This window comes from Bufo bufo, chromosome 3 (assembly GCF_905171765.1).
Source record: "Bufo bufo chromosome 3, aBufBuf1.1, whole genome shotgun sequence".
In the NCBI taxonomy this organism is placed as follows: Eukaryota; Metazoa; Chordata; class Amphibia; order Anura; family Bufonidae; genus Bufo; species Bufo bufo.
In genome coordinates, this window is record NC_053391.1 from 504935573 (window position 1) to 505079751 (window position 144179).

The following is a 144179-nucleotide window of genomic DNA, read 5'->3' on the forward strand; positions in this document are numbered from 1 at the left end:
AGGAATTAATATTAATGACCTATCTTCAGGACAGTGGTAGATAGCAAAAAGGTTCACAGCAGCATGTCCGGTGTGACTATTTATTAGGAACCAAGAGTGCACACGCAAAGAGATACGACGTTTCGTTACTTGATAAAGGCTACTGCGTAGCCGAAACGTCGTATCTCTTTGCGTGTGCACTCTTGGTTCCTAATAGTCACACCGGACATGCTGCTGTGAACCTTTTTGCTATCTACCACTGTTCCTGGGACTGCTGTGGATCGGTGGTCCTATCGCGGCTGGTGCATTCCGGATTGGTCAGGAGGTCCATTTGTGCTGCTCTGCAGTTTTCTTTTATGGCTAGCTTCAGGATAGGACACAATAAGAGATTGGGGGAAGGGGGGGTTCTGACATCTGGGAGCCCTGCAGATCAACTGTTAGAAGAGCTGTACATTGTATAGCAGCTCAGCTCCATTGACTTGAATGGGACGGAAGCTGCAACTAGGCCACATGTGTGATGAATTATGAAGTCACGTGGCCTAGTGGCAGCTCAGTCCCATTGAAGTGAATGAGACTGAGCTGCAATACCTAGCACAGCCACTAAGCAATGTACGGCGCTGCAGCATTCACCAAAGCCCAAAACAGCTGATGACCTGTGGCTATTCATCAATATTATATAACCCTTTAGGCCCCTTTCACACGGATTGGCTCCGGATGTGTTCAGTGAAACTCGCCCCATTTGCAAGCAAGTTCAGTCAGTTTTGTCTGCGATTGCGTTCAGTTTTTTTCCACGCGGGTGCAATGCGTTTTGCACGCGTGTAATAAAAAAGTGAAGGCTTACAAACAACATCTCCTAGCGACCATCAGTGAAAAACGCATTTCATCCGCACTTGCTTCCGGACGCAATACGTTTTTCACTGAAGCCCCATTCACTTCTATGGGGCCAGGCCTTCGTGAAAAAAACGCTCATGAACACAGACCCGTTGAAATGAATGGGTCAGGATTCAGTGCCGGTGCTGTGCCTTCACGTCACGCATTGAACCCGCGCGGAAAACTCGCTGGTGTGAAAGGGGCCTTTAGCTCGATGTGACACCTGCAGCACTTTTGCTGGTTCTGTTACCTTGTACAAACAGAAGACACATATATGGCATAAGATGGGCACCAACACCCCAAGGCTCCAGCAGCAGAGCAGGACTAAATCCCGCTGCGTGCTGTGGTACTTGGTCCAGCAGAATGGAGTTTTCTGGGTGTCCCCCACCACTCAGATAGTGAGGACCCCCTTTAAACCCAACAGATGCCTTTGAAGAGGTCTGTCGGCGCCATTGGTGTCAGTCACATGGCGGATCCTGCGCTTCCCTTCTTTTTTGTTTGAATGTGCAGAAGTGATTTTCCACCCCAGGATGACTATGTAATAGTACTCTCCCACTGAGGGCATCCCACTGCACAATGACGGCGCCTCTCCTCCACAGCGCATGCGCGCGCTTCTCCCGTGCGTGTTCTCCACGCGATGACGTAGAATCCTGGTGTCGCGAGCTCTGGTGGCGGCCATCTTACACCGCTGGCTTCATCCTTGCATTGGAGGAGTTGTGTTTTACCATTGGTAACGTTACCGGGCCGGGTAGAGTTTTATTCACCGCTGGGACCACAGGGGAGGCGACCTGTCTGCGCGGTGACACGAAGTGCTGCCCTGAGCCTGACGCGACACCCGCAGGCCTGACTTCTGCGTTACCGCTCCAGCTCCTCTCCGGCCCCGGGAGAGAGGCACAAACATGATCATAGAGGACGTCGAGGCCTTAAAGCACTGGCTGTCTAAGACCTTGGAGCCCATGTAAGTGCTCGTGTGTGCATGTAATGGGTTAATGCATCATGTGACCTCCCCCCAAGAGCCTGAGCTGCCTGCTCTCCTCACTGTAGAGCCGAGTGCTCCTGTGTGAGGTGTGCGCATGTAATGGGTTAATGCATCATGTGACCTCCCCCCAAGAGCCTGAGCTGCCTGCTCTCCTCCCTGTAGAGCCGAGTGCTCCTGTGAGGTGTGTGCATGTAATGGGTTAATGCATCATGTGACCTCCCACGAAGAGCCTGAGCTGCCTGCTCTCCTCACTGTAGAGCCGAGTGCTCCTGTGTGAGGTGTGCGCATGTAATGGGTTAATGCATCATGTGACCTCCCACGAAGAGCCTGAGCTGCCTGCTCTCCTCACTGTAGAGCCGAGTGCTCCTGTGTGAGGTGTGCGCATGTAATGGGTTAATGCATCATGTGACCTCCCACGAAGAGCCTGAGCTGCCTGCTCTCCTCACTGTAGAGCTGAGTGCTCCTGTGAGGTGTGCGCATGTAATGGGTTAATGCATCATGTGACCCCCCCCAAAAAGAGCCTGAGCTGCCTGCTCTCCTCACTATAGAGCTGAGTGCTCCTGTGAGGTGTGTGTATGTAATGGGTTAATGCATCATGTGACCTCCCCCCAAGAGCCTGAGCTGCCTGCTCTCCTCCCTGTAGAGCTGAGTGCTCCTGTGTGAGGTGTGCATGTAATGGGTTAATGCATCATGTGACCTCCCCCCAAGAGCCTGAGCTGCCTGCTCTCCTCACTGTAGAGCTGAGTGCTCCTGTGAGGTGTGCGCATGTAATGGGTTAATGCATCATGTGACCCCCCCCCCCCCAAAAAGAGCCTGAGCTGCCTGCTCTCACTATAGAGCTGAGTGCTCCTGTGAGGTGTGTGTATGTAATGGGTTAATGCATCATGTGACCTCCCCCCAAGAGCCTGAGCTGCCTGCTCTCCTCCCTGTAGAGCTGAGTGCTCCTGTGTGAGGTGTGCATGTAATGGGTTAATGCATCATGTGACCTCCCCCCAAGAGCCTGAGCTGCCTGCTCTCCTCACTGTAGAGCTGAGTGCTCCTGTGAGGTGTGCGCATGTAATGGGTTAATGCATCATGTGACCCCCTCCAAAAGAGCCTGAGCTGCCTGCTCTCCTCACTATAGAGCTGAGTGCTCCTGTGAGGTGTGTGTATGTAATGGGTTAATGCATCATGTGACCTCCCCCCAAGAGCCTGAGCTGCCTGCTCTCCTCACTGTAGAGCTGAGTGCTCCTGTGAGGTGTGTGCATGTAATGGGTTAATGCAGGGATGTCCAACCTGCATCACTCCAACTGTTGCACTTGAATGGGTCTGCAATCTGGAACATATGGTGGGGAATAGCGGCATGGATCGGAAGCACTATGGAGTGCTTCTGTGGGTTTTCTGTCTGTGCCTCCAAACCGCAAAATAGCGCAGATTTTGGACCTCATCCAAGTTAGTGTGTCCGAAGATGGCGGGCAAGCGGTCAGTGCCTGTGCATTGTGGACTGCAGTCTTAGGCTGGGCAGTGCCACCATTAAACTGAATGGGGTTGCAGACGACTCGCTAATTACCACAACCCAAGAATAGCAACAAAAAAAAATCTAACACTACTGGATTATTTTGTGATTCTGTTCAGTTGACGCAGTGCTACACAGCGATCCTTAAAGGGATTCTGTCACTAGATTTAACCCTATTAAGCTAGCTGACATTAGCGATGTGCTAATGTCAGCTAAACCTGTCTGTCTGCCAGCCCTGTGCTCTGGTGAAATCTTATGCCGTTGAGTATTCGGCGCAGCCGCGGTGTGGAAGCTGGCAGCCTTCGAGAGTCTTTCACTCACCGCGCCTGCACCAAATTCTGAACGGCGCAAGATTTCACCAGAGCACAGGGCTGGCAGACGGATGCGAGCGCTGCTTGGCCCTGTCAATCAGGACTTGGAGGGAGGCGACAAAGGTGGGAGAACAGAGCCTCTAGGAGCAGGAACAACACCCCTCCTGCTCCTAGAGGCTAATTAGCATATTATAAAAGTAAAATGTCTGGCGTAACGGTGGCATAGATAAAAGTAGGAATAGGCTAGTTAGGTTTAGCTGACATTAGCACATCGCTAATGTCAGCTAGCTTAATAGGGTTAAATCTGGTGACGGAAACCCTTTAATTGTGTGATGGATGTCACGTGTGCCCCCAGCTTTCTAGGGCGTGATGGGTGCTGCCTGTGCCCCCAGCCTTCTAGGGCGTGATGGGTGCTGCCTGTGCCCCCAGCCTTCTAGGGCGTGATGGGTGCCGCCTGTGCCCCCAGCCTTCTAGGGCGTGATGGGTGCCCCCCCCCAACACCCCAGTATAATAAACATTGGTGGCGCAGTGGGCAGTGACAATGAGGGTTAAAAAATATAAAAAATTATTAACTCACCTCCTCCAATTGATAGAGTAGCAGCTGGTCTCCTGTTCTTTCTTCAGGACCTGTCAAAGGACCTGTGGTGACATCACTGAGCTCATCACATGGTACATGTGATGAGCTCAGTGACGTCACCACAGGTCCTGAAGAAAGAACAGGAGACCGGCAGCTACGCGATCAATTGGAGGAGGTGAGTTAATTTATTATTATTTTTTTAACCCTCATTTGCACTTCCCACTGCGCCACCAATGTTTATTATACTGGGAAGGGGGGGGGGGGGGGGGGGCGCACTGCGCCACCAATGAAGATAACTGACCTGTTAATACATATACAGGAGGCGGGTGCCGGAATCAAATAGCCGGAACCCGACCTCTATGACTGGGATACTGGGGAAATGGGGTAACGGCATAAGCCAGGTTCCAATGCCAGTCCTGCCCTAGGGCATCCAGACCTGTGGGGGAAAACTCACCTGTTCAGGGAAAAGAACAAGGGGACCTTTCTGTTTTCGCTGGTAGCGAACAGGTCCACCTGAGGATCACCCCAGTTCTGGGCTATCATCTCGAACGCAGCCCTGTGAAGCTCCCACTCCCCTGGGTCTACTCTCCTTCCGCTCAAGAAATCTGTCTGGACATTGTCCACTCCTCTCAGGTGTACAGCAGTGATGGAAAGGACTGTCTTTTCTGCCCAGTAAAATATCTCCTTGGAGAGATTCTGAAGATGAGGGTGACGCTTCCCACCCTGATGCCTTATGAAGGAGACTGCTGAAGGGACCTTAGTGCTTCCCAATCAGCCCTGAGTTCCTTGTAATTGGAGGACCTCCGACCTATCTCTGATATCCAGACACCCTGAACTGAGCCCCATTGGGACACTGCTCCCCAACCTGTCCTGCTTGCATCTGTAGTTACTGTCACTACAGGAGAATGGGACCAGAAGATTCCTACAGAGAGATTTCTCTTGTCCTGCCACCAATTCAGGTATCTTTTGGTGACTGAGGAAATTGGAATCTTTTTGTCTAGGGACGATTGACTTCGGTCCCAGTGGGAGAGAAGATTGGCCTTCTCTAACTGGGCTGACTCTGCCGGGGAGGAGAAGGTTGTGACCTGAAAATTGATGGGGGAAAGACTTAAAAACTCTATTTTTAACCCTTGTCGTACTACTTGCAGAGCCCAAGGGTTTGAGGTCACACTGGCCCATTGGACCCCAAATTTGAGGAGTCTTCCCCCAACCTGATCGCTGTCATTTGTTTTTTCAGGGGCGGGGTCAGAACTAAAGTTCGAGTTGAGGATAAAATTTTTCCCTTTACCCCTTTTGGGTAACTCCAGTGCCCTGCTTTTCCTTTTTCAGCAGAATTTCTGGAAGGACGTTTGTTGCCGCGAAAGGACTGGGTTTCCCTAGGAGCTCTCTCAACTGGAAGCCCTTTCTTTTGCGGCATCTTCCAAAATCTTGTCCAACTCTGGCCCGAACACCAGGGACCCCTTAAAGGGAATTGAGCAAAGTCTATTTTTTGATAAGGTGTCCCCCAACCAAGGCTAAAGCCAGAGTGCACGGCGGACAGAGTTAGACAAGGATGAGGATCTGGCGGCAAACCTCACAGATTCTGCGGAGGCATCAGCCAGAAAACCTGTGGCCATTTTAAGGAGGGGAAAGGACTCTAAAATCTTATCCCTAGGAGTACCCTTCCTAAGATGGTCCTCAACTCATTGATCTTGCAACAGAAGTGGCTGCCACATTAGTTTTAAAGGGAACCTGTCACCGGGATTTGATGTATAGAGCTGAGGAAATGGGTTGCTAGATGGCCAATAGCACATCTGCAATACCCAGTCCCCATAGCTCTGTGTGCTTTTATTGTGTAAAAAAAAACGTTTTGATCCATATGCAAATTACCCTGAGATAGGTCCAGCGTGAAGGAGCCCAGCACTGCCCCGCGTCCTCAGAATCTCCTCCTTGCTCCCCGACGTCAGAAAGACAGAGCGCCGTAATCTCGCGATGCGCGAGCTAGCGCATGGGCAGTTCCTTCCCTGAGGCTGTTGCCAGCACAGGGAAGGAACACTGTGACGACACTGCGCATGCGCTAGCTCGCTCATCGCAAGATTACAGCGCTCTGGCTTTCTGGCGCCGGGGAGCAAGGAGTAGATTCTGAAGATGCGGGGCGGTGCTGGGTTCCTTTTACGCTGGCTTGTCTCGCATACAGGACACATCTCAGGGTAATTTGCATATGGATCAAAACGTCTTCTTTTTACACAATTTTGCAGATGTGCTAGCGGCCATCTAGCAACCCATGTCCTCAGCTCTATACATTAAATCCCGGTGACAGGTTCCCTTTAATGGAAATGGCCCCGTTCTCCCATAGTTTCTTAAGTAACCCGTTCGACCTACGGTCCATGGGGTCCTTAAGTTGGGAGGCATCCTCAAAGGGAATGGATGTACGTTTGCCTACTTTAGTGACCTGTACATCTATTTTAGGGATTTCATCCCAGATTTTTGCATCTTCAGGACTGAATGGAAGTCTATTCCTGAATTCTCTTGGGACCAAGGACCTTCTATTAATGTCCGCCCACTCATCCATGATGAGTTCCTTCAGATTTGGGTCTACAGGAAAAACTTTACGCTTCCTAGCTCTCAAACATCTGGTCCTGAATTGAGTGAGGTTGTACCTCCTCTTAAATGTTCATGGTATTACGGACGGCGGACAAAAGAGTCCTCCCTTTCCCCTTCCTCACATACTATGCCTGAGGAACCATCGACAGCCATAGGGGTGTCATCAGCATCGGAGGAGGATTCAGCGGAGATTCTAGGGCGCTTAGCGGGAGCAGCGCTAGGGCACGGTTCAGCAAGGGGATGTTTTTCGGCCATAGAAGAGCAAATCTCTTCCCTAATCATGGACCTAATGTCCTGCATCATAGCTGACCGTTCCTCCCTAACTACAGTCCCTATACAGGTGTTACAGATAGGGCGCTTATATGAGTTAGGTAAGGGAATACAGCACATAGAACAAAACCTGGGCTGCCTCCTATCTCCTTCCCTCTATCACAGCACCGCCCTCCGCTGTAATTGCACCCACCTGCCTGGCAATTAGCTTCATTCAGGCCGGCTGCTGCAGCAAGCCGCAAACAGAGCCTTAAGCCCTGCGGCCACGTGACACCGCCTGAAAACAACGCGGGACACGGCTGCATAAGCAAAGGGCTCGCAGAACTGGTTCGGGGACAGGGGACTCCCAAACAGTGAGAGTACTGGTCTGGGGGGGTTAGCGCCAGGAGGAAAGAGACCACAGGAGGACCCGATCGACCGGCCCCTTTCATCCGTGCATCCTCTCGTCCTGTGGGGGGTGTGTGAGGGGAGGGGCCCTTTTAACCCTTTCTGTTTCCTGTCCCTAGAGCGACAAGGGGAGCAACCTCCATTTTGGTGCCGTCATGAAGGGGGATGCCGTGGAAATTAGTAATAAAATTACTGTGTGAATGGACAAACTGGGGTCCTGAGACCAGAGGAGGGACATACACTATGTGGACACTACAGGAGCTTTCCCCCATTCTAAACCCATAGACATTGATGCGCAGTTACTTCCACCAGCTTTCTCCAAGATTTTGCGTGTCTGTGGGAAGATGTGCCAGTTCACCCAGAAGAGCATTTGTGATGAGAGGGCCTGGCTCACAATTTCTAGTTCAGGGCTGTCGGCAGGGCACCAAGCTCACCCGGCCATGCCGCTATGGACCGTGCGGGAACAGGAAAGTGCCTTCCTCCAACTGTTCCCACCCAGGTGGAAGCACACAATTGTCCAAAATGTGTCGGTGTGCTGAAGCATTGGCGTATGTCCACGCGTGGCTGAAATGTTGCATTTCTATTGGAAATCTGCAGCAGAAGGAAATGCACCGGATGCTGCGCTTTGTGTTCAGGATTTAGGAACAGAAATGCTGCTGATCTAATGCCGATTTTTCCTCTCTGCTTTGTGAAATCCACAATGAAAACCCTCAACATAAATTGACGTGCTGCAGATTTAAACCTGTGCCGTAGCCAATTTCCACTGCACATTATTTTTTTTTATTGCAGCAAGTGGATGAAAATTGCTAAAAACTCATTCACTTTCCTAGGACTGTTCGGCGCTGTGGATTTGCTGCACGAAATTACTCAGCGGCAAATCTGCAGCATTTCTTATCAGGTAAGGCCTCTTTCACACTTGCGTTGTTGGGATCCGGCGTGCACTTCCGTTGCCGGAGGTGCCCGCCGGATCCGGAAAAACGCAAGTGTACTGAAAGCATTTGAAGACTGAGCCGTCTTCAAAATGCGTTCAGTGTTACTATGGCACCCAGGACGCTATTAAAGTCCTGGTTGCCATAGTAGGAGCGGGGGAGCGGTATACTTACAGTCCGTGCGGCTCCCGGGGCGCTCCAGAATGACGTCAGAGCGTCACATGCGCATGGATGACGTGTCCAATGTGATCACATGATCCATGTGCTTGGGGCGCCCTGACATCACTCTGGAGCGCCCGGGGAGCCGCACGGACGGTAAGTATACCGCTCCCCACTACACTTTATCTTGGCTGCCAGGACTTTAGCGTCTTGGCAGCCATGGTAACCACTCTGAAAAAGCTAAATGTCGGGTCCGGCAATGCGCCGAAACGACGTTTAGCTTAAGGCCGGATCCGGATCAATGCCTTTCAATGGGCATTAATTCCGGATCCGGCCTTGCGTTAAGTCTTCAGGATTTTTGGCCGGAGCAAAAAGCGCAGCATGCTGCGGTATTTTCTCCGGCCAAAAAACGTTCCGTTCCGGAACTGAAGACATCCTGATGCATCCTGAACGGATTTCTCTCCATTCAGAATGCATTAGGATAAAACTGATCAGGATTCTTCCGGCATAGAGCCCCGACGACGGAACTCTATGCCGGAAGAAAAGAACGCAAGTGTGAAAGGGCCCCCAAGGGACCTAGGCCAAGCCCCACAGCATTAGGGCTCATGCACACTAGCGTAGTTTAGGACCGTATCTGATCCGCATTACAGGTCGGATGTGGACCCATTTACTTCAATGGGGCCACAAAAGATGCGGACAGCACACCATATGCTACAGCCATGTGCATGAGCCTCCAGGCGGCGATCACACAACCATATTTTCAGTCTGCATCTGATCCACACACAATCACAAAATAGAGCATGTCCTATTCTTATTGCAGTACTGAATAGGACACACATGGCTGGTATCCATATTTTGCGGATCCGCAATTAGCAGACCACAAAACAGATATGTTTGTGTGAATGCCCTCATTTTCCTCCTCCACCAGACATTACACTTTGCCAGACTCATCCATCAGACTGCCAGATAGAGAGCATGGTTCATCGCCCCAGGGGCGGCGTGCTTTACACCCCTCCATCTGACACCTGCCATTGTGCTCGGCCATGGAAACCCATCTCATGAAGCTCATTTTGTGCTGATGTTAATGGCGGCGGAGGCATGGACTCTGCAGTTATGGAGTCAGCAGAGCCTTTGGGACTTGTGCACTTATTCGCCTCAGCACTCGGTGCCCCTGCTCTGTAACTACAATATACAGCACGTCATGGCTGCACTGGTGGCATGGATCAGAGGGAACTGGGAAGTATAGCTTGTGTTATTATTTTAACCCTGTCACTGCCATTTAAAGTGTACCTAAAGTTTATTAAAACTAATTATAAAAGTGCTAAAAAGCATTTGTACTTCCATTTTTTTATTTTATTTATATATATTTTTTTTACTTGGTGAAATAGGTTCCTTTTGCAGTCTGCGCTCCCATACAGCGCTTTGTATGGGCATTGTGGGGATTCGCTCTGGTAGCGGACGCAGTATAGAGGCAATCACAAAGTCTCTAACGTAAATAGTTCAGTGTTTATTTACACAGAAGCAAAACAAAATAACAGTTCGTAGTCTTGGTGTTTGTTCACACCATGGAAAGTCCACAGAACACAAACATTCACCTTGTTAGCAGTTTTTCATCAGCGGTCCTCAGCAGGCTTTAGGGGCCTGTTTTCCAGCATGCGGCACTCAGCCCTTTTGCACGGCACACATCTACAGATTCCAAACTACAGAGACTTCACTGTGAGATGGAGGATAATACACACCACCTGATTTATGGTGACTGCTTTTTATAAGCCTCCCAAGACCCAGCCTGGAACGTGGGGAGTAGCCACCCACCCAGCACTTTGGCTACTCCCAGTAAGAGCCGTCCCGGGTCGGCTTTATAGCAAACAGCTGAAGTGTCAGACTGCAAAGCAATAATGACACTTCAGGAAAAAAAACTTCTCTTACCTCACCGAGGCCTAGAACCTCGGTGACACATTCCGACCATCAATGATGGCCCCTTGTTCCTTCCTACATACCTCCCTCCCCTTTTGTTCAACCCTGAGAGGGTGGACACACATTAAACAGTGTACCCAGGACAAGGCATCGACGTTTCCTGGTAACCGGCCTGCCCTGTGTTCCACCGAAAATTAGAAATTTTGCAAAGACAGAAACCACCGGGTGACCCGGGCATTTCTGTCCTTGGTCTGACAAAGCTTTCTCCCCAACAAATAATAACGGTGAGACTCGAGTGCCCACTTGATAGCCAGTCACTCTCTCTCCACTTATACTATACCTGGTCTCGGCTCGGGTAAGCTTCCGGCTGAGGAAGACAACGGGATGCTCCTCCCCGTTGACCTCCTGAGAGAGTACAGCACCGAGACCCACCTCGGAGGCATCGGTCTATACTATAAACTCCCTTCTGAAGTCGGGCGTCACCAAAACCGGGGACCCACACAGGGCCGACTTCAAAGAAGAGAAAGCCTTTTCTGCCTGCTCATTCTAGTGGACCGTCACTGACTTGCGACCCTTCAAAAGGCCTGTCAATGGTGCGGGCATTTGTAGCAAAGTGGGGGACAAACCTCATATAGTATCCCACCATTCCCAGGAACGACTTTACTTGCCGAGTAGTGACGGGTCGGGGCCAATGCCGAATTGCCTCAATTTTGTTCGCCTGAGATTTGATAACTCTGCGTCCAATTGCATACCCAAGGTACTTGGTCTCTTCTAACCCTATTGCGCACTTTTTTGGGTTAGCGGTCAAGCCAGCCTTCTTAAGGGAGTCCACTACAGCCTGTACTTTAGGTAGGTGACTTTCCCAGTCGGTGCTGTGGATAACTATATCGTCCAGTTATGCCGAAGCGTACCGTCAATGTGGACAGAGTACAATGTCCATTAGCCTTTGAAACGTGGCGGGAGCGCCATGTAGACCAAAGGGTAATACCTTGTACTGATACAGCCCCTCTGGTGTGATGAAAGCCATTTTTTTTCCTTGGCAGCCTCCATCAAGGGTACCTGCCAGTACCCTTTGGTGAAGTCCAACACAGAAAAATACCGGGCTTGGCCTAACTTCTCAATAAGCTCATCCACTTGGGGCATGGGATATGCGTCAAACTTTGAAACCTCATTAGGTTTGCGGAAGTTGTTACAGAATCGTAAAGTCCCGTCCGGCTTGGGTATTAAGAGTATCTGACTGGCCCATTCACTTTTTGACTCCTCGATGACACCTAGCAGTAACATCAGCTGCACTTCTTCCAAGATGGCTTGTCGCTGCGACTCCAGTACCCGGTATGGTTTCATCCGGATTCTGGCCTGAGGCTCAGTGACAATGTCATGTCGGATGATAAAGTGCGTCCAGGGAGGTCCAAAAACATATCCGTGTTCCTGCTGACTAAATCCCTGGCCTCCTGAGTCTGTTGAAGAAAGGTTGTCAGCAATCTTTACTGTGCTTCCCTCGTATCAGACCGCGGGACTGGAAACTCTACCCCCAGAAAACCCAGCCGGGGGCTGTTGTCTGTACTGGTCTCCCTATCTTTCCATGGTTTTAGCAAGTTTACATGGTACACCTGCTCCGGCTTTCTCCGCCCAGGCTGTTGTACCTTGTAGGTTACCTCCCCAACTTTTTCGAGCACTTCGTAGGGACTCTGCCCTCTAGCCAGGAACTTGCTGTCCACCGTCTGCACCAGAACCAAAACCCGATCTCCCGGGTTAAAACTTCGAACCCGAGCCTGGCGATTATAGACCCTACACTGGGCTTGCTGAGCTGCCTCCATATGTTCCCTAACCAGCGGCAACACTGTCTCTATCCGCTCTTGCGTTTGAGTGACATACTCAATCACACTTTTATGCTGTGTGGGTTGTTGTTCCCACGCCTCTTTGGCTATGTCCAACAACCCACGCAGATGTCGGCCATACAACAGCTCGAAGGGCGTGAACCCCGTAGAGGCCTGGTGCACCTCTCGCACTGCGAACATGAGATAGGGCAGTAGCAGATCCCAATCCCTTCCATCTTTAGACACCACCCGCTTTAACATGTTTTTCAAAGTTTGATTAAACCTTTCTACCAGGCCATCCGTTTGCTGGTGATATAAGGACGTCCGCAACAGTTTGATCTGTAGTAGTTTACGGAGTTCCCTCATGACCTTCGACATAAAATGGGTCCCCTGGTCTGTCAGAATTTCTTTAGGCAGGCCCACTCAGGAAAACATTTCCACTAACTCTTTGGCTATGAGTTTGGCCGAGGTATGTCGCAGCGGCACCGCCTCCGGGTATCAAGTGGCATAGTCCAGGGCTACCAAGATGTGTTGATGCCCTCTATAGGACTTCGGTACTGGGCCTATGAGATCCATAGCGATCCGCTCAAATGGAACCTCAATAATCAGGAGAGGGACCAGGGGACTATGGAAATGTGGCTGGGGGCTAGTTATCTGGCAGGTTGGGCAAGACTTGCAATACTCTTCCACCTCTCTGAACACACTGGACCAGTAGAACCGCTGTAGAATCCTGTCCTGCGTTTTCTGCTGGCCCAGGTGTCACCCAAGAACAAGTTGGTGGGCTAACTCCAACACAAGCTTGCGATATGCCTTGGGCACCACCAACTGTTCAATATGCTCACCCCGTAGTTTATTTACCATGATACAGCATCTCCTTTTGAACCACAAAACGGGGGAACATAGATTCGGCCTCCAGTTGTTGCGGCTCACCCTCAACTACTACCACATTTTCCCAGGCTCGAGATAGTCAGGTCCTCGTGCTGTGCTTTGCCAAAATTATCTCCGGAGACGTTAAGGTCTGCCAACTCCGGACCCGGCGGCAAGTCCTCCACGTCTCCGACCATCACACTTAGCGGGGTTGTCTCCTCCTCTTCCACCGAAGTGGCGGTCACCTCTACCGCTGGTTCTTCGGTCTCAGGTTCCCAGGGTTCTGGTCTCCCCCCTGCGCCGGGCCACTCTGCTAGGCTTATTCCTGTCTCATGTGTGTTGGTGACTCTCACCTCAGGCCACAGTGACGGGAAACCGGGTAAGTCTCTCCCAATCAGAGGTCGCGCTACATTTTTTCTGGAACAGTAAAAATACTCCTCTTACCATTTTTGAGGAGTATTTTCCGCCGATGAGGAGTACGAAAGTTACAGTAATTCAAATAGTTAATACGAAGGCCTACATAACATTAAGGGGTTGCTATTTATGCATGAAAACCATTACTAGTATCTAGAACTGTCTTCCATGCATAAATGGCAAATTTAGACAATTTTACATTTAGCGGAGGTCGGCACCACTGAGGTCACTTGCTCTGAGGGGGTCGGCACCACTGAGGTCCCTGTTGCGCTGAGGGGGTCGGCACCGCTGAGGTCCCTGTTGCGCTGAGGGGGTCGGCACCGCTGAGGTCCCTGTTGCGCTGAGGGGGTCGGCACCGCTGAGGTCCCTGTTGCGCTGAGGGGGTCGGCACCGCTGAGGTCCCTGTTGCGCTGAGGGGGTCGGCACCGCTGAGGTCCCTGTTGCTCTGAGGGGGTCGGCACCGCTGAGGTCCCTGTTGCTCTGAGGGGGTCGGCACCGCTGAGGTCCCTGTTGCTCTGAGGGGGTCGGCACCGCTGAGGTCCCTGTTGCTCTGAGGGGGTCGGCACCGCTGAGGTCCCTGTTGCTCTGAGGGGGTCGGCACCGCTGAGGTCCCTGTTGCTCTGAGGGGGTCGGCACCGCTGAGGTCCCTGTTGCTCTGAGGGGGTCGGCACCGCTGAGGTCCCTGTTGCTCTGAGGGGGTCGGCACCGCTGAGGTCCCTGTTGCTCTGAGGGGGTCGGCACCGCTGAGGTCCCTGTTGCTCTGAGGGGGTCGGCACCGCTGAGGTCCCTGTTGCTCTGAGGGGGTCGGCACCGCTGAGGTCCCTGTTGCTCTGAGGGGGTCGGCACCGCTGAGGTCCCTGTTGCTCTGAGGGGGTCGGCACCGCTGAGGTCCCTGTTGCTCTGAGGGGGTCGGCACCGCTGAGGTCCCTGTTGCTCTGAGGGGGTCGGCACCGCTGAGGTCCCTGTTGCTCTGAGGGGGTCGGCACCGCTGAGGTCCCTGTTGCTCTGAGGGGGTCGGCACCGCTGAGGTCCCTGTTGCTCTGAGGGGGTCGGCACCGCTGAGGTCCCTGTTGCTCTGAGGGGGTCGGCACCGCTGAGGTCCCTGTTGCTCTGAGGGGGTCGGCACCGCTGAGGTCCCTGTTGCTCTGAGGGGGTCGGCACCGCTGAGGTCCCTGTTGCTCTGAGGGGGTCGGCACCGCTGAGGTCCCTGTTGCTCTGAGGGGGTCGGCACCGCTGAGGTCCCTGTTGCTCTGAGGGGGTCGGCACCGCTGAGGTCCCTGTTGCTCTGAGGGGGTCGGCACCGCTGAGGTCCCTGTTGCTCTGAGGGGGTCGGCACCGCTGAGGTCCCTGTTGCTCTGAGGGGGTCGGCACCGCTGAGGTCCCTGTTGCTCTGAGGGGGTCGGCACCGCTGAGGTCCCTGTTGCTCTGAGGGGGTCGGCACCGCTGAGGTCCCTGTTGCTCTGAGGGGGTCGGCACCGCTGAGGTCCCTGTTGCTCTGAGGGGGTCGGCACCGCTGAGGTCCCTGTTGCTCTGAGGGGGTCGGCACCGCTGAGGTCCCTGTTGCTCTGAGGGGGTCGGCACCGCTGAGGTCCCTGTTGCTCTGAGGGGGTCGGCACCGCTGAGGTCCCTGTTGCTCTGAGGGGGTCGGCACCGCTGAGGTCCCTGTTGCTCTGAGGGGGTCGGCACCGCTGAGGTCCCTGTTGCTCTGAGGGGGTCGGCACCGCTGAGGTCCCTGTTGCTCTGAGGGGGTCGGCACCGCTGAGGTCCCTGTTGCTCTGAGGGGGTCGGCACCGCTGAGGTCCCTGTTGCTCTGAGGGGGTCGGCACCGCTGAGGTCCCTGTTGCTCTGAGGGGGTCGGCACCGCTGAGGTCCCTGTTGCTCTGAGGGGGTCGGCACCGCTGAGGTCCCTGTTGCAGTGATTTTATGAGGTTTAAAGGGTTTTTCCTAAGATGGATATTTATCACCTGTCGTTAAAAAAGGACCCCTCACCTCTCCTGATTTGTCTGTTTTGGTAACTACTTGCACCCCCACATGTAATAACAATCCTGGAGGATCTATTCTTATGACTTTATGTTGCACCATTGCTCTGTTATTCCTGTTATTAGTTATGAATGACTTGCTGGTAGTTTGCAGTGAAGGTCCAGATGGGGGTGTCCCTGCACAGCCTGATATTATTCAATCAGTGCTGTCAACTGGTAACATCCAGCTGGACCTTTATTGCAGACTACTAGCAATTAGTTCATAAGTTCTAGTAGGAATAATAGAGTAATGGTACAATATAGAGTCACAAGAATTGACTCCCCAGATTTGTTATTGCATGGGAAATGCAAGTCGTTACTAAAACAGACATGTCCCCTTCAAGTACATGATCGCTGGGGGTCCCACCTTGGTTACCACGTTCTAGTGTTCTCTGGGTCAAGTATGGAGAGGTAAATAGTGTTGATCTTGGGACAATCCCTTTAATTTTTGCTGCTGTTTCTGTGCCGCTGGTCACTGGGGTTTGCCATCCATTACGTGGCCATTGCTGCCCACCCAAGTTACGTTCTTGTAGATGAGCTCTCAGGTGGGTATGTCGGTGCCACTGGGGCTGTTTGTAGACTCTGAAGAGACCTGAGGCACTGGCGGAGCAGGACACAGGCACAATGGATGGTGGTGCATGCAGGTGCCAAGGGCACAAGCGAAAGACCCGGGCACATACCTTGCACCGCCACAGTCACATGTTATGGACCTGGGTGATGTCATCACGCAGTGATAACCACTGATCTAGGGAGCAGCAACCTTTGGCACTCCAGCACTGCTGTGAAACTACAACTCCCAGCATGCACACTTGCTCAGCTGTTCTTGTAACTCCCAAAGTGAAAGGAGGATACTGGGAGTTGTAGTTTCAGCACAGCTGGAGTGCCGGAGGTTGCTTATCCCTGATCTAGAGGCTGTCATTTTGTGTTATGCTTCATCTTGCTATAAAGGGGAGTTTGTCTTCCATGACCCATTGCCCTATCTCATTCCACAAAAAAGCCACCACCGCTGTGGTTATTGGATTATACTGGATTATACCGTTATACAGTGAAGACTTCATGTGCTTGGCAGAGGGACTATGTCCTGGAGGCTGTAAATGGCCACATGCGGCACTGCATTACAGAAGAAATCCTTATAGCAGCGTCTGATGGAACATGCTGCAATGAATCCTTGATGGATTCATAAGAAAGCTGACAGGCGACAGAGGTCTTTGGGTGACAGGTCTGTCGTTATGGAGGTCTCCTGTTGGCGTGTCCAGCGCTGGGACCCCCGCTGACTTCTATAAGCAGGAGTCTGAAGCGCTCAGCCACTTTTCCTCACTGCTGACTGCGGTAGTGAAGACTGTCCCCTAGACCTTCTATTGAGGCCGTCTTCACTACTGCGCTCAGCAGGGAGGAGCGCTTGAGACTCATCACTATAGGGTAAAAACAAGGCGCTCAGATCACCACTTACCCCGCCAGTCAGGATCGCGCGCCTCCCTCTTCAGAGCGGTGTGTCCTAAGCTCCGGCAGCCCGCTCAAACTGACCAATGACAAAGCTCCTTACTGTAAGGAGCCTTGTTATTGGTTGTCTCCGGCAGCAGCAGCATCGCTGCGCTGCCTGCGCCGTTCGCATTCACTACACTTATGAATAGCAGGGAAAAGTCTAAGGCGTATCGGTACGCCTTAGACTTTTTCCAGGGAGTAAAATGGCCTGAACAGGCGTCTATGACGCTTGTACAGGCGTTATTGCGACCTCTGCTCCCAATTAGTAGTTCATACTGTAATTTTGTGGCGACGGCCACCTCATGAGTCCACCTGCCGGCCACCGTTGACAGACAGACCAGGGCGGTGGGATAGTTCTTTAAGTCTCCATGAATGCACACCACGCCGACGCCAGTGATGGCCAGTTCGCCGTGTTCGCACGCAAACACATGCGGGCTGCCATCTTAACTCACAAGTCCGGCGATGCACAGGTAAGTCCTTACCTGTGCCTGTGCGCGAGTCGGTCTGAAACAAATGCGGTCACCGGGAGCAGGCAGTTCCGAGAACAGCCGCCGGGGGCCTTCTTCGGGCTGTTCTCGGAACTGTCTGCTCCTGGTGACCGCATTTGTTTCAGACCGGCTCGCGCACAGGCAAGGACTTACCTGTGCATCGCCGGACTTGTGAGTTAAGATGGCAGCCCGCATATGTTCGCGGGCGAACTGGCCATCACTGTATACCACCAATCCGTCCACGTGAATGCTGGGTATACTAGCATCTGGACCCCGGTGATTATACATTTCTCGCTGGCCGTCCCATGAAGCTGGATGGGTTCAGAGCCCCCGTTCTGCAGTTAGGTGCTGCTCCTTGCTCCGGGACCTGCATTTATCAAACATTTAATGGAGTATGCTGTCAATGTGCAATACATTCCTAAGATGGGGTTACCCCTTAATACTTTGACATTCAGCCTGCAGTGAGGAGAATGCTGTGGTGGGAGTTCAGTGGAATAACCCTTAATTATCTTATATCAGTAATATTTTATGTATATTGCTTGTATATAATGTAGAAAACCAAAACATCTGAATGTGATTTGTAAAGCTGGTTGTGCTTGTCTGTTTGTGTGATAGAAGTTTTGTGCCGTCTTTTTTTTTAACTTATTTTTTTTTGTCAGTAGAAAATAGGAAACTTTTGAAAACTTTACTGGATTGTTTTCTTATTTCAGCTGTGACGCTGATCCATCAGCCCTTGCAAAATACGTTGCTGCGTTGGTGAAGAAAGATAAGAGTGACGGAGAGCTGAAGGCCCTGTGTATAGATCAGCTGGATGTTTTTCTTCAGAGAGGTAAGGCCGCACAATATACAGACTGCCCATTGTTGCGGCACATTGCACCAGACGCCACCTTTCATTTGCGCCTCATTGGCTAACCCTACACTCGTTTCCCTGTGGGTTGATACGGAAGGCTATCCCCAGACTACTCCAGGCTATACAAAGCCTGAGGCCGTACCCTACTAAGGGACCCCTTACCTGCTGGGACTCCCACCTGTGCAACTGCAGGAGGTACCACACTCACAGACTATCCTCCACAAATCTTTCAGTAGGCAAGCACATTCTATATTTCCTTTGCCCAATCGGATATGTCCTCCCTCCAGCCAATCCATTTGGTGACTGGAACTAGGAGGTTCCAGGTTCACTTTCACTCTCTTTAAACAAAGGCAAGATGGAGCCTAACAATCTCATAATCCTCCACTCTCCTTGTCCAGCTTCAGAGAAGTAATGTGAAGCCATAACCCAGTAGGAGGTCATCAGTAGGCCAGCAGACTACAATTCTGCCATCAACTCTCTGAAACACAGAGCATGAATATAAGAAACACAAAAATGTCATATGTTTGTCCACTCCCACATGCACGGTCTCCCACCATATGAGGTGAAGGCGTATTATTGTCATGCGCTATCACTTCCTGATTAGTGGGCGTTTGATCCTCGGGGTGCTGCCACACGTTCAGGTTTTTTAATGCACTTTTTGAAGCCAAAACCAGTAGTGCATTGAAAAAAGTGGAGAAGTTGTATCTGTCTTAATACTTTCTCTCCTGTTATGATCCAAAAACTGCCTCAAAAAGCCTGAGTGTGTGGCAGCACCCTAAGGGGCCACACACTAGTTGAAGGAATGTTCCTGTAAAGATTGAATGGGCTCAGCTGCGCATAGAAAAGCAGCCAAGGATCATGAGGATCTTCAAGAGTAGACCCCACCAGTCATAACGTGATGGCATACCCTAGATTTACACCATCACTTTACCAGATGGCAGTAAACTTCTTCAAGAATGTCCCTGTTCTGTGGTCTTCCTATCCATCCACTGTCCAGAGAACTGCAGTTTCTCTCCTGCTTTAGGGTTTGGCAGTTTCTCTCCTGCTTTAGGGTCCATTCACGCGTCCGTATGTGTTTTCCGGATCCGCAAAACATGGACACTGGCAATGTGGGTTCCACATTTTGCGGACCGCACATCGCCGGCACTATCAAAGAAAATGCCTTTTCTTGTCCGCAATTGCGGACAAGAATAGGACATGTTCTATTTTTTTGCGAAACGGAAGTGTGGATCCGGAAGTGCAGATGCGGACAGCACATTCCGGCCCCATTAAAAATGAATGGGTCCGCACCTGTTCCGCAAAATTGCGGAATGGATGCGGACCCATTTCTCGCCCATATTCATTGGGGGACACAGGAAACCGTGGGTATAGCTATGTCCTCTAGGAGGCGTTTACACTAGATAAAGCTGTTAGCTTCTCCCCTGGCAGCTATACCCCCTCCAGCCTGGAGAGAGAGCTTCAGTTTTTTCTAGTGTCAATAGGAGGCAAGAACTCCCTGCTCTGCAGGGAATCTCCTGAAGATTTTTTATTTTAGTTTATTTTTTTCCCCTTCTTTTTCAGATGGGAAAACAGTGGACGCCTTGCCTCCCTGTTCTCCCAGGGTCGAGTTGCGCCAGTGCTGGTCACCCGCACTGCTGCCTCCCCCACAGAAGACAAGGTGGACCAGGGCAGCCTCGCTCCCTGCATCCTGCCAGCCAAGGGGTCACCCGTCGAAGTCCCTTAATTCCAGCGTCCTGCCACTACGGTGCCAGTGGCTGAAGGGGTGACCCTGCTGGACCAGAGGAAGGGTGAAAATGGCGACAGGGACGTAAAGAGGATGAAGAGAGGTGAGTACACGGGACTTAGGTGAGTATGTCCCTCCTGGGTCGCCCCCTCCCTCCCTACCCGGTGGCAGTAATGCAGAGGTTAACAAGGCACAGGGGTTAGCATTCACAAAAGGACCTCTGATATTCCCAGCACCCTGTAGCCATTCCCTTCTTCCCCCTTTGGCAGGTTTTATTCAGCCAGAAAGCCGGCACTCTTTCCCTAGCAGGGCGGCACATAGCGGGTTAATGTCGGTACTCCCCCAGAGACTAACCGCCTGACAGGCGTTTTTTTCTATTGCGGCCGAGCGCACGGCCAGACCTTGTTGTGCACTCAGTGCAGAGGGGGCGCTTGCTGGCGGAGATCAAAAACTATTGGGACGGCACTTGCTGCATGACCGGAGATCCAGAGCGGACGCCGAGCGCGCCGCTCCGGAAGGGGTTAAAACGGCACCAGTAACGACCCGGCCGTGCACCGCATGGTGTTCCGGCCGCCATGTTTTTTTGCCCGGCCTGCGGGGTGGAGCCCCCGTCCGTTGCCGGACGGGCTCATTTTGCGGTACCTTGTCCCTCTGCGGTCCTGCCGATGCGATGATCGGCTTGCGCAGGGGCTTTGGATTGCCGCCTTGTGTCTTGCTGGGCGGTACTTCGTCCCCTGGGGGGGGAGGGAAGGGGGGTGCGCTCCCGCGCGAAAACTTTGCGCCCTTCTTCCTCCTCCCCCAGAGACCTGCTAGCTCCGCCCCTGGTCATGAAGATGACCTTAACCCTTCCTGGCCGGCATGTCTGGGGAGGAATAGAGTTCTAATAGGGCGTGGCACTCCCAGTGCAATGTTCCTCGTGGAGGAATTTAACCCTTTCCTGCCTCTTGTGCTTGAGGCTGTCATCTTGTTTAAAAAAAAAAAAAAAAAAAGGGATGTGCGTCCATATGGCCCCCTCCCCGCCCCTCATTACCGCAAGACCACCCTGTCTGTGCAGTACCACACTGGGCTATTTCGGATAAGGAGCACCTCTCATGGTTCCCAATCCTCCCTTCGAGCCGTTTGGTTGATAATTCTCCTCCTCTGCTACTCCCGTGGAGGACAGCTGATGTTCCCAATCCACCCTCCGGGTCGTTTGGTTGATAATTCCACCTGCGCAATTAGTGACGGACCTCTGAAGGATTCCAATCCGTCCTCTGGGGCCGTTGATGATTCTCACCTCCGCAATACAGAGGAGAACCTCTGGAGTTCCCAATCCAACCTCCGGGTCGTTTGGTTGATATTTCTCCACCAGCACATTCACTAAGGACCTCTGATATTCCCAATCCACCCTCCCGGGTCGTTGGGTTGATAATTCTCCACCAGCGCATTCGATAAGGGATCTCTGACATTCCCATCCACCCTCCTGGGTCGTTTGGTTGATAATTCCCCACCTGCGCAATCGAGTAGGGGTCCACTGGAACTCCCAGTCCACCCTCTGGGGTCGTTTGGTTGATGTTTCTTCGCCGGTGCCATTCAGTTAAGGCCCTCTGACATTCCCAATCCACCCTTCCGGGTCGTTTGGGGGATAATTCTCCACCTATGCTTCCACATCCGGAGTCGCTTGATTGATACTGCACCGCCTGCGCAATCCGGTAGACGGACCTCTTCAAGTTCCCATCCCACCCCCTGGGTAGTTTGGTTGATAAGTCCCCGCCTGCGCAGTCCACTCCTGCCAGGGGCGAGATTCTGAGGAGTACACCTATGCGCGAGCGGAACACAGTGCATCTTTTTCCTCGCAACCCCACCCTTCCTCCCTGGGTCATGCTCAGATACACCCTCCCTCACTGGGGAGGATCCGTCTGGAGGGGAGTGGGGGAGAATCACTGATTCAGACCCTGACATGAGTCTGACGCAATCTCTTAGGATTAGTAGTACTTGGTATGCATTAACCCTTACTTAGGTGGAGTAATTGCACTACTTCGGGATAAGTACCTGCCTTATACATTATCCCCTGCCATAGGTGGACTCAGTACAATGCCATGAGTTTCGGGACCTGCTATGCATATCCATGCATGGCGCGATGACATTATCACTGGTACATTGTGTGCTGTATGCATTACCCCCTTACTTAGGAGCAACAATTGCACTCCCACGGGGTACAGGACTCTCCATGTGCACTAGTTTTTCGCCGTGGGCATTCGCCCCCCCCCCCTTCATAGGTGAAGTATTCTCTTAGTACTTGCCGCATGCTTCCACCTTTTTTAGGTAGATTATTGCACTACCATTACATACGGTTCCGACCGTCACACTATCCTTCCATAGACGGACTGTTGCACATCACCGTGCTTCCTGTCGCATTTCCCCCTTCCGCTAGTGCTCCACTAGCAGGGAATAACTAAACCTCTTCGGATGCGGCAATTCTGCGGCACCACTGCTCTAGGTGCCTTCGCTTATTTCCTAGGGGGCGTGGCAACAGTCGGTACTCGCAGGTGCCCGGTACTCTTACCCTAGTGCTGACTATGGGTGCCACCAGTGGACGCGGTGGCTGTTCCTTCCTTTGGTGCTGGTTTTGTGCATGGTTAGAACATCCTCTGTCTTCTCAGGGGGTTCCTAGCATCACTTGTGTCCTAAAGTACCCCCATCTCCATGGGCCTACGTTGTTCCAGTCGGTCATGATATTGTCCGCATCAATAAGTAGTGCGTACTCCATTGCACATATATGGTGAGTACGTTCCAGCGAGTCGAGTATTTCACTGACTCTGTATTCTCTATCCTCCACTCCCCCTTCTCTGGGAAAGGGGTTATGCTGGCACTCAGGTTTAGCTCCTACAGCTTATTCTACTCCGCAGGTGCAGCTTTTCGTTAATACTCGAGTTCGTGGTCACTCCATTCGGTGGCCTCTACGGGGACCTCCTCCTCTGCTGGGGTATGGGGCTAGCAATACAGTGTGACTCCCCTTGCTTGGCTTCCTCCTCGGGCAGTGTTTTTGCACAGCCACTTAGTCCTTGGCTACTTCGGTATAGTGCCGGTCTCAGACGGGGAATGGGCTTACACCTAGCCTATTCTTCTCCTGTCTTTCCCCCCTCTTGCTCAGGATTCATAGCCGTCCCGCATGCTTTGGTAGTTCCTACTTTGCTGCCTTCCCTCATCTGCATTTGCACAGGGTATTAGTTTGGTGGATTTCCTTTCCAGGCTCGTTCCGGTCCAGACTGGTGGGCTGTGGCGCCCTCCACATTTCTCCTTCTACAGGGACTCTTCCATTGGTCCGGGTGTGCTAACGGTATCTACACAAAAGCTTCCCACCTTTCTCTCCAGAGCCAGAGTTCCGGAAGCGTGCGACGGGACCCCCTGATTCTCCTTGGTGGGAGTTTTCCCTCCTTACGTGTTTCTTCTCCTCCTTCCCAGGGTTCTACGGAGGATCCAGATGGAGGACATTCCGACAAATCCTAGTCGCTCCGAGTTGACCCCGTAGCGCGTGGTATGCTGACCTTGTTCTCCTTCCTGGAGACGTCACTGCCACTCAGAGACTACCTTCTTTCACGGGGTCCGATCTGACGTCAGCATTTCGATGTCGGCGTGGCTATTGAAACCTCCATTCTGACGTGGAGAGGGTTTTCAGCGGATGTCTTCCGCACAATGATTCAAGCCAGGAAGCATGCATCGCCCAGGGTCTATTGTGGGACCTGGAGGTCCTTCCTGGGCTTCTGTGAGTGCCGGGACATCCCCTCTCTTCCTGTTTTTTTCTCTCCCCATGGTCCTATCCTTCTATATTCAGGGTTGGACCTTGGTTTAGCCCTTAGTTCCTTGATGGGTCAGGTGTTGGCGATTCGGTCCGGGGACAGCTTCCAGTGTACTCTGGGTCCCCTGGTGCCCATGGGAACCTTCCTTCAGGGAGCGGTTCTTACGGTTCCTCTGTACTGTCCTTACAGCCTTGGGATCTGTACGTAGTTCTCTGAGCCTTCCAGTCTTCTCCACTTGAGCCCTTGCGGGAGTTCTTACTCCGGCTCCTGTCCTGGAAGGTAGTTTTTTCTTGTGACTATCACATCCATCAGGCGGGTGTCTTAGTTGGGGGTGCTCTCTTGCAAGATCCCCTTCCTTGTTCTTCACAGGGATACGGCAGTTCTCCGGCCATTCCTGCTTTTCCTGAAGGTGGTCTCTGACGTCCATATTAATGAAGTAATTGTCCTTCCTTCCCTGTCCCTTTCCTTCGCACCCTGCGAAAGGGAGTTACATTATTGGACGTTGTCAGAGTTCTACTTCTTGTGAGCAGCCTCCAGTCCCTCTCGGCGTACGGACCCCCATTTTTCTCCGGAGGGTCCTCGCTAGGGGTTGGCGGCCTCCAAAGGGCGATTGCACGTTGGATTCGGTCTGCAAGTGCTGACGCATACCGCGCCCGGAGCAGGGTTCCACCCTTAGGTGTCACAGCTCGCTCCACTGAGCGGTGGATGCTTCTTGGGCTCTGAGGCATCGCGCCTCGACTACGCAGTTGTGTAACGCGGCTACCGGTCCTCCTTACACACATTCACAACATTTTTCCAGGTGCTTTCTTATGCATCGGCGGCCGCTGCTTAGCCCGCAAGGTCTTGCAGGCGGCAGTTTCTTAGCTACCAGCAGGGACGCTTGCTTCCATGGGTCTGTGGTTTTTCCCTCCCCGTGGACTGCTCTTGAACATCCCACGGTTTCCTGTGTCCCCCAATGAAGAGCGATAAAGAGATTTTACTGGTAAGTTATACAAAAATCTCCTTTTTGCAGACGTGTGAATGGACCCTTACAGAGAAAAAGTAGGAAGGGAATTTGCCATTGGGGCTGGACCCCCACTGATGATGAAGTGATGGCATATCCCAATAATACCCACTTTCTATGAGAATGCCATGTTAATGTGAAAATAACTTTTGTGTGTGTTTTTTACCATTTGGCTCCTATGTTAGTTTTAATGATATTTAGTTTTCGTTGTATGAATTGTACTTTTTAAACTTTCTTTTAGAAACACCAAGCTTTGTAGACAAATTATTTGAAGCTGTGAACACAAAGAGCTATCTCCCACCCCCTGAACCTACATCCACAGTAATTGTTAAAGAAGACCCCTTAGAAAACCAAGAAAAAGAACCAAAGATAGAAGAGGTATACATGAGGAAATGCGACTAACTGCAAGTTGTTTAGACTACTATATAAGGGATGCAGAAAGGAAAATTGTTCACTTCAGCGAAACCCCTTAAACGGCTTGTCCAGCCTTTTTAAAGGGGTTTTCCGAGACTTAAATACCGATGACCTATGCTCTGGATAGGTCATCAGTATCTGATCGGTGAGGGGCTGACACCCGGGACCCCGCCGATCAGCTGTTTGAGAAGGCAGCAGTGCCGCGACCTTCTCACTCCTTTCCCTAGGCCAGTGACGACACATTCATCGGTCACCTGACGTAGGCGCAGCTCAGCCCCATAGAAGTCAATACTAAGCACAGCAGCTATGCTTGATGAGCACATAGAAGGCCATGGTGCTCATGGTGATCAGCAAGGGTCCTGGGTGTTGGACCCTCGCCAATCAGATACATTGTTGGAACTGTATAGCACTGTCAAGATTGTAGGGGGTAGCGTTCGTAACCGCAGTGCTTTTCCCGTTCACTTCACTGGGAGCAGCACTGTAGTTGGAAGCTCTATCCACTATATTGACAGTGCTATGTGGTTTTAGCAATGGAGCTACACAAAACTGAAGATTGGCAGGTGTGCGAGGTGTTGGACCCCTGCCGATCAGCTAGTGATAGCCTATTAAAGGCTAGAAAATCCCTTTAATGCTTTTTCATCTGCAGCCACAGCATTAAATGTATGGCAGATTGATTGCTTGGGCTCAGAAGCTCCAATTGTGTCCTCGCTCATAGGAGAATGTCTGTGATTGACAGCAAGCCTCTTACAGAGGAAACGTCAGTCTCGACCGCTTAACCCTTTAGATATCTTTGTACTGGGAAAGGCCCCCAAGAATGTCTAGTAGCTGCCTACTAGACCGTACCTTAGACATAGCATAATTGGTATCTTTCAATTTTCTACTGACAGACAATAATGCATTGGAATACTAAATAATGGTGGATTTATTTATTTTTTGCATTCTCCCTAAAATGTTTTTATAAAAGTTAAAACATGATTATATATTGGTGCTATTGAATGATACAACTTGGCCTGCAGCAGACAAGAATACTCCACTATCCATGTGTTCAGAATCCCTGCATCATTAACATCCATACTGCGTTAAATTCTACCATGCTGTAAATACTGACTGCTGATTTTTTTTCGTGTGTATGTGTCTGGATTAACGTGTTCATTGCTTTTATCTCACCATTTATCTCAGGTACCCAAAGACGATGAAAAAGAAAAAAAACCTTTAAGAAGAGTGACCCATAGCCCGCAGCCATCTACTGCACGACACAGAGAAAATAAGTAATTGCACTTTTCTTTTTCGTATTTCTTAAAGGGGTTGGACACTTTCTGGCTATTAGTGACCAATATGTATAGAAGATCATTATATGTCACTTACTAATCTAGCCTTTGTTGAAATACTGCACCATTTTCTATATTTCATAAGGTATGCTCCTTGTTTGCCAAGTCTTTTGTGCCATCTGCACAGAGGTCCTGTCCATCAGATGGCCACTGATGGAGGGTCATGTGACCACGCAATCACCTCCATGCGATGTCTTCTCCATTCAAATACACTACACCTGCCACCTGTATTTGTTCTGTTGGACATTTAGAGCAGATGCAGTGTGTCTGAATGGAGGAAACCTCACATGGAGGCGATTTTGCCTGGTCACATGACCCTCCATCAGCGGCCATCTGATGGACAGGACCTCTGTGTGGACAGCACAAAAGACTTGGCAAACAAGGAGCATACCTTTATAAAATACAGAAAATGGTGCAGAGTTTCCACAAAGGCTATATTAGTAAGTGCCATATAATCATCTTACATACACACAGTAACCAGAAAGTGGTTTAAACTACTTCTAGTATTAGAAATAGTGCTGCACTATTATAGCACTCTGACTCTGTGCCTGTTTCATCAGGAACAGGACCAAGGCTGTAATACACAAAGAAACTTCTGTTCTCTGTCGTTTAACTCCTGGAATGCTACGATCAAAGCAGATCACAGCATACAAGAGTAAAGCAAAGGTGGGATCCTCCCTTGATAGTATCCTATGACTTTATTTATCCCATATGCAGACAACCCAGACTTAAAGGGGTTCTCCTGGAGTAGAATATTGTTGACATTTCCTCCAGGATAAGTTATCAATATCTGATCAATGGGGGTCCGACACCTGGCATCGCCTACAGCACAGTGAGTGCTTTGTCCTCCTCACAGGTTACCAATCACAGCACCGTACATTATATTTCGGCTGTGCTTGGTATTGCAGCTCAGTGCCATTCACTTAAATGGGACTGAACTTCACCTAGGCTCTGATAAACATGACTTCACTGGCCTAGGAAGAGGCTGCTGTCCTCACTGGAGCATCACTGCCTCTTCAAACAGCTGATTGACAGGTGGAGATCTGATTCCCGGCACCCTATCTGATATTGATGACCTATCCTGGGGTTAGGTCATCAATATTCTTCTCCCAGAAAACGCCTTTAATATGTAAGCATAAAGGCTAATGTACTTACGTTTTATACATGTACTGTAATAATTAATAGAACTTTTATTATGGTATTAAAAATGAAAATCTGTAAATTTAAAAATTTGGGAGAAAAGAATGTTTTTCAAGGTGAATGCTGTTTAAAAAAAAAAGTAAAAAGTTCAAAAATCTTTTACTTTTCTATCAAAATATATTAAATATAAATTCATAACTGACAGATATGTAGCCAAAATGATACAAAAAAAAGAACAATTAGTCACACAAAAAACAAGGCCTCATTAAAGTACTGTACAGTATGTTGTCCTAAAATTAAAAAAGTTATGAGTACTGGAGGGTAAAACAAAAAATATCTAGTAACTTCTTTTTTAAGGGGTCTGAATGGCCTAAAACTGGTCATACTCACCTCACTGGTTTCTTGATGCTCCTGCTCTGGGATTCCTCTGGTCTCTTCTTCATGCTCCCACCTGTCACATTGGAAATGACTGCTCAGCCAATTGCTTGCGGGGGGTGACCCACCTCAGCCAGTGATTGTCTGTCTGAGAGATCATTTCCTGTGCCTCAAGAGGGACAGACTAGAGAGCTTCAGGGACCTTAGTAGTGATGGATCGGTAACAGTGGAGGGTTGGTAAATATGAATTTAGTTTTTTTTTTCTTTTTGTTCCTCCAGCATTCTGCTTACATCGGCCTGTGTAGTCAGGCTGTTGCAGACGAGCGTCGATGGATGTGTTCTCATCCATCGGTGCTTGCACTGCCTGTGTATTGGGCAGTGTAATAGCACCTAACACTGGGACCCTTACTTACCACTGTAGGAAGGTACAAGGGGTTGTCATTGATGGTAGGTATTTGTCACCGAGGTTCCTGGCCTCGGTGAAGTAAGAGCCGATATTTTCATGTGTCAACGGTAGCTAATGCTGATTGACACTTTTGCTATTTAGTATGGCTGTAAATATTTGATCCGGGACGGATCTTATTGATAGTAGTCAAAGTGCTGAGTGGGTGACTTCTCCCCACGTTCCAGGCCGGGTTTTGACAGCACCCGGCTATCCTTAAAAAGGCAGCTGGGCTCAGCAGCAGAGAACTCCGTGTGTGTTGTGATCTGAGCCCTGTGCTGGGCTGAAAAGCTGAGACCCGTGTGTTGGGAGTTGCCACCTAAAGCCTGCATTTAGACTGCTGGATGCAGAACCGCCAACAAGGTGAAATTTTTTTGTTATGCATGAACTTTCTACTCAGTGTGAACAAACACCAACTCTGCAAAGAGTATTTTTGTTTGACCTTATGTGTGAATAAACATGGACATTTGAATTACGAACTTGTACTTTGCCTCTGTACTGCACCCGCTTAACCCAACTACTAGAGTGAATCCCCTCACCACCATGAGTTCAAGTAGCTGCTCTGCACCAGATTGGGAGCGGCGATAGGAAAAATCTGTCCTTTTCATTCTAATGATTGGTCAGATTCCTTTGGATTTATAGGTGATTGTAGATACTATCGATATATCATTTATGAGAATGATCATTAATGGGGCAGATGTCTTTAACCAAAGTACCATTGAACTGTATTTTTTCCCTCTGTCCATTTTTTTAAACGTTGACTGTTTAATGTCCCTAAACAGGGAAAATAATAGAAAACGAAGTAACTCTGACAGGGAGAGCACGTCTGTTACGTCTTTTAGATCAGGAGGTCAGGAACAGAAACCAGATATTGATACTACATCAGGCCGCCTAAGTGGAAGCAAAGTGCAGACTTCAAAGAATACAAGGTAAGAAAGTCAGTGTACACTGCTGTTTCAGGGTCACACATGAGCAAAATAAAAATATGGAGGCTGTGATAGTAATTCTCGTCATGGGATGGGATTTAAAGGGGTTGTCCAAGTTATATTTATTGATGACCTATCCTCAGGTTAGGTCATCAATATCAGATCGGCGGGGGTCATCAATAAATAAAACTTAGACCCATCCTAAAGCGGTTGTCCGTCAGCAGAATATACTGCCTTATGTTAGAATTCATATCACAGCTACAGAGGCGGGCTCCTAGCAGCCGAAAGGGTTCAAAAATGTTGTTCCAGTTGGCTAATATGTACACTGAAAGAATACAGCAGACCTAAAGGGGGTTATCTAGGAATTTAATATCAACAGTTGAGGAAAAGCAGCACTCCAACCCTTAATAGGGTAAAAAAAAAAAATGGCGCTCCGTCACCGAGTGAGTAACCCAGGGTATTCTGGTGCATGCAGCACGATCCTGGCTCTGGATCCCACTATGAACACAAGTAGAAAATCTGCAGCACTCGTCCAATTCAGAAGGGGTTTTATTAGCTAATAGGCATGAGAAAGACTTTATATAGTAGAAACGTTGCTATGTATGGTGCTTTTTAGTTAATAAAACACCTTCTGCTTGAATTGGACGAGTGCTGCAGATTTTCTACCCTCTACTCCTCAGGATAGGTCATCAATAGATCGACTAGGGTCTGTCTCTCCTGTGTCTCTCCACAGCTTGCCAAGCACAGTGCCGTACACGGTATAGCAGCTGTGCTTGGTATTGCAGCTCAGCCCCATTCACTCAAATGGGACTGAGCTAAGCCTAGGCCATGTGATAGTTATACAGTGAAGTCACTGGCTTAGGAAGAGGCCTAAATTCCCACAGAGCACCACAGCTTTTTCGAATAGCTGATTGGCAGGGGTCCCGGAAGTCATTTTGATTAAAGGGGTTCTCCAGGAATAAAAAAAAATACCTTTCATTACTTAGAATGGCTCGTTTTGTCTAGGGAACAATCATTAGGAGAAATAAAATGGCCGCCCTCCTATCAGTACACACAGAACCTGTCCTATTCATACAGGAGGACAAGTTACTTCACCACGATGAGCCCTAGTGCTGCCTCATCCTCCTCTCTGCTCTACTTGTCAGGAATCATGATCCTGAATACAGGTGAATGTCTGTGGTAATGGAGATGATGAGGAGACATGAGAGGAGGGTGAGGTGTGGCTAATGAGCAGCAGCACTTGTTTACAGTCTCCATTACCACAGCCTGTCCTGTCCGTCCTTTATGTACTTCATGTCTCTTCATGAACTAAATTCCCCAGAGATTCTTATCTGTATTCAAGATCCTAATCCCTGACAAGTAGAGAGGAGGAGGATGAGGCAGCTTTTTTACCTCCAGTGTTGTAAAATAACTTGTCCTCATGTGTGATCAGGACAGGTTTTGTGTGAACTAATGGGACAGCGGCCATTTTGTTTTCCCCGATGATTGCTCCCTAGACAAAACGAGCCATTATAAATAATGAAAGGTATTTGAGAAAATATTTATAATAAAGTAATTTCTCACCCAGTTTCCTTGGGGGACACAGAAGACCTTGGGTATAGCTCATCTCCATAGGAGGCGTGACACTAAGTGAAGACTGTTAAGCCCCTCCTCCACAGCTATACCCTCAGCCTGGAGAGAGAGACTGCCAGTTTTTTGCTTAGTGTCCAAGGAGGCAAGACACTCCCTGCTCTGCAGGGCTGGTTTCTCCTTGTTTAAATTTTAGATTTTTACTTTTTTCTTTTCTTTTTGTTCCAGATCATCAGGGATAACAGAGACGCACTAGACCTCTCTGTTCTCCCGGGGTTGAGCTGCGCCAGTGCCGGTCACCCGCACTGCTGCCTCCCCCACAGAAGACAAGGTGGATCAGGGCAGCCCAGCTCCCCTACATCCCGCCAGCGCAAGGGTCGCCCGCACGCCAAGTCCCTCTTCCAGCGCCCTGCCACTACGGTGCCAGTAGCTGAAGGGGCGACCCTGCTGGAATGGACCGAGGGTGAAGACGGCTGTGGTAAGAGAGAGGCTTCTCCAGCCCTACGTCCCCCACCCCCCCACCCTGGTCTCCTGCGTGCCTGACCCCCATACTGGGCCTCTAGTCCCCTGCTGGATCTATGCTGGGCCCTGGGGTGCCGCAGAGCGGCAATCTCCTTCTGCCCCCTCCCCCCTGCCTGGCTCCCATAGACATGCAGCCAGTGGCTGTCTCCACAGCCAGCTACAGAAGCGGCAACATAGTTTATTTCTCTATCAGCACAGGCACCCGGTACATCTCCTACCGGAGTGTTGCTCCAGGCCTGAGGCTCCTGACGGCTTTGGAGTAAGGCCTCGCCTCCGGCCGACATCGGTATTCCGGTGCGGCCGGGCGCCGCAAAAATCTTAGCCCAGGCTCCGCGGCCTGCTAGGCCGCCATTCCGGGTCCCTGACTTTTCCGGCCGGCGGGGTGGGCTCCCGCGGCCGGCAAGCCGCCATTCCGAGCCCCTGACTCTTCCAGCCGGCGGGGTGGGCTCCCGCGGCCGGCAAGCCGCCATTCTGGGCCCCTGACTCTTCCGGCCAGCGGGGTGGGCTCCCGCGGCCGGCAAGCCGCCATTCTGGGCCCCTGACTCTTCCGGCCGGCGGGGTGGGCTCCCGCGGCCGGCTTTGGGCTTGACTTCTAGGCCCAGCAGGCCCCGGCCGACCGTCGGTGCCGGTCGGTGGGGCTCCGCAAATTTTGGCCCAGGCTTCGCGGCCTGCTGGGCCGCAATTCCGATCGGCCCACGGGGTGGGCACCCGCGGCCGGTTTGATGCGCTGCTCCGCCTCAGGTCCCTGCGGTACATACCGGGCGCCGCAAAATTTAGACCCCGGCTTCACGGCCTACTAGGCCGCAAAATTCCGGCCTCTGGTGGAGGGGGCGGGAACTTCTCCAGGCGCGAATTCTTCCCGCCGGGAGGTTCCTCCGCCCCCGGGGGATCGCAGCGCCGCCCTCCAGGCCGGATCCATGTTAACCCTTTGGGTACAGGCCGGATCCCAATGGGCCTGTATGGCTGGCCCCCCTTTTTCCTGACTACTGTGCCCCTATATGGTGGCCCCCTTTAGCCTCAGAGAGGCTGTGTTTTTAAAAAAAAAAAAAATAAAATAATAATAAATATATATATATATATATATATATATATATATATAATAATAATAATAACAGATTTATTTTGGACTGCGCAGGACGCTGCAGCCTCATCAGTAGTGCTGCATGTCTGCATGCCCTCTTTCCACAGGCGGCATAGTGTTGCGCTCCCAACCTGCGTCGCTGCTAGGGCATTTCCCCTTTTAGGCGGTTTTCCTGCCCTCTTCCAGGATACGGCGCCGGCCAAGTGCATGCGGCCCTTCCGTAGGCAGCATTCATCATCTCTCCAGTTATGGTGCCTGCCATGTGCATCCCCCCCTCCTAGGCGGGATACTGCACTCTCCCTGGCTGCCGGCTGGCCATGTGCATGACCCCCTTTTAGGCGGAATAATGCACCTTCACCGGATACGGTGCTGACCATGTGCACGACCCCCTTCCATAGGCGGAATGCTGCACTCTCTATGGATTTGCTGCCGGCCATGTGCACGACCCCCTTCTCTAGGCGGAACGCTGCACTCTCACTGGATTCACTGCCGGCCATGTGCGTGACCCCCTTCCATGGGCGGAACGCAGCGCTCTCACTGGATTAGTTGCCGATCATGTGCATGACCCCCCTTTTTAGGCGGAATACTGCACTCTCACCGGATACGGTACTGGCTATGTGCACGACCCCCTTCCATAGGCGGAACGCTGCACTCTCTCTGATGGGCTATGATGTACTTATGTACTATGTTACTATGCTGCACTCTCACTGGTTTCGCTGCCGGCCATAGGCATGACTCAGGCAGCATACATACATCCCTCTGTCTGTGGTTGTTTTCTCGCAGGTACGTTACTGGCCATGTGCATGTACCCCATACATGGCGGGGTGCTTGCACTCTCGCTGGATCCGCCGTCGGCCATATGCATGACCCCTCTTCCGTGGGCGTTGTGATTCGCTGCCTGCCATGGGCATGCCTTCCTTCCTCAGGTTACATACACACATTCTCACTGACTGTGTTTGTCTCTCACCAGTACGTTGCTGGCCATGTGTATGACTCCCATACATGGCGGGTGCACGCACTCTCCCTGGATGAGATGCTGGCCATGTGCATTACCCCCCCCCCTTTTTTTTTTTTTTCTGGGCGGCATGCTACACTCTCACCGGATACCTTGCTGGCCATGAGCATGGCCCTCTAACATGGGTGGAACGCTTGCACTCCCATTGGATACGGTGCTGGCCTTGTGCGTGACCACCCCACATTCCATGGGCAGAATTTGGCACGCTCATGAGATTCACGGCTGTCCTTGTATGGCTGTGCTGGACTTGTACATGTCCCCCTTCATTGGCAGAGTAGTTGCACTCTCGCTAAGTCAGTGTTGGGTGTATTATTGCACACTCACTTAATGCTAGGATAACCCTGTGCATGTTCCCCTTTCACTAGGTGGACCTCCTGCGTTCCTGCTGGATTATAGGGTATGTCCTGCTTCTCTGAAGTAGGTACGGCCTTAGGCATCACTCCCTTTTGGGACCGGCCTTTGCACTCTTGCCGACTGCAGTTTGCCAGATACAATTTTCCCCCCTTTCGGGGTGGACTGCTTGCGTTCCATCGCATGCTATACTAGGCTTGTGCATAACTCCCTTGCAGGTTGCACTTTGCAATTACGTACATGCTGTGGCACTCTGTGGCGAGCCCCCTTTTTCGCTGAATTAACCTTTTTGCAGTGAGCGGACGTTCTTGTGCGTTGTTTGGGCCGTGTATGCCTTCTCCTCCTGTAGGTGGGTTGGCCTTCTCACTGCTTACGGGCTGCTCGTACGTATGCCTCACCTGCTTCCTGCGGCATACTTTTGTTTTCTTGGGATACGATGCTTGCCGCAAGCCTTGCACTTGTCTCTAAGGAGTTCATTCTGTCCACCTGACCCGGACGGGCTCTACTTGCTCTCTGCTGCACGGAGCTGGGTGGTACTCATTCATTTAGTTGGCCCTTCATCCCAGGGAGTGTTCGTGGTTCCTAGATGCGTGCCCATTCGTCCTTCCGCGGTATTGTTTCCCTGCGCTAGTGGTCACATGGTCGAGAGTGCTGTTGTCTGGAGCGCCCCTCGAATTCTTCGTTGGCTCTGGCAGGACTGCGGTTCCCTTGCCTGCTGCAATTTCCTCCTCTTCGGATGTAGTGTGGTATGAGTCCTTCCTCTTGGCGCCTCTACGCTTCAGTCTGATCTGCTACCAGGTGCGGGCCGCTTTTCTCGGGAAGGTCACCCAAATTCGCTTGGGTGCTCGATTACCCAGGTCGGAGGACCTCCACCTTGGGTTCTTCAGGGTATTCGCCTTCTGCGAGGCGGTGAACCGGGCATCTCACAGTGTAGCAGGGTTCTGCTTTTGAGCTGTCCTATGGCTTCCCTGTTGCCCACTCCTCCGTTCGGTTGGAGGGGGTTATGCCGGCCTCTGTCTCGACTACCTTATCTCGCCGGCTCTGTTTGGCTCCCGCTCGGTACAGATCACTCCGATGTGGCTTCTGTCCCGCCAGACTTCAGAGGCTGTTCTTTCACTGTCCTCCCCTCTGGGGAGAGCATGGTTGTTCATGTGGATGGTTCCGGTGTTCCTTTTGGCCTCGTACTGTCTCCCTTGTTCACACTGGCTGTATTAGCTGTGCCTATTTACCGAGTCTACCGCGTTCTGTCCTCCCGCTGAGTGCAGATTGCGTGGTCCATTCTAAGACAATGGTCCTGCTGTAGACTTACCTTCTCGGTAACTTGGGGGGACTACCTTTCGGTCCAGATTGTCCTTTGATCTCCCACACCGGGACTGTAGAACATGGCTACATCAGCATGGACTTTAGCCTGTCTTGTCCTGGCATCTGGCGGATACTGGGCGGACCCTTTGGTTCCGTTCCGTCTGTCCTTCTGCTCCCCCACTCGGGTGGATACGGGACCACGTTGCTCGGGGGCCGACGGGACCAGTTTTGTCGACTTCTGCCCGTGTTACTGGTCTGCGCCTGATCACATTGGGTTTTCGCCCGCTTGCCAGGCGACTCCAGCGGGTTCGCTACTGTCCGCTCCTGGCTGTATTTCGTCCAGGATCTGTCGTAAGACTTATGGTTCTTTTGTCTGGGGTTCTGTGGGAAGCTGTGCATTCCCCACTCTGACTTTTTCTCTCTGCATGGTTCTGTCTTTTTTCCAGTCCGGCCTGGACCTGGGACTGGGATTCCTTTACTTGAGGTGTCAAGTGTCAGCGCTGTTCTTCCTCTTCCAGCGTTCCCCGGCCCTCTGGGCCTGTCAAGACCTTCTTACTCAAAATGGCTCTTTGGTTCCTCTGTACTGTCCTTCGGTACCGCCCTGGGAACTACATACTGAGCTCTCGGCGCTCCAATCTTTTCCTTGGAGCCGTTACAGAAGTTCTCTCTACCCCGCCTGTCCTGTACGGTTGTGTTTCCGTATCAGTCGTGTCTCTGATGGGTGCCTGAATGGCCCCTTTTTGTTCTGAGCCTTCTGTCTTTTCCCAGGACAGGGCTGTTTCTACATCCCGTTCCTTCCTTCTGAAGGTGGTGTTGCCTTTCGCTTCAACACTTCACCGATTTGGACGTTGTTTGGGCCTTGCCGGTTTTACTTGGAGATCTCCGACTCTTGTCGACGTTCGGTCTCTTGGGTTTCCTGGAGGTCCGCGCTTAGAGTTGACGGACTCCAGGGTGGTTTTCCTCCGCTTTATCAGATTGGCTATTACTGAGGTTACCGCACCGAGGGCAGGATTCTGCCTTTGCTGTCACCGTTCATTTCACCAGAGCGGTCGGTGCCTCCTGGGCCGGAGGCTTTGGGCTTCGGCCATGCATTTGAGCAAGGCGGCCACAGGTCTTCCTTGCGCGCTTTACAGAGTTCTACAGGGTGCATACTCTGGCTTCGGCGTATGCTGCCTTGGTCCGCCTGGGTCTGCAGGCGGCGGTTCCTTGATGCCTTCGGGTGCTTCGCCTTGGAGCTGTGGTCCCTCCCCTTTTGGACTGCTTTTGAACGTCCCAAGGTCTTCTGTGTCCCCCAAGGAAACTGGGCGAGAAAACGAGATTTTTGTATAACTTACCAGTAAAATCTCTTTCTCGCTCTTTCCTTGGGGGACACAGCACCCACCCATTCATTGTTTTTCTCTACACGGTTTCCGAGTTTGTGTTACCCGTTGGGTAGTTGGCTTGTTGGTTCCTTGTTGGACTTTGCCTTTTCCCACTGCTTGGATACGCAACTGGCAGTCTCTCTCTCCAGGCTGAGGGTATAGCTGTGGAGGAGGGGCTTAACAGCTTTCACTTAGTGTCACGCCTCCTATGGAGATGAGCTATACCCAAGGTCTTCTGTGTCCCCCAAGGAAAGAGCGAGAAAGAGATTTTACTGGTAAGTTATACAAAAATCTTGTTATTTAAGTATTTTAATTTTCTTAATTCCCGGAGAATCCCTTTAATGACTGAGGATACGCCATCAATATGAAATATCCAGATAACCCCTTTAAGAAGAGAGTGCTTCCTTGGCAGCAATGATTGATGGCCGACTGCTGAATATACACTGTAGATATATAATATACACATGTGCTGTTACGTAGGGCAGTTAAAGGGGTTGTCTCACTTCAGCAAATGCCATTTATCATGTTGAGAAAGTTAATACAAGGCACTTACTAATGTATTCTGATTGTCCATATTGTCTCCTTTGCTGGCTTCATTCATTTTTTCCATTGCATTATATACTGCTCATATCCAGGGGTTACAGCCACGATCTACATCTTTAAAAACATTTAAAATTCTTAATCCGAAGTCAGAAATGGTACCTCGGTACCAAACCTGACTTTGGATTGCTATTTTAAAATGTTTTTAAAGACGCAGAAGTGAATACTGAATTCATTCACTGAAGTCTTGCGCGACTAGGGCAGAAACAAATTTTGCCTCCACGGAGGCAATACATTTTAATGCTGTACGGAGAAAGGTCTCTGTACAGCATTAAAACGAAGTGTTTGAACGAATCGACTTCGCATCTATGATCCGAAGCTCGATTCGCTCAACACTAGTCATAACCCCTGGATACAAGCAGTGTATATTGTGATGAAAAATGCATCAGGACAGCAAAGGAGACAATATGGACAGTACCACATTAGTAAGTGCCTTGTATTAACTTTCTCTACATGATAAATGCCATTAGCTAAAGACAACCCCTTTAACCGAGCTATACCAGCGGAATAAAAAAAAGCATGTCACTGTGCAAATTCTTCAACAAATAGCAGCAGAAACAGCTGTGAATGCCTTTCAACCGATTATTGGCTCATGTGGGTCATTGCTCCAGCCAGTAATTTGTCGAACAGCATTTTCAGGCATTACCTGTGCATTGGGGCCTCTGCATTGATAGAAAGGCGGCAGCAGCAGGGGAGCCTCAAAGAATGTACAGCCCATGGACAATGCTAACACATTTATTTAATTTTTTTATTTCTTAGCACATTACTTGTCTTATATTTAATAAAATGGAGCCAGCTTAATATTACTGCAGTAAAATGTCATCTTCATACGTTTTTCACTTCATTATGCTATATGTGTTTCAATAATTTTTACACTAGGAGTAGGGAAGACCGAAAAAAAGATGACCGTTCTCGTAAAAGGGAGCATGAGCGGATCCTGCCCCGGAGAGATTCCTACAGGGATAGATACAACAGACGAAGGGGGCGAAGTCGTAGTTACAGCAGAAGTCGTAGTCGCAGTTGGAGTAAAGAAAGGCAACGTGATCGAGACAGGGATAGAAGCCGGAGTCGAACAAGAAGTAGAACAAGGAGCAGAGGTGGGTGTAGAGTCCGATAAAACATTCAGGAAGGATCTATAGAACTTTTGTTTGCCTGTGACAGAGCCTACGTTTCATGCTTGGGTTGCTATTAAGTACAGTCAGGTCCATAAATATTGAAGACAGTTGCAGTAGAGGCCTGGCAGAGCATCACCAGGGATGAAACCCAGCATCTGGCGATGTCTATGCGTTCCAGACTTCAGGCTGTAATTGACTGCAAAGGATTTGAAACCAAGTATTAAAAAGTGAAAGTTTGATTTATGATTATTATTCTGTCCCATTACTTTTGGTCCCATAACAAGTGGGAGGCACATATGCAAACTGTTGTAATTCCTACATCGTTCACCTGATTTGGATGTAAATACCCTCAAATCTGACAGTCTGCAGTTAGGGCTCTTTCACACCTGCGTTATTGTCTTCCGGCATAGAGTTCCGTCGTCGGGGCTCTATGCCGGAAGAATCCTGATCAGGATTATCCTAATGCATTCTGAATGGAGAGTAATCCGTTCAGGATGCATCAGGATGTCTTCAGTTCCGGTACGGAACGTTTGTTGGCCGGAGAAAATACCGCAGCATGCTGCGCTTTTTGCTCCGGCCAAAAATCCGGAACACTTGCCGCAAGGCCGGATCCGGAATTAATGCCCATTGGAAGGCATTGATCCGGATCCGGCCTTAAGCTAAACGTCGTTTCGGCGCATTGCCGGAGCCGACATTTAGCTTTTTCAGAGTGGTTACCATGGCTGCCGGGACGCTAAAGTCCTGACAGCCATGGTAAGTGTAGCGGGGAGCGGGGGAGCAGTGTACTTACTGTCCGTGCGGCTCCCCGGGCGCTCCAGAGTGACGTCAGGGCGCCCCAAGCGCATGGATCACGTGATCGCATGGATCACGTCATCCATGCGCATGGGGCGCTCTGACGTCATTCTGGAGCGCCCCGGGAGCCGCACGGACTGTAAGTATACCGCTCCCCCGCTCCCCGCTCCTACTATGGCAACCAGGACTTTAATAGCGTCCTGGGTGCCATAGTAACACTGAAAGCATTTGGAAGACGGTTCCGTCTTCAAATGCTTTCAGTACACTTGCGTTTTTCCGGATCCGGAGTGTAATTCCGGCAAGTGGAGTACACGCCGGATCCGGACAACGCAAGTGTGAAAGAGGCCTTAAAGCACATCTTGTTCGTTTCATTTCAAATCCATTGTGGTGGTGTATAGAGCCAAAAATGTTAGAATTGTGACGATGTCCCAATATTTATGGACCCGACTGTATGTTCACATTAGCCATTGACAGCTTCAGGCACAATATTCCCCAGTGGCCCTAGGGATATAAAAACATAATTCAGAACCATATGTGACACCGAGGTCACACTGCCTTGGAACAGAACTTGGGAACTGGTTGCAAAATCACCCGCCCACTTAAAATTGTTGTAAATTACTCAAATTGTAAAGGGGTTCTCCAGCTTTTTAACAAATTTTGACTCCTCTCTGGAGGACCTGTGGAGGGAAGCATTCTTCCCCACTACTGTTTCCCATCTTCTTTGGTCCACCGCTTCCGGGCTCAGATGGGGGTCCCGTGGACTGAGGCCAGTCATTGGAGAGTAGCACTGCAAACCGAGGAAGCCAGAACCAAGCAGCAAGTAGTTTGCTCCACAGGTCTGGTTTTAGCAAGTATGCTTTTCTCCACAGGTCTGGTTTTGGTTCCGTTTTTAGGCCTCTTTTACACGACTGTATTTTTGCTCCACAACCGATCAGCATTTTTTGGGGCCACAAAAAATGCTGACAGCACACCGTATGCTTTCTGCATCCATATGTCTGTTCCGCAGTCTCGCAAAAAAATAGACCATGTCCTATTCTTGTCTGTTTTGTGGACAAGAATAAGCATCGTTACAATTGATCTGCCAAAAAAACAACTGGATGTAACTGCAAAATACATTACTTACAGTTGTGTGAATACAACCTTAGGATGTGTGTTTTTTGATAAAACACCCAAAAAAGAGTAAGGGATATTTATGAAGACTGACGTTCACATATGCCTGTCTTGATACTTGTGCCCAGGGGTGGGAGGCACCTGCTTTGTTAGATGCCTCTTAATAAACTAGTTGCATCTCTTGCAGTCTATGCCAGCTAGGGGCTGGTGTAGGCTTCAGCTATAGCTTACTCCAGTTTCTGCCATAAGTCGTAGTAAACCCAGCAGGCTGTGACGCTCCATCCTCCAGCTAAGCGCTGCCCCTTTTACTCTCCACTTTAGAAAATAGTAGAGTAAAAATTGCAAATTCTAGTGCAAGTATGGCATGCTCCATAATTTGTGACTTTTTTAACACCTCAGTAGTGATGTAAACACATTAGTAAATGCCCCTCACTGTGTTTCCTTGCTTTTTTGGCCCCTTGGAGTTTTTCTTATAGACCATGGGCGGGGAAGTCTGAAAAAGAGCAAGTAAAACATGTGACTAAATATTGCCATTTCCTAAAAAAGACTTGTTTAAAAAATGGCATTGTTTTCTAGCCAAAAAATAAAACGTAGTGTGGCAGCGCCCTGAAGAGTTTTTCTGATCTCGACAGAATGTGGCCCAGGAGTTTTGATCACCGCTGGTCCTGGTTCAGAAGTTCCAGACAAATGGTTATTGATGGGTTGAGATGGCAATGCACTGCAACTGTTCTTGTATGTACTTTATTTCAGCATGTCTGAACTTAGGTGTATCTATGCGTTCAGAGCTAGATTATCATTTAGTTTTAATGTTAATATTTTTATGTTTTTTGTTAGACAAGGATTCCGGAAGACCTAAATATAATCTTGAGCGGTCAGATCCCTCAGATGACGGTTACCAGACCACTACCCCGGTACCTCACATTGGATCGGCACATTATCCTGTACCGACGCTAAGCAGCACTATCACAGTGATAACACCTTCACATCATGGCAATAATTCAGCGGAAAATTGGCAAGAATTCCATGAAGACCAAGTGGACCACAGCAATTATGGAAGACCTCCCATGCCCAAGAAACGCTGCAGAGACTATGATGGTATTGAGTTATAAAATGTTCTTTATAAAGTCTGTTATTTCCTCTTAGGCCATGTTTACTCCTGCCCTCTTTATTTCCATTGTTCTGCTCTGTTATACGAGCAGAACAGCGAAATGAATGGAATCATTGGATCCTTCACATGGCGGACTCAAACAGATCCGGACCGATCTGATTGTGCCAGTCAGGTCTCTGTCATGAGACGTGGCTTTTTACCAGACGAGATAGCATTGAGTGCTGTGCTATTCTGTCCTCTATTTATTTTTTACAGAATCTGTGACCGTGTCCTAATGGAGCCTCCAACGCAGATGTGAACCAGTAGTGTGTATATACCTTCACATGTGACTCACAATTGGGGAGGTTTATTCTGACTGCAATGGCAGCTTTACAGTCACATTAAGTATGACTCACTGATTTTATTTCAAGATCTTCTCCAACAAGTGGCACCTGTTGGAAGTTTATGGCACACTCCACACTAGGAGTGAACCGAATATCTAAAAGCAGGCACTTCAGTCTTATTCAGTCTCGAGCAACTATAGACCAGTGAGTCTGACATCAATAGTAGACAAATTAATGGAAACCCTATTAAAGGATAGGATTGTGGAACATCTAAAATTCCATTGATTGCAAGATGAAAAACAACATGGGTTTACTTCAGGGAGATCATGTCAAACAAATCTTATAGATTTTTTTGACTGGGTGACTAAAATAATAGACGGTGGAGGTGCAGTAGACATCGCATATCTAGATTTTAGTAAGGCTTTTGACACTGTCCCACATAGAAGACTTATCAATAAACTGCAGTCATTGAGCATGGACTCCCATATTGTTGAGTGGATTAGGCAGTGGCTGAGTGACAGACAGCAGAGGGTTGTAGTCAATGGAGAACATTCAAAACAAGGTCATGTTACCAGTGGGGTTCCACAGGGATCTGTACTGGGACCAATTTTGTTTAATATTTTCATAAGTGATATTGCAAAAGGCCTCGATGGTAAGGTTTGTCTTTTTGCAGATGACACAAAGATTTGTAACAGGGTTGATGTTCCTGGAGGGAAACGCCAAATGGAAAAGGATTTAGGAAAACTAGAAGAATGGTCAGAACTCTGGCAACTGAAATTTAATGTGGATAAGTGCAAGATAATGCACCTGGGGCGTAAAAACCAAAGGGCAGAATATAGAATATTTGACACAATCCTGACCTCAGTATCTGAGGAAAGGGATTTAGGAGTAATTATTTCAGAAGACTTAAAGGTGGGAAGACAATGTAATAGAGCAGCACGAAATGCCAGCAGAATGCTTGGATGTATAGGGAGAGGTATAAGCAGTAGAAAGAGTGAAGTGCTTATGCCGCTGTACAGAACACTGGTGAGACCTCACTTGGAGTATTGTGCGCAGTACTGGAGGCCATATCTCCAGAAGGATATTGATACTTTGGAGAGAGTTCAGAGAAGAGCTACTAAACTGGTACATGGATTGCAGGATAAAACTTACCAGGAAAGGTTAAAGGACCTTAATATGTATAGCTTGGAAGAAAGAAGAGACAGAGGGGATATGATAGAAACTTTTAAATACATAAAGGGAATCAACTCGGTAAAGGAGGAGAGCATATTTAAAAGAAGAAAAACTACCACAAGAGGACACAGTTTTAAATTAGAGGGGCAAAGGTTTAAAAGTAATATAAGGAAGTATTACTTTACTGAGAGAGTAGTGGATGCATGGAATAGCCTTCCTGCAGAAGTGGTAGCTGCAAATACAGTGAAGGGGTTTAAGCATGCATGGGATAGGCATAAGGCTATCCTTCATATAAGATAGGGCCAGGGGCTATTCATAGGATTCAGATATATTGGGCAGACTAGATGGGCCAAATGGTTCTTATCTGCCGACACATTCTATGTTTCTATGTTATTAAAGGTTTATTGCTATGACTTCATAACCTCTGGTACCCCAACCGAATGAGTGGGCCATTGCAGCACAATCACAGTGACTCCCACCTAGACAGTGGCACCCCAACCACCCTCTTTAAATGGGAACCGCAGCACATCCCCGTTCAAGTGAATGGGGCCTGCTGCATTTCCCCTGCACAGCTGGCCGTCCAGGAGTAACATACCTACGGACACCTATACCTCCAGTTCAGCCTATTCAGAAGCCATTTGGGGGGGGGGAAATCTTTCCTGGCTTCCTATGTGGCAATCAGAATAAATTCTATTGTTCCTATCAAGAAATGGATCCAGGCCCCTATTGAACTCCTTTAGTGCCATGACCACCACAACCTCGTCTGGCACAGAGATCCATAGTCTCACTGCTCTTGCAGTAAAGAATCCCCTTCTTTGTTGGTGGAAAAACCCTTCTTTCTTCTAGACATAATGTATCAATTTAAAAATTCCATAGTAAATAGTTTTTTTTATTTAACTTTTAACATGTTTGTGGACTTAATATAATCTTCTTTTTTCCAGAGAAAGGATTTTGCATGCGAGGTGATCTGTGTCCATTTGATCATGGCAGCGATCCTGTAGTTGTTGAAGATGTGAATCTACCTGGAATACTTCCATTCCCTGCACAGCCACCTGTTGTAGATGGACCACCCCCACCAGGACTTCCACCTCCTCCATCACTTTTAACCCCTCCCCCTGTAAATTTACGACCGCCAGTTCCTCCACCGGGTCCTCTCCCACCCAGCCTTCCACCTGTTACAGGTAATGTTATATATATATATATACATGGTGATTATACAAGGAAAGAAGAAATGGTAGATATTTTTCGTTGTTCTTCCTTTCTTTTCTATTGGGATCTGTTCCCAGTTTTCCTTAAAAGAACGTTAAAACAACTTCTGTAAGGGTCCTTTCACACTAGCGTTATTCTTTTCCGGCATTGAGTTCCGTCCTACGGGCTCTATACCGGAAAAGAACTGATCGGTTTTATCCTAATGCATTCTGAATGTAGAGCAATCCGTTCAGGATGCATCAGGATGTCTTCAGTTCAGTCTTTTTTCCTTTTCAGGACGGAGATAATACAGCAGCATGCTGCAGTTTTATCTCTGTCCAAAATTCCAGAACACTTGCCAGAATGCCGGATCTGGCATTTTTTTCCCATTGAAATGCATTAATGCCGGATCCAGCCCGAGTGTTCCGGCAAAACGGATCCGGCATTGCGGTCTTCGCACGCTCAGACCGCAAAAAATGTGAAGAAAAATAAATGCCGGATCTGTTTTTCCGGATGACACCGGAGAGACGGATCTGGCATTTCAATGCATTTGTCATTCAGATCAGGATCCTGATCTGTCTGACAAATGCCATCAGTTTGCATACGTTTTGCCAGAATCCTCTGCCGCAAGTGTGAAAGTATCCTAAATACAACACTTCTTAGGAACGTTCTCCAGAAAAACTTATTAGACTCTGTTCACATTTGTGTTGTATTTTTGTAAACTACTATGCTTTGCCAGATCCATCAGATGGTTGTCGCTGGCAACGACCAATAGATCTTACTGACTTACAAAGGGTCAGTCAAGTTCCACCATGCCAACTTTTGTTTTGACAGGAAAAAGTTTCCTGTATCCTTTCCGTCAGGTCCCTCTGCAGCTGTATTATGGCCTTTAAAAGAGTTTTCCGACATTTTAAGGCCCTATGCACATGAACGTATTTGGTTTCCGTGTCCGTTCATTTTTATTTTGCGGATAGGATGCGGACCCATTCATTTCAATGGTTCCGCAAAAAAAAATGCGGACACCACACCGTGTGCTGTCCGCATCCGTATGTCCGTTACCGTAGCCCCACAGAAAAAAATAACATGTCCTATTCTTGTCCGTTTTAGGCATTGTTACAATGGATCCGCCAAAAAAAACGGATGGCATGCGAATGTGATCAGTTATTATTTTTTTTTGTTTGTTTTTTAGGACCGCAAAACACATACGGTCGTGTTCATGTAGCCTAAAGCCTCATGCACACGGCCGTGTTCCGCGGCCGAGAGCGGTCCGTGGTAACCCGGTCGGGATTCCTGCTGACAGCAGGAGCGCACGGCGTCATTGGTTGCTATGACGCCGTGCGCTTCATGCCGCCGCTGCTGTACAGTAATACATCCGTATAGATCATACGAGTGTATTACTATAGTGCAGCGGCGGCATGAAGCGCACGGCGTCATAGCAACCAATGACGCCGTGCGCTCCTGCTGTCAGAAGGAATCCCGGCCAGGTTACCACGGACCGCTCTCGGCCGCGGAACACGGCTGTGTGCATGAGGTCTAATGCTGATGACTTATCCTCAGGACACCTGGGACCCCCGCCAATCAGCTGTTAGAGAAGGCATCGGCGCTCACAGGAGGTCTTATCCATAAGCACAGCTCCGTACATTGTACAGCGGCTGTACTTAGTATCATACTCGACCCAATTCGCTTCTATGGGCTGAGCTGCGCCTAGTCCATGTGACTGATAAACGTGTCGTCACTGGCCTAGGAAAAGCTTTGAGAAGGCCGCGGCACTACTGCGTAGTAAAATCCCGGAAAACTCCTTTAATGCTTCAGCTGCTGTTTTGTTAAATATCTAGTTTTAAAAGATCTTCTCCAAGCAAGATTTACCCTACTCTTTTTGACCTTACATTTAGTCAGCTTCACGTGACCATGAAACGGCCGTGTCCATTTTGTGATCCGAAAACAGTGGATCCTCAAAACACGGGCATCGGCAGTGTTCACCCCACATTGCAATGTGGACCCTTTGAATTCAACAGGTCTACAGTCCGGATATATGACAAAGATAGGACATGTGCTGTCTTTTGGGGCGCAGCCGCACGGACCCGGATTCACACTGTCATGTGAATGGGACCTTACACACGTCTTTCTATACATCGCATGCTTAACTGCAGCAGCTGTCCATCAAATATCCTTTCTGTGCTCCCATTGGTCATCTCATCTGTTCACCTGTTACTGACTCCGCCCACCAACTGTCACTTCTGCTCTTGTTTTACACCTTCTCCAGCCAGTCCCTGTTACTGTCACAGGAAGGACTGGCACCTACCAGGGGCAGCATTAAAGAAGGTAACGCCAAATCGGCAAGAATCACTCTCCTTTTTAGGCTAATTGCCAGTAACCATTGAGAACCAGGAGAATTCACTTCTGACTTTGTTGCAGAGGTTTCATCTCTTCCTGTTCCCTCTTAAATCAGTCTTGACCCATCAGCCTTTTGCACATCAAAATGTGGTAGGATTAAAGCTGGAATTACACAGTATTTTGAGCCAATGCCAGGAGTCGATTCAAAAGAAATGGGAAAAATAATCGAAGGACCTTTCCTTCCTGCTGGATCCACATACGGCTTTGGCTCAGAAAACTGCATGTGTGATTGCCGCCTTAGCACCCAGATTATTGGGCCAATTGTCTAGTATGAGTGCTCTTTCCCAATAATTGGTCTGTGTCCCCTGTCAATTGAGAATAAGGCTTGACCTGATTGTTTATGCGGCACATAAATTACTGTTTGGCAGCATTTCTCCCTGTGTAATCAGGGATCTGCTGCCCACAAATAATGCGGGAGATTTATCAAAACTGCTGTGAAGGAAAGCTGGCTTAGTTGCCCATAACAACCATTGAAAGGTGAGACTTGATTGGTTGCTATGGGCAACTAAGCCAATTTTTCTTTATACCAGTTTTAATACATTTCCCCCAAATAATCTTTATGGGGATGAAAGCTTATATTTGCTTTTGTTCATTGTTGAGAAAAATGATGTTTCTCGCCCATATTTATTGGGACACACAGAGACCGTGGGTATAGCTATGTCCTCTAGGAGGCGTTGACACTAGTAAAAGCTGGCAGCTCCTCCCCTGGCATATATACCCCCTCCAGCCTGGAGAGAGAGCTTCAGTTTTTTCTAGTGTCAATAGGAGGCAAGACCTCTCTGATCTGCAGGGAATCTCCTGAAGATTTTTTATTTTAGTTTATTTTTTTCCTTCTTTTTCAGAACGCCTCGCCTCCCTGTTCTCCCGGGGTCGAGCTATGCCAGTGCCGGTCACCCGCACTGCTGCCTCCCCCACAGAAGACAAGGTGGATCAGGGCAGCCTCGCTCCCCTGCATCCTGCCAGCCAAGGGGTCATCTAGGTCCGCCAAAGAGAAGACCCTCCCGCCATACCAGACTCCTGCCACTCCGGTGCCAGCTGCTGAGGAGATGACCCTGCTGGAAAAGGTGACCTTACAGGCCCACTTAGGGAGGGTGAAGTGAAGAGGAGGAAGATGGGTGAGTACGGGACTAGGTAAGTATGTTAACCCTCTCCCTCCTTTCCTATTTGAAGGCTTCTACGGAATAGGCTTCCTTCTTGGCCAGACAGGACTTAATTTATTTTATTTTTTTACTAGCCCAGCTCCACAGTCTTCCCTCCCCCTCTGTGCCATCGGTACTTGGGCACATCGGGGGTTAATGGCATTAAATCACAGCGGGCGACCGTGTGCACTGCTTTGGTCGGGTGTAGAGAAGATGTAGAGTGCCTGCGCATAACGCAGGGTTGGACCTCTGATCTCCCCTTGTCTCCGCTCCCCAGCGATAATCATCCCCTGGAAGCGGGTGCCTAAGAGTGCGCCGCTCCAGGAGGCTAACACCAGCATCAGGTCCGGGCACCGCAAAAAATCTGGCCTCGCCTGATCACTCCGGCCAGCGCAACATTCTGCCTGCGCAATCCAGCCCCGGCTTGCGGCCTCCCCCAGCGGGCGCATTTCTCTGCGATCTGGCGCGACTTCACTTACTGTGATGCGCTGTCCCCGCAGCCCTCGGTGCTCCGGCCGTACAGTTGGCCGTGTTTCATAACTTTAGGCCCCGGCTTGCGGCCTACTAGCCCGCACTTCACCCCGGGGAGGGGGGCGGTCTGGCACGAATTCTTCCCGCCTTGCCTTCCCCTCCCCCAGTAGCTCACAGAGCCCCGCCCACGGTTCAGGCAGTTAACCCTCCTGGTCAGCCATTTCTTGAGGCTGGCACAGGATTTCATGGGTTTCTATCTGCGGGGCTTTAATGTTGAGGGTTTCACTCCTCTGCTTCTTGCCCAATTACCACCTGCGCAATCGTGGACATCTCAGTTTTTACCAAATTAAATAAATAAAGTCCATTTGGGTCCTCCCCCCTCAGTCCTCATCACTGCAGGAACCCCCCGTCAGTATCAGACTGGGCCCGGGTCCCATCATAGTCAGAGGAGGACCCTTCAGTTTTCCATTCACCCTCCGGGGTCAGTTTGGTTGATAAAGCGCTGCCTGCGCAATCCACTGGTAGATCTGGATATTTCCTTTCACCCTCTGGAGCTGTTTGGTTGCCAAGCGCTGCCTGCTCAATCCAATTGTGTACATCCGGACTTTCCCAATCACCCTCTGGGGCCATTTGGTTGATAAGCACCACCTGCGCAATCCAATTGTGTACATCTGGATCGTCCCAATCACCCTCCTGGGTCGTTTGGTTGATGAAACGCTGCCTGCGCAATCCAGGTGGACATCCAGACCTTCCCAGTCAATCTGGGTCGTTTTGGTTGATAGAGTGCTGCTTGCGCAATCCCATGGACATCCGGACCTTCCCAAGCACCCTACGGGGTCGTTTGGTGGATTAGCACCACCTGTGCAAATCCAATGTTGGACCTCTGGACCTTCCCACTCACCTCCGGGTCGTTTGGTTGATATTCTCCACCTGCGCAATCCAATGGTGGACCTCTGGACCTTCCCACTCACCTCCGGGTCGTTTGGTTGATATTCTCCACCTGCGCAATCCAATGGTGGACCTCTGGACCTTCCCACTCACCTCCGGGTCGTTTGGTTGATAAGCACCGCCTGCGCACTCCGATAGTGGATCTCCGGACTTCCCAATCTTTTCAATCCGGTGAGTGAACCTCTAGAAGTTCCCATTCCACCCCCGGGTAGTTTAGCTGATAACTCCCACCGATGAGCCTGCGACTGCCATGGACAAGATTCTGAGAGTTAAGGCTGCACACAACGGGCCAGAGCAGGATATTTTCCTCCTTGGTCACCTCCACACCCCCACCCTTCCTCCCTACGGTCATGCTCAGATGCACCCTCCTCTCCCTGGAGAGGTTCGGCCCAAAGGGGGGATCAGTGGTTCGGTCGCTGCCGTGATTCCGGCGCGATTTTCCAAGATGGCGTCCAAGGCAGACAGCAGTACTTGTCGTATGCATTACCCCCTTGTTTAAGCAGAGTATTTGCACTACTACTGGATGCAGTACTCCCTTGGATCTTATCTCCCTCCATTGGGGTCTAACAGCACTAGAACTGTTTCAGTACCGGCAGTAGGCGTTCCCCCTTTTAGTAGGTGGCGGAACTGCATTCCCACTGGGGACAGTACTTACTGTATGCATTAGCCTCTTCCATAGTGGCGCTATGGCATTATTCCTGGTTCAGGGTTTACTGTATGTCTTACCCCCTTACCTAGGTGGGGTATTGATACGGACTCTCCAGATGCCTTGCCCTTTCCGTAAGAGCCGTACTTCCTCTCTACTTGGATTCAGTTCCTGCTAGATGCATTACTGCATTGCCACCCTTCATGGTGGAGTACTTACACTACCACTGAGTGCAGTGCTTGCCGCAGGCATTACCCCCTTCATTGGTGGGATAATTACAACATTGCTCCTTCCACAAGTGGTCCACTACAGTGGAGAATGAGTACACATCTTGGATGTGGCACTTCAACTACGCCACGGCTATAGATGCCTTAGCTTCTTCTGCAAGTGAAGCGTAGCCAGTATCGATCACGCTGGTGCCCTGTACTCTTCCACGTTGTGTATTTTTCCTTCGGTGCCGGTTTGGGGCATGAATATGACAACCTCTCTCCTCTAGGGGTTGCCCAGCGTCACTCATGTGTCCTAGCATCCCCTATCTCCAGAGTCCTCCACTGTTCCAATATGTGTCTTCAGCAATATGTAGTGCGTACACCATGGCAATATTGTGATTACATTCCAGCAAGTCGAGTGTTACACTGACTCTATATTTCTATCCACCATTTCTGATGTGGGAAGTGGTTGTGCTGGCACTCTGGTTTAGCTTTGCAGCGTGTTCTCCTCCGCTGGTGCGGATTTTGCGCTGGTACTGGTGTTTGCAGTCGCTGCAGTGGGGCGTTCCCTCGGGTAGGGGTTCTACCCTGACACTGGCTTGGCGGTTGTTCCTGTTCAACGCCCTTCCCAGGTGGAGTGTTTAAGGTTAGCTCTCCTTCCCTGGGGCAGTATGGTACCATGGCCTCTACCGGATACCTCTAGTCCGCCCCTCAGTTTGTGCTGGCGGGTACGCTGCGGCTCCTACGGTACGGGGGTCCTGGAGTAGCTATTACATACTCTGGCTCCCCCTGCACGGCTCCTTCGTCAGGTGACGGATTCTTCTAATGCCAAATTCGGTGGCATACGCCGCATGGCCTCATCCTTAGGCGGAGTGTGTCACCGCCACCATCATCCGGTGGCTACTTCTGTGTTGTGCCAGTCTCAGATGGGGAATGGGCTTCGCCCTACCACTCTTTCCTTCCGTTTTTTTCCTTCTCTGGGTTCTCGGCCACTCCGCAAACCTTCGTAGCTCCTACTTTACTACTTCCCCTCATCTATGTTGATGCAGGGTATTGGTTCTGTGTTTTTTTTTTTCTTCCAGTCTTGTTCCGGACCAACTGTTGGGCTGTGATGTTTTCCAAGTCCTACCCGTTGGTCCTGGGTGTACTACCCGTATCTACAACTACCTCTCTCAAGACTTGACTAGTGACTGCCATGTCAGTCCGATGTAGTCCTGCCCTTTCACTGCACATTCCGTGGCTAGACTACGAGACTCACCACGCAGGCTGAGCGGGGGTGCTGTCACGACTGTTGATGGAGTTTCGTTCCTGGAATAGAACACCCCTACTATTCTTCCTCCTCGAGGCAGGAGTTTTTTCTCTCATCTTGGTCTGGTCAAAATTTTTCCGTCGAGCAGTGTTGCTACACCGTCAATACACGGTCGCTGACGGAACTCTGCCGCCGATGATTCTCATATCGTCTCTACTTTTACCTATCCAATGTGTTGATTCCTTGGCTTGCGGTTGGACATACCTCATTCAGGCTTTCCTTTCTCGGTAGTTTATCAGCCAGCTTCTCATTCTCCCCACAAGCCTCTTCGGCTCGGGGGACATTGGTGGACCACTTATAGTTTCCGTGGAGCGCTTCCCTTTAGCAGGGGTGGTCCTGGGTTTTTGGTTGGCCATTAGTTCCTTGCTGGGGCAGTTTCGGCGCTGTGTATCCTTTCCAGCGTCCTTTGACTCACCCGGGCCCATAATACCGTCCTTCAGGGAATGGCACATACGGTTCCTCCATACCGTCCTCCTTTTACCGCCTTGGGATCTGACCTTAGTCCTTTCAGCGCTCCGGAATTCTCCCCTTGAACCCTTGCGGGAGATGTCACTCCGACTCCTGTCCTGGAAGGTGTTTTTTTCTGGTGGCTATCACATCCATCAGATGGGTGTCCGGGTTGGGGCGTTCTCTTGCAGAGAACCTCCTGGTTCTAACAGGGATAAGCGGTTCCCCGGCCCGTTTATTCCTTTCTCCGACGGTGGTCTCTGATTTCCATTTCAATGAAGAAACTGTCCTTTCATCACTGTGTCCCTCCCCTTCACCCCCTAGGGAACGGGAGTTAGGTCATTTGGACGTTGTCAGGGCTCTGACGATTTATTGCCAGCCTCCAGTTCCTTCCGGTGTACGGGCTCTCCTTTTTTGTCATCCCGGAGGGTCCTTGCAAGGCATTGGCGGCCTCCAGGGTGGCAATTGCACATCTGCATTTGCTTAAGCGTACTGCACCCGGGGCAAGGTCCCGCCCTTCGGTGTCACGGCTCACTCCACCACAGCGGTGGGCGCTCTTGGGCTCGGAGGATTCAAAGTTCGGCCGCGCAGTTGTGCAGGGCAGCTACTGTCCTCCTTAGGCACATTCACAGGATTTTGCCAGATGCATACTTGTGCATTGGCAGGCGCCGCCTTTGGACCACATGGTCTTGCAGGTGGCAGTTCTTAGTTACCTGCAGGGGCGCTTGCTCCATGGGTCTGTGTTTTTTTTCCCCTCCCTGTGGACTGCTCTCGGACGTCCCATGGTTCCTGTGTCCCCCAATGAATATGGGCGAGAAAAGGAGATTTTTGTATAACTTACCAGTAAAATCTCTTTCTCGCTCTTCATTGGGGGACACAGCACCCACCCAGTATTGTTGTTGCTGGTTAGAACCTAGTTCGGTTCTTGGCATTGTTGCTGTTACACGTTTTTTCGTTGGTTTACTTGCTTTTCCTACTGCTTGTGCACAAACTGAAGCTCTCTCTCCAGGCTGGAGGGGGTATAGCTGCCAGGGGAGGAGCTAACAGCTTTTACTAGTGTCAACGCCTCCTAGAAGACATAGCTATACCCATTGTCTGTGTCCCCCAATGAAGAGCGAGAAAGAGATTTTACTGGTAAGTTATACAAAAATCTCCTTTTTTAAATGTGCAAATGAGCCTCTAGGAGCAATGGAGGCGTTGCTGTTACTCCTAAAGACTCGACTCTCTCTCCATATACCGCGCCCTCTGCATTTTGACTGACAGGACCAGGTAGTGAAAACGTCAATCAAAGTGTATAGAGTGCAGCAGTTTCAGAGAAAGCTGAGGCTCAAGGTGTAATGACAACGCCCCCGTTGCTCCTAGATGCTCATTTCCATAAATTAAAACTTCATTTTTCTCAGTAATGCAGGCACATATGAACATGCGACCAACACAGATGCCTTCAGCTGCCAGCGCACATGTAACAGGTCAGTTTCATAGGTACTAATCTGCTGACAGATGCCCTTTAACTGCTTACCGACCGCCTAACGCACGGATGCGTCCTGGCGGCGGTCGATTCATTCCTCCTGGACGCATCCGTGCGTCATCTCGCGAGACGCGAGATTTCCTGTGAACGCGCGCACACAGGCGCGCGCGTTCACAGGAACTGCAGGTAAGTGAGTGGATCTACAGCCTGCCAGCGGCGATCGTTCGCTGGCAGGCTGTAGATGCGATTTTTTTTTTAACCCCTAACAGGTATATGAGACGCTGTTTTGATAACAGCGCCTAATATACCTGCTACCTGGTCCTCTGGTGGTCCCTTTTGCTTGGATCGACCACCAGAGGACACAGGCAGCTCTGTAATAAGTAGCACCAAGCACCACACTACACTACACCCCCCCGTCACTTATTAACCCCTGATCACCCCATATAGACTCTCTGATCACCCCCCTGTCATTGATCACCCCCCCTTGTAAGGCTCCATTCAGACGTCCGTATGTGTTTTACGGATCCATGGATCGGATCCGCAAAACACATACGGACGTCTGAATGGAGCCTTACAGGGGGGTGATCATCCCATATAGACTCCCTGATCACCCCCCTGTCATTGATCACCCACCTGTAAGGCTCCATTCAGACGTCCGTATGTGTTTTGCGGATACGATCCGTGGATCCGCAAAACACATACGGACCTCTGAATGGAGCCTTACAGGGGGGTGATCAATGACAGGGTGGTGATCACCCCATATAGACTCCCTGATCACCCCCCCCCTGTCATTGATCACCCCCCTGTAAGGCTCCATTCAGACATTTTTTTGGCACAAGTTAGCGGAAATTGATATATATTTTATTTATTTTTTCTTGTCTTACAAAGTCTCATATTCCACTAACTTGTGACACAAAATAAAATCTCACATGAACTCGCCATACCCCTCACAGAATCCAAATGCGTAAAATTTTTTAGACATTTATATTCCAGACTACTTCTCACGCTTTAGGGCCCCTAAAATGCCAGGGCAGTATAAATACCCCACATGTGACCCCATTTTGGAAAAAAGACACCTCAAGGTATTTTGTGAAGGGCATGGCGAGTTCATGTAAAATTTAATTTTTTGTCACAATTTCCGCTAACTTGTGCCAAAAAAAAAAAATTCTATGAACTCGCCATGCCCCTCATTGAATACCTTGGGGTGTCTTCTTTCCAAAATGGGGTCACATGTGGGGTATTTATACTGCCCTGGCATTTTAGGGGGCCTAAAGCGTGAGAAGTATAAAAATAAAAATAAAAAAATCATCATTTTCCGCTAACTTGTGACAAAAAATAAAAAGTTCTATGAACTCACTATGCCCATCAGCGAATACCTTAGGGTGTCTACTTTCCGAAATGGGGTCATTTGTGGGGTGTTTGTACTGTCTGGGCATTGTAGAACCTCAGGAAACATGACAGGTGCTCAGAAAGTCAGAGCTGCTTCAAAAAGCGGAAATTCACATTTTTGTACCATAGTTTGTAAACGCTATAACTTTTACCCAAACCATTATTTTTTTTAACCCAAACATTTTTTTTTTATCAAAGACATGTAGAACAATAAATTTAGAGAAAAAATTATATATGGATGTCGTTTTTTTTTGCAAAATTTTACAACTGAAAGTGAAAAATGTCATTTTTTTGCAAAAAATCGTTAAATTTCGATTAATAACAAAAAAAGTAAAAATGTCAGCAGCAATGAAATACCACCAAATGAAAGCTCTATTAGTGAGAAGAAAAGGAGGTAAAATTCATTTGGGTGGTAAGTTGCATGACCGAGTAATAAACGGTGAAAGTATTGTAGGTCAGAAGTGTAAAAAGTGGCCTGGTCTTTCAGGGTGTTTAAGGTAGGGGAGCTGAGGTGGTTAAAGATGATTATTCCATCATATGAATGCACCTGAAGGAGTGGGCAGTGGATAGGAACAAATGGTACATTCCCGATCATTGCATTGACCCATGTAAATGGGCACTTAACCATGTCTAACTGCCTGCATATCTTGCATTGCTGCCAACCCAGTTGGGGTTGACCGCCACTGCATTAACCAGGGAGTTCAGAGTAACCTTTGAAGGAGAGCAATCGGCAGACAAAGAAAAGGTTTCTGTAGATGGGAGAACTGCCTGTAGAGTCTGTAGAAATCATAGAAGTTCTGCCTTGCCAGATTGGTTGTGAATTTAAGGAAAAAGAAAGTTCAAGTACAATATATTATATGTGGCAAATCATCTGATTAGTAGTTTGTTATTGTATTTATCCCATGATTAGAAGTTTGTGCTTTGTACTTGGCAGGCCCCCCTCCGCCTCTTCCACCTTTACAGCCGGCTGGAATGGATGCTCCTCCGAATTCAGCCACAAGCTCTGTCCCTACTGTAGTGACTACTGGCATTCATCATCCTCCTCCCCCTGGTGCTCCACCTCCACTTTTTTCCTCAGGTATGTGAAGTGTGTACAATTACAAATAATGTGCTCAGGCTGTCACTGAAATGATGTTCAACCTTGGACTTACCTTAGGCTATGAGACCATTGAAGTGAATGGAGAAAATCCAGTCAGGAAAAATAAAAGAAATTGACATGCTGCGTATTTTAAAATCCACACCGTAGGTCAAAATCTGCATCATGTGCACGAGAATTAGAAATTCTCCTAGAATACAATGTACATGACCTACAATCCTGATCGTGTGCTTTTACCGCAGCTTGTTGAGGCACATCTGCATGAGGATTAGCTTCAGTTAGATGGGGTGGATCAGCTTGTGGCTGCCTGTCCACTACATTAAGAAAGGACACATCACTACTACTATTTTTTTCCTGTGATGCAGATTTCAAGTCCATGGTAGGAAAAAAAATCTTTCAAATGTGAACTATGATGTGGATTCCCCTTGACAGCAATGGGTGGCAGCTTGTCAGTGGGATTCTTGTGGATTTCAGTGCTTTTGAATCCCTATAAAAAGTTAACCATGTCAACATACCCATTAAAGGGCTTGTCTCACCTTCATAATCCCCTTTGAGTCTATTCCTTCCCCTCCAATAAGCATTTCTTCAATATATTTATATTATCTAAACAGGACAGGGGATGGGAGGGCAGATTAATGACATGATCAGTGGGGGAGGGGGGGAGCATAATACAGACCTGAATAATGGAGCGGGATGGGAGGGCATAATAATGACCTGATCAGTGTGGGGGGGGGGGGGGGAGATAATACAGACCTGAATAATGGAGTGGGATGGGAGGGCATAATAATGACCTGATCAGTGTGGGGGGGTGGGGGGAGAGATAATACAGACCTAAATAATGGAGCGGGATGGGAGGGCATAATAATGACATGATCAGTGGGGGGAGCCTAATACTGTTAGGAATAATGGAGGGGGATGGGAGGGCATAATAATGACATGATCAGTGGGGGGAGCCTAATACTGTTAGGAATAATGGAGGGGGATGGGAGAGCATAGTAATGACATGATCAGTGGGGGGAGCCTAATACTGTTAGGAATAATGGAGCGAGGATAGTAGGGCATAGTAATGACATGATCAGTGGGGGGAGCCTAATACTGTTAGGAATAATGGAGGGGGGTGGGAGGGAATAATAATGACATGATCAGTGGGGGGAGCCTAATACTGTTAGGGATAATGGAGGGGGGTGGGAGGGAATAATAATGACATGATCAGTGGGGGGAGCCTAATACTGTTAGGGATAATGGAGCGAGGATAGGAGGGCATAATAATGACATGATCAGTGGGGGAGGGGGGGATAATACAGACCTGAATAATGGAGCGGGATGGGAGGGCATAATAATGACATGATCAGTGGGGGGGGGAGCATGATACAGACATGAATAATGGAGGAGGGGGCCAATACATCTGAGCAGAAAGGACATAAAAGTACATTGCAGGAAGGCAGTGACTAAACTGTGTTGATGACAGGAGGGGGAACTTTTACGCTGCACACAGAACAGATCCCCTTGGATGTCATGATCTGCTGTGCAGCTCTCCTTGAGGCTGAATGTCCTCTGACGGCCTCGAGCACACGCACACAAGGGGAGGGGTTACCTCCTCCCTGCCAGGCTTGCCTTGCTTTGCATCAGAGACTTAAGCTCCGCCCCCAGCAAGCAGGGAAGAGAGGCCCTGAGAGCAGCGAGGCAGCCAGCAACTAGGGAGGCGAGACAACCCCTTTAACATTATTTTTAAAAATGCCAATATCTTTGGCTACTTTCCCACTAGCGTTTTGGCTTTCCGTTTGTGAGATCCGTTCAGGGCTCTCAGAAGCAAATCAGTTTTGCCCTAATGCATTCTGAATGGAAAAGGATCCGCTCAGAATGCATCAGTTTTCCTCCGTTCAGTCTCCATTCCGCTCTGGAGGCGGACAACAGAACGCTGCCTGCAGCATTTTTCTGTCCGTCCTGAGATGCGGAGCCAAACGGTCCTGACACACAATATAAGTCAATGGGGACGGATCCGTTTTCTCTGGCACAATAGAAAACGGATCCATCCCCAATTGACTTTCAATGGTGTTCAAGACGGATCCGTCATGGCTATAGAAGACATAATGCAACTGGATCCGTTCATGACGGATGCAGGCGGTTGTATTATTGTAACAGAAGCGTTTTTACAGATCCATGACCGATCTGCAAAAACGCTAGTGTGAAAGTAGCCTTACTGATAAGAATGGCAGAGATTTATCAAAGCTGGTATAGGAAAGTGGGGTATTGTCTATGGCAGTCAGGTCACTGCATTCTCGTGCCCTGAGCGAATACTTCCTGGACCAGTTGCGCTACATCTCTCCCAATCATCTGGTAGGGCAGTTTAGGGGTTAAGATATCAATGAGTTAGCTGAGATGATCTATTCATGTCTGTTGTGAGATATTTTATTTGGAGGGAGACTTGGAGTAAAATTCAAATAGACTTTGATAACATTAGTTATAATGAACCTTTTCTGATATCCTTCGACTTTACTGTAAATGCATGGTAATGAAAGCTTTAGGCAATGTTCTCTCTTAAAGGGGTTGTGTAGTCAGTACAGATTGAAGACCTATCCTCAGGATAAGTCATCAATATATGATCGGTGGGGGTCCAACTGCCAGGGAGCCTGCCGATCAGCTGTCTGAAGAGCAGGCGGCGCTCTTGCAAGCACTACTTCCTGTCCAAGATTACGTTGCGCCTCGTCTTTGAAGTCTCAGCAGTGCAGAGTAAGTACAGGAGCTTGTTCCATTCACTTGAATAGGACGAGCACTTGTAATTAAACTGTGCTGCTGCTGCAAGCCAGACCACACGCAGTGTCATTTTGAATAGGAAGCATCCTCTTCAAACAGGGGTACTAAGTGTCGGACCCCCACCAATCAGATATTGATGACCTATCCTGGCGGCACAACCCCTTTAATTCTTTAGTTATCAGGTTTCTGTTTCTCTTTGACAGCCAGAAAAAAATAACAACATGGTGCAGGTAGTTTATGTCCATCATGGATCCCAATGTGAGCAGGGCCTTGTGTTATGTACGTCTCATGCTAAGGTCTAAATTGTTAGTGTTTCCAACAGAGCTTGGACTTTTTGTTTCTAGGTTACTGGCGGAATTGCGTCAGAACGATGTCATAAGTGATCGGCGTACAATGTGTAATTTAATGGGAGTCTGCTTTATATGGTTTCCTACACGCACCTGTATTTTCTTTATACATATAAAACTTCCTGCTTTATATTTTCATTTCCACCCTTCTTTTTTTTGTCCCCATCCTGCAGGACCTATTCCTTTATTTCCAGAAACATATGATTCTGATGGTTACAATCCAGAAGCGCCAAGCATGACAAATACTTCAAGACCTATGTACAGACATCGTGTGCATGCCCAGAGGCCAAATTTAATAGGCCTGACTTCTGGAGACATGGATTTACCACCAAGAGGTACTGCAAGCATTATTTCTAATTAACTATAGAGTTTTTTTTATTTTTTTTAACTTTGCGTATCTCCCATTAAGCAGCACAGATTTAGCTGAGCATATTATCCGTGTGGTTCTTGAGCTGCTTAAATTGCAGCATGGGTCGTCTGTGCTGCATGTTCTCTGTAAACTGTAGATCTCATCACAAACATGTCTCCCTGCATCACTGCAATGCATCTCATACAACAAAGTTCTGTATACATTAGGGCTTCAATGAGTACTCAAATCAAGTAATTCGAAACAAAAAAATCCTTGGTGCAAATTTTTTGCATCGAGGATTCGTTTTTGTCACGTGACCACATAGCGGGTGTGAAGCGTTTGCTTCACTTTGTCTCATTGCATTCAGTTGAGGTACGCCTACAAGGCATTGTGCCTGGTTTACCAGTGGATTTTACCTTTTAATAGTTTATTATGGTGTGTGCTTGTAAACTGCTGTCAAGGTTTAGCAATTTGGAAGTTGTGCACGTATGACAAATCTGGTGGTGTTTGAAAAAGTACCAAATATATAGTGAGGCAGCAGGGGGCAGTAGAGTACTTTGAGATCCTCAGCAGCCCTGGTATGTCATTCTCTATTGTCCCCACACTGTAATTAAAAGGCCTTTTCCCCTCTGTTTCTTTCTGAAAATACATTTTTGTAATGTTTTATTTAGAAAAGCCAGTGAACAATAATATGAGAATTGTCGTGGACTCTGATCCTCGGAAAAGAAACCTTCCACCCCCAGACTCTGGAATACTTCAGAAAATACCCCGGTTTGAAAAGTAAGTTGCTGTGAGATCATTTAGAAACTGCTTTGGGCAAATGCCGGTCTGTTCTTAACATTCCCAGAGAGACCCCACGAATCATTATGTAAACCTGGTATTACAGGTCTTCAGTGTAAGGCTGGGGTCACATCACCGTTTCTTTTTCCGTTCTTCTGATCCGTCAGAAGGACAGAAAAATGAAGAAAAAAATGGATCTTGTATTTTAAGCATCTGTTATGCACATCTGGCCTCCGCTTTAGCCATTTCTGAGATCCGTTATGCATCATCAGTGGGGATGGATCAGAAGAATGGAAAAATAACCGGTGATGTGAACCCGGCCTGAGTGGGTTAATTAAAGAATGAGAGAGGTGCTGGGCAAACCTCATAAATTGTGTCTTGTCCTGGAATAGGACTCCTGGGTACCAGGAGAGAAATACAGATTTATTCCATGATAATGAGGCACACATGGACTGCTATCAGAGGGACACAAGCTCTGGGATGTGTATGTTCTGCTGCCTTGTCTGCCATGTTGTGTTCAGCCAACCCTTACAATATGGGAGTCCCTGCAGTGTTCCAGTCCTTTCCCCTGCAGAGCAGATGAATGGCCGTCCATGTAAAACATGGTTAGTCCTATTCTCCTGACAGCCATTTTCCTTAATAGGGTATTTGGACAGAGGTTATCGCCATTATAGATGATGGACAGGTGTCCGATTAGCTGCTGTGAACTAGCTGCATTAAAGGGGTTGTCTCACGTCAGCAAGTGGCATTTATCATTTAGGGAAAGTTAGTACAAGCCACTTTCTAATGTATTGTGATTCTCCATATTGCCTCCTTTGCTGGCTTGATTCATTTTTCCATCACATTATACACTGCTGGTTTCCATGGTTACGACCACACTGCAATCCAGCAGTGGTGGCCGTGCTTGCACACTGTAGGAAAAAGCGCCAGCCTCTCTGATGGAGGGCACCATGGGAGCCCACATAAACGAATGCTTCTCCCTGTAGTGTGCAAGCACAGCAACCGTTGCTGGATTGCAGGGTGGTCGTAACCATGGAAACCAGCAGCATCTAATGTGATGGAAAATGAATCCAGCCAGCAGAGGAGGCAATATGGACAATCGTAATACATTAGTAAGTGCCTTGTATTACCTTTTATATACATGAGAAATGCCATTTGCTGAAGTGAGGTAACCCCTTTTAATGCTGAAAGTACCCAGCTGTGCTGGTTACTGTAGCACTGCTACATTCACTTCATTGAGAGCAACGCTGAAGTTACCAGCTCCGTCCACTGGAGAAATGTGCTGGGGTTTTGGTGTGAATGGTGTGGGGTATTGATGGCCTATCCAGAGGAGTGCCAGAAGGACCCTTCAGTTCTCCGGTTTTGCTCCATAGTGACCCTATTGTTTTGTTTCATGATGTAATTAAATAAATACTTTCTAACAATCATAATTTTCCTTGTTTAGGATTTTTCACTCCCATGTGACAATAAAATCTTAATATATTGAGGTCATAGAAGTAGTATGTATTGCACATAGCATATATTCTGTGAGCTGGGAGAGCGTACATTTCTGCTGAATTCTGCCCCTGCCTGTGCATCGGAGGGAAGGGGCCGTAGCAACTTTTCACTGCTCTCCTGGCTCCTCCCCCTCTGAGTGACAGCTGTAGCATCCAACCAGGAGCCCATTGTTTAACAGCGTCTTATTCTTCCACAGGCCAAATTTCATCAGAATGAACGCCCCTGCCTTTCAGAAGAAAGTTGCATTTGGAAATGAAAATACGAAGCTTGAGCTGAGGAGAATTCCTTCGGAGCTGAATAACATCAGTAAACTGAATGAGCATTTCAGTAAATTTGGAACACTGGTGAATCTGCAGGTATTTCAGATTTAGTATGCTGGATATTCACTTCTCTGAACACACCATATACCTCACCTTTACGTATATTTGTTTCATCATGACAAAGCTGAAGTGAAAGTGAAACTGTGGCTGTGCTTGGTATTGCGGCACATTCACATGAACGGGAATAAGCTGCAGACAGGTAAAGTGAAGGCACAGGCCAAGGAAGAGGCTGATCTGATGTTGAGGATTTATCCTGGGTTAAAAAGTCCCGGAGAACCCCTTTAAACAAGCCTCAGGCACTTCTTCCACCTGGAACCACTCTCCGATTTAATGCTGTTTTACCCCTGATACATTTTATGGCACTTCAGTAAGAGATGCCATAACGGTGTATCTGGAAAATCTCGTACTTTTGTGACAGGTTCATGGTCTATCATCTCAGTGGCGAAATAGCTGTGCATGTGTGGTCACTTAAAATGAGTTGGCATAAGGAAAGGGCTATGCTCATTAGCTGAAAACCCCAGGAGAAATTGCTTTTCATGCTGAAAAAGCTGAAATTTGCTATCTTACATTTGGTGGAAATGCAGTCACTGTGTTGACCCCCAGGGCTGATCCTGTGTGATGTTAAAGCGCATTCTCTTCATACAGGGCAGGTAACCACGTTATAGCTAGATGTAGACTACAAGGTCTTGGTGCTGAGTCAGGTTACTGCTTCACCCTCTTTCACAAATGTGAGAAGTACTGGAGTGATTGGCACTTTGTCAGGCGTCTGTAAGTATTCTTCTGCTTCTTATCACTGCTCTTTGTTTGCAGGTTGCATACGAAGGAGATCCTGAAGGTGCTTTAATTCAGTTTGCAACACATGCTGAAGCCAAGAAGGCCATCTCGAGCACAGAAGCTGTTCTGAATAACCGGTTTATTAAGATGTATTGGCACAGAGAAGGCTCTGCTCTTCAAACAAAAGCTCCAAATGCTCCAAAGGTAGAAACCCTTAAATATTCAGTTTCTGGGTGATGATTTTTACAGGTTTTAGTTATAATGTAATATACATATCTAACAAAAACCAAAAACTGTACAATTTGATGTACAGTTACTCTTACATATTGTATGATATTATAAATTTGAAGCAAGTGTACAAACCACTTTCACCTTCTCAAGGCACATTCCATACTGTAACTAAAGGTGATTTGCACGGGACGATTCTGCAGCCAATTCTTCCCGATAGTCGCCTGCTCGCTCAGTGAAGGAGACCGCTGCATTTACATACAGACTCATGGTTTCTGAGCAGCAGATTGCCGTTTAGACCACACGTTGTACGGTGTAGCTGCTCGTCCCATTCAAAGGAATAGGCAAAAGTTCTAATTACACTGCACGGCCACTACAAGCGAGACTGCATTCAGTTACATTTTGAAGGGGTGCACAGTACTTGCACAAGTGCCGCAACTCCTTCAAGCAGCTATTCATCGGGAGTGACTGGTGTCAGACCCCTGATATTGACAACCTATCCTGAGGGTACGTCATCAGTATTATACCACTGCACAACCCCTTTTGTATGTGTGCAGGGAGGGGAGCGCATATTGCTGCTCCTGCCTGTGCCCCCGGAGGTTTACTAAATGCTGGCATAGGACATGGGTACCCTGTACCCATGTACTATACCAGGATTAGCTGAGTGGAGCAGCTTCTGCCTGCTCCGCTCCGCTAAGCTAAGAGAACTGCATGTCAGCAGCAATATGTGCTCCTGCCCATACTCACCGCTGCTGCAGCCCAATTCATAGACTTCACAGTCCGTACTCTGTACAGCACTGAGCTGTCAGCGGTGTACAGAAACGTCAGTTTTAAGTGCACAAGGAATGGTGTAATTTAGGTAGGGAAAAGTGGAATAAAAATACAAAATCCATTAATAAAGTGTATTAGAAAAACTTTTATTAGGGCATTAGGGACATCTTCTTAAAATTTTACTTAAAGTGAACCTGTCACCTCCAAAAGTGATATAAAACTGCCAGCATTACCTTATAGCAGCCCCCAGTTTGAAATTGATCGTGTGTGAGCCAGAAATTCGTCAATCCATACTTGTGAAAAACGCTTTTTATTTTATTTTTTATTATTCTCCCTGAGCGCTCTGTTTGCAGTGAGCTTGAAGTCAAGGGGGTAGCGGCCTCCTTGCTCAAATCAAGCAATGCCCGCCTCTTACCCGTCCCCTCCTGACTATGATTTACATATTTACCATTCCTTGGGATCGTGCCAGTCTGGCGCCTGTGCGGTGCGCCACTTATGACTGCACGATCCCGTCTCGGGCTCCCGCAGTCAGACAGGCATAATTTTGTAACGCGCTTGCGCCGGCAATAATCAGCGTGCGTGCTCGCACCGGCGAGTTGTATACACAGTGCGAGCTGGCTGCCGCATGCGCAGTTAGAAAATGATGCTCGAGACGGGATTGTGCAGTCACAAGTGGCGCACCGCACAGGCGCCAGACTGGCACGATCCCAAGGAATGGTAAATATGTAAATCATAGTCAGGAGGGGACGGGTAAGAGGCGGGCATTGCTTGACTTGAAGCAAGGAGGCCGCTGCCCCCTTGACTTCAAGCTCACTGCAAACAGAGCGCTTAGGGAGAATAAAAAAGAGTTTTGCACAAGTATGGATTGATGAATTTCTGGCTCACACATGATCAATTACAGACTGGGGGCTTCTATAAGGTAATGCTGGCAGTTTTATATCACTTTTGGAGGTGACAGGTTCCCTTTAAAAGTTTTTAGTTACTTTTTAAAATTGCAGATACCTGTCAGCAGGCTGAATATGCCGGGGTCTTGCAGCCAATTACCTTGTATTGGTGGTAAGCTGTGAGGTTACATGGATGTAAGTCAGTCTACTTTCACACTGGCGTTTTGGCTTTCCGTTTGTGAGATCCATTCAGGGCTCTCAAACGGTCCAAAATGGATCAGTTTTGCCCTAATGCATTCTGAACGGATCCTTTTCCATTCAGAATGCATCAGTTTGCCTCCGTTCAGTCATCATTCCGCTCTGGATGCGGACACCAAAACACTGTCTGCAGCGTTTTGCTCTATTGACTTTCAGTGGTGTTCAAGACGGATCCGTCTTGGCTATGTTAAAGATAATACAAACGGATCCGTTCTGAACGGATGCAGACGGTTGTATTATCTGAACGGATCCGTCTGTGCAGATCCATGACTGATCCGCACCAAACGCGAGTGTGAAAGTGGCCTAAACTGCAGATAAGGCTTAATGCACACGGCCCTTGTTTTGGTCTGCATCCAAGCCGCAGTTTTTGGCTGCTCGGATGCGGACCCATTCACTTCAGTTTGGTTGCAAAAGATGCGGACAGCACTCCGTGTGCTGTCCACATCCGTTGCTCCGTTCCGTGGTCCGCAAAAAAAATTAAATAACCTGTCCTATTCTTGTCCATGCTTTGCAGACAAGAATAGGCAGTTATATTAAAGGCTGTCCGTGCCGTTCTGCAAATTGCGTAACGCGCACAGACGCCATCCGTGTTTTGCAGATACGCGATTTGCGGACCACAAAACACACAACGGTCGTGTGCATGTAGCCTAAGGCATAGATTCCAAATAGCAAAGAATTCTTATTTAGTTTGTCATCTGAATGTGAAGAAAACACAACAAAACTGGTAATCCTTAATGGGGTTGTACAGGGGGATTAAAGAAGACCTGTCACTCCACTGTCAAAAAAAACTATGAAATACCATATTGTCTTTGTTCCTCTGGTTTCCGTTACTGTAGCCATTTTTCTGTTTTGCAATAATTTCCCTATTTTCGTATAATGTTAATTTCCCCCCAGTATGCAAATTTGAATATTGATATCCTAAGAATATATTGACATCGGGGCGGTTCTATCCGCCCAGGGTCAACTGGGTGTGAACATTCCCTGCATTCCCATCAGATGCTGAAAGACAGTGTTAGAGCAGATTCATTGGCAAGATTCTGCGATATTTCTAAGATACCCATGTGATTTTGCACTCGTTTCTTCATGCATGGGGACCAGCAGCAGAACACAAAGGGGTGGCAGCACAGAAATAGGAGAAGCTCATTGAGAAGACGAAGCTCTGGAGATCGAGGGCTGCTGGTCCCGATGTGTGGAATCGGAGATATTACAGGATCGTGCTACTCTTATTGAATACAGTCAAAGCAGGGACAGTTTACACTCAGTTTATTCACCTATCAGAATACCAATAGACTAATTTACATACTGGCTGCCAAAATTAGCATCGGGAATACAAGTGGAATCAACTCCTTGAAACATGAAAAGTGGCTACTGTAACAGTGGATTAGAGGATGAAAATAAAAATAAGCATTACTCACCCCACCCCAACCGCTGGCTGAGCAGGCAGAGCAGTGAGAACGGTAAACTGAGCGACCGCAGCGGGGATCAGTGCTCTTCATGGCTCAGATTCTGCTCTCTGGTTCGTTTGCTTAGCATGAGATATCTGGCGATTTATTACCAATAGAATAGTTTATCTGTTGAACAATGGTTGTGAGACCCACGGCACATTGAAGTAATATTTCTGCTTTTCAGGTTGGCCAGCTTAATGTTCAGCCTCCAAACTTGGCAGTTGTCAAACAGTCCGTCAAAGAACGCCTAGGACCAGTTCCTTCCAATAACACGGAGCCAGCTGAGGCACAGAGTGCTAATACGGAAACTGTACAGGTATTTTGTACATATGTATATATTACTGTTGTAAATGTGCTTTTATTTGTTTAATTATTGTGGGCATTCAGTGAAGACTGGTGTTCTGTGCCCCAGTATTAGTGAAATGTCATGTCAATGTAAATTAATTTTGGACGGAGATAAAACCGCAACATGCTGCGGTATTATCTCTGTCCTGAAAAGTCAAAAAGACTGAACTGAAGACATCCTGATGCATCCTGAACGGATTGCTCTTCATTCAGAATGCATTAGGATAAAACTGATTAGTTATTTTCCGGTATTGAGCCCCTAGGACGGAACTCAATGCCGGAAAAGAATAACACTAGTGTGAAAGTACCCTAAGGCTACTTTCACCCTGGCTTTTTGTTTTCTGTTTGTGATCCGTTCAGGGATCTCACTAGCGGTCCAAAACGGATCAGTTTTGCCCTTAATGCATTCTGAATGGATAAGGATCCGTTCAGAATGCATCAGTTTGGCTCCGTTCTGTCTCCATTCTGCTTTGGAGGCGGACACCAAAACCCTGCTTGCAGCGTTTGGTGTCCGTCTGACGAAACTGAGCCAAACATATCCGTCCTGACGCACAATGTAAGTCAATGGGGACGGATCCGTTTTCACTGACACAATATGGTGCAATAGAAAACTGATCGGCCCCCCATTGACTTTAAATGGTGTTCAAGACGGATCGGTTTTGGCTATATTAAAGATAATACAAACAGATCCGTTCTGAACGGATGCATGCGGTTGTATTATCTGAACGGATGCGTTTGTGCAGATCCATGACGGATCCGCACCAAACGTGAGTGTGAAAGAAGCCGTTTGACAACTTCTGTCTTTGGTAAACCCATACTGGCTATCACTTATAATATTATTTATAGTCACATACTCCTGTATATAGTCCCTTAAGAGTCCTTCAAACATTTTTCCCACAACAGAAGTTAAACTAACTGGTCTATAATTACCTGTGGAGGACCTTGATCCTTTTTTGAATATGGGCATATTTGCCTTGCTCCAATCACGTGGCACTGTACCAGTACCTAGAGAATCTTTAAAAAATTTTAACAGCAGCACATCAGTAATTGAACTGAGCTTTTTAAGAACTCTTGGGTGTAATCCATCTGGACCCGGAGCCTTGTTCACATTTACCTTGTTCAACTTGTTTTGGACCATATCTACAGTTAGCCAATTGAGTATATCACTGGATGTACTAATAACACCGGCGCCTCAGATAACTCCTTTCTCTTCTTTTGTATATAAAGAGCTAAATAACCCATTTAGTAACTCTGCCTTTTCCTTATTTTCAGTGACTACCCCCTCTTTACCATTATTTAGGAGACCTACCTGCTTAGACCTTGTTTTTTTTAGCATTTATATATTTAAAGATTTTTGGGGATTTGTTTTGCTCTCCTTTGCCACCTGCTGTTTGTTTTGTATTTTTGCAGATTTTATCTCCTTTTTACAGATTTTATTAAGGCCTCAGCGTAGGGGAATGTCAAATTTCACACTTTTTAGTGTTTAAAAAGCATAGGAAATATGTTTTGGACAGCTGTCTGGAGAGTGGGAGGGGGTAGAATGAGCAGGAACTAAGGAAGACACTAGTGACACACGCACACTGCGAGAGACTGCACAGCTAAACAGACCGTTTCTGACTCAGCCCAAGTGTCATTACTTCTCTATAATGTCCTTCATGATCCTGGGACTGCTTCCTAGTTACTTTAAGAAAGTTAGGAAGCAGATTCTCCATTACGTTCTGTGCCCAGTAGATGGGGGTTAGTCTCCACTCAACAGATCTGGGAGAATTGCAAACTAAAGATATAACATACACAGGAGAAAACTTCTAAAAATGCTAGATAGGAGTGATATAATGGCCAGAAATGGTGTTACTTATGTACACACACTGTACTATAGATTAATGCATAGTTTGTTGAAAGGTTAGGTAAACTATAACCCTATTGCCATCTCACATCTAAAACCTTATTTCTTTACGGTCTCTTTTTAGACTATTACAAAAGTACCAATAAAGGAGAGATTGGGTTTTATTGCAAAACACTCTCCTCCCACCACCGAAAAGGTGAGTAACATTTCAGATAGAAGTAATGTATATTTCACTTTGTTTGGGGTAAAAATCAACCCTTTCTTTGTAGAAGGAAAAGCGTGGATATTAATAGTGTACTTTTGCTGCCGGATTTTCTTCGGGGACAATTGCATGTTGGTTGGACAGATTAGGAAATATGTGAACATGTTATATAATGGTCTTCATCTATCAAGAATGAATCCTTGAGGTGTAAAATCATAAAATTAAAGTTCAGTAGAAACATGCTGAACTTTAACCCCTTCACGACATCCGCCGTACATGTATGGTGGATGTCGGGTCTTTAAAGGTATTGCCCGCTCCGGAGTGGAGCGAGTGCCATAGCTAGCTGCTGCCTGCTGTTTCAGCAGACACCCGCGGCTAATGTCTGCGACCAGCAGTAATGCCGATCGCGGTCATTTAACCTCTCGGATGCTGTGGTCAAATGTGGCCACGGCATCTGAGAAGCCAGAAACCTGGAAGCGTGCACTTTACGGGCAGGAATGGTGGGGATTTGGGAAGTTTAAAAAAAAAAGTTTTATAAATATATAAAAATTCAAATCACCCCCCCTTTCCCCAAAATAAAAATACATAAGCAATAAAAAAAAATCTACATCATGGGCATTGCAGCATGTGAAAAAGCCCATACTATTAATATATTTAAAAAAAAGTATCCCATACAGTGAATAGCATAATGGGGGGGGGGGGGGGGGACTGTATTTTTTACTTCCTGTAAAAATCCATTTCTCGTTGGATGCATTGGGGGCACTATGGTATATGCCCAGCTGACACTAGAAAAGGAAAAGTGTTGACTCAGCCCAGATGGGCTATACCTTCTGCACAGACACTGAACTAACCAGTTGATACTAAAGCAGTAGGAGCACCGAAAGCAAACATGCCCTAAACCAGGAAGAGAACCATCAACCGAGAATCCCAGGAAACCCTGTAAACTGAATGAAGAAAAAGAAACAAGGGTCAGATATGTTTCCCCCAGTGCATCCAACGAGAAATGGATTTTACGGTAAGTACAAAAATCCAGTTTTCTCGTGAATGACATTGGGGGACACAGCACCCTGGAATGTCCGAAAGCAGTCCCTGAGGGTGAGAAGAGACAGCCATGCGAACCAGGGACACAGGGGGAGAGTACTTACTGTCCGGCGTCTTCAGGCTCCCCAGGTTCACCCCTTCGGCAAACTCGCACTTACGTGGGATTGTCGGCATGCCACTGCGGATGCAGTAATGGGGGACTGGGTGACCGGCGAGGTACCAGGGTACTTGCCTGCAGGGGGTGCTACTAAAGTGAATATCAACAATGAAGACCCTCCTTCAGCAGGCAGAGGCCTGCAGAAGAAATGATAAAAGAATAAAATAAAAAAGCACCAATACCTGCGAAAAACAGCAGGTCATGTCTGCCTCCTACCGACATTAGACTAAAACTGGTTAGTTTAGTATCTGTGCAGAGGGTATAGTCCATTTGGGCGGAGCCAACACTTTTCTTTTTCTAGTGTCAGTCTCCTAGTGGCTGCTGGGCATATACCCATGGTGCTGTGTTCCCCAGTGGCATTCACTTTAACTCCCAAAAAAAAAAAAAAGTGATCAAAAAGTCTAACACACCCTAAAATGGTATTATCAAAAGCTACAGATCGTCCCACAAAACATTAGCCCCCTCATATCTCCGTAGCCATAACTACAAAAAAGTTATGAGGGTCAGAATATGGCGATAAGAAAAAAATTCTATTTTTCTAAAGTTTTTTTATTTTTTTCAGTATTAAAATGCAAGTAAACATTATACAAGCGTGATATTGCCATAATCATAGTGACCTGGAGAATGAAGAGCACAAGTCATTTTACCACATAGTGAACGGTGTAAAAACAAAACCCGTAAAACTTTTTCCCACTACATTGCATGCCATAATAAATGGTGGCATTAGAAAGTACCCGCAAAAAACGGAAAAGTTAAAGTTTCGGCTCTGGGAAGGCACGGAGCGAAAAACACTGCTGGATCAGGAAGGAGCTAAAATGACTGAGATGAGCCCCACCCTTGGACGCACAACATGGTGTTCAGGCACTAGATAAATATCACTTGATTTGTACCTCAGTATATCTCATGGTAAAGGTGGTGTGGAGCATTGAAGTACTGTAGCAGATTAATTTAAGTCTTTTTGTTTCCTTCTTATCTGTAGGTAATGTCCACCTCTACAGGACTTACAAAAACCTTTTCCAACCCAGAAGCTTTAAAAGCCATTCAAAAATCCGTAATATACCCTACTGCAGTGGACAACACTGATGCACAGAAAAAGAAACAGGTAATCTATTAGGTTGTAGAGCCAGATATACATATTCAGGGAAGTATGACTATAATGTTCACACTTGTGTAGTGGCTAGTAGGGATCGACAGATTATCGGTTTTACCGATATTATCGGCCGATATTCAGGATTTTGACAGTTATCGGTATCGGCATCTATTCTGCCGATATTCCGATAACGTATTGGGAACACAGAACGCGCTGCTCTCAGCGCTCTCCGTGTTCCCTCAGCAGCACAGGGGAGAAGGAAGCAGTGTCTCCCTCCCCCTGTGCTGCTGCTGCCACCAGTTAGAAGAGAGAGGACAAAAGAAGGGGAGGGGCTGTGGTCACTGCGCCACGAATGAAGATAAGTCTTTCATTAATTCATATACAGGAGGCGGGAGCTGGCTGCAGAATCACATAGCCGGCTCCCGACCTCTATGAGCAATAGCTGCGATCTGTGGTATTTAACCCCTTAGGTGCCGCGGATCGCAGCTACCGCTCATAGAGGTCGGGAGCCGGCTATGTGATTCTGCAGCCAGCTCCCGCCTCCTGTATATGAATTAGAGATTTATCTTCATTGGTGGCGCAGTGCGCCCCCCAGTATTAAAAACGTTGGTGGCGCAGTGCGCCCCCCCCCCCCCCCCCCAGTATTAATCATTGGTGGCAGTGGCCACAGGATCCCCTGCTCCTCCGATCGGAGCCCCAGCAGTGTAAGCCTGGGGCTCCGATCGGTTACCATGGCAGCCAGGACGCTATTGAAGCCCTGGCTGCCATGGTAAGCTCCATGCTGCTGTGTGCACAAAGCACAGAGCAGCAGGGACAGTGTGAGCTCCTATTTAGTCCCTAAGGGGGCTAAAAGTTATTAAAAAAAATATTAAGTATAAATGAAAAAGAAAGATTTACAAAAAAAAATAAAAAATACACGTTAACAATAAACATATTAATTTTCAGCAGATTTTTGTAGGAATTTTTTATTTTTTTTTCAAAAATGAAAATTCCCAGAATAGCGGTATAAATTATCGGCTATCGGCCTGAAAGTTCACAAATTATCGGTATCGGCCCTAAAAAATCAATATCGGTCGATCCCTAGTGGCTAGTGTAAACTGAGCCTTACTACGATAAGAAAAAAAATTAAACACTTGCATAATATGTGGTGCGTTTTATAGTTCAACATAGACTTTAAAGAGAACCTGTCACCACGAAATGCAGTCCAATCTGCAGGCAGCATGTTATAGAGCTGAGCAGATTGATGTATAGTTTTGTGGGAAAAGATTCAGTAAAACTTGTAACATATATTTAAAGGGTTTCTACAGGAATTTTATATTGATGGGCTATCAGAACTACAGGGTTCAACTCCTGGGCGCCCATTGATCAGCTGTATTCACCGGAGCTCCCATTAGCGCTGTGGTCTCTTAACAGGTTACCAAGCGCAGCTTCGTAGATTGTATAGGGACTGAGCTGCGCCGAGCCAACATGACTGATGTACGGTCAAGTTAGTGGCCTAGGAAGAGGCCTAAGCACTCACTGAGCACTGCAACTTGTTCGAACAGCTGATCAGTGGGGGTCCTGGGAGTCGGACCTTCCGACGATTTGATATTGATCACCTATCCTGAGAATAGGTCATCAATATCAAATTCCCAGATAACTCCTTTAAGCTTTTGCTTTTCTGAACTTAAGTCTTCCCCCATGTTACAGCTATCAGTGACTGACAGCTCTCTCTGTGTATACTCTTTGGCCGTGGGATGGCTGTGCCCGTGTTGTGGACAACAAACGGCAGACACCGACTGTGTGCACTCTACATTGCTGTGCTGACCCATTGACTCGAATGTCCTATCTTTTGCAGAATGGAGGCATGGACCCGGACACACGGAAGCCCTTCTGTGTGCTTCCAGGTCTGTGCCTCCACGCTGCAAAAGATAGAACATGTCCTATATTTTGCCACATCTTGTGGTTCGCGGACCCATTGAGTCCGCACTGCAATGCTGGGTGCACATGGCCAGTGCCCATGTTTTGCAAACCGGCAGTTTGCAGTACGCAACATGGGCACAGCTGTCACACATTCATGTGAGTGCGCCCTTACACAGAAAATGCGATCGGTCACTGATAACACCTCCCCGTGTACAACTGAAGTCTGAAAGAGCAGAGTTATAAATATATAAATTACAAGTTTTACACAATCTTTTCCCACAAAACTATATATCAATCTGCTCAGCTCCTTCTGCTCTATAAGATTTTTCGTGCAGTTTGCGCTGCATTTTGTGGTAGCAGGTCCTCTTTACGTGAGTGTTTATGAGCTGTCCAGAGACTACAGTTAAAGGGGTTTTCTGAGAATTTGATACTGATGACCCATGCTCAGAATAGGTCATTAGTATCTGATCAGTGGAGGTCCGATACCCAGGACCGCTGCCGATCAGCCTGTGAGCACCACGGCCTTCTCCTAGCTTACCAAGCACCGCATATTGTATGGCGGCTGCGATTGGTATCACGCTCAGCCCCAGGAAATTTAATGGGGCTGAGCCTGATACCAAGCACAGCCGCTGTACATACAGGAGTGCTGGTGCCTTCTCAAACAGCTGATCGGCAGGGGTCCCTGGTGTCGGACCCCCACCAATCAGATAATGATCCTGAGCATAGGTCATCAGTATCAAAATCTCGGAAACCACCTTTAAGGATAAGAGATGGGGCATACAGAAACAACAGTGTAACTTGAAGGCTGTAGAGGCCAAACTGTTGAAACTTCAACACTGTGTCCCATGGATTTATTCACTTACAACCAAGACAGAAGCAGGCATCTTCTCCTTCACACTCCCAAGCAGAGCTCACCCCTATGCAGTATATACACTCTGGCTCCCACGTCTGGTCCGCCAGCCAAGACTTATCCACCTGCCGCCTCCTAAGGGGAGATCACTTAAGATGCCCCAGTCCAGGTCCAGCAGAAATCAACTATAGCCCCCCCCCCCCTGCCAGGGGAAATCTCTTGCTCTGCTTAACCGTTAAACTGTGAAGGTGCCTGACACAAACCGCACAGACAAAACACAAACACAGAAGAGCAAACTCAAAAGAAAGATTCTAGGAACTCAGGATTGTACATCAACCGAAGTTGCTACTACGTACGTAGCCTCAATAGCAGAACAGATTACCACAGCACAGTGGAGCATCAAGAGGCAGGTGAGATAACCAAAATGTTCTCACCTTGTCTCTGAGGCTTCAGTCCTCCTCCTCAATCGTGGTCAACCGTGCTCTGGCAACCCCAAACTTTGGCTAGCGACTTTACTTTTCCCGAGCCCCACGTTTCGGGCGCAAATTGTTAAAGATGCCCCTAAATCGGGCCGATCACATTTGCTCTACTGCTCCAAATTAATAGTAACCCAAGGGTTTTACGTGCACGGAAGAAAATAACTGTGACACACACACTGGGGTCAAAGCAAATTCTTGTTTATTACAGGAAGTACAGCAGTTTATATAGATATCAGAGAGGCATTTTGCCTGAGGCATGTGGCATGGTTACATTGGCTGAAATACGAAAATAAGAAAAGAGATAACACTTGGTATCTGCCCATTATGCATTGTTTTCCTAACTGTGGTATGTGAACTATGTAAATATCTAACTACAGGCGCCATCTTGTAATGGAGTTCTCTAACAGCAGAAAAAGCATATATGATGTAGCAAGGAGGTGTGTTCTCTTTGGTAGAAGATAAGGTGTTGTCTGAGAGCTAAAGTATGTGGGAGCTTTCTTAGCTGAATTCAAAGAATGTAGTCCACATCTCTTATCAAGACCAATTTGAAAAAAATATTTTAACCCAAAATATGTAGAATCAATAAGAAAAAAAGAAGCCCCAAAGGTGCCAATAGCCTTTAAGTAGAGTATTTCATATGTATTATTTGTGTATGTAAAGAGCACTCTTCTGTTCTAACAGGAAGCACTAAAACTGCAACAAGATGTAAGGAAGAAAAAGCAGGAAATTTTGGAAAAACATATAGAAACACAGAAGGTAAGAAACTGGTAGACAAGTCACATTTTTACTTCCATTTTCTCTATTTGCTAATCTTTGAACAGCAGGAGAGGGCGGAGGGCCTATCCATAAATAAGCCACAGCCCTTAGCCTTTTAGACTTTAGTAATGAGGGAGGCAGTACACCCAGATATTATTTTATTTTCCTTTGATTGTAGCAAACCATTTTTAATTTGGAATATTTCGGGTTGATCTTTATTCCTAGAAATGTAACAAACCTGAATCAAAAGTAAGGCTAGGGATACCCTGTGGTGTAGTTGCTCCATTACACAGTAAAGCATTTTGGTTACACAGCTGAAGCTTCCCTAGGAGAAGCATTCAGTCTCACAATATGTGTGGCATGTTGTCACCAGTACATGCAGCTGACTGCAGCTTTTTGTATGAAGCACGACAGAAAATCCACATCAAAATGTTTGTAACCCCAGCAAATAATGTTATGTACCCCGGAATTGTAATATTTCATTTTATTTCTTGTTGTGTGTGTCTAGCTAACTGATTTGTATCTTGCAGATGCTTATAACAAAGTTGGAGAAAAATAAGGGCACAAAGTCAGATGACAAAGCGGAAATTCTGAAAACCCTGGAAACCCTGACAAACCGTATTACCAAACTAAGAGATGAGCTGAAAGCAGTCTCCTCTTCTGGAAATCCTTTGAAGAGTAGTAAAAGTAAAACTCAGGTAATGTGGATTCTGCGCTATGCTGGCACAGCCACTGCACAGTCGAAGGAGCCTTCTGCTTTGCGCTCTGTCCACTGCCGAAAACCAGGAATTGTTGGGCTTTGCAGTCAGGGTGGCGGTCCCAGCCTCCCCTATATGACTGTGTATACAGAGATAGCTGTCAATCACTGACTCCTTGACTTCAAAGCCCAAAACTAGCAGAAATTTAAATGAATAAATTACAGGTGTTACTGAATCTTTTCCCATAAAACTATAAATCAGTCTGCTCAGCTCCTCCTGCTCTATAATATTTTGCTTGCAGAATACTTTGAATTTTCATGGCGACAGATTCCCCTTAATGATCACCAATATGTGTTTTTGCTGGGACTGTTAGAGGGGGTTTGTCACTTCAGCAAATAGCATTTAATTTGTAGAGAAAGTTAATGCAAGCCACTTACTAATGTGTTTTTGTTATCCATATTGCTTCCTTTGCTGGCTGGATCCATTTTTCCATCACATTATACACTGCTCGTTTCCAGGGGTTACAACCACCCTGCAATCCATCAGCGGTGGCCATGCTTGCACACTATAGCAAAAAGCACCAGTCTATGTGAGCTCCCACAGTCCAGGTCACAAGAGAAGCTGGCACTCTTTCCTACAGTGTGCAAGCACGGCCACTGCTCCTGGATTGCAGGGTGGTCGTACCCATAGCCAGCAAAGGAAGCAATATGGATAATAACAATACATTAGTAAGTGCCTTGTATTAACTGCATCTACATTATAAATGCCACTTGCTGATGTGAGAGAAACCCTTTAATGGGCTTTAGTTTGCAGCACAATGAAAGTGACTGCATGCAGATAGAGGGAGCAGAATCGTGTTTCTTTTTTCATCGTTTTTTGCCTTCTCAGTCCCTGTAGGCTGTGTAGTCCACTGCCTTGAGCTGGAGACCACAGTCAGTAGGATGCCTACCTGCCATTTCAATCTGACCGTTGTCCTAAGAAAGAGATCCAGCTTTTGTTTTTCTTGTACTTGCCTAAACTATTTCATTCTATTTCTATTTTTTTTTTAAAGATGCAAAAGGAACTACTTGACACCGAGCTCGACTTGTACAAGAAACTTCAGGCGGGAGACGATGTAGCAGAATTAAGGCGGAAATATACAGAACTACAGCTTGAGGTACATTTCTTTGAAGGATAAGGAGCCTGTCTCAAGGTCTGGAGCCACTAAATCATCAGTGTGTAGTTAAGCAGCTGGATTTTACCATGTCCTGTCCATATTAAAACTGACCTTTTCTTCATGGTTTTGTAAATGAAACCAACTTGGGAGATGAGTCCAGCAGCACCTGGTGCACACCCAAGGCGCATATGAGGACAGTACTCCTCGCTGATATGGAGGAGATTGAAATGTTATCCTTCAGCTGCATAAGGACAGGCTGGTGGTTTTGTGTCTCCAAACTCCCAAAAAGTTTACAGCATCTTTGGACTCTGTGTCCGGTTCTACACCCTGCAAACGTTCATGTGACTTATTGGGGAATTCTGATGAACCAGGACCAATGCCATGTTTATGCCATGGCTTGTTTTACTTAGCCCATAGCCATGCCCTCTTTATTGGCTCTGCACATGTCATATGTCATAATTCTGTTCACAACTGAATGCTGTATGTGACATAAGGTCCCTTTACACCAGCAATTTTAATCCGGTAGTTGTCAGGAGGTGTTCCTTGCCGCGAGCGCCTGCTCATCAGTGGAGGAGACTGCTTCGTGTAAATGCAGCGATCTCCTCCACAGTATGCGGAGGAGAGAACACTAATGCCCAGGCTCGTCCCCATACAGCATCATCATTTGCTGGCAGCAGAGGCTGTTTAGATGGCATAATCTGCTGTGGGCAAACGAAGATTTGTTGACTGCATGAATGATGTCAGTATCCGATGAATGAGCGTTTCACTCATTAGTCAGGTAATCTGCGGCACCTTTACACCACGAAATAATCGCTAACGATTGCTCCTATGAACGCTTGTTGGCGATTATCTGGCTGATTCTTAGCATGTGTAAAGATGTAAAGGGCCCATTAGACATATATCTCCTTCTCCTAAATGTTTAGCATTTTATTTGGTTGCTGTCAAGTATATGTCTCTGCTCACATCTGCTACAGAGGCTGCACGCAGCACAGTGGTGTGTCAAGACGCTAGGCCCCATTATAAATCAGTGGGGACTGTACGCCGCTGCTTGTGTGCGTTGTACAGTGGATTAGACGCTGCATTCTTGTTTCGGATTAGGCTACTTTCACACCTGCCCTAGGTGCGGATCCATCTGGTATCTGCACAGACGGATCCGCACCTATAAATGCAAACGATGGTATCCGTTCAGTACAAAAGTCTAAGTCAAACGGATCCGTCCTAACTTTACATTGAAAGTCAATGGGGGACGGATCCGTTTACAATTGCACCAATATTGTGTCAATGTAGACGGATCCATCCCCATTGACTTACACTGTAAGTCAGGACTGTGCCGCATGGCTCCGCACCGCCAGTTGGACACCAAAACGCTGCAAGCAGCGTTTTGGTGTCCCCCTCCAGAGCGGAACGGAGCCAAACTGATGCATTCTGAATGGATCCGCATCCATTCAGAATGCATTGGGGCTAAACTGATTCATTTGGGGCCGCTTGTGAGAGCCTTGAAACGGATCTCACAGGCGGACCCAGAAACGACAGTGTGAAAGTAGCCTTATATAATGAAACATTATGGTGAGTAGAATAGGATTGTGCAGATTATACAGGAAAATGCTTGCTTCTGCAGTTTGCAGTGAAATGACAACCATATATTTCAGTGCTTTTCTACAGTAATAGTAAAACTGTGTGTTTCCGCTTAAGGGCTCTTTCACACCTGCGTTCTTGTCTTCCGGCATAGAGTTCCGTCGTCGGGGCTCTATGCCGGAAGAATCCTGATCAGGATTATCCTAATGCATTCTGAATGGAGAGAAATCCGTTCAGGATGCATCAGGATGTCTTCAGTTCCGGAACGGAGCGTTTTTTGGCCGGAGAAAATACCGCAGCATGCTGCGCTTTTTGCTCCGGCCAAAAATCCGGAACACTTGCCGCAAGGCCGGATCCGGAATTAATGCCCATTGAAAGGCATTGATCCGGATCCGGCCTTAAGCTAAACGTCGTTTCGGCGCATTGCCGGAGCCGACATTTAGCTTTTTCAGAGTGGTTACCATGGCTGCCGGGACGCTAAAGTCCTGGCAGCCATGGTAAAGTGTAGTGGGGAGCGGGGGAGCAGTATACTTACCTTCCGTGCGGCTCCCCGGGCGCTCCAGAGTGACGTCAGGGCGCCCCAAGCGCATGGATCATGTGATCACATGGATCACGTCATCCATGCGCATGGGGCGCACTGACGTCATTCTGGAGCCGCACGGACTGTAAGTATACTGCTCCCCCGCTCCCAACTACTACTATGGCAACCAGGACTTTAATAGCGTCCTGGGTGCCATAGTAACACTGAAAGCATTTGGAAGACGGTTCCGTCTTCAAATGCTTTCAGTACACTTGCGTTTTTCCGGATCCGGCGTGTAATTCCGGCAAGTGGAGTACATGCCGGATCCGGACAACGCAAGTGTGAAAGAGGCCTAATACTAATTTATTTTTCCCGGAAGTGACTACATAATTATTTTTTTTTTGCCCAATCTATAAGGCTCGTCTACAAACTTACATTTTCTAAGAATTGATAGGGATGTTGACGTCATCATTTTTTTTTTTTTCTGTTGATCAGGTATTTGAAAGTTGCTGTTTGGTTTGCGGTTGATTTTTTTTTTATTTTTATTTTTATTTTCTTCACGTAGTATCACCTTATTTATGAAGCCGTTGTGATTGTTCTGACCGGCCAGAGAAGATTGTTGAAATTACTGTTGCCCACTCTCCACTCAACTACAAGTCTCCATTAAAACATTACATTTTATTTAGTTATTTTATTTTAGTCTTTCAAAGAGTTTTAAGAATTTTTCACTCCCAGTACAAGCTTTCACACTTGCGGCAGAGGAATCCGGCAGGCAATTCCGTCGCCAGAACTGCCTGCCGGATCCGTCAAAACGTATGCCAAATGATGGCATTTAGAATGCATTGAAATGCCGGATCCGTCTTTCCGGTGTCATCCGGAAAAACAGATCCGGCATTAATTTTTTTCCAATTTTTTTGAATGCATGCGCAGACCGGAAGGACGGATCCGGCATTGCGGTATTTTGGATGCCGGATCCAGCACTAATACGTTCCTATGGGGAAAAAAATGCCAGATCCGGCATTCCGGCAAGTGTTCTGTATTTCTCGCCCATATTCATTGGGGGACACAGGAACCGTGGGTATAACTATGTCCTCTAGGAGGCGTTGACACTAGATAAAGTTGTTAGCTCCTCCCCTGGCAGCTATACCCCCTCCAGCCTGGCGAGAGAGCGCTTCAGTTTTTTCTAGTGTCAATAAGAGGCAAGTCCTCCTGAAGATTTTTTATTTTAGTTTTTTATTTTCCTGCTTTTCAGGTGGGCAACAGTGGTCGTCTCGCCTCCCTGTTCTCCCGGGGGAGCACGCCAGCGTTGGTCCGCAATGCTGCCTCCTCCCCCACAAGAAGACAAGGTGGACCAGGGCAGCCTCGATCCCCTGCATCCCTCCAGCAGAAGGGTCACCTAGGTCTGCTAAAGAGAAGACCCTCCCCTCATGCAAGACTCCTGCCACTCCGGTGCCAGCTGCTGAGGAGGTGACCCTGCTGGAAAAGGTGACCTTGCGGGTCCACTTAGAGAGGGTGAAGAGAAGAGGATGAAGATGAGGGGAGTAGACGGGATTAGGTAAGTATGTTTTTACCCTCTTCCCCCTCTCTCCCTCCCTCTTTGGTGGCAATTGTTCCTAGGATTTGGGCACCAGGAAACAGGCACGAACCTTTATTTATGGTAGCTCCATGACTCCCTCTCACTCCCCTCTAGGCCGACGGCTTCGCTGGCACTAGGGGATTAATAACATCCAGGCAGGCGCTGCTTCACACAGCGTGAGGCCATGCGCAGGGGATCAGTGATTCCGCTGCGGACCGGGAGCTGGTGTCAGGTGAGCGCGCTGCCCTCTCGGCCCCCGGCCAGTCCCTGCCGATCCTGCAGCTACCACCAGATTCCGCCCTTTCGGAACCGGGCACCAGGAACCGCCGCTCCGGAAGGGTTAACACTCGGCCACCGCAAGCATTCCGGCCCACGCTCTTCCCAGTCCAGTGTTAACACCCCCAGCCGGTGGGGCGGGGAGGGAATCAGTGACGCAAGCGGCCGCTCCTCACTCGCTCAAGGTCCCGCTGTGCCCCGGCCGACCGACAGCTCCGGGCGACCGTGCGCAAATACTTAGGCCCGAACGCAACTTCATCCCCCGCTGCGGGAACATGCACCGGCGGACAAGTAGGGAAGGGAGTGGAGGAGGCTCCCCCCTATATGTGATCCGCTGGTGTCAGGGCACTTAGGGGGTTAATAGCATCCCTGGCAGGGGGTGGGAGTGATCTCTGGCGCAAATTCTTCCCGCCACACTCCCAGAAGCCGCTGGGCCCCGCCCCCCAGGACTGCTTAACCCCTTCTGACCAGCCACCTCTTGCGGCTGGCATCAGATTATCTAAAGGGTTTTATCTCCAGTACAATGTGCCTTAAAGTTAAAACCGTTAACCCCTTCCTGCCTCTCTGCCCACTTGACATTGAGCATCCTAGTTTCATTAAAAAATTAAATAAAAAAAAAAACAAGAAAAATGTGCGTTCATACGGGCCCCCCTCCGCCTCATCCCCGCAGGACCACCCTGTCTGTGTGGTACCAAGCTGGGCCCGTGTCCTATACGGACTAATGAGGACCTCTCATAGTTCCCAATCCGCCCTCAAGGGTCGTTAGTTGATAATCCTCCACCTGCGCAGATCCAGGGAGGACAGCTGAAGTATTCCCAATCCACCCTCTGGGTCGTGTGGTTGATAGTTCTTTAGCGCACTTCACAAGTACCTCTGAATCCGTCCTCCGGGGCCGTTTGGTTGATAATTCTCCACCTGCACGATCCAGTGTAGAACCTCTGGAAGTTCCCAATCCATCCTCCGGGGTCGTTTGGTTGATAAAGCTCCGCCTACGCAATCCAGTGGACAGACCTCTAGTTCCCACTCCACCCTCTAGGTAGTTTGGTTGATATAGCCTACAACTGCCACGGGCAAGTTTCTAACATTTTCTCCTCTGTCACCTCCGCACCCCCACCTTTCCTCTCTAGGGTCTCGCTCAGACGCACCCTTCCATCCCTGGAGAGGTTCGGTCCGAAGGGAGGGGGATCAGTAATTCGGGCTCTCACTCAAATCCGTTGCAATCTTTCAAGATTGCGTCCACGGTAGCCAGCAGTTCGTGTCGTCTGCATTACCCCCTTCCTCAGGCGGAGTATTTGCACCACTGCTGCATACAATACTTACCTTAGGCATTATAGGTGAACTAAATGCTAGAGCGCTGTTTTGAGTGACGCCAGTGGCGTTTCCCCTTCCTTAGGGGACGGAATTGCATTTTCACTTGGTACAGTCCGTACAGTATGCATTAGCCTCTTCCATAGGTGGCGTTATGGCATTATCACCGGTTACAGTGTTTACCGTAGGCATTCATTACCCCTTCCTTAGGTGGAGTAATTTAACTACGCCACGGCTCTAGATGCCTTAGCTTCTTCAGTGGGGCGTGGCAACAGTCGATACCCGCGGACGCCGGTACTCTGCATCTGTGGTGTATGGGTGCCGCCAGTGGATACGGTCGCTGTTTCCACATGGTATCCTTCTTATCTTTCGGTGCTGGTTTGGAGCATGGTTGTGACATCCTCTGTCTTCTCAGAGGGGTTGCCTAGCAACACTTATATGTCCTAGAGACCACCCATCTCTATGGGCCTCCTCGGTTCCAGTCGGTCAGGACATTGTCCTCATCAATACGTAGTGCATATGCCATTGCACATAATATGGGGAGTACGTTTCAGCGAGTCGAGTGTTCACTGACTCTGTAGTCCCCCTCAGCTGGGGGTTCTACCCTGACGCTAGCTTACTGTTGCTCCTGTTCAGAGCCCTTCCAGGTAAAGTGTTAAGGCTAGCTCTACTTAACTGGGGCAGTATGGTGCCATGGCTTCTACGAGATAGTCTTACGCCTCCCCCTTAGTTTTGCACCAATGGGGCAGGCGCAGGCTACTTCTGGGAGAGTGGTAGTTGCGTTTTACCACTACATACTGTGGTTCTTACTGCACAGCTCCTTCGTCAGGTGGCGGATTCTTCTAGCTCTGAATTGGTGGCCTCTGCGGTATGGCCCCCTCCTCCGCTGGGGTATTGGCTAGCGATACAGTTGTGGCTCCCCTTGCTTGGCTTCCTCCTCAGGCGGAGTTTTGGCACAGCCATTAATCCCTGGTTGCATCTGCATTTGCACGGGGTATTCTTTTGTGGCCTTCTATTCCAGAGTTCCGGACCCGGCTGGTGGGATGTTGCGCACTCCACATCTCTCCTTCTACAGGTGAATCCTTCCCACTGGTCCTGGGTGTGCTACCTGTATCTATATTACCTCTCTTAAGACATGACTAATGTCTAGGTCACGTCAGCCCTCTGGTGATCTTACTTCCCAACACCGATTCTGGGGGTAGACTACGAGACTCCCCACACAAGACGGAATGGGGTTGCTGTCACGTCTTGCTGCGCTGATAGACGTTCCATTCCTGGAACGGAACACCTTTCTATTTCTTCTTCCTCCTTGAACAAATGGCTGCCGGCCTCTCACTTCTGTATCCCTGGACTGCGGAAGGTGTTCGAGGCGGTCTGTCTGCATTGGAGTCGCTTGGACACGGACTCGATGGCTTCGAGACTGTCTTTGAAGCTTCCCACCTTTTTCTCCCGAGCAGGAGATCCGAAAACTTGTGGCGTGGACGCCCCGATTTCCCCTTGGCAGGGGTTCTCCCTCCTTTGTTTTCCCCCCTTCCCCCTCCTACCCAGAGTTCTACGGAAGATCAGGATGAAGGGTATTCCGACTATCCTAGTCGCCCCGGGGATTGGCCTTCGCACGTGGTACGCTGACCTCGTTCTCCTTCTAGGAGACGTCCTTGGTCACTGCCACTCACAAAGATGGCCTTCTTTCGCAGAGTCCGGTCTTCCATTAGTTTTTAAGGTCTCTTCGTTTGCCAGCGTGGCTATTAAGTCCGTCATTCTACGCGAAGAAATTTTTCGGCGGATGTCATCCGCAAGCCTGCATTGTCCAGGATCTATTACAGGACCTGGAGGGTCCTTCCTGGGTTTTTGTGGAAGCCGAAATGTTCCGCCACTTTGTTTTTTCTCTCCCCACGGTCCTGCCTTTCTACAATCAGGGTTGGACCTTTGTCTGGCCCTTAGTTCTTGAAGGGTCAGGTGTCGGCGCTTTCTATCCTTTTCCAGCGCTCTCCCTTTCTTCCGGGAGTGGCACATACGGTTACTCCGTACTGTCCTCCTTTACCGCCTTGGGATCTGAATTTAGTCCTCTCAAGGCTCCGGGCTTCTCTTGGAGCCCTTGCGGAAGATTTCTCTACTACTCCTGTCCTGGAAGGTAGTTTTTTCTGGTCGCTATCGCTTCCATCAGACGGGTGTTTCAGTTGGCGGCTCTCTCTTGCAGAGAATCCTTCCTGGTTATTCATAGGGACAAAGTGGTTTGCCGTCCCGTCCCTTCTTTTCTTCCCAAGGTGGTCTCTGACTTCCATATTAACAAAGAAATTGTCCTTCCCTCACTGTGCCCATCTCCTTCACACCCTAAGGAAAAGGAGTTAGACAATTTGGACGTTGTCGGAGCTCTGAAGATCTATTTAGCAGCCTCCGGTCCTTTCCGCCGTACGGATCCCCTTTTTGTCCTTCCGGAGGGTCCTCGAAAGGGATTGGCGATTTCCAAGGTGGTAATCGCACGCTAAATTCGGTCTACAATCGCTGAAGCATACCCGCCCAAGGCAGGGTTCCGCCCTTAGGTGTCACGGCTCACTCCACTAGAGCAGTGGGCGCATCTTGGGCTCGGAGGAATCACGCTTCGGCTGCACAGTCTTGTTAGGCGGCTACTTGTCCTCCTTACACACATTCACAAGATTTTACCAGGTGCATACTTATGCATCGACGGACGCTGCCTTAGGCCGCTTGGTCTTACAGGCGGCAGTTTCTTAGAGGCCTGCAGGGACGATTTCTTCCATGAGTCTGTGGTTTTTCCCTCCCTGTGGACTGCTTTTGAACGTCACACGGTTCCTGTGTCCCCCAATGAATATGGGCGAGAAAAGGAGATTTTTGTATAACTTACCAGTAAAATCTCTTTCTCGCTCTTCATTGGGGGACACAGCACCCACCCAGTATTGTTGTTTGACCACAGTTGGGCAGTTGCTGGTTAGAACCCTGTTGGGTCTTTTGCCATGGTTGGTGTTCTATGTTTTTTCTTTGGTTGGCTTGCTTCTACTCCTGCTTGTGCACAAACTGAAGCTCTCTCTCCAGGCTGGAGGGGGAATAGCTGCAGTGGGAGGAGCTAACAGCTTTATCTAGTGTCAACGCCTCCTAGAGGACATAGCTATACCCACGGTTCCTGTGTCCCCCAATGAAGAGCGAGAAAGAGATTTCCGGTATAGGACGGATCTCTATGCCGGAAAAGAAAAACGCTAGTGTGAAAGTACCCTTATTCACATGGCTGTGTTTGATTTTGAGTCTGCAGTTCCATGTGAATTCTTCTTTTTTCCCCTCAAAAATAGGACCTGTGGTCAGTTTCTTGGATCAGACCTTTTTAAAAACTGATAGCATGTTTAATTATATGGTCGTGTGAGTATGTTCTCAAGAATTCAGGGGTGCACTGAGCAATGTGTGAAAACTCCTCTAATAAATATATTTGCCATCCTTGTAGGCTGCAAAGCGTGGTATTCTTTCTTCTGGACGTGGAAGAGGGGCACACATGAGAGGAAGAGGAATGTCACGTGGAAGAGGCAGAGGCAGAGGCCGCGGCCGCGGTGTCTCAGTCCATGCTGTGGTGGATCACCGTCCAAAAGCACTAGAGATCTTTGGGTTTAGTGAAAATGATAGGGAAGATCTCCTTCCTCACTTTGCAGTAAGTAAATTAGAGATATGCAGTTCACTGTATTCATATTACTAGGTAAAATTAATAGTTAACGGCTTCCTTTGGACACTGTCCAAAATGTGCGTATTTTTACCATTTATTTTTTTCCCTTTTAACTTTGCCTAAAACCGGAATACTACTAAAAAGAAAGTCACACGAAAAGCTAGAATAACGCTATAGTAGTTGTAATTTACACACACATAATTGGAAAACCCCATTTAAATATGGATAATGAAAGATTGCAGTTTCCTTACTGACCAGTAGGCTGCACTCTAGGCTGATAATATTGCAGGTAAATGGAGTGTATGGAGCTTTTATAGGATGGTCCTTCTGTTAGGAAATAAATGAGTTGGTTTGTAATAATAGAGAAGGGAGGAGCATACTCCTTAGATGAGCATACTCCTTAGATGCAAAAACATATATCCTATTACTGCATGTAAGGGATAGGTGGTACAGAATATCCTACTTAATCAGTATTCAGGGGGATGAAACCTTTTTCATAATACAAAGGGGCCAGAATGGATTAAGAATAAAAGAAGTAAGCCATACTTATCCTCATAGAGATACCCAGCTGCTGCCATCTCGGCGCTGATCCCTGCTGTTCCCCACTTCCTACTCCTTGCTTCACAGCTGAGATGGCTGCTGAGGCAGGTCACCACTGAAGCCAGTTATTGTTTTAAAGACTGTAGTTTTAAAGGAAATGTATGGTCAGATGACCTTAAAGGGGTTGTCTGACTGTTAATATTGATGACCTATCGTCAGAATAGGTCATCAATATCTGATCAGCAGGGGTCCAGCACCCCCTACCGATCAGCTGTTTGAAGATGGTTGTCACCGGAGACAAGACGTAGTATAACGACAAGGAAGTAGTGCTCGTATGGAGTGCTGCCGCCTCATCTCACAGCTGATCGCGGGGGGGAACTATCCGGACGATAGGTCATCAATATGAACGGATGGACAACCCCTTTAAAATCAAATTTATAATGTTAAACGTATTTGTATATTTGTTTCCATATCATTATTTTACAAAAAAAAAATCCTGAAATCTTGCAGGTATCATACTGGCCACTAAGCCTAATAATAGGTCGAGACTTCCTGTTCTGTGGAAATCGCTTTTTTCTGTAGCCATCTCATTATCCCAGGCAAGGTTACAATGACACCTTTCACAATAGGTGATGGTCACTCATTATCTACTTCCTCTCTTCACAGGTCACAGCGTATGCCTAAAAACTCTCAGTGAGTCATCTAAAGACCACTGGTTCTTATTGCCCATGTGACTGCTTCAAAAAAAGATTGTTCTCTAAATGCAAACAGAAGCTCCTCCAAGATGACCACCTCCATAATCATGTACAAAATAAACATATACATACAGAGAGAATTAAAATATCAGCATTCAGATATTACAGAAATAACATTTTAGAAGATATTAAGTTAGTAAATTACTAAAACAAAAGAACAAAAAAACTATATTGAAACCTGTTTGGGTCAACCACCCAAAACTTCATTGAGAGGTGGTCTTCTGTGGGGGGTCTTATAAGAGAAGATGACACGTATGCATAAGATATAGTAGAACTGGTGAAGCTCTGTTCCTAGGGTCTAGGCACAGTCCTTGGTGCACTGAGCGTTAGCATGTGAAATAAACCTCAGTTTTCTCAAAAACAGGGCTTCAAATTTCAACTACAAAGGGGGCATTTCACTCAGCATGATTAACCCTAACAGGTTGGTAGGGTTGATCATGCTGACAGATGCTTGTTACATACTGTCATATTTCTCTAATTATCCAACAATATCACTGTATTCCATCCTTCCCCAAGTTTTTATCAGTTTTCGATGACTTCACCTCAGCCCCTCACTGCCATTCATCCTGCACAATATAATAGGCTAGGCTTTGTTTTCTAGCATTCAGTGCTGTGAAAGTGATGTTCTAATCCCGGGAACACATCCACAGTAGAATTTACTTTAGTTTTACAGAGGTTTAATTGCAATATACATTTATTTTTTAATTTAAGCAATTTGGCGAGATTGAAGACTGCCAGATGGACCACTCTTCTCTTCGTTCTGTAATCGTCTTCAAAACGAGAGCAGAAGCCGAGGCCGTAAGTCTACAAACTTCAGTTGTGTGTGAATACGTGTTACACCACTCAGTCACTCATATAGCACATATTTTGCAGGACACTATAGCATGGTAGACTATGCTCTTGTATCCCGAAAAAAGGTCACACATCCAAATTTGGAGAGACCAGCAGAGAACTAAATGAGATTTAGACAGGCTCTTACCTGAAAAGCTTGCCGCCACTCCATTAATTTTTATGGGAGCGCTGGAGATAGACGAGTACGTCCCATAGAAATTAATGGAGTGGCAACAGGCTCCTGTGGAGCCCCCTGAAATGTACATGGTGGTAGGAACCCCACCAATCTGATAGTTATCCCCTATCCTGTGGATAGGGGATAACTTGTTATAACCAGAATACCCCTTTAATGCACAGCAGATTGTAAAGTGCAAAGTGAAATTTGCAATTTTTTTACACAGACTTACTATTTCGGTGCCCAATATTTTGTGTCCAGCATGTGCCAGTGTGAAAACGAAGCCCTTCTTTTATTATGCTGTGCTTTCTAGATTTAGAAACGCCCTACACTGGGCCCTAAGCTTTTACCTGGACATCCAACACAGACGATGACTGAAAGAGCACTATGTGCATTTGAGGTCCAGTGTGGTGATTTACGCATCTTGTGCTGACAACTGTAGAGACCCAGCTCATGGTATCTGAGACATATCACACTACCTAAATTCAGAGCCAGGTTCTGCTGCGTACAGAAGTGTCAAAAATGTGGGAGTAAGCTGCTGTATGAGCACATGGCAGGGCTCAGAAAGGAAGGCGTGCCATTTGACTTTTGGAACATGGATTTTGCTAGAAACTACACACCTTAAGTTATTTATCAATGGGTGGTGTGAGGATTTTTGACCCCACAGTTATTTTCCAGAAATTAATGAGCTGTGCCACACCCCTTAAATTATTGTGAGCGGTTTATTGTTTGGAAATGCTATAAATGTGGATGTAAACTGCTGTTTAGGTACGCTGCAGGGTCCAGAAGGGAAAGACCATCTTTAGGCTTTTCCAGTGCAGATTTTTATGAATTGGTTTACAGGCGCCTTATTACTATTGAGCTGTATGACTTTATTTTTTTACTTTTTTTCTCAATGAGTTGCCATCATCATTGGTTGTATTTTGGGGTACATATGACTTTTTGATCGCTTTTTGGGAAACTGAATAAAGAAAATGCAGCACCTTATTCTGGTTCTATCTGTCCTGCTAAAAAACATATTTTTATATACTAAGAAAAATCTATTTTTAATACATAGTGTTAGAAAAGCTATATATATTCTTTGGACACAAGGAGGTTAAAATGCTGTCTAAAAAGTTTGCCTTGTATGATCTTATGATTAGACCATGAACAGAAGACTTGTGAGCTGCATGGTAAAAAGCCCTTTAAATATATCATAAATTTATATGTCCAGATTTAAAATTTATACCTCAGGACTTCAATATCACACAATTCATGGTCAGCTGCTGTTGAACATGTAATAGTTTCTACATTTCACATTATGCTGTACTTCAGGACTGTGCTATAAATCTTGTGTGACTGTCCCGGTTATTTGGGGATGTTGCTAACACTGATTTATGCTGCTTCATGTTACTTTAATTTGAGCATACAATTTCCAAAGCAGCCACTTTGTGCAGCTGGCACCAAGCAAGATTTGAGTATTTTTATACTAGCTCTTTTCCGTTTTCAATTACCCAGACTGTTCTCGAAAGGTTATTTGTCTTTCCGACTACCGCAGGTCACTGTGACGATTCCTTTCACAATAGGAAGCACAAGTACTTTTTAGTTACATTTATTAAGTGCTATATTAATGTGTCCTGATTAACCAGGTGCTTCCACGTAGATATTCTCACCATACAGTCAGGTCCATAAATATTGGGACATCGACACAATTCTAACATTTTTTGCTCTATACACCACCACAATGGATTTGAAATGAAACAAAACAATATGTGCTTTAACTGCAGACTGTCAGCTTTAATTTGAGGGTATTTACATCCAAATCAGATGAACGGTGTAGGAATTGCAACAGTTTGCATATGTGCCTCCCACTTGTTAAGGGACCAAAAGTGATGGGACAATTGGCTTCTCAGCTGTTCCATCACCAGGTGTGTGTTATTCCATCATTATCCCAATTACAATGAGCAGATAAAAGTTCCAGAGTTCATTTCAAGTGTGTTATTTGCATTTGGAATCTGTTGCTGTCAACTCTCAAGATGAGATCCAAAGAGCTGTCACTATCAGTGAAGCAAGCCATCGTTGGGCTGAAAAAACAACAACAAACCCATCAGAGAGATAGCAAAAACATTAGGCGTGGCCAAAACAACTGTTTGCAACATCCTTAAAAATAAGAAACGCACCGGTGAGCTCAGCAACACCAAAAGACCCGGAAGACCACGGAAAATAGCTGTGGTGGATGACCGAAGAATTCTTTCCCTGGTGAAGAAAACACTCTTCACAACAGTTGGCCAGATCAAGAACACTCTCCAGGAGGTAGGTGTATGTGTTTCAAAGTCAACAATCAAGAGAAGACTTCACCAGAGTGAATACAGAGGGTTCACCACACGATGTAAACCATTGGTGAGCCTTAAAAACAGGAAGGCCAGATTAGAGTTTGCCAAACGACATCTAAAAAAGCCTTCACAGTTCCGGAACAAAATCCTATGGACAGATGAGACCCAGATCAACTTGTACCAGAGTGATGGGAAGAGATGAGTATGGAGAAGGAACTGCTCATGATCCTCAGCATACCACCTCATCAGTGAAACATGGTGGTGGTAGTGTCATGGCGTGGGCATGTATGGCTGCCAATGGAACTGGTTCTCTTGTACTTATTGATGATGTGACTGCTGACAAAAGCAGCAGGATGAATTCTAAAGTGTTTCAGGCAATATTATCTGCTCATATTCAGCCAAATGCTTCAGAACTCATTGGACGGCGCTTCACAGTGCAGATGGACAATGACCCAAAGCATACTGCAAAAGCAACCAAAGAGTTTTTTAAGGGAAAGAAGTGGAATGTTATGCAATGGCCATGTAAATCACCGGACCTGAATCCGATTGAGCATGCATTTCACTTGCTGAAGACAAATCTGAAGGGAAAATGCCCCAAGAACAAGCAGGAACTGAAGACCGTTGCAGTAGAGACCTGGCAGAGCATCACCCAGGGATGAAACCCAGCGTCTGATGATATCTATGCGTTCCAGACTTCAGGCTGTAATTGACTGCAAAGGATTTGCCACCAAGTAGTAAAAAGTGAAAGTTTGATTTATGATTAATATTCTGTCCCATTACTTTTGGTCCCTTAATAAGTGGGAGGCACATATGCAAACTGTTGTAATTCCTACACCGTTCACCTGATTTGGATGTAAATACCCGCAAATAAAGCCGACAGTCTGCAGGTAAAGCACATCTAGTTCGTTTCATTTCAAATCTATTCTGGTGGTGTCTAGAGCCAAAAATCTTAGAATTGTGTTGATGTCCCAATATTTATGGACCTGACTGTCACAAAATATCACTGAAGTCCTAGAATCATTTAGATACTAGTGCAGTGATGGTGAACAATTTAGAGACCAAGCGCCCAAACTGCAACCCAAAACCCACTTATTTATCGCAAAGTGCCCGAATTTAACCCGAATAACTACAGTCCAATATCGTATATCTTCCATGTACTTTGTCATTTAGCTATAATAGCCTGCATTCAGAGTGCTGCCTGTGCTGTTCATAGTGCGTCCTGGGCTAATGAATGGCAGGAAAAGTCTTTATTGGTACGCCATAAACTTTTTCCAGGGTACGGGTGCCCACAGGGAGGGCTCTTAGTGCCGCCTCTGGCAACCATGCCATAGGTTCGCCACCACTGCCCTAGTGTGTATACAGTTGTATTACGTGACCAGTACTTATTCATTTATACATGTCAATTTAGGCTGCAATCCATGGAGCTCATTTCAAAGGACAGAACTTAAAATTAGCTTGGAGTAAACCAGTAGCAAATCCAAGCAGTGCAGAAGTGGAAGATGTAGAGCCGGAGGAGGAAGATGTAAGTGTTTTCTAATAGATGACCTTTTCCAATGATACTTTCTATGCCAGTCTGCATGTATGTGCCGTAGAAAGTCCATTTCTGGATGTAGTTTTTATGAAATCTTAATAGCACACTACAGCTTTCCATACATATATTGTTTATTAAGATCATTTTGATTTCTACGGTACTAAATGATCGGTTCTGACCACTTTGAATCTGGCCATCAGTCAGATCAGGTATTTCCTGTAAATTAAAGGCTTTGGGCACCATGAAAACATTTTATTGCTTTATACTTCTTTTTAGGCTTGAGTGAATCGACATTTTAATGCTGTACGGGAGCAGCATTACCAACAGTTTTTCTACAAATCTACTTTGGATCTTTGATCCGGAGCTCGATTCACTCTAGCCTACTTACTTTGGGTTAAAAATAAATAAATCATTTGTTTCCAATAGATCTTTATTTAAAAATATATATTTTTTTTTAACCATTCGTCCTCTACACCAGCCTTTTTACATATAGTATAGGTTGCTCTCTCTCCTTCACAATGTCATTCCTATCAATCGGTGAATCGCAGTTACTGCCTCTTTTAGAGAGAGATAACTTGGACAACAAAGTTTATGGTTCAACTAAGGCCGAATGCACACAGCCGTGTTCCGCGGCCGAGAGCGGTCCGTGGTAACACGGCCTGGATTCCGGGTGAGAGCAGGAGCACACGACGTCATTGGTTGCTATGACGCCGTGCGCTTCATGCCGCCGCTGCGCTACGATAATACACTCGTATGATCTATACGAGTGTATCACTGTACAGCAGCGGCGGCATGAAGCGCACGGCGTCATAGCAACCAATGGACGCCGTGCGCTCCTGCTGTCTGCAGGAATCCCGGCCGGGTGACCACGGACCGCTCTCGGCCGTGGAACACGGCCGTGTGCATGAGGCCTTGGGGTGTGATTTCAGTAGTTGATTTCTAGTAAGCTTAAAGAAGCACTCCCACAAAATTTGTATTCACTGCCCTGTTAGAAAGGTACATGAAGTAACCTGTAGTGAAGGTAATGTTTTTATCAGTGACTGTATTTGTGAGTTATAACCTCCCTTCGGATCCTCAACTGTGTCATGTGACCAACACTCTGCCTCTCCAACTGACACAAGACAGGAAGTCCGTTACTTCTCCATTTATTCCTCACATGGAGGCTCCTATAGGAATACATAGAGAAACTGGCTTCCTGTCCACACATAAGATGCTGTGTTATTTGGAAAGTCAGTATGCTGGTCACATTACACAGCTGAGGATCAGAGTGGAGGTTATAACTCAGATACCTGAGTCACTGATAACAAAATGATCAGATAATTGGATTTTTTGTACTCACCGTAAAATCCTTTTCTCGTAGTAGGCATTGGGGGACACAGCACCATGGTATATGTCCAACTACCACTAGGAGGCGACACTAGACATAAAAAAGTGTTGGCTCCTCCCCGTTGGGCTATACCCTCTCCACAGACACTAGGCAGCTCAGTTTGTACCAAAAGCAGTAGGAGAGAGAAGAAAGGCAAGGAACCAACAACTCCCGTACCGGGAAAGATCAAGAGACCAGCCCGGAGAAGCGGAAGTAAAACAACATAGGGTGGGATCTGTGTCCCCCAATGCCTACTACGAGAAAAGGATTTTACGGTGAGTACAAAAAATCAAATTTTCTCGTGCATGGCATTGGGGGACACAGCACCATGGGACGTCCCAAAGCAGTCCCCGAGGGTGGGAAAAGGACAGCCATGCCACCGGTTGGGCATACAGGTGCGGGAGAACCACGTGACCCAAACAGGGGGAAAGCACAGAATAGGCAAGAAGCCTCATAATAAGGTAGAAACCCCAATGAAGCAACAGCGAAGATTGCCCGCACTCCAGGACAAATGCCTGGGTGAAGGACCCAAATGCAAGAAGGCGGCAAAAGGGAAACACCGAGCTCCACCAAAGGCTGGAGAGAGAAAGTAGGACAGCACCACGTAGTGGAGCTACCCAACATTCTAATTGACTCAGGCAAAAGCACAAACACCCTGAAGTCAAACCCTGACAGGCCAGGGGAACAAGGGAACATGGACTCATTGAAGGCCATACGAGTGAGGGAAGCCATAGCAAGGCTCACATGAGAAGGGAGCAGGCCTCCCCTCAGCGCAAAACAGGTGATGAAGATAAGCGCCCTATTGAAAGGAAAAAACCCCAAAGACGATAACGGAAACCGACAACCCTTGTAAAGGGAAGGGGTTGTAAGTAAATGCCAGGAAAAGAGAAAAGATGAGGCCGGCATCACAAAGTCAGGAGACGAGGAACGAGCCCCTGAAAACCAAATATCGCTGAGAAGCGCAAGACCGGAGAAACTCTGGCCAAAAGAAGTATCAGGGAAAAAAGGGGACCAGATGCAGGCCCCGGAAATCTCAGCAGGGACACCCTGGAGTGAGAGAAGCCATAGCAAGGCTCACAATGAAGTGAGCAGGACTCCCCCACCGCAAGGCAGGTGATGAAGTTAAGCGCCCTATTGAAAGGTTGAAACCCCAAAGGCGCCATTGGAAACCGCCAACCCTTGGAAAGGGAGGGGGTTGCAAGTAAAGGCCAGGAAAAAAGATAAGATAAGACCTGCATCCCACAACCAGGAGACGAGGAACGAGCCTCTGAAAACAAAATATCGCTGAAAAGCGCAACACCGGAGAAACTCCGGCCAAATGGAGTATCAGGGAGATGCAGGCCCAGGAAATCTCAGCAGGGACACACTGGACTGAGAGGCATGGGAGGAGAAGGAGAGTACTCCCAACAATCTAAGGAGGAAGATTCTACAAACAACGATTATCATACAGAATCTGCGTGGTCCATGAACGGGGACAGGGACTCCAGAAAGGAGTACCCGGTATGGGCTCACAAGGAACCAGGAACTGAACCACCAGAGGCCAACGAAAGGTAGAATAACCAAGAAAAAATTAAGAGAACCGCTACATGGGAAGGGATTGGTCATGGACAACTAACCATTCTAAGAATAGTGGCTAGCAATCTATATACATTGTCCCGGAGAGGACAAGTACAGCGGCTTGGGTTGTACCACAAAAACGACAAACACCCATACGCATAAGGAATGGCGAAGTCGTTATAAAGAAACTGGGAGTGACTACACGAAATGTAGAAACCAGCTGCGACCGACACACAGAAGACTCCCAGGGGGAGAAAGTACCAGACAGGCGCAGACAATAGCAAGGTCCAAGGAAACTGCCCTCTGTCAAATAGTACAACTAAGCAGAGAATATAAGGGAACACCCGGACCCAGAAGGAACTACGGGACCCTGTCCGATGCCAGAGCAATCAGCAGAAAATTCACCTACCAGGCAGGTGTGTGGCGATCAGTGTTTCCGTCCCTGACCATTAGGAAAGACGTCCAACGAGGAAAAAACGGTGACCCCAGAAGGATTCCGTGTGGCGGAGGACATCCAGTGATGGCCGAAAACCGCTGCAGCGGCCGGAGCTCACCAAGCTCGTACCCCAACAAGGTAGAAGATCCAGTGGAGATGACTGTACTCCACAAGGAGTGGTCCGCCCTGTAACAGAAAACAACGCGGGTACTCCTTATGATATGGGGTAACGCGGAGTGCCGCGGACAGAAGTACCTTATAGGGATGGCAAGAGCAACCCTAGCACGAAAGCCAACAACCACCTGGCCATGGTGTAGGGAGCGTGGTTGTATGTGGACCACCCACCAGATCAGAACAGATCAGCCATATACTGGGTACACCAGAAGTAGCATAGACCGACAAGGTGGCGGTGGGGGTTGGGCTGGCCCACCCCTGCCAGATATGGTTACTGTGCACATGCTGAACCAGGATGGCCTGTTGTAGACAGTGCCTTGAGAAAACACAAGAAGACCATAGAGCACGACAGTAGATGTCTGGAGTATAGAATAGAGTCCAGGGAAGGAAGCACCCCGTAATACAGAAACTGTATGGGCCACAGATTGCACCCTAGGGCCCAGCACGTGGGCTAAAAATACACGCCTAAAACCGAGCTAAAGTGGCAGCATGTTGCACACTAAGGAGAGTGGAAACAAAGCCACAGCATCCGGAAATGCAACCGCATTTGGAGGGTACAGGTCTACAACCTGGTAAAGTAGCAATACGGCTGTGTAGTGCAGAGATACAACCAGACAGGTGCAATGGGTACAGCATCTGGAGATGGTAGAAGTACTAGATTTAAGATTAGAGAAATGTGGCCGCATGGTGCCCCCTAGGACCAGAGAAGTCCAGCGGCTACCGCGTTAGCAATGCTACCTATATTCCGCTCGGGAGGGGGAAAATAGGGCCACACGGTACCACAAAGAACGACAGGTGCACACCACAATTAAGTAAGTGCAATGGCAACTGAAGGAGGCCCTCTATTTCACCAGAGGGAAACAGGGCCGCAAAGAGCCAGACAGGTGTAACGGTTGCAGAAATCTACCTAAGAAGAGAGTAAGATGGCTGTTTGGTGCACACTATGATGAGGTAGGTGCAATGGCCACGGCAATTGGAGGAGGCCTCAATATCTCGTCCGGTAAGGGAGAGAAAATGCCACATGGTAAACCATAAAGCCAGACAGGAGTAACGGCTACAGCATCCGGAGATGGTGCAGGTACTCTACCTATGAAGGGATCAAGGTGGCAACTTGGTGCCCACTAGACACAGAGAGGGGCAATTCTGTGGCAATTGAAAGTGGCCTCTACATCTCGCCCGTAGGGAGAAATGTTGCCGCATGGAACACAATAGAGCCCGCCAGGGGTATTGGCTACAGCATCAGGAGATGGTGTAGGAACTCTACCTATGAAGGGAGCAAGGTGGCTGGAAACAGACAGGGGCAATTGCAACGGCAATTGAAGGCGGCCTGTATATCTCACCCGGCAGGGGGAAATAGTGCCACGTGGAACACCATAGAGCCAACCAGGGGTAATGGCTACAGCATCTGGAGTAAGTGTAGGAACTAATCGCCACGGCAACAAAAACAGGCCTGTATTCACTGATACAGGCTACTACAAAAGAACCTTTAGAGGCCGAGGAGGGTTACCAACCCTACAGAGGCGTTTGCCTGAATTATCAGCTTGCCTGGAACATAGCCCCTGGTGAGGGGAACCAGGAAGGTCTGTCGTGTACAGCCTACGAGGGCGCACGTACCAGAGACACCACGTAGGTGTCCCAGTTGCTAAGCACGGAGACGGCTGGCTTACCAGTGCGGTAATTACCTGTGCAGGTAGGAGAGCGCCATCCGAAAGTCCACTAGAGGGACACCGAAACCTGGGTAGGGTAGGTTCCTCCGTGCACGTTTGTCTTGACCTCACAGAGGGCTTCTGTATGGTGGAAGACCGCCTGATGCTCTGTTCCGAGAGAATCGGTGCAGAGGTGTCCCCAGAGGCAACTGACAGAGAAGGCTTCGTCACCAGCCTCAGGCCTGTCCTGGGGAGACCCAAGGATGCCGAGGAGGGGTGGAAGCTAGTTAAGACCACCAGAGGTTGGTCCGTGGGCTACTCCTTGCGTGACCCTGTATCGACGTGAGCCTAGGGGGGAGAGGAGACCGCAATTCGTGGGTAGCGCTCCAGCGACTCCGCCGGGGATTGGGCGAGTCAGGCCAGGTTGCCATGGTTCAACAAGGAGGGAGCCCATTCAGGGGGGACCTACACAAAAGGGTGGAAAAGGGGGGGGGCGACGACAAGGCGACCACATGGAAACCTCCGTAAGACAACGGACGCACGTGAAATACGTGGCGATCCGATGAGGAGGCTGGGAGAGGAAGCCCTCATAGAGCAGCAGGGCTGACCTAACTGTCCCCGGAGCCACTGTTCCAAGAGGTGCAGCAGCAGCAATAGATCAGGTGGCAGGGCTGCAGGAGAATGCAGCAATTGAGAGGAAGGAGAGGGGGGGGGGGGGCCTGCAGAGCAAATTAGCCAGAGGCTGCCTACCCGACCCCAGGAGCTGTGTCAGCGCGCCCCATGCAGGAGAAGATGGACCCGGTGAAGAGAAAGAAGCCGGCAGCCGGAGGAAGAACCGCCCCTCTGACAGAGCAGGGCAGCTGGAGCTGGATTGGGTAAGGAGCAGAGGCCCCTCCCACGGAGGGAGGGAGAATGAGAGAGCCCGGGAAGCCAGGAGTGGGCGGAGAGAAGGCTCCGCCCCACGTGACGCTGGATTGGGCAAGGAGCAGAGGCCCATCCCAGGCTCCTCCCACGGAGGGAGGGAGAATGAGAGAGCCCGGGAAACCAGGAGTGGGCGGAGAGAAGGCTCCGCCCCACGTGACCTGCGGCCTAGTCGGCCGAAAAGCCGGGGCCTAGATTAGGGAAGTGCAGCCGGAACGGACGCTTGCGATCGCAGGGGCGTCCTGAAGCCGGGAGGAACACAGGGCCGAGGGAATTGAGGAAGCCCTCAGGAAAAACACCCGAAAATGACCCCCATTAATGCTGCGGCTTCTGTGAAAGTGCCGGACCCAGAAGAGACATGGGCCTCTCTGCAGGTATTTTGGCCCCCAAATAACCCCCCCTTCATGGGATAGGGGAGATAAAGTGGGTGGACCACCCAGCAAAGTGCCCCAGACCCTAAGAGGCCATGGGGGGGAGTTGGGGAAGGAGGGAGGTAGAAGGGGACTACAGGGCCCCCACAATGGATCCGGATCTCTACTTACCTTCCGATGTCTTCAGGCGCAGCAATGACCACCCCCTCGGCGGACTCAACACGGGAGCCGTGGGTCTACCGGAATTCCACTGCGGAAGCAGTTACAAGTGGGGACTGGGTGGCTGCCAGGTACCTGAGTACGCGCCCGCAGGGGGGCAACTAAAGTGGAACACGATGGAGCCACCCCTGCCGCAGGCCGAAACCTGCAGAGAAAGAAAAAAATGATTGAAGAAAAAATAAAATAAAAAAGTAGCAGGATGACCTGCACAAAAAAGCAGGTCAGGTCTGCCTCCTATGGACACTAGAACAAGACTGAGCTGCCTAGTGTCTGTGGAGAGGGTATAGCCCAACGGGGAGGAGCCAACACTTTTTTATGTCTAGTGTCGCCTCCTAGTGGTAGTTGGACATATACCATGGTGCTGTGTCCCCCAATGCCATGCACGAGAAAATACAAATTTTTGTGAGATTGCTACCTTAGGCTTCATAACTAATGCAGTCCCTACAGTTGTTGCTGCATAAGCTTACCATGCCTAGATTTAGAGCAGTACAGGAGCAAGGCATTTCTTGGCTGAGTAGCAGACATATAGCATGTCAATAATTTAACTTAGGTGAAGATTTCTTTCACATAAGACTTTGTTTGACTTGGTTTTGTTCCATTACTTTATTTTTAACTCTCCAGTTTCCAGAAGAGACTGCAGTGGATGACTCTTTGCTGCAGGATGATGATGAGGAGGAAGAGGAAAATGAGCCTCGTTCTTGGAGGAGATGATTCCTTTTTGCCTTTGTGATTGAGCTCTCGATATCTGGACTGCCGTTTAGTTGAACTAAAGCACTTTTCCATGGGATGTGTTCCTGCATTTCTGTGTGAAAAGATATGCTGGACGATTGGCTTGAACTCAGGACGTGAAAGCCTTCTGTAGTTGTCACATTTCAGTAAATGATTGCACAATGCATCATCATAGACACATATGCAATGGTTTTATTACTTACACTTTGCTGGGTGTACAGTTTAGTTTTTAAGTTAAGGAAGTTGTGAAAATGCAATTTAACTTTTTTTTTCCTCACAAAGAATTTGCTTTAAAATCTATGAATGTTTTCAGACATAAGTAGATGAATGCTAAAATGGAAATCTCAGTTGCTTATGAATACATAATGCATAGTGTAGGCTTTACTATGTAGTAGCCTTTTTGTTGAGCTCATTTTGTGTACGTAACTTACGTATTGGGTTTTAAAAACGTTGTTCAAATGCTTTGCAAAAAAGTCCATGTGACTTCAGTATGTGCAAAAAAAAAATAAAGTGGAATGGTCCAAGAAAGATGACAAAAACTATAATGAAAATCCAGATCTGTTGACAAATGAAACAAAAAAAAAAAAAAAGTAAAAAAAAAAAACGTAAAAAAAAAAATACAAAAACCATTCCAATGGTTTAACTGTAAATATTTGTTGTTATGATAAATGACACCTCCATTTCCTGTGCAACATTTTCTGCATTTTCTGATATGGAAAATACGTTGTGTTACATCGTGATCGGGTGCCGTCTGTCAGACAGAAACGTGTACCATGTGGGCGACCATCCACCTGAATTGAGAAAAACAAGACAATGTTGGTGAGTAGCATGTTTATATGATGCATTTACCTGAAATGAGTGATTTATGGGAACATGTAGCCCATCGTAGTATATATACTCTCCACTCCAGACTGAAATGTTATTAAGGAGGTTATCCTGGGAAAGGATAGGTCATCATTAGACTTGAGTGAATCGACCTTCAGATCACAGATCTGGAGTCGATTCGTTCAAATACTTCAATTTTAAGGCTTTATCCATACAGGATTAAAATGTATTGGCTCCGTGGAGCCAGGGTTTTTTCTCGCTTGAAGTCGCACAAGACTTTGGTTAATTCCTACTGTATGCATATCTAGTATTGAAAAACAATATAAAATAGCAATCCGAACTGGGCTTCAGTACCTAGGTACCAGCCTGTACCAAAGCCCAGTTCGGATTGCTATTTAAAATTGTTTTTCAATACTCAGTTATGCATATAGTAGGAATTAACCGAAATACTGCGGCTCGGATGCGGACCAAAACAACTGTCGTGTGCATGTACAGATACAGCATTAAAGTGGAAGTATTTGAACGAATCGACTTTGGATCCATGATCGGAAGGTCGATTAGCTCAAGCCTAGTCATCATTATCAAATCAGCGGCGATCCAAGTCCCGGCATACCCGCTGATCAACTGTGTCAGGCAAAGTTCTGGTGAGCGATGCAGGCTCCAAGGACAGTGCCGTACATTGTATAGTGGCAGTGCTTGGTATTGCAGCTCATCCCTATTGACTTGAATGGGGCTGAGCTGCAACTAGGCCACGTCACTGATGTACAGTGATGTCACATGGCCTAGGAAGAGGGTGTAGCGCTCAAGGCCTCTTGACCCCTCTCCCCCGCAGATCTGGTACTGATGACCTATCCCGAGGATGTCATAAATATATTTTCCTGGATAACCCCTTGATACAGTAACTGTTAATGTCACTCACATGTATGAGGGCCTCATGCACACAACCATATTTTCTGTCCAGAATTAATCTGCATTTTTTACAGATTGGTTGCGGTCCCATTCATCTCAGTGGGGCTGCAAAAGATGTGGACAGCACGTTGTGTGCTGTCCACTAGGGATCGACCGATTATCGGTTTTACCGATATTATCGGCCGATATTGAGGATTTTGAATGTTATCGGCATCTATTTTGCTGATATACCGATAACGTATTGGGAACACAGAACAGCGCGTTCTGTGTTCCCTCCGCAGCACAGGGGAGAAGGATGCAGTGTCTCCTCCCCCTGTGCTGCTGCTGCCGCCAATAGCAGGAGAGGAGACAAGAGGAGGGGAGGGGCTGTGGCCGCTGCGCCACCAATGAAGAGGAGTCTTTCATTAATTCATATACAGGAGGTGGGAGCTGGCTGCAGAATCACATAGCCGGCTCCCGACCTCTATGAACGGCAGCTGCGGTCCGCGGTAGTTAACCCATTAGGTGCCGCGGATCGCAGCTACCGTTCATAGGGGTCGGGAGCCGGCTATGTGATTCTGCAGCCAGCTCCCGCCTCCTGTATATGAATGAGAGACTTATTATGTTCATTGGTGGCGCAGTGCGCCCCCCCCCCCCCCCAAGCCCCCTAGTATTAATCATTGGTGGCGCAGTGCGCCCCCCACCCCCATCCCAATAGTAAAAACATTGGTGGCGCAGTCCCCCCCCCATCCCAATAGTAAAATCATTGGTGGCAATGGCCACAGGATCCCCTCTCTCCTGCTCCTCCGATCGGAGCCCCAGCAGTGTAAGCCTGGGGCTCCGATCGGTTACCATGGCAGCCAGGACGCTACTGAAGCCCTGGCTGCCATAGTCGGCTCCATGCTGCTGTGTGCACAAAGCACAGAGCAGCAGGGACAGTGTGAGATCCTATTCACCCTGATAGAGATCTATCAGGGTGAATAGGACAAGGGTTCTAGTCCCTAAGGGGGCTAAAAGTTAGTAAAAAAACAAAAACAAAACTTAAGTAGAAATGAAAAAGATTTTCAAAAAAAATAAAATACACGTTAACAATAAACATTAATTTTCAGCAGATTTGTGTAGGAAAAAATTTTTTTTCCTCAAAAATAAAAATACCCAGAATATCGGTATAAATTATCGGCTATCGGCCTGAAAGTTGACAAATTATCGGTATCGGCCCTAAAAAATCAATATATCGGTCGATCCCTACTGTCCACATCCATATGTCCCCGCAAAAAAGATAGAACATGACCTACTTCTATATAACATTTTACAGGAGTTTGAAAAAAGGGTGGGGGGCATGTACACGGCTGAGAATTGTGTTTTGTGGATCGGAAAATAAATATGGCTTTGTGCATAAGGCCCAACTTACACTGGAAATATGAGATATATTGGTTATTATGGGTTCAGGGATTACATTCTGCCTCCAGCTTCAAATGGCTGAATATCAGTATACAAGGCAAGTTTCACACCACTCGCATGCATAGGACTCTTGGTGGTTGGTTCTTTTCTCCCTAAGATGTACTGGCCTCATCTGCACAATGTGCATGTGCCCGATTTCTAGATCTCATCCACACTGCAGAAAGAACATGCAGAGGACATTGACCGAATTGGCAGCATGTCAATTTATGCTGCGGATTTGATTGTTTTCAATGCATAGGGTGAATCCCATATAGATCCTGTCCAATAGTGTGTAACTCGCACGCACGTTTTTGCCTTAGATTTGCCACCGGTTTTGACACAGATTTTTTTTTTTCCTCCTAGAATTTACACTACATGTGGGTATACCCTATTTCCGTATTATGGGTTTTTTCTAGAAAGGCTTTCAGAGATGTTAATTTTTTTTGTTTGTTTTAGATGCCACACGCAGTTTGAGAATAATTTTAATATTTTTCACTTGTAGGTGATGTGGATTAAGAGTTTTAGAACATTGCCTGTTGCAAGTACTTTCTCCAAAAAACAGGTAGCGCATGCTTCGTTAGTTTTTGTGTGTAAAGGGGGGTTTGTTGTACATTGCCCAAGAAGACTTCAATGCCTTCCACTGAACTTTTTTGTCTAGATTTCATTTTACAAATAGTTTTTATTTCAGTTTTAGCCATTTTTCCCAATTCTAGTGTGTTAGTGTTCTCTACAAAGTACAACTTTTGCAACTTAGCTTCCAGCCTTAAATCTTAAAGCCCATGAGATAAAATGCAGTTACAGAAGGGAGGACCAGACTTAACCATGCATCACACCTTTAATAAAACACAGTGGACATGAAGACTTCCACCATCTATAAAACCTCCTGGTGGTAACATAGATCAACTCCTGGTGGGAGAACGTGTAATGCAGGGATGTGTCCTAGAAGTGATGCAAGAAGAAATATTTCTATGATAGAATATGATTTGTTTTCATTAAACCTAAAGGGTCACTTTGCTTTCAGGAAACTTTTGATATGTCATAGAAAAAAGTTTTGTTCAGTGGTGGGATCCCTAGAAGGAGGAAAGAGAGGAGCTCTCTTATTGCACGTGAGGAAATGAGACGGACTCAATAACAAGTCTTTGGAGCCATCTCAATTCTGTGTCCTGCAGCTTGGAGACTGAGCGCGATATGCGAGCACTTCTCCCCTCGTTTTAGAGATTGGTGAGAGTCTCACTCCTCTGACTCTCACCAATCCAAATTTTTGATTTCTCTATTAAAAGTTTTAAAAAAAAAACTGAATAACCATTTAACCCAGTGTTTTTCTTCAGGCATGGCAGCAATTATTCATTAAGTTGTGTTTCTTTTTGGCACCAACACTGCTTAGCAGAAACCAAAATGCAAATGAGCCTCTGCTGAGCTACAAAGGTCGTTATCTGGGGGTGGAAATGTCAGATCTGGGCATTGTGCAGTTGGATGTTCTAAATGCCACCGAGGCACAGTACCTGCACACAGTTTACACTAATTGCCCAGATGAACTTTTTCCTGCTGCTGTTTCAAGTACAAATAGTGGTCATCAGCCCCAAATGTGTAATAGTGCTCCTAGTGGTTTTCTAAAGCAGACAAGGTCTGTAATAATTTACATTTATTAGATGGTTTGTCTGGGAATTTATATTGATGGCCTTTCCTCAATATCAGATTGGTGGGGGTCCAACACACAGGACCCCTGCAGTTTCTTCATAGGCCACTGAGCACAGCTGCTATACAATGTACAGCTCTGTGCTTGGAAGGCTGCCGGGAGCTCCGGTGAGTGCAGCAGCTGATCGGCGAGGACCCCGCTGATGTCATAATGATGACCTATCCTGAGAATAGGTCGTCATTATCAATTCCTGGATAACATCGTTAATCCTTTTATTATCTGTAGGTTATCGTCTGCTTCTTGTAAACCAAGAATATAAGTGCAGAGTTTCATTCACGGCTTGTTTCTCTCTTGCAGGTTGATCCTTCTGTTTTGGTGGTATCCCATAAAGCAGCAACACACACATTTGCACTACTAAACAGTGGATTTTCCCTGTTGTCTGACACACAATTGTTTTTCTTCTGTACATTAGTCAAATACGTTTTCTTCCTACTTGGTTATCTGCAGTCTTTAGTGCTGTAACTAAAACAGTTCCCATCTTAATCAAAGCTCAGACTAATAGCATGGAATCATTCAGTTTATGAAGTAAGTATAAATCTTGTACATCTTTAGAGAATCCACATACATAGAAAAGTGCCTGATTTGAGCAGGTGTCGATGTACAGACTGTATACACCTGAAAGGTCTGCAGGAAGCTACATATGGAGCTGTACAAGTGTGCATAGGTAAAAAAAGATTATCAAAGGGTATAAACACCTTTGCTATGATATATTTTTTTGCTTCATAAATGCGACATTAAACAACTTTTTTTTTTTAAATAGTTTTCATTAAAAATTTCCTACCATTTTGCTTTTGCTGTTTGTGTGTGTAAGTCCTTCACCAAGCTACTTATTATCCAGAACCTGACATAAATCCATGAGAACTCGGCTCCAATTTCGACAGCTCTTTCCCTGCCTTAACTGATTATTAGAGATAGCAGGGAAAGGGAGGGGGGGAGGGGTTTGTTTTTTAGGGCAGATCGGTGTGGTGAGTAGAGAAAGCATCTAAGGAGGGCTGCTCACGTGGGCTGTAGATAAAGAGAAAAGCACACACAAGTCAGGGAGAAGGCAGCAGCGGTATAAAAAAATAAAACTTCAGTGAAGATTGTACACTGAAACATACACAAGGTAACCACAATCATATGAAAAATAGTTTTCTATGTTAAAGGTTTCGGTTGACTTTTTAGATTGTTTTCGGATCAGGTGAAGATCATGTCCCCTTGGATTATTTATTTTAATTTTTCACTAAACTTCTTAATACCTGGCAATTATTTTTAGTGATGACAACTATTCATTGCCCTACATAGTTTATTGCATGTTTTGTATTTTATTAAGAAATTCTATTAAAAAAGATCAATGATCCAGGGGGACAAAATCTTCACTTGTTCCACATTTTCTATGTGTAGTTTGTTTATTAGGCAACGCAAGTGGGTGAAATCTTCAAATTTAGCTGGACTTTAGTATGTAATTGCATAAAAATTTTAAAAAATGATCTGTGTCGTAAAGGCTGACTTGCATTCACGGGAATAGCTGTGGCTAATGAGATCCATGGTGCTCATGTTCTCCCAACAGGTCACATTTGAGGATATTCCTTAGGGAGAACTGCTGTGTCAATTCTAGAAGTATTGAGGTCCAGAGTTGAAATACAGGGGATCTGTGGGTTTCCTGGGGACAGGCATGTAATGTGTATGGCCAATTTGAAGCTTTCTGTCTTTAATACTACCTCGTTGACCTCTGGTGGGTAATATCAACTGTCCATACATTTACCATAGTGACACAAGGTTTAATAGCCCATTCCCCATTCATGTCCGTCACATACCTATATGTAAATGTAAAGTAGGGATCATGAGAGCAAACCCTTTTCTGGAATTCCTTCCTTTCCCCAGCCTAAAATGGCTGCTCGCACTCAACAATAGCTTACATGCAGCTGCATAGAAAACGTGGGGGAGATATATCATGAGTCGGCTTTGCAGGAATCTGCATTGGCACAAGTTCTACCAAATTTACTAATGGTCGCATGATGTTTGATCATTTTGGTGCATCCTTAAGTCTAACACTTCTGTCTTGATGTTACTCCACTTCCTCTTCCACTCTTTTTTACCGAAGTACGATCGTGATAATTTTTGTCACTTTTTTAAAAAGTTGCTGTTGATTAAATCTGGCTTAATTCAGCTAGACATGGTAAAAAGCAATTTCAAAACTGGAGTGGTGTAAAAATGCTAAATGTTTTCTGTTTCAAGGGGAGGTCATACAACTGCAATGTGGGGGGAGAGGGATTCATTTAACTCCAGCCCCTTTTCTGGCTACTTTGATTGACAAGTGGAAATCAGCGAGGGAGGGGCTGGCCACAGAAATGAGTGGCGCTTGGATGCAACAAGTGCAATTGTGACGCGCTTGTTGCATTAAAGTCCTAATTTGCATGTAAGAAAGTATCATCACTCAGGAACGGAGCCTTAGATCAACAAAAGAAAGTATTTAAACCAGGTGAACCACAGCTATGGGTCTATGTAAACAGCTGGATAGGGGGTACCTGGTGACGGATTCCCTTTAAGCAATCCAAGCCCAAGTTGTCTGAAGGTTGTCTAAACATCCATTTGGCTTCTTGAAAAGCCTATAATAACTGTTCACATTGGACAGCAGTTCTTATTTATTGTTTGTATTGGATCTCAGGTTTTTCTGAGAAAAATACACCATATGTTTGAAAGGCTTTGTAGTGACATTTATACATCATCATTTCATTATATTTCTGCTGGAAATGCACATTTTACCTGAAAAGGCTTTTTTTATTTTATTATTTCTGGGTTGTGCGCTCAGTATGTCCTGCTAGAATTTTCTAGTAGAATGGCACGGGGGGGAAAAAAATGACACTTGAAACCACACTTGGCTATGTCACCAGACGCAACTTCTTGAAATGGAGAATGACTGACATCCAGTAACTTTTGTCAATATTTGCCATTTTGTGGAAAAGCTGCAATTATTGTATGGAATGTAATGATACTTCCTCCAAAATTTGCTCAACATTTTCTTCCAAGTTTGCAATTTAAGGCAATAAATATTGTTAACCACACAAAGGATGCATATTTTAAAGATACAATTTGGTAGCAAACACAAGGTGAAAATTATAACAGATGTCTGTTATGTTTTAACATTTTGTTGCATTTTACTTTTTTCCTAACCAAATAAAGTATTTTTTTTTCCTTTCCCAAAATGTGTCTTTTCATTTTTTTGTTTAACTCTAAAATTGGGTTCTTGTAAGACCTCTAGAAGTAAGCTTAAAATGAGTTTTCCTCCTCCATTTATATTGATGACCTATCCTCAGGATAGGCCATCAGTATCTGATCTCAGGATGTCCAAGCATTGCACCCCTGTCGATCAATTGTTCTGCAGTAGCTCCGGCACTACAGCTGTCCATTTTGTGTAGTTGATGGAGCTGGTTACGGCAGCTCTGCAGAAACCAACTTGGTCCACTAAACACAACGTATGAAGCTGCAGTTCCAGGGCTGATGTCATCTGATACTGGAGCTACTTCAGAACATAACAGAAACATAACTATACTTTTCTTATGAAATTCCAGTCTTCTAATCCTGAGAAGGGCTCATTTTTGTGCAGATAAGGTTTTTGTGGGGCTGTTCTGTTCAGTGCACTTGGCTTGTCCTATGTCATGGTTATTAGGTCTCAAACCTCAGGGACTGTCAGTCAGAAGGGGGAGATGCTTGTTGGCTTTTTGGCAAAATGGTGCACCACATAGAGCAGTACTGTGCAAAGTTTAAAACCTTTTTTTCACAATGTAGAGGGCATAATCTACCATACTTTCCTACCCAGTGGGGCACAGTAAGAAAGATGGGCAGATTTATCATTGCCAAAAGAAAAAAGGTGTAGCAGCGGAACGACAAACCGTATACCGTTCCTTTATGTGGTGGTGCCAGCCGTGTTGGGAGCCAGTCCGACGCTCCCCCAGACATAGATAAAACCTGTAAAGAAACCGCAGCACTCCCTTGTCTTCAGTATCCAAAGGTTTATTCACCTATAGAGTGTGACGTTTCGACCAGTGTGGTCTTTCGACCACACTGGTTGAAACGTTGCACTGTATTGGTGAATAAACCTTTGGATACTGAAGACAAGGGAGTGCTGCGGTTTCTTTACAAGTTTTATCCAGATTTATCATTGGGGATGAGCGAATCGACTTTAGATGAAAACACCTGAAGTTGATTCGCATAAAACTTTGTTAGAATACTGTACGGAGCCAGCGATCTGTACGGTATTAGAATGCATTGGCTCCTATGAGCCGAAGTTATTACTTTGCGAAATCTTGCAGGACTTTGGGTAATAACTTCAGAAATTACTTTCTACTGCTCATCCCTATTTATCTCCCTGGCGCCTGAAAAGTGGCTTTAAAAAGTTGTGTTTGCAATTTTATTTTTTTAACTGTGACTTTAAAAAAAAGAATTGCCCCTTCTGGTTTTTACTCCGCCCTTACCACTTTTCCTGAAGAGGGTGTGACCAGAAGCCACAACTAAGTTATCTTCATTTATGTCAGATTTCTGGTGCAAATTAAACCAGAAATCCTACGGCAGCTCTGAGCTTTCTATTTAGGCGCACGGATCGCCTGAGGGTGCATCTAATTTATTACAAGGCATGTGCCTCATCATAAATTAGGTGCATCCACTGGCAGCGCAGGGATATCAATACAGAAACAGCCGATCTTGATAAATCTCTTCCAAAATGTCTGCTTGAAGCTTCTGTTTGAGGTATACAGCTGACAATACTCCAGATGTATACCTCCAATGTAGCCAAAAAACGTGAACAGACCCTAACCAGACTAATGTCTGAAGTACGTAAAGTGCAATTACTTTTCCTTTTATACAAATTAGCGGCTCACCTGGGGGACTCCTATGGACTAGGTGCACTCCTCCAGAATCGCCCAACTCCAAAAATAAAATGAATCTAGTATATGAGGGGTACTCAAATATCTGAGAGCTCTGGACAATAGTATATTATAAATCAATATTTATTGTACACCACGAACAATACCATAGAACAAATAAAATGTAATAAATAATATAAAATCAAATGGATTGTTGGCACATCAATCAGTTGATTGTAGGTAGCTGATGAACAAATAGCACAACATTTTCATATAAGGACCGCTGAAAAATACTCTGATGTACGAGCAGTATCTGACATATATAGCAAACCTAGTTGTTACATTCAGTAGCAGTATTGTTGTTAAATGTCCCAATAGAACAAACTGTTGGAAAACGGGGCTGCTTGGGAATGTCCCGTATTGGATTATATCACTTGTTATGAGAATATGTCCACCTCCTTAATATCCAGCGTAATCCATATCTACAATCAAACAATACGAAGAATGGTGCTGTAGTAGATGTAATACATAACCACCAAACTTGTGGATAACATGCCAGATGTCTTCTTTCCCCATCGCCCGGACCTACTACGGCGTCTTGCGGCCGTTGCGCGGTGTCCCACGTGACTAGAGTGTATCCACGTGAGCTGCGCTGAGAGAAATTGAATATTCGGCTATGCGTTCCATTTGAAATCTGCGAACTGGACCTCTATAGATGTGTGGATTCAGATGGGGATAAACAATTTTGCTTACATGTGTAGCAGTATATAGTAATAATATTCAATGCTGAATAAAATTCCGGCTACGGACCTAGTAGATGAAAACTTTCAGAAACAATGGGATCTATTTCTGAAAGTTCAATCAAAGTTTAATACAGATGATTATTGATAGGCGATCACAGATCTTGGATCAATTGACTGAACAGATAGCCAACATTAAAATAGAAATAGAACAATTCCCTAACTGAGGAAACAGAAGTGGCAACATTGAATATGTCACAATCTAGATAATTTAGAGAGGTAGATTATACAAAAGAAATGTAAAAATGTAGATAGAAAAAAATCAGGCACACAGTAGAAGAGACAGAGAGGAACCACAATTCAAATAAAAGGCATAAAAAAGTGAAACAATTAAGGAACAATCGAACATTTTAACATCAAACAGATATGAGGCTTTATCTTCACCTCTTTTTTTTAGATTCCACCCCCCCTCACCACAAGGTGAGAATAAGAAGATCACCGATCCCCTCACCAATATATATGAGGAACCAATCGCAGAGAAACCAAATTCAACAGACACCATCACATGGATCACGAGAACAAATACACGAAATATTCTACGAGCAGATACCATCCCAACCAGATAGATCAGAGCAATCACTTCAACGGAACACCATACACCAAAACAGAATCACAACAAAAAAGATACGAAGAGGAAGACATTCCCACAAGAAGGGACAATTACAACCCTCACGGGACACGTTGAATGTAATAAATATAAGTAAATCACAACTCGGTGATGCACAAATGTCTCTTTTAAACAAAGGCCTCAAATTTTCCCCAACAAAAAAATTTGACAAGTTCTCCACTTATATTGGAGTGGAGAAATTTGTGAGGAAACTAAAAAAATATTTTTTTTAAAAATCCTATCTGTCCCAACAACTTGGAAGCAAAAGTAGTGAAGTACCCACATACTACCCTCAGAGAGAAATCTAAACAGTATCCTAAACAAGAAACGGGGCGAACATATAGCTGCATTTAAAAAGAATGTGGAAAGGGAACTTAGACAGTTAAAAAATTGTAGAATTCGAAATAACTTCAGCCGTAAAGAAATTGAAGCTATCTAAGAATTACAACAGACACTTGATATTACAATACGCAGAGCAGATAAGGGCGGGGCTGTTGTAATATTGGATACTGAATTATATAGAAATGAATGCCTAAGACAATTGAATGATGCAACCACCTATAAGAGATTAAAAAGAGATCCCACAGAGGAATTCCACAAAGAACTGACAAGACTATGCAATATGGGGCTGAAGGAAGGATTTATAGTAGAAAAGGAGATCAAATTTATCTTGGGAACACAGAAGAGAATACCAGCTTTTTATTGTGTCCCAAAGATACACAAGAATCTGAGGTCCCCATGGAAACTCCATCTTATATCAAAGATACAACTGAGATAATTAAGGTTTTGGAAACCTTAAAGTGGGAGGATCATTACATCATAGGAACTTTAGATGTAAGCTCGCTGTTTACAGTGATAGAACATTTAAAAGGGTTTGCAGGCCTTGGAAGACCACTTTAGAAAAAAGGAACAGCTACGAATGGAACGATACATTTTCTTTTAGAGGCAGTCAATTATATATTGTCCCACAATTATTTTATATTTGAAGACCAATTTTATCTACAGTTGACCTGAACCGCCATGGGCACCAGATTCGCCCTCAGCTATGCCAATCTATTTTTGGCTCATTGGGAGGATGAAATCATCTGCCCAAAGGTGGGGACGAGTCTGGTGCTCTGGCGCCGGTATATTGATGATATTCTTTTTGTATGGCAGGAAAGCAGAGAATTGTTGGACCAGTTCTTGGCTGAGATTAATCAAGGAATCTTGATTTCACCCCCACAGTTGATAACAGTGAAGTAATTTTTCTGGATCTTAATATAAAGATAGAAGCTTCTAAAGTAACCTGTAGCACTCACACTAAATTAGTAGCAAGAAACAGCTACATACGCTACTCGAGCTGTCACTTGCCTAGATGGCTCGGCAATATACTGGTGAGCCAATTTAGACGACTTAAACTAAACTGCTCGGCAAACGAGCAATTTGAGGATGAGGCTCTCCAGTTAAGTCAACTATTTATAGACAGAGAATATCCAACAAAAATAATAACAGATGCATTGGGAAAAGTTTGAAATATGAATAGAGATGATTTTTTTCAGCCAAGAAATCTGGTCCAGCAAGATGATACATTACGCCTAATACTGCCTTTCCATTCTCAACATCGACAGGTAAAAAGGATAATAAATAAATATTGGCATTTTCTGCTCAATGATAAATTCGTGGGACCTCTACTTCCAGCAACCCCACGGATTACTTATACTAGAGCTGCCAACCTTGCCTCCAAAGTGGCACCAACTATCAAAAGATATAATGATGGGGGAATGGCTTCCAATTGGTTAAAGATGAAGTGTTTGAACTGCAAAGCTACTTCCTTCCCGAAAAAAACAACAAAAGTAGAATCATCACAAAACCGTTTTAGTATCGACATCAAGGAAACACTTACCTGTGAGTCTAGGGATGTAGTTTATCTCTTGGAATGCAGTTGTCGCAAACCATATCTAGGCCGAACAAAGAGAACTTTAAAGAAGAGAGTGATAGAGCTCATCTCCAATATCCGTAAAGGATATGAGCTCCACCCTCTCTCCAAACATTTTAAAGATATTCATGATTGTGACCCCTCTACCCTGACCTTCATGGCTATTGAAAAGGTCAGGAGGTCATGGAGAGGGGGCAATCACATTATGAATATGTCCAGACAAGAATCTCATAGAATCTTTATGTTGCCAATTATTCAAGACTAGAATGTGGTTAGAACAAAAACACACTGATTCCAAAAGTAAAGCTATTATCAAAGCTAATGAACAAGTGAAATGTAGGAGATCAAACTGAGTATATTATCAGTGAGCATGTGAAACCTAGGATATGACTTGTCATCAATTAAAAACATCAAAACTATAGTGAAAAATTTAACTACAAAAATTATTCTAATGCATGGAAGTATCAACAGCCATAGAAATTAAAGAGTGAACAGCTAGCCTCCTCATTCACCCAACACGACCCAAAAACTGTGTGGATGACACCAGCATATTGTGGGAGGAGGTCCAAAACTCCTAAAAACATATATTATACTTCTAGATCTGTAAACACACAGATGTATACAAGAGTGGCCCTGTTTTACCCTAGTAATTCCTCCATGGTAGATGAAGGTGACTGCACTGGAGCCTAAACCCTACCAGACCCTGGATACCCCTACAATACGGGTGAAATCATTCTGAACATGGATAATAAAAATAGCACAGCATTTGGGCAAGTGTCCCATGCATAAAACTAGTGCCAGACAATATTATGATCCTTTGTCCCAATGTGTTTCTCCCCATAGAGCAGTTCATCAGGGGACACAAGACATTATCAGTATGTCCTTGATATAGATAGGGTAATTGTAGAACTGTAGCTGAAGAACATACTGAAGGGGTGCTAGTCGCGAATACTAGAATCCCTGGAGCTGGTACCAGTTGTGGAGGCCGTAGATATTTGGGAAGCTGTAGTCATGCTCTTAACTTGTCCATAGGCCCGATGCAGCCAGGGAAGAGCATCTTTTTGGCTTGCCTTTTTTCACTTTGTAGGAAACCTTTTGGAGGAGATTTATCAAAAAAGTGAAACCGTAAAGTGTAGACATAGTCTAGTGAAAAGTAACATTTGGAATCTGGTTACTCTGAGCCACTGTTCCACTTTGTCTCATGCTATTTATTTATTTATTTTAAATCTACTATATGTCTGTATACAGTATGGGAGGTTATATATGAGTAAATTCTCCTCGTGTGAATCAATATGTAGTAAGAAAATGGATGCATGAAAAAAGGACAGTTTAAGCATTTTTAACATCTGTTTTTTTTCCACTTGTGTAAATGTAGCCTAAGAATCCAATGATCAAAAACGTGCAAGCTGAGCTGACTAATATAGTACTGCTCTTTGTATGTTTTAAATGAAACTTAATAAAGGACAATTTTAAAATGTCTGATTGCCACTTAGTGCCCAAGTTTTCTGGATTTGACTTTAGCATCGGGAGAGTGCTGCTGACTAAAGGGAAAATGTAGTGTTATCTGTAGTCAGCATGTTATAGAGCAGAAGGTACTGTGCAGATTTATATATAGTATTGTGGGAAAATATTCAGTGTAAGTTGAATTTCATTCATTTAAAATCCTGCTTATTCTGAGCTTGGAAGTCAAGGAGGTGGTCCTATCAGTCATTGACAGCCTTCCGTCTATGGCTGTGTATACATAGATAGCTGTCAATCACTGTTTGGACCATCTCCTTGACTTTAAAGCCTGAATGAGCAGGAATTTAAATAAATTACCGTATTTTTCAGACTGTAAGACACACCTAGGATTTGGAGTTTGTTTTCCATCAGACTTCAGAGCAGACACCCAAATCGGACCCCCAACCTCCATCAGCCTTAGATTAGAACCCCCAACCTCCATCAGCCTCAGATCAGACCTCCTAACCCCCATCAACCTCAGATCTTACCCGCAATCAGCCTCAGATCAGTCCTTATCAGCCGTAAGCCTCATGCACACGTCCATGAAACACGGACCGTGTGATACCGGCCTGGATTTCTTCTTAGTACAGGAGCGCACGGCATCATTGGCTGCTATGACGCCGTGCGCTTCCTGCTGCCGCCGCAGTACAGTAATACACTGGCATGATCTATACCAGTGTAACAATGTACTGCGGCGGCAGCAGGAAGCGCACGGCGTCATAGCAACCAATGACGCCATGCCCTCCTGCACTCAGAAGAAATCCAGGCCGGTATTAGGCATTAGATCGGACTTATCAGACCCTATCAGATCGGACCTCCCCAGTCCCATCAGACCTCAGATCAAATGTTACAAAAAAAAAAAAATAAACTTGCCTCACTTTCTACAGATCCAGGACAAACCCTTCCATCGTTTCTTCTGGGTCCCATTGTGTACTGTGACCTGACGGCGCACAGAGCCAGGTCATAGTGTGTGCCTACATCCGCTATGTACTGCCCTTTTGTGCAGTCAGGATACCAAAGCAGGGAGTGAAAGAAGAACAGGGAAGGTGAGTACAGTCAGTTCAGAGCTGCTCTCACCTCCCCATGCCTCCCTCATGCTAATGACTGCTTCCCTAATGGAAGTGGTCATTAACATTCAGACTATAAATAGAGTATAAAAAAGCCTTATTGTCAGAAAAATATGGTAAATACGTATTGAATAAGTATTGAATCTTTTCCCACAAAACTATATATCAATCAGCTTCTCCTGCTCTGTACCATTTTGCCTGTAGCTCAGATACCATGTTTTTGTGACAGGTTCACTTTAAGCTCCAGGGGAAGGTGAGCCGCCTATGTTCTCTGATGTTTTTTGCTACAAAGGGGGAGATTTATCAAACTGGTGTAAAGTAGAAATGGCGTAGTTGCTCATAGCAACCAATCAGATTCCACCTTTTATTTTCCAATGGAGCTGAGAAAAAGGTGAAATCTGATTGGCTGCTATGGAAAACTAAGCGGGGAAGGGAACGGGCCGGCAGGCCTGTCTCATTCATCATTTTCTACACTTGTTTTAGGCAAAGAAAATGGCTTGGAAACTGTCTTACACTTAGAACTGGCGCTGGAAATGCCAAAGTTATGTAGACGCCTGTGTCTCTTCGGGGGATCCACCACCAACGCAGGCCCTTAATTAATGTTGTTAATGTTAATGAATGTGTCCCTATGTCTCAGAGCTGCATTCTAATTCTGCAGGCTCTAGACCAGCATTTTATGGTAATTCAACATCTACACACATTTGGCTTGATTCAGACGGCTGCAGCGCGGTCACATTTTAGCGTACGTATTAGGCCTGTTTTAGACAAACAGAAAAAACTGAAATCCAGCACCAATGTAGATCTTTTAGGTCCGGTCTTTATTTCACCAAAGTAAAATGAACATATCCAGTGGCACCTTCTCCCACTCGCACACAATTATATAATTGTGTGGGAGAAGGTGCCACTGGATATGTTCATTTTACTTTGGTGAAATAAAGACCAGACCTAAAAGATCTACATTGGTGTGGGATTTCATTTTTTTTTTCGTGTGAACATACAAGGACTTACTTGGGTTGTTCCGTGCACCTATCACAGGATAGCTACGGGTGAGATGGATACATCTTTTTTTTCTACTGTTTTAGACAAGCGTGTCCTGTGTGGAAATCACGCTCCGTGGCTGTGATTACCCGTTATGGACAGAGCTCATTTTGTAGGAGCGCACAGTATTCTAATGATTTATAATGTTGTGTGTCTCTGCATGACCTTACTGCTACAGAATTATAATCACAGCATTATGTCAATACAATTCAAGGTCATGCAGAGAGACACAGCATTATAAATCAGTATAATACTGTGTGCTCCTGCGAAACGAGCACTGTCTATAACGGGAAATCACTTACACACGGAGCATGATTTCTGCACAGGACATGCTCTTCTGAAACTAGCCTTACAAGCCTATTAAATCCTTGCTCAACTGCAGGTCTAATGACTCATTATAACAGCAACATAGGGATTTGTGATGCTGTAAGTTCCGATCCTTATACCTGTGGATGACTTATGGCTGTCATACAGACACTAATATGGTCCCACATTACTGCTGTCCTAATAAGGCCTTAGTCTGATGATTGCCATGTGCATGAGCTGAAAGGACTTACAGGAGGTATCATTCACAGTTATGTAGTTTGGCCAGTATTTGTAAGCCAAAACTAGGAGAGGACCAAAAAAACACGTAATGGGTGTAAATCTTTCCACAATACTTTTTCTCTGTTTATATTCACTCCTGGGTATGGCTTATGAAAACTGAGGCAAAATACTGTCATGTTCATGTATGTTGAGGGGGATTTTAAGAAGCAATTCCATATTGAATAAGAAAAATCCAGCGTGCCTACAACTTATCAGAGGCATAGAAGTCCAGGAGCACAACAAATGACACGAAAACAGCATCTCACAAAAGTGTTGTTTTTATTTAACTCTTAAAGGGGTTGCCAGGATTTTAATATTGAGGACCTATCTTCAGGATAGGCCATCAATATCAGATCAGCGGGGAACTGACACCCGGCACCAGTGACGTTGCTAGGGCTGGTGTCACCCGGTGCGGTAGAAAATTGTGTCACACCCCCCCGAAGCAATAATTTTTTAGTCATATAACCAAAAATATGTTATATAATGTGGGCAAAATATACCAAATTACATAACATTCCCAATACATAAACTTATTTTTATGTGAAAAATGGCTATTTACACTTTGGTGCCAGGTGGTGTACCATAATAAAAATGCCAGGGTACACCCCCTGGCACCAAAGAGTATCACTAATAAAAATGTAAAATAGCCTTTTTTCACATAAAAATACGTTTATTTATTGGGAATGTTATGTAATTAGATATATTTTGCCCACATTATGTACTGTGTGACTTTATTTATTATATATAAATATAGGGGACACGTACTGTGCAGTAAAAATATTGCTATTGCCAAAGTCAGGAGGTAGGCAGGCTGGCTGGCAGCTCCAACACGGCACGCCTCTTGGTGGAGCTCTGAACAGCCCTCCGATGCGGCGCTTGCAGGAGTGTCCCTGTACAGGTCTGCCCCTGCGCACTGGATACTCCGATGCTTCTGCCAGTAATCGGGAAACCAGTGTGCAGGCGCGGACATCCGGATGCTCGGCACAGGCTCGGGATTTGGCCACTGGAGGAGGAGGACAAGCTGAAGACACTGGGCGGGCCGCCTGTATGAGTGAGTCACTGCTGTCACGTGGACGTGACCAGGGCAGGTGCAAGGATTTTTTGGCAACACAAGCGAAGCTACATCTCGGCGACCCCCCCGCCCGCAGCTTACCTGGTCCTGGTTCTGTCTGCAGCAGCTGGCTTCTCCTCTGTGTGGTCCTGGTATCTTCGCTCTGCTTCAATCGCTGGTTTGAGGACTGTACTTTTCGCCCTATAAGATGCACATAGGTTTTAGAGGAGCATAATAAGAAACAATATTTTCCATTATACCTCAGGTCAGACCCCCAATGTTAATCATACCTCAGATCAGCCCCCCCATATCAGCCGTCATCCATCATGCCTCCCATGTCAGCCATCATGCCCCCATGTCAGCCCTCATGTCAGCCCCCCATGTCAGCCATCAGCCCCCATCCATCATGCTCCCCATGTCAGCCCCCCATCTATTATGCTCCCTAATGGGGGACAATGTTGGAGTCTGCACCATCGGGGGGGGTGACATGATGAGGGACAATGTTGGAGTCTGTGCCAAAGGGGGGGGGGGGTGTGACATGATGTCACCCCCCCTTCCCCATGGCACAGACTCCAACATTGTCCCTCCCTTCATCATTGTCCCGGGTCCCCTCATCATGTCAACCCCCTCCCCCCCCCCCCCCCCCCATGGGTGGCACATTTCTTTTCTTCCCCTCCAGGCTCCATGGTACAGACATGCTGTACATTTTGTCCCCCATCTCTTTTCTCCCCCTCTCTGTTACAATACAGTCCCCCCCCTCCCCAATCAACTCAGCAGCTCCTCTGGGCTGAGAATGATCAGTAGTACTGTACCTGATATATCACTGGGGTCTGGCTGGAGTGGGTTCGGGTCCTGGCTGGCTCCAGTCTCAGCCTTAAGTTGTCTTCTCCAGAGTCCAGCAGGGTCGGCCAACAAGTCGTGCCTCACTCAGCCTTCTCTGTGTTCTTCTGCTGCCAGCCTGGAGAGGCAGCTTTTACAGGCCACAGCAGAGCAGCTCCGCCTCCACACCTCCCTCCATCCAGAGTCCTCCAGACAGCTGCGCAGGCGCTGCCGTCCGCCTCGGCCCCACTGACAGACTCAGTCACGCCTCCTTGGGCCTGAGCGCCGCACGCACCGCACGGCACACACATAGGCTGGCCAGACAAGACAGTAGCAGCCGCCAGCCAGACCTACATAGGTGATTAATTAAATTATTTAACACATTTAAATTGCACTGCAGTAAGTCAGTCCGGCGGCCGGTGGGAGCGGGTGACACCCCATTGTAGCAGCCGCCAGCCAGACCTACCTAGGTGATGAATTTAACACATTTAAATTGCACTGCAGTAAGTCAGTCCGGCGACTAGTGGGGGCGGGTGACACCCCATCAGACTGGTGTCACCCGGTGCGGCCCGCACCCTCCTTGCAACACCACTGCTCGGCACCCCGCCGATCAGCTGTTTGAAGAGAAGGGCACGCTCTGTGCGCGTGCAGCCTTCCCTTGTTTGTTTACCTGCTCTCTGTCGACATTGCAGCATTGAGCAGGTGTAACTACATACACTTGTACAGGAAGGAGCCGTCCCATGGAAGTCAATGGGATGGCTTGTAATTTTATAGCAAGACACGGAGGCTCCTATTGCATCAACTCTCTTTACTGTCCACCATAGCAGCAAAGAAGGAACAGTACAATCAGAAAAGAAAACCATAGCAACCAGCTCCACCTCTACATCCCAGTATATATGGGCTCAACCCCCCTGAGATGCTCCTCTTTCTTTGCTGCTACCATTGCAGATAAGTACCTCTGTGCCTCAGCTCGTGGTTTTAGTTGTTAATGTATTTTTTGGGATATATATCTCTCTATGTGTTGCTTGTCTTTTCCCCTTTTGGGTTACTATATTTTCTAATTATTGCTTACAGGTTTTTCCTCACTTTTTCCTTATCTCTATAGTTATTTTTTCCCCTTCTCCCTTTCTGCGGCAGCGCTCAAGATCGCCCACATTTGTGCGGGTGCCTCCTATGCCGACACCATCTCCTTAGACAGGGAAACGAAGGATGAGTTGCGATGGTGGATCCAGAATCTCTCGGTCTGGAACGGCAAGGCTATCTTTGGTCCTTAGCCAGACCTAGTGATAGAGTCAGACGCCAGCTTACACGGTTGGGGGGCACACTGCAATGGGGTGTCCACGGGGGGTCCTTGGTCCCCGGAGGAAGCCCGTCTCCATATCAACGGGCTGGAGTTATTGGCGGGATCATTGGCGATTCGCAGTTTCGCCAATGGCACCGTCACAACTTCTATCAGACTGCGGATGGACAACATCTCAGAGGTTCGATACGTCAATGGTATGGGCGGGACACGCTCTTCGGTTTTGACCAACTTGGCGAAGGATTTCTGGGAGTTCTGCCTTGCCAGGGGCATCATGGTGGTGGCGGAACATCTTCCCGGCCTCCACAATACGTTGGCGGACTGGAACTCTCGCTACATCCTGGATTCCAGCGATTGGAAGCTAGATGTGGGGGTGTTCCTGGATTTGTCATCTCGCTGGGGTCCACCCTCTATAGATCTGTTCGCGTCCCGATTGCCCAGGTTCTTCAGCTGGCGGCCGGATCCTCTCGCGGAGGCGGTGGACGCGTTCCTTCAACCTTGGGGAGGGACATTACTTTATGCATTCCCTCCGTTTGCTCTCATCCCTCGGGTCCTCCTTCAGGTTCGGCGTCAGTCGGCGGAATTGATCCTCGTCCTGCCCTTTTGGAGATCCCAGTCTTGGTTTCCGCAGATGCTGGATCTCCTAGTCGACTATCCTCTCCTCCTTCCGGATCGTCCCTCCCTTCTCCTGGACCCGGCTGGAGAGCCTCACCACTGTTGCAGTCAGGTTCCCTTCGTCTTCTTGCATGCAGGGTCTCGGGAATTCCGGCGAGATGTCAGAAGTTTCAGAAACAACTGTCTTCTTATTGGAAAGCGCGTGGGCCCCAGGAACACAACGTGCTTATAGAGCCGCTTGGGCTCGTTGGTGCGGAGAACGCAATGTGGATCCCCTTCGAGCTCCTGTGACTACAGTCTTATCCTTTTTATCCTCGCTCTACGACGCAGGGAAAGCCTATCGTACAATCAATTTGTACAGATCGGCAATCTCTTCTAGACACGAAGGTTTCGATGGTTGTCCTGCGGGTCAACATCCTCTTGTGTGTCGTTTACTGAAAGGGTCTCGCCTCTGGCGACCTCCCAGGCCGCGTTTTTCGGCCACCTGGGATGTTTGTGTAGTTTTGAATTTTATCTCGGATTAGACGCCTAATTCCCAATTGTCCCTCCGCCAGCTATCCGCCAAGCTGGCCACGTTGTTTTGCTTAATCTCTTGTAAGAGGGTCTCAGACGTTCGGGCCTTAGACTACGACGCCCGTTCGTTTACTCCGGAGGGTGTTCATTTCAATATTTCTAGGCGAACAAAAACCAATATCCGCTTGGTGGTTTATCCCTACTTCCCACATTCGCCTCAGCTATGCCCAGTAGCTTGCTTGCAGGAATATGAGTCCCGCACTTCTTCCTTACGTTCCCCTGAGTTTCCTCATTTGTTCATTTCTTTTCGCAGACCTTACTCTCCGGTCACCAGTGTTACTCTTTCTCGCTGGGTGAAGTGGATTCCTGGCCTGGCGGGCATTGATACGGGTATTTTCATGGCTCACTCGGTCCGCAGTGCGTCGGCTACCTCTATGGCAGTGTCGGGGGCACGCCTTGAAGATGTCATGAGGCTGGCAGACTGGTCTAGGGTCTCCACCTTTCGAGAATTCTACTTCCAGCCTCAGTTCCATGCCTTTGCAGCTGTGGTTTCTCAGCTTTAAACTTGCAATAGGAGCCTCCGTGTCTTGTTCTAAAATTGCATGATTTTCCTATTTTATGACGTAAAGTCATGATTTTATTAAAGACATGGAGGCGAGTATTGCCCGCCCCTTATTCCCGCCCTTGGGTATTCAGTAATATCTAGGTGTGGTGTTAGTATGTATTACTTTGTATGTTTACTAATAGATATGCTAGATGACTATATTTCTTTTATCAACTGTACTTGTTGGCAACCAGTTTGTTCTTTATTTTCGATTGTCTTTCCACCCGCAGGTTGAGGCGTCTTTACGCTTGAGGATGTTCATCCGTGTTCCTGTTTGGGTTCAATACCAACGCTAGTCCATGGTCTCCTTCCGTTGAAGATGTTGCCTATCAAAGGTTTTCTCTTCGTTGCCGGGTCCATTCGGGAGTTTACAGTTACAGAAGTGTTCAACGGTTATGTGGTCGCACAAAGAAAGAGGAGGATCTCAGGGGGGTTGAGCCCATATATACTGGGATGTAGGGGGGGAGCTGGTTGCTATGGTTTTCTTTTCTGATTGTACTGTTCCTTCTTTGCTGCTATGGTGGACAGTAAAGAGAGTTGATGCAATAGGAGCCTCCGTGTCTTTAATAAAATCATGACTTTACGTCATAAAATAGGAAAATCATGCAATTACACCTGCTCACCGCCAGGGCCGGCGCCACCCATAAGCAGAGTAGGCCACCGCGTAGAGCGCACTCTGCCTGGGGGCGCCGGCGCTCTGGAGTCCGTATCCCGATTCCCGACTAGCCGCCGCCCGCGCCACGCCCCCTACTTGTGATCCATCCATCTAAGTTCTAACATCTTCTCCTGATTCCTAGCCACCGCCCCCGCGCCACGCCCCCTACCTGGCTGTCATCCATCTGACTCCTCCTGTTCGGCTGTTCCTGTACTTGCCGGCCGGCCGGATCATGGTGGATTGTGCTGCCCCTGCGAGCCTGCGCTTGTTCAGGGGGGGGGGGGGTGCTTTGGCGGCAATTTCAAATGACATAATGGAACCTGCCTGGCTGGAGTGTGACTGTGCACAGTGTCAGTCTGTGGGGGCAGTTCAGTATTACTTAGTGGGGGCACTGGGGGGCAAATTACGTAATGGGCAGTGTGCAGTTGTGCACTGTCTGTGGGGGCAGTATTACTTAGTGGGGGCACTGGGGGCAAATTACGTAATGGGCAGTGTGCAGTTGTGCACTGTCTGTGGGGGCAGTTAGTATTACTTTGTTGGGGCACTGGGGGGAAAATTACGTAATGGGCAGTGGGCAGTTGTGCACTGTCTGTGGGGGCAGTATTACTTAGTGGGGGCATTGTGCACTGTCTGTGGGGGCAGTATTACTTAGTGGGGGCACTGGGGGCAAATTACGTAATGGGCAGTGTGCAGTTGTGCACTGTCTGTGGGGGCAGTTAGTATTACTTTGTTGGGGCACTGGGGGGAAAATTACGTAATGGGCAGTGCCCATTACGTAATTTGCCCCCCAGTGCCCCCACTAAGTAATACTAACTGCCCCCACAGACAGTGCACAATGTTGCATGGAATAGGTGTCCGAAAAAGGGGGCTGGTAAAGGGGCGTGGTCAACGGGCGGGGTCAAGGGGCGGCAAAATTTGCTTTCGCCTAGGGTGGCAAAAATTCTTGCACCAGCCCTGCTCACCACTGCGATGTAGTCGGCGAGGAAAGGTCATTTATTTAAATCCCGAAAAACCCCTTTAATATACTATAAAATGCAACAGGGAATGCAGGATCCACAACAATGCCAGTCCCAGATGAGCAAGCTGCCTGCAGGAAGCATGCTCCGTTTGGCACCATGATTTTCCATCCCAGACTGTACTTGTGTAACGGGACCTCTTGGCATTATAATGATTTATAATGCTGTGTGTCCCTGCCCGATCTCGGATCTACTGAATTGTACTTACGGCAGTTTGTCAGTACAATTCATGACAGATGATGTCGGGCAGGGACACACAGCACTGTAAGGGTACTTTCATAATTGCGTTGTTGTTTTCCGGTGATCCAGCAGAGGATCCCAATACCGGAAAACATTTCCGTTTAGTCCTCATGCATTCTGAATGAAAAGAGATCCACCCAGGATGCATCGGGATGTCTTCTGTTCCAGCACCATTTCGTTTTTTGACCAGACACAAAACCGCTGCAAGCTTCAGTTTTGTGTTCGGTCAAAAAAATGGATCTGGTCCAATAGTGACAGATCCGGGTTTTTTTAGGAGCTGAAAAAATCGGATCAGTCACCCATTGACATTCAATGTATTTAGTTTTTTTTTTCTGTTTTGATTTTTACACAACCGCATCCTAACTGAACAGGTGCATCCTGATGTGCAAAATCAAAACGGATCAGTTTAATTCCTGTATTGAGATCCTCTGCCGTTTCTCAGTACCGGAATTAACAACGCAAGTGTGAAAGTAGCCTAAATTATTATAATACTGTTAGGTCCTGTTACAAAAGCAGAGTCCAGCACTGGAAATGATGCTCCCACAGTGCATTTCTCGCAAACAACTCACTAGTCTGAAATTGGTCTTAGGTGTTCCTTTGTGGCCCTTAGCGTAGCTTACTGGTGGATGGAAGAGGTACATTAAAAACTGATTATTAGCATCAATAGACTATAAGGTTGCAGTCACATGATAAGTAACAATGCAGACATAAATTGGTGTTAGTATTGCCATTTAAAAGTCTAATACCATGACCTGACATAATGCTGCTTTGGGTAAATAAGATATGTTGCTTGACATTTGTAATGCAGAAACATAAATGTTATATGCCACAACCATGATGGAAGAAAAAAATATGGGCTATCTATTTATGTGAGATCAAATTGTTTTACCCATATGAGACACAAGTTCTTAAAACTATCATCCTGTACGTCTTCCGGTTTAGTAATTTTCTATCCCCACCTCCTCTTGTGGGTCAATTGACCCATTCCATTGTCTGTACTTTCAAGGTGGACGAAGGTGCATCATAAATTTCAAAATTCAGATTCGGTGTGGTTTTTGGCGACAAATGCACACCGAAACCTGTGCCAAACACCCGTCTTGTAAACACTCCCTTACGTTGTTTCTAGTAGTCTGCAAATTATCAGTCTGGCAATATTTTTGTGCTCTCCACGTGTTACTTAAAAAGTTAAGAAGAGTTATGACACCCAATCAAGCAGGACTTAGGAGATTAATATGATTAACTAAAATTGTTTCTCCTCTACATAGTTTAAATTATTGAATAAAAATTTTATGGATTGGGACTGCAACTGAGACTAGGATTGAAGGATTGTATATCAGATATACCAGGTATTATTGCTGAAATAAAACCTCATGAAATTTCTTTCTCTTAAGGCACCCAAGAGTAAAACTTGTCATAGACACTAATGCTGCCTATATCTTAGTGTAACATTTAGGCCGCTTGCCTTTCATGAAGACTTTGGGTATTCTACGTACTTAAGAGGAAAATTGAGTTTTCCAGGAAAACTATTTGTTAAGGAAGGTGTGTAAAAACTCCATAGAAAATCGCATCTGTAAGCCACATGCAGTTTTACCGAGTGTTGCAATACCGTAATCTGTCATTTTTTTTGTTTACAGGTGAACCACAGTTTTTTTTGCATGTTTCACCGGTTAAAACTAAAATGGTAAAACCACTTGTAGCTTTCAAATGGGGCTTTGATGTGTTTACAGTACACCAACTACTGTAAAACGTCTGAATAGTGATGCATATATATTCAAATAAATAAAGTTGCCCAACCAGCGAGAGGTAATGGATATCACTCACCAGCTACCACATTAACGGATATATACACCACAAACGTGTCACAAACAACGTAATTACCAAACATAAACAATCACCATAGGAAATCACAGTCGTATGGTTACACCCATGTAAACAAGGTAACACAATACCCCAACACAGGTATAAGTTCCACAGAAAAGAATAAACGGGAACAGTCTTACCGGTGGGTGACGGACATCTGGGTAAGACTGTTCCCGTTTATTCTTTTCTGTGGAATTTATACCTGTGTTGGGGTATTGTGTTACCTTGTTTACATGGGTGTAACCATACGACTGTGGTTTCCTATGGTGATTGTTTATGTTTGGTAATTACGTTGTTTGTGACACGTTTGTGGTGTGCACACTTTTTTGATACTATGTGTTATGTCCGTACTTTTTATCTGAATATTTATTAAACGTTAAGTCTTATAATACGCTACCTCTTCTTCCTGTATGCATATACTGTACAGACCAAAAGTTTGGACACACCTTCTCAAACAAAGAGTTTCCTTTATTTTCATGACTATGAAAATTGTAGATTCACACTGAAGGCATCAAAACTATGAATTATCACATGTGGAATTATATACATAACAAACAAGTGTGAAACAACTGAAAATATGTCATATTCTAGGTTCTTCAAAGTAGCCACCTTTTGCTTGGATTACTGCTTTGCACACTCTTGGCATTCTCTTGATGAGCTTCTAGAGGTAGTCCCCTGAAATGGTTTTCACTTCACAGGTGTGCCCTGTCAGGTTTAATAAGTGGGATTTCTTGCCTTATAAATGGGGTTGGGACCATCAGTGGCGTTGAGGAGAAGTCAGGTGGATACACAGCTGATAGTCCTACTGAATAGACTGTTAGAATTTGTATCATGGCAAGAAAAAAGCAGCTAAGTAAAGAAAAACGAGTGGCCATCATTACTTTAAGAAATGAAGGTCAGTCAGTCAGCCGAAAAATTGGGAAAACTTTGAAAGTAAGGGCTATTTGACCATGAAGGAGAGTGATGGGGTGCTGCGCCAGATGACCTGGCCTCCACAGTCACCGGACCTGAACCCAATCGAGATGGTTTGGGGTGAGCTGGACCGCAGAGTGAAGGCAAAAGGGCCAACAAGTGCTAAGCATCTCTGGGAACTCCTTCAAGACTGTTGGAAGACCATTTCAGGGGACTACCTCTTGAAGCTCATCAAGAGAATGCCAAGAGTGTGTAAAGCAGTAATCAAAGCAAAAGGTGGCTACTTTGAAGAACCTAGAATATGACATATTTTCAGTTGTTTCACACTTGTTTGTTATGTATATAATTCCACATGTGTTAATTCATAGTTTTGATGCCTTCATAGTCATGAAAATAAAGAAAACTCTTTGAATGAGAAGGTGTGTCCAAACTTTTGGTCTGTACTGTATATTCACCAACAATTATCTAAGCATGATGGCATCTGTCAAGGGGTGGGATATACTAGGCAACGAGTAATCAGTCAGCTCTTGAGGTTGATGTGTTGGAAGCAGAAAAAATGGACTAGCAACAGGACCTGACTGATTTTAACAAGGTCCAAACGTGATAAGGTCAGAGCATCTCCATAACAGCAGGACTTGTGGGGTGTTTGTTGTCTGGGCTGATTAGTATCTACCAAAAGATATCTAATGAAGGACAACTGCTGAACCAGCAACAGGTAAATGGGTGCTCAAGGTTCATTGCTCATCCAGGCTATGATAGATCACTGCATATGGAGCTGTCCACCACAGAAAGCAACTACAGTGTGCATGTGAGCATCAGAACCAGACCATGGAGCTATGAAAATAGGTGGCTTGATTTAATGAATCATGTCTTCCTTTACAGAATGTGGATATACAGGTGCATGTGAGTCGCTTACCAGGCAAGACATGGCACAAGGATGCATTGGAAGAGGGGTATCCAAAAAAAACACATACTACTAAAGCAGCGTACTATGTACAGGTGAAACTCGAAAAATTTGAATATCGTCCAAAAGTCCATTTATTTCAGTAATGCAAATTAAAAGGAATTGCATTAATGAAGCTTAAAATTTGAATTTTGTGAAAAGGTTCCATATTCTAGGCTCAAAGTGTCACACTCTAGTCAGCTAATTATTCCATATCCCCTGAGCAAAGGGTTCCTGAGATTGTGACTTTGGGGTTTTCATAAACTGTAAGCTTTAATCATCCAAATTATAACAAATAATAGCTTGAAATATCTCACTTTGCATGTAATGAGTCTATCTCTTATATTAGTTTCACCTTTTAAGTTGCATTACTGAAATAAATGAACTTTGCATGATATTCTAATTTTTCGAGTTTCACCTGTAATTCATCTGGGTAAAAGCTCTAAATGGTTATCGATTCTTGTATTTTTGTAATTGAGGAATTATCTGTTATGCAAGTTTGATATTCTAAGGCTAATAAATGATCACCCTATGGATGATCAGAAAGTAGGTACACTGGTCCCTTAAGTTACAATATTAATTGGTTTCCAGGATGAGCATTGTCATTTGAAACTATCGTAACGAGTCAATAAACCTATGGAAAATCAGTAATTGGTTCCAAAGCCCCAAAATGTCATCCCAAAACAAAAAAAAAAGTGAAACTTTAAGAAAAATAAGTAGATAACCAAGAAATATAAAGCAAATCCTTATGTAAAACAGACAGGAGTAGATGCTGGAACCTGTAAATCACTTTCTATGATGAGGATGGGAGCTTCTTCAGGGTCTTGCATATAGTACTCATGTACACGTACCAGAAAAATAAATTGAAGCCGCAGCTCATCCTGGCACAGACAGGGGGCAGTACAGCACATATAGTTCCGCAGAAGAGCTACTAGATAAAGATAATAAAGTTGTTTTAGCATTGAAATGGCCATGTGGATTGGTTGGATCAGAGTCTGAGACATTGTATGTTGAGTCTAGCTTCAACTTCTGATGGCCCAGAAAAGACCATTGTAAGCTGAACATATTGTATCTTGAGACCATTGTATCTTGAGGTATGACTGTATTTGTCATAAATGAGTCTATGCAGTGGTAGGGGAAGCAAGTATGCTGAAACTTGCCATGTAACGGTGGCTGCCTCTGCTTGTTTCCCTTTCTGTGGCTCTCTTTGGGTGAGATGCTTTATTGTGAGCTAAAGAAGCGTAAAACGGTTTTCTATTCTCTACGTAAAGTGCTTCAGAGAAATCCCATTTGCCTTATGAAGAATACCTCCTACTTTAGCATTATCAATCAGACAAGGAATACGTAGTCTCTGGAGCACAGCAGCGATTCTGCGCCGAGACATTTCATCAGCCTGGGATATATGTATACATATAAAACTATATGTGTATATAAATATTTGTAACATCCACAACATAAGATGAAATTATTCATGGAAGTTCCATTTTGCTCCCTAACATTTTATGTTTTAATTTCCTTTGGTATTCTTATAAAATCTACAGTGTGCAATATTCTTGCATAAAGAAAACTACAATGGCTTCCTACCACCGTTCCTTTAGTATGAGGGGGGGGGGGGATATAAAATGCAGAATCCCTTTAGTGGATCTGCCGAGCTGTTAACACTTTGCTTTGTTCAGAAAGTTAAAGATTTGGTTAAAAGCATAATTGCATTCCTCTGGCCTCCCGGTGAAGTTAGAAATCAGTTTATGAGGCTTTGAGTGCTGTTCATGTCATTTATCCATCAGCACTCAGTCCATTTAATCCGGGCCTCTCAGCTGTACAGACCACAGCCCCTGTTGTGAGTGATCGGCCTGCTTGAGCGCTCCCAGCTTCTCCTGTCACATCACATTTGCATAAAAGAGGACGGATAACCAAATTTGAGCACACAAATGAAAATGCTAAGCGCTGAGCCTGTCACAGTTGTTGTTCAACTAATTGTGAAAAATTTGATTTGCTTGCCTTTCGCTGTTTATCATGTAGACCCCTTTTCAAATTTGTGCTTCAGAAACATGTAGCTTTTAAACTCTAGGCGGTAGCATCCCACCCTTGGGATTACTTACCTCACCTACCAGCTTTTAATGTTGGCTCGTCTAGTTGACTAAATTAGGCCACCGTGGCAAACAAACACATAATTAAAACTCGAAGAAAAAAAACAGGCAAGTGCACTTGCACATTGTAAATTGATTTTCCTGTTCCCACTCCTGTACGCTGTCATATTTTACAATTTGATAATGTAGCATTCGCATGAACCATCTGTGTGGGTTACATAGCACACAATAAAATTGCCATTTCCATATTCCTTTCTACTGCACAAATTAGTAATTTCAGAGGTGCGCTAAAGTCTAAGTTCACAGCACAGCACAATGGAGTTTTGCTGTGTTAAATTTCCTCCGTAATGAGGTCCATAGATTATATATACTTTGTATTTTTTTTTCCATGTGATGGCTTTAGAAGCCACGCCGCCTCGCCGGCTATTTAAATATTTATGGCCTGTAATCTAAAGGATAGATTGAAGGTTTACATTGTTTTCATGATTATCGTTAATTGATCCTTGATTATGCTCTCTCTCGTGTATGTATGACTTGTGGAATTAAGGACCGTACAATGTATTTTAGAGGATATCATTCACTTGCAGTAATTTAAAGTAGATGCTTGTTGCCTGTACTGAATTATGCAGAATATCCCCTCGTACACGAATTCATTAAAGGGGTATTCTGATTGTGGCACGTTATCACCCTATCCACAGGCATAGATCATTGGGGGTCCGAATGCTGGTACCTCCTCTGATCAGACCCTATACTCCGAAGGGCCCCCCGAAATGAACAGAGAGGCAGGTTGGGTATGCGCACTGCCGCTTCAGTTTTCTCTATGGGAGTTCTGAGAGCTGTACTCAGCTATCTCTGAAATTCCCACAGAGATGAAAGGAGTGGCAGTGCTCATGCCCAACCTGCCACTATGTTCATTTTGGGGACCAATGGGGTAAGAGGTTCCATTTCTTGTGATCATTGATGGTCTCAGTGGTAGGACCGCCACCAGCAGTGGACCGGGAACTTAGAGTGGCCCTGGAAAAAACAAAAATACAAAAGTGACCCCATTTTGTAGGCTGGTTCAAATAGACAGAAGATGGGGCAGCACAAGTAGGAGGGGGTCAACAATACCATAGCACAAAATACCATCCCAACAGAGCCATATATCACAGTGCGGCACAATATACTGCCTTAAAAAAAATGTTCCTCTGTGGTGACTATCAATAGCTGCCATTTTCTGTCCAGTTGTGTACATGAGTACCTGATTCTCACTGCATTAATTACCGCTGAGACCTCATTATGCACCCAGCCAGTCAGGGAAGTAGCTAAAGGCTCATGGGCTCTGGTGCAAGGGTTCAGCTTGGGCCCCCCTTCCCTCAGTGCTTTGTGGCCAGGGGCCACAAAACACATAGCCTGAGGTAAAAATTGAAACGGCGTCCTCACCATGCCAAATTTTTGACCTAACCCCTTCCCTTCCAGCCAGAGGTGTAACTTGACCAGTATGCACGTTCTATAATACCGGTATCTTCTTAAGCGGCACAAGGATCTTTGGGCCTCCTCAGGCTCCTGGGCCCGGTAGTGACTGCTACCTCTGCATCCCCTATAGTTACGCCCCTTCAGCCAGTGGCAGAGATAAGGTATTGGACGGTCCCGTGTGCACTGGCCCACTTGGAAATTTCTCTGTAGGGGCTATGGCCAGTCCGCTCCTGACCCCACCAATCTAATAGTTAACCCCTATCCTGTGTTTTGTTCACAGTTCATGAGTTTACACAGGTACTGGTTATATTTAATGGTGGACTATTCTGGGCAGTCAAACTTGGACTATTGACATCAATGAACCCAAAACAATGTCATTTAAAGACAACCTGTCACCGTGGTTTGGCTGACACTCTAATGTGTATTGGGAGCTCCTGCCTCTACCCCAACAGATTAATATTTTTGTCCGATTCTTTTGTTCCTCGAGAGATAAGCTGTCACCAGAAGTGACTGGCAGCGGCTTTCTCCACTAGTGTTGAGCGCGAATATCGCCACTTCGAGAATTCGCGAAGTTTTAGAATATAGTGCTATACAGTGCTGCCCATAATTATTCATATCCCTGGCAAATTTTAACTTAAAGTTACTTTTGTTCAACCAGCAAGTAATTTTTTGACGGGAAATGACATAGGTGTCTCCCAAAAGATAATAAGACGATGTACAAGAGGCATTATTGTGAAAAAAAAACATTTCTCAGCTTTAATTTACATTTGAGCAAAAAGTGTCCAGTCCCAAATTATTCATACCCTTCTCAATAATCAATAGAAAAGCCTTTATTGGCTATTACAGCAATCAAACGCTTCCTATAATTGCAGACCAGCTTTGTGCATGTCTCCACAGGTATTTTTGCCCATTTATCTTTAGCAATGAGCTCCAAATCTTTCAGGTTGGAGGGTCTTCTTGCCATCACCCTGATCTTTAGCTCCCTCCACAGATTCTCAATTGGATTCAAGTCTGGACTCTGGCTGGGCCACTCCAAAACGTTAATGTTGTTGTCTGCTAACCATTTCTTCACCACTTTTGCTGTGTGTTTCGGGTCATTGTCATGCTGAAATGTCTATTGGTGCCAAAGGCCAAATTTCTCTGCAGACTGCCTGATGTTGTCGTTGAGAATCCTCATGTATTGGTCTTTTTTCATGGTGCCGTTTACTGTGATTAGGTTCCCTGGTCCATTGGCTGAAAAACACACCCAAAGCATTAGGTTCCCACCACCATGTTTGACAGTGGGGATGGTGTTCTTTGGGTTGAAGGCTTCTCCTTTTTTTACGCCAAATGAAGGAAACATCATTGTGACCAAACAACTAAATTTTTGTTTCATCTGACCATAACACAGAAGACCAGAAGTCTTCTTCTTTGTCCAGATGAGCTTTTGCAAAGGCCAAGCGAGCATTTGTGTGCCTTATTACTTGGTGGTTGAATAAAAGTAACTTTAAGTCAAAATTTGCCAGGGGTATGAATAATTATGGGCAGCACTGTATATTCGTATTTGCAAATATTCTAGATATTTTTTTCATCTGAACCCATGATCCCTCCCTGCTTCTTGCTTGTGGGCCAATGAGAAGGCTGCAATATCTTTGTCTGAGCTTAGCAACATCCCTAGCAACCAATAGGAAAGTTGCCTACCCCTTACTATATAAGAACCTCTTTTCTGTAGTTTTATGGAGTTCTGAGAGAGACAGCAGTGTCATTGCTGTGCTCTGTGCTTTACTGTTTAATTACATTAGATAGTTAGCTAGCTTATATATATAATAAAGATAGATAGGCCTCATGCACACGACCGTATTTTTTTGCGGTCCGCAAAAACGGGTTCCGTTTTGCTGTGATCCGTGACCGTTTTTTCGTCCGTGGGTCTTTCTTGATTTTTGGAGGATCCACGGACATGAAAAAAAAGTCGTTTTGGTGTCCGCCTGGCCGTGCGGAGCCAAACGGATCCGTCCTGAATTACAATGCAAGTCAATGGGGACGGATCCGTTTGACGTTGACACAATATGGTGCAATTTCAAACGAATCCGTCCCCCATTGACTTTCAATGTAAAGTCAGGAGTTAATATACCATAGGATCTGAGTTTTCTCCAATCCGATGGTATATTTTAACTTGAAGCGTCCCCATCACCATGGGAACGCCTCTATGTTAGAATATACCGTCGGATTTGAGTTACATCGTGAAACTCAAATCCGACAGTATATTCTAACACAGAGGCGTTCCCATGGTGATGGGGACGCTTCAGGTTAGAATATACTAAAATAACTGTGTACGTGACTGCCCCCTGCTGCCTGGCAGGTGCTGCCAGGCAGCAGGGGGCAGCCCCCCCCCCTGTAGTTAACACATTGGTGGCCAGTGGGCCCCCCCCTGTAGTTAACACATTGGTGGCCAGTGCGGCCGCCCCCCCCTCCCTCCCTTGTAGTTAACTCATTGGTGGCCAGTGGGCCCCCCCCCTGTAGTTAACACATTGGTGGCCAGTGTGGCCGCCCCCCCTCCCTCCCTTGTAGTTAACTCATTGGTGGCCAGTAGCCCCCCCTGTAGTTAACACATTTGGGGCCAGTGCGGCCGGCCCCCCCCTCCCTCCCCTGTAGTTAACTCGTTGGTGGCCAGTGGGCCCCCCCTCCCTCCCCTGTAGTTAACTCGTTGGTGGCCAGTGGGCCCTCTTCCCTCCCTCCCCCTCCTAATTAAAATCCCCCCCCCCCTATTATTGGTGGCAGCGGAGAGTACCGATCGGAGTCCCAGTTTAATCGCTGGGGCTCCGATCGGTAACCATGGCAACCAGGACGCTACTGTTGTCCCGGTTGCCATGGTTACTTAGCAATTTGTAGAACCATTATACTTACCTGCGAGCTGCGATCTCTGCGTCCGGCCGGGAGCTCCTCCTACTGGTAAGTGACAGGTCATGTCACTTACCAGTAGGAGGAGCTCCCGGCCGGACGCAGAGATCGCAGCTCGCAGGTAAGTATAATGGTTCTACAAATTGCTAAGTACCCATGGAAATCGGGACAGCAGTAGCGTCCTGGTTGCCATGGTTACCAATCGGAGCCCCAGCGATTAAACTGGGACTCCGATCGGTACTCTCCGCTGCCACCAATAATAGGGGGGGGGAGATTTTAATTAGGAGGGGGAGGGAGGGAAGAGGGCCCACTGGCCACCAACGAGTTAACTACAGGGGAGGGAGGGGGGGCCCACTGGCCACCAATGAGTTAACTACAAGGGAGGGAGGGGGGGCCGTCCGCACTGGCCACCAATGTGTTAACTACAGGGGGGGGGCCCACTGGCCACCAATGTGTTAACTACAGGGGGGGGGGGCTGCCAGGCAGCAGGGGGCAGTCATGTACACAGTTCTTTTAGTATTTTTTTCACGGCCAGGAAACACGGATCACGGATGCGGCTGCAAAACGGTGCATTTTCCGATTTTTCCACGGACCCATTGAAAGTCAACGGTCATGTGCATGAGGCCTTAGTGGGAGTTAGTCAGTGTAGGTTAGATCATGATATAGTGTAGCTGATAGGTTCCAGTGCAGGGTGTTAGGTAGTCTGACAATACTTAGTGCACCAATCAGTAATATGTAGTCAGACCTGCTAAAATGTGAAGTTGCAGGTATTGTGCCAAAATATGTGCATCATTAATTGCCGATTTGCGCAATCGCAAATATATTGGAGCACACTATCTGCATATAAAGCTATTGTAATGTTCTGCCGTGCCAACCATTTTCTCCAGTCTCAGGAAACTTCCAGCAGCTTGAAAAATGTAGCAAAAGTGACCCATGGTTGTATTGTGTGCATAATACGCACATATTACATTGCTGATTTTCGCGATCAAGAAAATAATGGCGAATTCTCAAATTCGCTAATTTATGGCAAATATTCACGAAATATCGCAAATTTGAATATTGCCCCTGCCGGTCATCACTATTCTCCACTCTCCAATAGAGCACACATTCACGTTCTGCTGAGCCGAGTGTGTATAGGCGAAGCGGGAGGGGGCCGGGAGAGAGAGCTGTTGGCTGAACGATCATTGGGCCAACAGATATTGAATGTGTATGCCCAGTTTTAGTGTCCATGTACGTAGATAGTTATCAGTCTCTTCCCTCTTGGGTTACTGTGCTCAGAAAATACAAAGATTTTTTATTTTTTTTGTCAATTCTTTATTTTCAAATTTACACAAAGTACATTGAAACAGCATGAAAAGATGACATTGCAGAGAATTCTGGAAAGTGTTATCCGTTGGTAAAATTACAAAACAGACAAATCAGCATCATAACAATGCGTAAGTTAGAGTAGTCTCCTCGTAAGTAAATTACAACAGAATAAGAGGTAAACTGTCACTTAAGGTGATTTGTGAAAGAGATATATAGAAAGAAAAAAGATTTGAAGAAGGAAGAGGGGACGAGGGGAAAAAAAGGGGGGATGGAAGGGGAAGGTAAACTAATGATGTGTTAGGTAGGTATCCTTTTCCTACGTTATATGGAAGATATGGCACAAATACAGAGATTTTATTTCATAAATTACAATTTAATTCATAAAACTGTATATCAGTCTGCTCAGCTCCTCTTGCCCCATAATGTACTGGCTGCAGTTTGCACAGAATTTCATGGTACAGGTTCTTTTTAAAGATCATCTTCACCAAAATACAGTTTTTGCATACATCATTTTACAATATTATACAAATATTTATATTTTGCATACATATTTAAATTTTCTGTCATTTTTGTACAGTATTATACAAACCTTATTTGATATCCAATAAATATTTATTAGGGGGTTCTGCCTCTACCGGTCCTTTTTTTGAGTAGATAATTTATCATCTTCCTCTACATGTTGACAGCTTTAGCTCACATTCAGGACTCATGCACACAGCCGGGTGTGCCCCGTACCACAGATGTGGACCCATTCACTTTAATAATCTCATAGTGAAGTAGGTATAGCGGCCCAGACACCTTTCATGTAGGTGATTGATGAGCTGCTGCCCACCCTCAAAAAGGTAAGAAAGTCCTCGAAATATAAGAAAGAGTTTTAAATTCATGGGATAAACCCTGTAAACTGTTGCCATATGAAGAGATTCCCCTAGTCTACATAAGTAATACCTATTTAACCCCCTGTTACGTCACTGAGCACAGGTAGTTAATGCTCAGTGCTGTATTAGTATATAACGGTGATAGCATGGGCTCAGGAGCTGTACCCTCGCCATCGCTTGTGGGTGCCGGCTGTATTATTAAGCCGTCTCTCAATGCCGGGATCAGAGATAACATGGATCCCAGCAGTTTAACACCTCTTATGCCATGGAAAATAACAACTGTGGTTTATGAAACAGGTTTGCTTTATACAGTACGTAAAGGGCTTTTTTTTTTTTATTGACAATGAACTGTGTGAAATAACACTCCATCACCACTGCTCCGGTCCCAGCCAGGCCTACAATTTTCATGTATCATTCCATTCATGTGACTTCTGACATTTAAAAGTTTTTTTCCTTTATTTCATACAGCTTAATGTGCTCTCTGGCATTTTTTTAAAAATAACATCTTAGAAAACTGCGTTAAAGATGACCTGTTGCATGCGCTGGCTTGTCTGTTTTAGTAACTACTTGCATTCCCCATGTAATAATTATTGAGCATCTTTTCATATAAGTCTATATTGTGCTGCTCTTCTATTATTCCTACTAGAGGCTCAAGAATGAAATGCCAGCCGTGTGCCATAAAGGTGCAGCTGGTTGTTACCAATTGCGAGTGTGTCCCTGAACATGAAACTGGCAGCAATGGTTTGATAGTGTCACCCCCCCCCCCCCCCCAAAACGGGTAACACCCAGATAGATCTTTATTGCTAACTGCTGAAAATTCATTTATAAACGTGGCCTGTCGTATGTGCACACAATCAATGCTCTAGAATTCTAGCAATATTGTAACTGCATAGCCATATCCCATATCAGAGCTATTGGCATTTGAAATGGCATCATTGATTTATATAGGCAATTTCATACATAAGCCCCTGTGTCTCAGTTTCCACCTTGACTTCTTAGGGAACACGCCTAACCCTTGAAGGAACCTCATAATCATATGTTGCCAATGAGAAATCAATACGAACTTTATTGATATGAAACGATATTACCCACGCCAGCACAATGAACAGGTCAACGTGATGGACTCAATACCGTATGTTACTATATTACACACAGTTAAAACTTCTCTTAAGGTTTATGCAAAAAAAAAAAAAAAGATAAATCTTCAGAACATTGCATTAGTTTTTTTTTTTAAAGCTCTTTGACACGAGGGATCTATATAATTGTTTGATGTTTCATGTAAGAATCGTCTTCAATAATTCACACTAAGTAGAAGTGAGGCTGGACGCATTTACTAACAAGTGGAGGCGCCATAATGTGTCTTCTTCTGGGACTGCATTTTAAATGTAGGTCTTATTTCTACCATTATTTTAACATCTTTTCTCTCCCTGGTGTTGAAAGCTACATCCAGTACAAATGTTCTAGGTTCATGCGGAGGTGTACACATCTATCACTGATTGTAAGACCATTCTTTTTTCTGCAGTGACATGATTCCTTACAATGAAGAAGAGTATTACACGGACTGAACTAAGCCTTGTTGAGATGGATCATTTGAAGCATTTACTTATTTACCATGCTCTCAGCACACTGAGGGGGATCACTATTTAACATTCTCAGTGCCAAATATAGCATGCGTGCATTCATTAGACGTGATTATAATACGTATTTTAAGGGTCGCGCATTTTAGGTATTTCTTATCCATTACATTATTGTTACTGCAAATGATTGCGAGTTCATCCGTGCAGAATAAGCTACATTTACTAACAGGCACAGGCCTCTTAATAAACTTGGCGCATCATCCAGCCGTCCGTGTGCCAGAAATTCAAATCTATCCTATTGATGTCTAGGAACACCTGTAAATTCAGAGTCGTGTGCAGTACACATACTCTAGTTCCCAGCTTCCACCTCGCTGGGGTCAATGATGATGAGATCTAGGCTGTTGTACTGAATGTGCACATTTTTTTTTTCTAATAGGCCTTTAAAGCCTGGGCAATTATCGGGAACCAGCGTTCCTAGGTACACTCGTTCCTGATAATTGCCCTGTGTAAGTGTGCCTCCGATCACTCATTGAACACACAAACACTTGTTCATCAGGTGATCACATCTTTTCTGTGGCACATTGAATCATTGTTTGCTGGGAACATATTTTCTTTCCGTGTTCCGTTATTTTTGCAGACTGTATGCGGAACCATTCATTTCAATGGGTCAGCAAAAAAACAGAAGTTACCCCGTGTGCATTCCGTTTTCGTATGTCCATATGTCCGTTCCGCAAAAAAATAGAACATGTCCTATTATTGTCCGCATTATGGACAAGGATAGTACTGTTCTATTAGGGGCCAGCTGCTCCGTTTCGCAAAATACGGAATGCACACGGACATCATCCGTATTTTTTGCGGATCTGTTTTTTGCGGACCGCAAAATACATACGGTCGTGTGCATGAGCCCTAAAGAGGAATCAGCTGCCAAAAAACAATGATTCGCTATGGGGACAAGTGATTGCAACAGTGATCACTCATCCGTATACAGTAGAGTTGATTGCTGCATGTCCAATACAAAAGTTTTCAGACCCTTTCAGTTTTTTTTAACATTTTGTTATGTTCTGGCTGAAATAAAAAAATATTAAGTTTTTCCCTATCATTCTGCAATCAAGGTGCCGTAATGAGACAATGAAAACAGAATGATAGAAATCTTTGCTAATTTATTGAAAAGGAAAAACTAAAATATTGCACTGACTTAAGTATTCAGACCCCTTACTCAGTACTTAACCCCTTAAGGACTTATGACGTACTGGTACGGCATGTTTCCCGAGTCCTTAAGGAACCATGACGTACCGGTACGTCATAACTTTAAAACTAAATTGCGGCGCGGCGGGGGTTAATAGGAACAGCGGGCATCCTGTCACACAGCCAGGCTTCACCTGCGGTTTGCGGCGGAGTGTGGCTGTGCCATCGGGTCCCCATGCGGCTGTAGGGTGGACCCGATGGCATAGAAGGCAGCGCGATGCCTAAGGAATGCATCGCGCTGCCTTCCGGTGACGAGCCTGTGAGATCCAGCCCCCTGGATCTCACAGGCCGGAAGCTGTATGAGTAATACACACAGTATTACTCATACAGCCAATGCATTCCAATACAGGAATATTGGAATGCATTGTAAAGGATTAGACCCCCAAAAGTTCAAGTCCCAAAGTGGGACAAAAAATAAAGTGAAAAAAAAGTAAAAAAATAAATCCCCCCCAAAAAATATAAAAGTTTCAAGTAAAAATAAACAAAAAGTCATTTTCCCCAAATAAAGTTAAAAAAAATTGGTAAAAAATAGGAAAAAAAAAGTATACATATTAGGTATCGCCGCGTCCGTATCGAACGGCTCTATAAACATATCACATGACCTAACCTCTCAGACGAACACCGTAAAAAATAAAAAATAAAAACTGTGCTAAATAAAATCATTTTTTTGGCACCTTACATCACAAAAAGTAAAACAGCAAGCGATCAAAAAGGCGTTTGCCCACCAAAATAGTACCAATCTAACCGTCACCTCATCCCACAAAAAATGAGCCCCTTCCTGAGACAAGCGCCCAAAAAATAAAAAAACTATGGCTCAGAATATGGAGACACTAAAACATCATTTTTTTGGTTTTAAAAAAGCTGTTATTGTGTAAAACTTACATAAAAAAAAAAAAAGTATACATATTGTGTATCGCCGCATCTGTATCGACCGGCTCTATAAAAATATCACATGACCTAACCCCTCAAATGAACACCGTAAAAAAAAAAAACTGTGCTAAATAAACAATTTTTTGTCACCTTTCATCACAAAAAGTGTAATAGGAAGCGATCAAAAAGTCATATGCACCCCAAAATAGTGTCAATGAAATCATCATCTCATCCCGAAAAAAATGAGACCCTACCTAAGATAATTGCCTAAAAACTGAAAAAACTATGGCTCTCAGAATATGAAGACACTAAAACATGATATTTTTTTGTTTCAAAAATGATATTATTGTGTAAAACTTACATAAATAAAAAAAAAGTATACATGTTCGGTATCGCCGAGTCCGTATCGACTGGCTCTATAAAAATATCACATCACCTAACCTCTCAGATGAACACCGTAAAAAAAAATTATATAAAAACTGTGCTAAATAAACAATTTTTTGTCACCTTACATCACAAAAAGTGTAATAGCAAGCGATCAAAAAGTCACACGCACCTCAAAATAGTGCCAATAAAATCGTCAACCCATCCCGCAAAAATCATACCCTACCCAAGGTAATCGCCCAAAAACTGAAAAAATTATGGCTCTCAGACTATGGAAACACTAAAACATGATTTTTTTTGTTTCAAAAAAGAAATCATTGTGTAAAACTTACATAAATAAAAAAAAGTATACATATTAGGTATCGCAGCGTCCGTAATAACTTGCTCTATAAAAATATCACATGACCTAACCCCTCAGGTGAATACCGTAAAAAAATTAAAATAAAAACTGTGTAAAAAAAGCCATTTTTTGTCACCTTACATCACAAAAAGTGTAATAGCAAGCGATAAAAAAGTCACACACACCCCAAAATAGTGCCAATAAAACCGTCATCTCATCCCGCAAAAATCATACCCTACCCAAGGTAATCGCCCAAAAACTGAAAAAATTATGGCTCTCAGACTATGGAAACACTAAAACATGATTTTTTTTGTTTAAAAAAAGAAATCATTGTGTAAAACTTACATAAATAAAAAAAAAGTATACATATTAGGAATCGCCGCATCCGTGACAACCTGGTCTGTATAAATATCACATGATCTAACCTGTCAGATGAATGTTGTAAATAAAAAATAAAAACGGTGCCAAAACAGCTATTTCTTGTTACCTTGCCTCACAAAAAGTGTAATATAGAGCAACCAAAAATCATATGTACCCTAAACTAGTACCAACAATACTGCCACCCTATCCCATAGTTTCTAAAATGGGGTAACCTTTTTGGAGTTTCTACTCTAGGGGTGCATCAGGGAGGCTTCAAATGGGACATGCTGTAAAAAAAAAACAGTCCAGCAAAACCTGCCTTCCAAAAACCGTATGGCATTCCTTTCCTTCTGCGCCCTGCCGTGTGCCCGTACAGCGGTTTACGACCACATATGGGGTGTTTCTGTAAACTACAGAATCAGGGCCATAAATATTGAGTTTGGTTTGGCTGTTAACCCTTGCTTTGTAACTGGAAAAAAATTATTAAAATGGAAAATCTGCCCAAAAAGTTACATTTTTAAATTGTATCTCTATTTTACATTAATTCTTGTGGAACACCTAAAGGGTTAACAAAGTTTGTAAAATCAGTTTTTAAATACCTTGAGGGGTATAGTTTCTTAGATGGGGTCACTTTTATGGAGTTTCTACTCTAGGGGTGCATCAGGGGGGCTTCAAATGGGACATGGTGTCAAAGAAACCAGTCCAGCAAAACCTGCCTTCCAAAAACCGTATGGCATTCCTTTTCTTCTGCGCCCTGCCGTGTGCCCGTACAGCGGTTTACAACCACATATGGGGTGTTTCTGTAAACTACAGAATCAGGGCCATAACTATTGAGTTTGGTTTGGCTTTTAACCCTTGCTTTGTAACTGGAAAAAAATTATTAAAATAGAAAATCTGACAAAAAAGTTAAATTTTGAAATTGTATCTCTATTTTCCATTAATTCTTGTGGAACACCTAAAGGGTTAACGACGTTTGTAAAATCAGTTTTGAATACCTTGAGGGGTGTAGTTTATAAAATGGGATTTGCTTCTAAACTTCTAAGCCTTGTAACATCCCCGAAAAATAAAATATCATTCCCAAAATTATCCAAACATGAAGTAGATGGGGAATGTAAAGTAATAACTATTTTTGGAGGTATTACTATGTATTATAGAAGTAGAGATTTTTTTTTGTAAATTTGCAATTTTTTTTATTTTGTTTGTAAATTTGGTATTTTTTTATAAATTAAAATGATTTTTTTTTAACTTTATTTTACCAGTGTCATGAAGTACACTGCTCAAAAAAATAAAGGGAACACAAAAATAACACATCCTAGATCTGAATTAATTAAATATTCTTCTGAAATACTTTGTTCTTTACATAGTTGAATGTGCTGACAACAAAATCACACAAAAATAAATAAATGGAAATCAAATTTTTCGACCCATGGAGGTCTGGATTTGGAGTCACACTCAAAATTAAAGTGGAAAAACACACTACAGGCTGATCTAACTTTGATGTAATGTCCTTAAAACAAGTCAAAATGAGGCTCAGTAGTGTGTGTGGCCTCCACGTGCCTGTATGACCTCCCTACAACACCTGTGCATGCTCCTGATGAGGTGGCGAACGGTCTCCTGAGGGATCTCCTCCCAGACCTGGACTAAAGCATCTGCCAACTCCTGGACAGTCTGTGGTGCAACGTGACGTTGGTGGATAGAGCGAGACATGATGTCCCAATTGGATTTAGGTCTGGGGAACGGGTGGGCCAGTCCATAGCATCAATGCCTTCGTCTTGCAGGAACTGCTGACACACTCCAGCCACATGAGGTCTAGCATTGTCTTGCATTAGGAGGAACCCAGGGCCAACCGCACCAGCATATAGTCTCACAAGGGGTCTGAGGATCTCATCTTGGTACCTAATGGCAGTCAGGCTACCTCTGGCGAGCACATGGAGGGCTGTGCGGCCCTCCAAAGAAATGCCACCCCACACCATTACTGACCCAATGCCAAACCGGTCATGCTGGAGGATGTTGCAGACAGCAGAACGTTCTCCACGGCGTCTCCAGACTCTGTCACGTCTGTCACATGTGCTCAGTGTGAACCTGCTTTCATCTGTGAAGAGCACAGGGCGCCAGTGGCGAATTTGCCAATCTTGGTGTTCTCTGGCAAATGCCAAATGTCCTGCACGGTGTTGGGCTGTAAGCACAACCCCCACCTGTGGACGTCGGGCCCTCATATCACTCTCATGGAGTCTGTTTCTGACCGTTTGAGCAGACACATGCCATTTGTGGCCTGCTGGAGGTCATTTTGCAGGGCTCTGGCAGTGCTCCTCCTGTTCCTCCTTGCACAAAGGCGGAGGTAGCGGTCCTGCTGCTGGGTTGTTGCCCTCCTACAGCCTCCTCCACGTCTCCTGATGTACTGGGTTGTCTCCTGGTAGCGCCTCCATGCTCTGGACACTACGCTGACAGACACAGCAAACCTTCTTGCCACAGCTCGCATTGATGTGCCATCCTGGATAAGCTGCACTACCTGAGCCACTTGTGTGGGTTGTAGACTCCATCACATGCTACCACTAGAGTGAAAGCACCGCCAGCATTCAAAAGTGACCAAAACATCAGCCAGGAAGCATAGGAACTGAGAAGCGGTCTGTGGTCACCACCTTCAGAACCACTCCTTTATTGGGGGTGTCTTGCTAATTGCCTATAATTTCCACCTGTTGTCTATCCCATTTGCACAACAGCATGTGAAATTGATTGTCACTCAGTGTTGCTTCCTAAGTGGACAGTTTGATTTCACAGAAGTGTGATTGACTTGGAGTTACATTGTGTTGTTTAAGTGTTCCCTTTATTTTTTTGAGCAGTGTACAATATGTGACAAAAAAACAATCTCAGAATGGCCTGGGTAAGTCAAAGCGTTTTAAAGTTATCAGCACTTAAAGTGACACTGGTCAGATTTGCAAAAAATGGCCAAGTCCTTAAGGTGAAATAGGGCTGAGTCCTTAAGGGGTTAAAGGGGTTTTCCGGTAGTTTTATACTGATCTTCTGGATAGGTCATCACTATCTTATTGATGGGGGTCTGACACTTGGAACACCCGCCGATCAGCTTTTTGATAAGGCAAACAGCTGTGAGCGACGTGGCCTTCTTTCAGCTTTCTCTAGGCTATGACACGTTCATCGTTCACTTTGCCTAGGAACAGCTCAGTGAATGGGACTGAGTGCAATACCAAGCACAGCTGCTATACAGTGTACGGCACTGTGCTTGGTAAGCTGTGAGAAGGCTCGCTTTAAAGGGGCTGTCCACTTTTTTTTTTTTTTTAGATTGGCGAGTCCCCCTCCCCGATCAGCTGTTTGAAGAGACCACAGAACTCGTACTTCTCTGCTTACCTGCTCATTGTCACAACTGCAGCAGTGAGCAGTGTAATTACAACTACGGTGTCCCATTCAATTCAATTCCCTTGTAATTACACTGCTCAATGCTGCAGTTGCAATGGCGAGCAGCACTTGTATGACATCTGCGGTCTCTTCAAGAAGCTGATCGGTGGGGGTGCTAGGATGTGGGTCCCCCGCCAATCTGATATTAATGACCTATCCTGAGGATAGGTTATCGATATATAAAAAAAAGGACAACTCCTTTAATCGAAGCATATTTGGTAGTGATTACAGCCTCCAGTCTACAAGATTTGCCGCCGTTCTTCTGTGCAGTACGTCTCTAGCTCTGTCAGGTTGGATGGGGACTGTTCGTGGACAGCCAGTTTCAGGTCTCTCCAGAGATGTTGAATTGGGTTCAAGTCAGGGTTGGGCGGCTTAGGGTACTTTCACACCAGTGTTTTTCTTTTCCGGCATAGAGTTCCGTGACAGGGGCTCTATACCGGAAAATAACTGATCAGTTTTATCCCCATGCATCCTGAATGGAGAGTAATCCATTCAGGATGCATCAGGATGTCTTCAGTTCAGTAGTTTTGACTGATCAGACAAAAGATAAAACCGTAGCATGATAAGGTTTTATCTCCGGCGAAAAAAACTGAAGACTTGCATCTTTCCCCAT

General features: G+C 46.3%; 1 protein-coding gene across 4 annotated transcripts; it reads left to right on the forward strand.

The window, feature by feature from the left end:
* The first annotated feature begins 1497 nt into the window (after positions 1-1497).
* Positions 1498-104791, forward strand: RBM26 (RNA binding motif protein 26). Of its 4 annotated transcripts, none has more exons than XR_005777685.1 (25): positions 1498-1807; positions 18250-18368; positions 25136-25272; positions 26488-26576; positions 29376-29522; positions 38200-38417; positions 41172-41432; positions 43883-44122; positions 53093-53158; positions 55481-55624; positions 58917-59078; positions 59764-59872; positions 61566-61725; positions 62500-62667; positions 66234-66365; positions 68362-68433; positions 70617-70739; positions 74640-74714; positions 75245-75412; positions 76464-76568; positions 85272-85472; positions 87491-87577; positions 91506-91619; positions 98940-99866; positions 102703-104791. XR_005777685.1 is itself a non-coding variant. In XM_040425325.1 (24 exons), the coding sequence occupies exons 1-24, from the start codon at positions 1749-1751 to the stop codon at positions 99027-99029; spliced, it is 3246 nt and encodes a 1081-aa protein (XP_040281259.1). In that variant the 5' UTR covers positions 1498-1748; the 3' UTR covers positions 99030-100366. The 4 variants fall into 4 exon arrangements, 1 of the variants encoding a protein (XP_040281259.1); XR_005777686.1 differs by having other exon boundaries at positions 29436-29522; XR_005777687.1 differs by lacking the exon at positions 53093-53158.
* The last annotated feature ends 39388 nt before the right edge of the window (positions 104792-144179 follow it).

Bases quoted from the DNA above. Each gene is read 5' to 3' on its own strand.
- RBM26 (XM_040425325.1), top strand. From the start codon at position 1,749: ATGATCATAGAGGACGTCGAGGCCTTAAAGCACTGGCTGTCTAAGACC. The intron at 53,159-55,480 runs GTCAGTTTCATA...TGTACTTGGCAG, and splicing joins TGCCAGCGCACATGTAACAG to GCCCCCCTCCGCCTCTTCCA. The intron at 68,434-70,616 runs GTGAGTAACATT...TCTTATCTGTAG, and splicing joins CTCCTCCCACCACCGAAAAG to GTAATGTCCACCTCTACAGG.